General features: G+C 50.6%; 3 protein-coding genes across 5 annotated transcripts; all 3 read right to left on the reverse strand.

The window, feature by feature from the left end:
* Positions 1 to 723: 723 nt before the first annotated feature.
* LOC106032756 (organic cation/carnitine transporter 2-like) lies at positions 724 to 26,996 on the reverse strand. 3 transcript variants are annotated; one of them, XR_007160720.2, is made up of 11 exons: positions 26,391 to 26,996; positions 17,609 to 17,712; positions 16,213 to 16,367; positions 14,820 to 14,991; positions 13,718 to 13,844; positions 9,003 to 9,103; positions 7,065 to 7,279; positions 5,674 to 5,856; positions 4,792 to 4,927; positions 3,903 to 4,098; positions 724 to 2,126 (listed from the first exon to the last, which is right to left on the reverse strand). XR_007160720.2 is itself a non-coding variant. In XM_048057110.2 (10 exons), exons 1-10 carry the CDS (start codon positions 26,781 to 26,783, stop codon positions 2,045 to 2,047), a joined length of 1,668 nt encoding a protein of 555 aa, XP_047913067.2. In that variant the 5' UTR covers positions 26,784 to 26,991; the 3' UTR covers positions 724 to 2,044. The 3 variants fall into 3 exon arrangements, 1 of the variants encoding a protein (XP_047913067.2); XR_007160719.2 differs by having other exon boundaries at positions 2,658 to 4,098; XM_048057110.2 differs by lacking the exon at positions 3,903 to 4,098 and having other exon boundaries at positions 26,391 to 26,991.
* A 1,467-nt stretch (positions 26,997 to 28,463) lies between these two features.
* On the reverse strand, positions 28,464 to 49,643 carry SLC22A4 (solute carrier family 22 member 4). The gene is made up of 10 exons (XM_066977237.1): positions 49,185 to 49,643; positions 43,681 to 43,784; positions 42,177 to 42,331; positions 39,166 to 39,337; positions 37,642 to 37,768; positions 36,043 to 36,143; positions 34,863 to 35,077; positions 33,989 to 34,171; positions 32,410 to 32,545; positions 28,464 to 31,126 (listed from the first exon to the last, which is right to left on the reverse strand). The coding sequence occupies exons 1-10, from the start codon at positions 49,575 to 49,577 to the stop codon at positions 31,051 to 31,053; spliced, it is 1,662 nt and encodes a 553-aa protein (XP_066833338.1). The 5' UTR covers positions 49,578 to 49,643; the 3' UTR covers positions 28,464 to 31,050.
* A 5,877-nt stretch (positions 49,644 to 55,520) lies between these two features.
* On the reverse strand, positions 55,521 to 98,894 carry PDLIM4 (PDZ and LIM domain 4). Its single transcript, XM_066977239.1, has 7 exons — positions 98,721 to 98,894; positions 85,916 to 86,067; positions 76,394 to 76,478; positions 63,798 to 63,973; positions 61,936 to 62,093; positions 58,745 to 58,865; positions 55,521 to 58,102 (listed from the first exon to the last, which is right to left on the reverse strand). The coding sequence occupies exons 1-7, from the start codon at positions 98,811 to 98,813 to the stop codon at positions 57,898 to 57,900; spliced, it is 990 nt and encodes a 329-aa protein (XP_066833340.1). The 5' UTR covers positions 98,814 to 98,894; the 3' UTR covers positions 55,521 to 57,897.
* Positions 98,895 to 127,230: the final 28,336 nt, after the last annotated feature.

Here is a 127,230-nt window from a genome sequence, read left to right on the forward strand (position 1 = left end):
TTTACAAAAATATATTTGCACTGAGTTTGTTGCATATGTAAGAATACGGTCTAAAATTTTCCAGAAAAGGTGCAAGGTGCGAAACCTGACAAATTCTATCATGACTTTTGGATGAGGGATGTTCACACCACCAGGAAGCCCCGCTGATTCATGCATTCTCCTGACATTTGTTTGCTCACTTCAAGGCCATTAAGTGATGTGCACTGAAGCTTGCAAAATTCAGACTCTCAACTTATGCACCATTTTCAAATTATGCACTCCATTTTAAACTCATCTGCCAAGTGCCTCTTCATCTGTCAAACAGGAATGAAACTGAACCTGCCGGAACTTTGGGATTTCTCTTCTCGAAAGAGCTGACACTATGGCAAAAGTAAGCTTCTCTATATCATTCTGTGGCCTGGTGACATCGGCCAGCTTCCTGCTGCATCCAGAAGTTAAAACACTGAACAATTAGGGGAGAAGATGCAGGGAAAGCAGAGCAAGCCCTGTAGGCTTAAGACATTGGTAGGAAGAGGGTAACACACAAACCCAAAGACTGCAGTCTGTGCAGAGTTTCTGCCTTCTTGCTTCCCAAATGAGCAGTCTGGAGGGCACAGAACTGCACCAAGCCAGTTGCTGCAGCCCGGTTAGCAAGGACAGGATACAGAGTACTGGTAATTCACCTGTTCAACTGCATGAACCGCTGCTGCACCTAGAAAGTAAGGCCCCTAACAGCTTTGACTATACAGGTTCAGGTTCTGTTTATTCAGTCGTTATAAGACAGGACAAAACACAAACAAGTGCCACAAGATAAATGCTTTCACCATACACATCTGTCACAGTATAAAGTAATGCAAGTTCAGGATGGCACAAACGAGACTCCGTGTACGTGTATATTGTACGTATTTAAAGAAACACAGGTAGTGCCAAGGGTGCTTCTACGACCCAAGGAATAATTTCTTGGCAGATTTTCAACATGATTTTTTTTTTCTTTAAGAAATTCACATACGCAATTAACACAAGTTAAGTGAAGTAACAGACCTCACAAAAATCAAACCGTTGGCACTTGAGAATCAAGAACCAGTGGTCTTAAACATATTGTAAATGTTGTTCCTGGTAAATTTTACCATGAGGTCAATGGAGTGGCGTGGATTATTGATAGTATGTGTATGTGCATGTACGTGGAAAGGACAGAACAAGGACAGGAGAATCACTTCCATCATCCAAAATTGCACAGAACATTTAAAAAACAAACAATTTGGACAGAAAATTTCCAACACTCATCAAAAAGGAAGAACTCCAAACTAACAACACCCTCTACACACACAGATGAAACCTTTTGCATCATTTAAAATAAATACAGCCTCGAATCAGGCCACATTCCAGTGTCAGATGTAAACAACTTCATCAGACATATGTAGTTAAAAACCGGCATTGGATTCCAGTGGATTTTGTGAGCAAAGCTTCAATGCTACAAGTATTTTGTGCAAGACTATCCTTTCACTACGCTGAGTTAAAACATTTCAAGTTAGAATTCCTTCTCAAAAATCTTTCTTTGCATCTTTCTGAATCTGTTAACAAATTCAGCACATGTAAAGTCACTTAAGATCACAAAGAGGCACGTTTTCATAACCTTTACTATAATAAATAAGTTTTCTGTCCAGAGACAGAAGTCAAGGAATCAAAACCAATTAGCAGCTTTTTCTAGCTATTTTAAATCCTTGATGGGCATCAGCTCTGGAGAAGGCTCACTGATGAATCCAGGTGCTCTGGTAGCCCTTGAACTCATTTTCAAGTATTGTTCAGCTGAACTACACACTTACTTACAAAGGGTTGACCAGATATTATTGTTCCATGGTACTAATGCATTAATGCGGCTGAAAATCTCATTGAAGGCTACACAGTATTTATGGCCATATAAAATGAGAACGTATGGAACACAGTGCTTAAATTTATAAATAAGGTTAAAATTGCAGGAGGAAGTGTTGCCACTAGCCTGTTCTAGAAGGAATATTAGAAGAAAAGTCCATTTAACTTTCAATCCACCAGGAAGCAGAGAGTTTCATTAAAAAGCTGTGCTCTTAAAAATCTCTGGATTTTCTTCTTCATCCTTTGAATTCCTTGTAGATGCAGGCCTGTATTCTAATCTGGAAAAAAATAAATAAATGAGAGAACAGAAAAAAAGTCTCTGATATCCTGAAACCTACTTGACATTACCGACTCCTGATTTTAACACTCCGTTGACTTAGTTGGACAGGTCCCTTTCTAACAAAGGGTGTGTGCTTATGTATCATCTTTGACTAGAGCCGTGGCAGGAGGCCAAACTCCCAATGCTTTTTTTAGGTTAGCTGAACCAAATTGGAAGAACTCAGCCCTTCGCCAGTACTTAAATGACTTTAAGAACCTAGAAAAGTAAATTATTTTGTAACAGTTTGATATTGCAGAATTACTGAAAACGTACAGACTAAAAATAAAGCTCATTTAACTAAAAAAAGGCAAATCTATAAAGCAAAGCATTCCTCTTGTACTTTTATTCCGCCCTCATAGCAGAATAAAAGATTTGGAGCTTAACGGGGTACATTTTACAATACACACTTGGGAAGAGGGACTAGGCTTGTAGTCAAGCTTTTGCATCTTCAGCAGAACTATTAACTAAATTACCAAAGCCAACTGGGTACCTGACAAAACCTAGGCAAGTCCTTCTCTCTTCTCAGAACCACAGGCTGGTGGAGGCTGGAGGAAGCTCTGGGTCCTTCTGGTCCAACCGCAGCTCAAGCAGGGGCACCTGGTGCTGCTCGCCCAGGAGCATGCATCCAGGCAGCTTCTGAGTATCTCCAGGAACGGAGACTCTTTGGGCAACCCGTGGCAATGGTTTGCCACCCACACAGCACAGGTGTTTCCTGATGTTCCTGTGTTCCAGTTTAGGACAAGAGGCACTGGGCGTATCACTGGGCACCACTGGAAACAGCCCGGCTCCATCCTCTTTCACCCTCCCTTCAGGTATTTATATACCTTGGTAAAACTTCCCTGAGCCTTCTCTTCTCCAGGCTGAACAGTCCCAGCTCTCTCAGCCTTTCCTCACAGGAGTGATGCTTCAGTCCATCTTGGTGGCCCTTCACTGCACTCTCTCCAGTCTGTCTCTCTCTTGTACAGGGAAGCCCCAGACTGGGCACAGAACTCCACGTGGGGCCTACAGAGAGGAAGGATCATCTAATTGCATCTTTGTATGGTTGGACGGTGTCTCTAGATTCCGCCCAGATTACTTGTCCCGGTTTCCACCGTCTGTATACATGTTTTTTGTATTTGTTTTGCCAGGAGCTTTTTGTTCATACATGCAGACTCTTGGCATTTTTACCTGTCTACCCTTGCATTGGGATGGACCAGTCTTGAGCTTGGAGGGGGTGATTCTTGAATATTAACCATCTTCCTTATGCTTCTCTCCAGGGCTTTATCCTCTGAGACTCTTCCAAGTAGATCCCTGAAGAGGCCCTGCTCTCCTGAAGCCCAGGGTTGCAATCTTGCTTTTTGCCCTGCTCCCTCCTCTCAGGATCCTGAGCTTTACCACTTCATGGCCATTGTATCCATGGCTGCCTTCGACCTTTGACTTTCACATCTCCAACGAGTACTTCCTTGTTTGTGAGTACAAGGTCTAACAGATCACCCTTCATTTTTCACTCTACCACTTGGGTCAGAGAGCTGTCATCAATGTCCTCCAGGAGCTTCCTAGATCGCTGACACCCTGCTGTGTCGGTCCTCCAGCAGATGTTGGCACGGCTGATGTCCCTCACGATAAGCAGGGTCTGTGAACATGAGGCTACTTCCAGCTGTCTGTAGAGAATCTCATCCACTTATTCCTTCTTGTTGGGTGGCCTACAGCAGACGCCCGATCCGTCACCCATACTGCTCTGCTCTGTAACGCTTACCCTTAATCTTTATGGCTCATCCATCCTGAGGCAGAGCTCCGTTCCTTCCAGCTGCTCTCACACAGAGGGTGACTCGACCTCCATGTCGTCCCAGTCTGTCCTTCCTAAAGAGCCTGCATCCCTCCACTGCAACACTCCAGTCATGGGAGCCGTCTCACCATGTCTCCGTGACTCCAACAAGACTGTGGCCCTGCAACTGCACACACAACTCTAACTCTTCATGTTTATTCCCCATGCTGTGTGCACTAGTGTACAGGTACCTCAGAGAGGCAGCCCAGCAAGCTGTCTTTTTTTTTCTCCCCCCCCCTCCCTTCCCCATAACAATACCCTGTAGGCATTTCCTTGCTTACATGCAAATGCTGGTGGTTATCCCATTTAAAAGCCTTCTTTCGTTGATTTTCCATTCCCTTTCCTTCATATAATGTCAACTCTGTCCACAAGTCCCTCACAAGGCTGCTGGTAACTGTCTCTCCCATGCTGCTCCTAGTTTAAAGCCCTCTTATCAGGCCAGCCATCCTGCTGGCAAAGACACCTTTGCTCCTCTTAGTGTGGTGGATCCCATCTCTCCCCAGAACACTATTTTGTAGACAATTCTTTGCAACTCTTCAGTCACTGTTATAACTCTTAGAATTCTTTTAAATGCACAGCCAACTTTTAACCAGCAGCTTCTGTGGCATACAGGTACCCTGGTCCTCAATTACTTGTGCTGTGACTCCATTAGTCTCTATAGAACTAGTCTTTCCTACTGCTAGTATGCTTTTTATACAGCAAACCAAGTACTTTAGCAAGGCTCTATACAAGGGAACGTATGCATAGGCATGCACATAAATTTATAGATAAAACAGATGTATTAAAATCAGAAGGATTAAAATCAGAAGGCAACACTTACCCTTTCACCAACAGCATTTGCTCAATTGTGTCAGGAAGAGGCATACCGTAACTTTCTGGCAGAAACAGAGTCAGGATTCCTGATAGCACGGTCAGGCTCCCCATCAGGATGTAAGGCAGGAACCTATCATAGGCACCTAGCAGAATGCAAGAAAAGCAAGCATCAGTTCTAAGTCACTGATACCATTTGTACCTAGGTACAGCTTTCAGTAAACAAAACAAAAACCTCTTGGCCTAGCACTCAAAGCACGTTGTTTTAAACATGCTTGAGGAATTCAAAGACTGGGAAACAGTAGTTATGAGAGCTGTCCCAACAGAATCAATAAGATTGTGAGCATCTCTTCAACAGGCATAAAACACAGATTTCTCTATGTTATAACTGTGTGTTGTTCAGATACGTCCTGAGATCCCATTTTTTAGTTGCAGTTTCACAAGCCACACGGATCTGGAAACCAAGAGAAGTCAGAAAATCCCAGTGACCCACAGAGGTGGGAGGCTGAACTGAGTCAAAAGCACATCTAAAACTAGCACGTGGTTGCCAGCTTAAGAAGAACCCAGGAGATACAAATAAGACTTGGTAGTTGGCGTCCCATTACAATGACGTGGAGAACAAGGGTCCCGGACCTACGGTTTGGACACAAGCACTGGAGTGCTGGGCTGCTGGACAGACTTCTTTGACACACGTGGTGGTGCCTGTGAAGCTGGGGCTGTTCAAGAGTCAGTGCAAGTGAGCAAAACTGATTTGGTTTCAGTTTCTTTTTTAAACCCTGCTACTAGATCTTCCATTGAGATGCAATTCTGTTGTACGCCTTGCATGCAGCACTAGAACAATGATTTCCACCATCACCATCTCCCCAGCACAACCGCAGACTAGTTAACTTACCAAGGTAAACGAAGTAAGGTGAGAGGATGCTGCCAAGTCTGGAGGCCATGGAACTTGCTCCAACTCCCATGTTTCTCACCACCGTTGGGTAAAGCTCAGCCGTGTAAACATAAACCATTGAAAAGGCAGATGTGATCCCAAATTTCCCCAACATCACGAGGAGAATAGATATGGCACGAAACTCTGAAATCAAAATGCAGTAAGAGCTTCTATAAAACTCTGACAATTTATGCTATCTATTAATTCTACTGTGTTTGCATAACTTCTGTCTAATTCCATTATCCAGTGTCATTTTTTTCCTGTACATGTCTACAAGCAACTTTTTTTTTTTTTTAAAAGCTAGGACAAACATGTTGATTTTCCTCTTGAGCATGGGGCTTTCTGCCAGGTTAAAAATAAGTACAACAGAACAAGAGCTGAAACGGTTCTTTCAGATTTCAGAGGCCAGATTGTTGCTATTGCAAACAATGCCATGTATTCCTTTTTAATACAATGAGCAAAGTTAATAATTTGAAACAAGTTATTTTTATTTTGCTGCTCTGGTTTCTCATTAACATTCCCAGCTACCAGTCAGTAATTTAATTCTACAATGCTGGGTTAATTTAATTCTACAATGCTAGGACAGTTAGATTTGAAGATCAAAATAGATCTTATCAGTGTCCAATTAACTGAAAAGGATTAGGAAAAAAAAGAATGCAATTCATGTATTGCCTGTATAAAATAAGCAAGGCAGTTCTTGTTCAATTTTTGTTTATTCTTTGATTTGTAAACAAGTGCTAAGCAACAAGCCCTCTCCCCAATTATATTTAACATCATTACCAGAAAGAGTCCAGAACCCTCAGTCTAACTGGCCTGAAGATGTACATTGTTTAATATCCAATAAATGTTATTTTGCCCTCCTTGCAGTTGCCAGACATTATTTTACCTATCAACTCTAATTTAGTAAAAGCATCTTTGCTTATCAAAAATGCTTCCACAATGACTGTCTTGAACAATGACTGTTCAAACGAGCCCTAAAGAAAGAGTGATTGACAGTTGTTTAGGAAGCAAGTTCTGTAGCCTCCTGTTAACCTCCAGTTAGTCTAGCCCTGGTTTTACACTTGGACTTTACCAGAACACCTTGCCAGGGATGTATGGTAAGGCAAAACTGGACTATGGTGCTGATCTGAACAGATCACAAAGCAGAAGACCCACCTATAAAAATGTATCTGAATTGCTATGTTGTGTCAGCTCCCAGTGCAGCAGCACTGAGAACCAAGCAAGAAGGGCATAGATAGGAACTGAATGTCTATATTTAGTCCCCTCGGGATGCTTTCCCTCCACATCTGCCCAATGCATGGCACTGGACTTCACCTAGCATACATGTTTGAGATCAACCAATGGTTCCATACGTGAAGGCACCAGCTGAATGAAGAGAAGAACGCAGCCTCCCAAGAACAACGCAGCAGCCATTGAATACCGTCGGGGGAGATTTCGAAGCAGCAGCCAGGAAATAATGTAGGCTGGAACTTCAATCACCGCTGAGAGGAAGCAGTTTAAATAGACGTCTCCATGCAAGTTGGGTGTGTCAAGAGAAAGTCCAAAATAACCAACAGAGATTATCATCCTGAAAGAAGCAGAAGAACATGATCAGACAGATTGGTCTTCCTCCTGAGGTTGCCGTGAACCTCTTCCCATCTGCCAATTGTAGAAATCATGCTGGTGGAGAGGGGGTGAGGTTCACGTATGCCTCCTTATTTCAGGTCACCCCTGAGAGATAAGTGATGTTAATTCGTGATCTAACAATATTATTTAGTTCTTATTACGGGTGGTTGTAGCTTTACCATGACAGTCTGAACTACTGAATTCTACAGCTTCTGAGGCCTCGAGTAGCTTCTCATTATGTTTAGAAGGAGACAGGAAGCTCTGGGAGGAGAGAATTGTTTCTGGATCATTACCCTCCCTGCTTTGTGTATTAAGTCAGAGAGGAGGAGTATGGCATCCTGGCAGAGCTAAACAATCAGGGATTTTCTCTGCCATGCCCCACACTGGCTGGACAGCACCCAAGTCGTGTTCGCATGGCTCTGTGCCTGGGTTGGTCAGGATAACAGGACAGAGCTTGGCGGCTGGGCACGCAGCCATCTTAACTGTGTCTCTGCCAAGCTGCAGCTGGTTTCCCTGTGACCAGGGAAACGCACAACTGTCCTTACTGACAAGATCTCCGGTGCCGTGGGAGATGCTGGGAAGGTGGTTATGCTTCAACAACAAGCAACAAGGTAAACGAGGTCATTGGATCAGGATGAGTCCAGGTGCGGGTTAGGCACAGAACACTCAGCACTGCCTTTCCTTCAGCATTCATGTGATAGCAGAACACAGAGAAACCTGACTGCACAGCACGAAGTGGATCACTGACCAAAGATTAGGTCTTTTTCCTCCTCACCTCGCAATGGAAGAACATTCACGGTCCAGTTACTTAAACTAAGTTGCCTAGTGTACCTGAGGGTAAACCCCTCGTTGTGTACAATATGCCAGCTAAAACTATTCTCTTCGAAAGTAGTTATTACATGGTATTTTTCATGATTCTGCACAACACTGGGCTGCTAAGAGTTATTTTTATATCAAATAAACTGCCTATGCTTGCTGGAACTCACTTCCAGTAGCAGTTTGCCTTAGCTTATCACATTGGCAAACCTTGACAGTTATAACTTTTCTAGCAAACTTTTAGGGGGTATTTACATGTTCCAGGGTGATGAGAAGTTAAACTTTCTCCTCCCTGATGCAAAACCAGCAAAGGGATTAATTTAAAAGCTCTCTAATTCCTCGAAACTAACAAAACCCTCAGCCATTTGCTGTTATCTATTATCCTCTTTTATCAAACTTCTTTTATGAGATCTTACAATTCTTAAATCTGAATATACCACGCGTATACTGTGCATTATAAAACACTGTTGTGAGGCAGCATAGGATGCTTTATATTTAATGAAATTAATTAAAAATACGTTAGGTAACTGACATTCAAGGTAAAAAAGAGTTTTAAAATGGCCCAAACCAACTAAATAGTTTTCTACAAGATTTGCAAGAGCACGTAGGCTATGCAACTGACTTGGACAATATCTGACTCTTTTGTGCAATCATAAAACTTCGTTCAGTACCTGGTAAAACAGCCCTTCCTCATGTGAAACGAAGAACCTATGTAACCAGAATTTTGTTGCTTCAGCCAGCAGGTCATTGTTTCTTGAGCTAACGAGTTTTGCCCATTCCTCCTCAGAACACCTCAGTGTTCAAAGAGCAGTTTCTTACTGTTTTGCTGCCTTTGTGCTTACGTACTCCCAGACCACATTCTTGCTTACCACAGAATCACTGACATAATTGTGATAGTCAGAATATTTCGGGTTTTCATTAGATCCAAAATGGTGTATGTCTGTTGTTTCTGGGAATCCACATCCTGCAGCTGGAAACAAACAAACAAAAGCATGGAACGTTAACATCACGCAAGCAGAATTATTGTGAGAACAGGTCCACTGCCTGACTTATACACCACTATTTGAGAGCATGTGGGTCCATTTCAGTAAGCTGCAGAGCTGAAACAGGTGCCTCACTTCTAACCAAATGGGTATATAGCCATAAGAGCCAAGTATCTGTGAAAGCAGTTGCTCCTTCCTAATTTAAAATCATTTAAAATTTAGGCTGAAATTAGTCATCATTTTCTCTGCCTGAGGCTCCATAAAGCAGCTGCTTGTTGTTACTTTAATACTTGAATTATAAAGCAACAACATTTATAATTTATATGCCACTACTGGCATCACTCTTGCATCCAGTTTTGAGCTCAACACCTTCAGCATCATGCAAGTCAACTGCACCCAGACAAGAGGAGAGAAACAAGGATGAGACATTTGAAAAACATGATCAAGTCTGAAAGAACACAGCTTATTTAGCCTAAGGGCCAGAAGACTGAGGGAGTCTTAAAAGAGCAAGAATGGTTTTCAAAGACCAGCAAAAAAGTGATAAACTGTCTACCCCTACCACAGAGGAGGCAAGAAATAAGATTAAACTGCAGCAGGATAAATTTAGTAAATGACTCCTCATGCTGGACCTAACAGTAATGTATTTAAATTGAGACAAACTGCTGAGGAGCTGAAGAGTCCCATCATTATTTATCCTGGTTTTGAAATCGCCTTGTAAGAATACAAGCAAAAAGACAACGCATCACTTCTCCCTTCCCCATGAAATTTTTCAGCTCTTCAAGATAAAACCATTTCCATGTAAACAGTGCAAAGACATTCTTCCATGAAGCACGCTAACAAGTTTTGTGCTTGATACAATTACACAAGAGGAAAGATTTTTTTTTTAATTTAGAACTTTAATTTAGACGTCTAAACAATGAGTAACAGGGGAGAGATATTTTAAAATATGTAAAAGGTGATATGAGAGCACAACTTGCATTGATTAAAACAACAAATTCTGATAAAGCAACACTATACGGCTGAAGAACAACTGTTTTTTCTACATGTGATAATTTATCATCACAAAAGATGGTATATTTTCAGGGTTTGTCAAAGTACTTGCTTAATTTTATTTTATTTTTTTAAATGGTCTCACAGCAAGAATGTGAGCAAGACTTTGGTCTGACAATCTTCTAGATTCTTATGTTAGGTGATTTTATATCTATCTGAATCTGCAAGCCTACTAACTATTAGAAACCTACCCAAGAAAGAAACAAGCATCCACCTTACCAGCTCAAAATTATAAAATGAAAAAAAAAAAAAAACTATCGCTGAAATATTTTTAATTCTGACACTTGTTGAAATGCAAGCTGTCAAGACAGCTCACAACATTTAAGCAACAACTTCTCTCTTCACAACTAGAAGAATCACTCTTACCTGATAGACCGCTACTACGTGCAAGCACAAAAAATTATATACAAAGATTACTTCCTCCTGTGATTTTCCAAGACTCGAGAAAGTCAAATTACACTTAAAAATGTTTAAAGACTGAATGTCTTTGGTTAGCACCGCATACTCCATAGTGTGTGCAAATGATTACAGATAAAAGGAAGTAAGATTGTAGCCTCAAAATAGTGCACTCGCTACTTCAAGCTTTTCTCAACTCTCTCTCTGCCTGGTCTAATTTAACACCCAGTACTCTGTACTAGTTCAGCTTGCAACATTTTTTCCCCTAAATCATCAGGCCTTCCAGTAGAAGAGCTGGATACATTCCAGGACACAACACACAATGAGGAGACAAAAGCAACCACTAGTTCAACTTAATTCCTCATCAGCATCTCCTCCATATTCAGGTAGGTGATCTTTTGGCAAGTTAATTGCTGGAGACTGATTTGGAGCCCTTAAGGTCTTGTCCCTCGATACAAAATATAAATTATTTCCTCCGTATCTTGTAAACCATCTTGTATCTGAGCTAATGCCAACAAGAAGTTTATGCAACTTCTGCATCAGGTCAAAATTATTTCCGAGCGCTATTCTGCTCTGAAGATCTGGAGGATAAAACAGTAGCCTGCTGCTCGTGCACTCCAAACGTCAGTGTATTTGCCTTTGGAAATCTTCGTTTTTTTATTCTATTAAAAGCACGAAGTTCTATTAAAGGCTTAACGTTTGACCGTTTCCCTTCTTCCTGAGCACAAGGCTCCCACCGCACAGGCTGCGGGCAGCTTTACAGCTCGGCCCTTTCTCATCCACCACATGACCCTCCTGAAGTGCTCTCCAGTTTTGCCACTCTTGGTTGCCAAGAAACCAACAAACAGGAAACAAAAAAAAGGGAGGAAAAAACAAACAAACCACAAAACAAAACCAGGAACACTGCAAAATTTAAACAGTCGATGAGAAACAGGGCCCAGCCTTTTAGCAGCTGTGTAAGCAGACAATACAATCCCCTAACGCAACAGCACAAGAAGCTACAGCAAGGGCAGGGAGAGCAAAGTGATGGGCTGTAAGTAAAACTATCACCCAAACATTTTCATTCCCCTCGTATTGGATAATCCAACCAACCGGGCTCTATTTATGCTCTGCAGACTGTTTGGGGATAGTCCCCTCCTGGACCCTAACTGTTTTGAAACCTCGGAGCCCGAACGCTGCGGGTGCTGCACCGGATTGAGGAACACTTCAGACAGGAGCCCCGGGCGCTGCTCCATCCAGACTGCTCATTCCAACTGTATGGGGCCCCACAGCGAGCCCAGATTTCTGAGAATCGTGCTGCAATGTAAACATGTTTCCTAAAAACTGGGGGGAAGATGCCAGCCTTCTGCTCTACAGCTCTTCAGCAAGCAAATGAGAGAACAGGGTAAACAGGCCACTGAGGAAGAACAGCTTTGCACAGATCTTGTCACAGCATTACTTTTACTTTAAAAAAAAATGGACAGAAGTTCTGCAGTTAAACAATTAATCTAGCTCATTTGCCTTTTAAACAGCACTTGAACAGCACTTCTGAAAGTTGATGTGCTTTGGTTTAATCTCTTTGGCCATAAATAAGCACTGTGTAAATATGCAGTGCAGCCCTCCCTGCTGCGGCAGCCAGCAGCTCCCCCTTGTCCAGTGTTCCCCAGGATCACCATTTCCTGGTCTTGCCCCTCCCTTCTGCTGCTTCTTCATCCAGCCCCATTCAGAGATAGGGAACAGATTAATTTTTCTTCTTACGAATGGGAGATGGAGGCATTCCAGACGCAGTGACCTTAAGCCAGTGTTGGAGTCAGAGCTCGTTTTCTGTTCTCTTGCCACAGTGCTGGCAGGGGGTAAGTTTTTATCCCTACAGCATGAGAAAGAATGTGGGCGGGAGGAAAAAAAAAAAAAAAAAAGGGTGTTCTAATGAAAGTCCAGTGAAAGAGCCATCAACAGACGTCCACGCTTTCCTGGCATTCTCAGTCTGTTCCAGGGAGACCAGGATGGCTCTCCTACTATCTACAAATCAGTCTAGATAAACAGGTTTGCCTGTACCTCAGCCACCTTCCAGCCAAATTAAGCTTTTTCAATCTCAATAGCAACACATTTGAGTTTAATGGCTAACCATTTTGCTCAGCCTGGTTGAGAGGCCTTGTAAAGTGAAGTGAATATACAAAGGTAGTGACAATCAAATTTCCTATCAACAGCTACACGATGTCTAGTGTCAATAAGAACACAATTGAGCAACCATGCCCAGACAGACTCTAGAGATCTACACATTCCCCTGGATTATGCAAACGATTTGTCTGTCTGATGTGTGAATGAACGCGGAGCTGATTACACAGCTTAAGGTCACCAACTGCTCAGACAAAGGGGAGATAACTAGAGGAAACAAGAACAGCTTTGCAGAAATGGAGTAGTTAGCAGTATATCTTTTCTTCCTCATCCACTCTAAAGAGGTTCAACTTTTGATCTCCTCAATATGGAGTGAAAATTGAACTAGAAGAACAGTAATCCAGTACCACTGGCCAGGATCAGTTTTATATTAGACTCTAAGCAAGCATAAAATCTGTTCAGAGCATAATTACTATCTACAGCCAATCACTAGGAAACATATTTCTGTCCAAAGAGGTCTGTGTCTAGAGGAAAACAAAGGCTAAGAGACTAGGAGATTAAGTGTTCTCTGTTGGGTCCCAAGACATACTCCTCAACATGGCCAGGTCCCAGAGGCTTGAAAGATCAGAATCAAGTCATTTGTCAGCTGCGTGGGCTAAGAAAGCCCACCAAACTCCGAGTCACTGGGATAAACTAGACTCCCTGCTAATTTGCTGACTTCATATGGGATATAGTCAGATAACAAAACAATAGGTAAATCAAATGCATTACCTCCCCTCAAAACTATGGCTTAAATCGAAAAGACAGCTGTTAACTGGATCAAAAAAATGTTTGCATTAGAATGTTGCATGGGATTGGGACAGCAAGGGCTTTGCAAATCTTAAAGAAGCACGGAAAGGGTATTATGCTTTAAGGCGTTTCAAGAAAAGGATGAACTTCTACCCATTTGAGAAATACATAATACACTGCAGGCATAACTCAATTCATGTGTTTGGAAATTAACTGCTTTCCGTAATCATTAATAGGTCTAGCAAACAACTTGACTGCTAAATGAATCTTACCTCACTAGGATCAAGTATTACATCTGGGGGTGTAATACCATTAATTTTTGCAGCCTTTCGGAGTATGTCTTCTGCCTCTTGAAATCGTCCCTGAGAGATTAGCCACCGTGGAGATTCTGGAATGACCCTGTAAGAAATGTTCATAATAATGTGTCAGCATTTCCACAGAATGCACTGCTGCAGAGACCAACACATATTGTTCCAGGCACAAAGAGCTCAAAACTTTCCATACCTTGCAGAACTTAGAGCAAAGACAATAGAAATCAGATTTACAAGAGCAGACTAGCAGGCTGAACAAGAACAGATTAAAATGAGTTCATGGATTTTAAAAAAATACTAAGGAGCTGAAGCATGATTCAGAAAAGAAAGGAAGAGCAACTAAAACCTTCCAAGTATGGGGAAAATGGTTTAATTAAAGAAATTCAGAAATGCGAACACATAAGCAGCATTCTGTACATTAAGAGGTATATGCTTAGTGACTAACGCCTATAAAATCAGTTCTTGACTTGCCCGTTTGTGACACTGTTTACAGAAAGTGGAATCTGCATGAGTCATTCAGCTTCATAAGAGAAGCTAGATGGAATCAGACACACTGTGTAAGTGAAGAAACACCACCACCATGTGGACTACTTAAACCTTACATGTCACATCACAAAGGTAGTATTTCACCAACCGTGGATGAAAATATTGAAGTCTCACAGGTTTTACAGCTCGTCATATCTGTATCACCATACCATTGCCCAGCTTCCCAAAATAACTGTTTTTCTTGCTGCTCTTAGCCCAGGCCTACTCCTAAAGTTCACTGATTTTGGCTGATGCAGGAGGACGAGTTTTTGCCCTTTTTTCCCCTCCCTCCTTTCAATATGGAATCACTTCATTTTCTAGAAGCCTACAGAAAATGAAGACTATTTTTTTCAGACATGAGTCAGAGATCAATGCTGCAGACTTGTGGCTAATAGACTGGGTACAGTAAAAGGCTACAGCCGCTTTTCACCTGCCCACTCCTGAATTTCATTGGTAAAGGCTGGCTGGCATCAGGATCTTAAAAATCTGCTGGCAAAGCCTTCTACAGACTAATGTCTTGCAGCTTCTTTCTACTCACCACCAGAGTGGGATGCAGAGCAGCCCAGGTAAAGTAAGCGCCAGCAGCAGCATCCGCCAGTCTCTGATGAAGTAAGCAAACAGTGGCAGCAACATGTAGCCAAATGCGTAAAATATGCAAACACCTAGCGTGCAGAATAGCACACGGATTGATTTGCCAAGAATTTCTGTGCCTGTTCAAAACAAAAGAATGAAGATTAGTGTTTTAACTTAATAGCAACCAGATATCTTACAAAAATACCTTAATAACTGGCTTTGAAATATACTACACTGGGTAGTTACAGCATATACACCTTTGCCTTCCAATATTTGAGGCACTCCAGATCTGTTTCATGTCATGATCCTGCATAAACGCAAGTAGTTACAAGTACAAAAGGAAGAGAATCAGGCTATAACTGTATTTCTTTATGTAGAAAGAAATACAGAAGTGTTAGCTACATGTTCTTAGAATCTCCCATTTTACTTGAGGAGCTAAAACCACCAGATATACTACAAAACAATTTTCTACATTTTTCCTAAATTAGGTTCTGACCTGTATTACCTTCTGAAATTCTCTTTTCTCTTGCAGCTGAAAAACTGAAATCTTTAGGAGTACACGTATGGTACATAAAAAGGGCCAGGCTACTGGCAGTAGAACTAAATGCACAAACAGAGCGTCAATGCTTTCCTTTAAGAACACCTTGGGACCTGCAAATCAAGAGACTTCTAAAGAGATCATCTTTGCCATTTCTGCAGAAATCAAAGAAGATTACATGAACTGCAGCAGAGTGCACGCGTTGATGTTAGCTAAACACTGTTTTCACAGCTGTGCTGGCCTTTTCTAGCCCAAAAGGAATTTCTTGCCAACATCTGGTACTCTGGACAGTGATTAGTATTACTTCCAGTGACTTCATTTTATTTTTTTTGAAATCTCAGATTCATAAGGTAATTCACATTCCCATCTGATCAAATATGACCTTAGTTAAACTGAAAGCAAATGAAGTAAGAATCATTATGCCTTTTAATTTTTACCACAGGATGTTTTAGGGAAACAGCGCTTTCTTTTACAAATTTGTACATCAAATACACATTTAGGTCCCATAAAGGACAACACAAATCCCTGAAAAATGGCATCTTACACATCTTATCTCTCCAACTAGAAGACAGATTTTGTTTCAAACAACCAATTTCTGGTTTTTGCCTTTTTAGTAAGGTAAGCCACAGAATTAATTTAGATTGCACTTCTATCAACTGGAAACTTCCAAAGAGAGCATGAGTTATCCGTGCGTGGTGAGAACACAATCTTAATAACAGTGTTGCCTGGCAAACCAAGCCAACACTAAGCCAGTATATAAAGGAGCAGGGAAGTGCATAGGACTAAAGACTGCATACTGTGCCCAGCAGGGCTTTCATACCGAGAACAAACGCTGCCACGTAGTTAGATATCTGTCCCATGCCGACCAGCAAAAAGAGCACTGAAAACATCTCCCAGCTGGTAGAGAAGACCTGTATGAAGCTGAAGCCAGTCTGCATTGCCATAGTTGCAAACAGCACATTCTTCCTGCCAAACCTTCCATGGATTTAAAGGAAAACAAAAAACAAAAACATCATTATACAACAGCATGAAATACACCTTCAGAAAGAGAAAGATACTATTACTCATTTGTATATCTGGGGAGATACAAGACATCTGCAAAAAAAAGCAAAGTTTGGGAAATATAACACATGCATAACTATCCTAAATACATTAAGAAATCCACTGGCCAAGAAAAAAAATAATATTCCTATGGCCACAAGAGAAGTCATCTTGAGGTATGTGCTGGAACGCTATTCCTTCCTTTGGGACAGGATGAGTAGGAAGACAAATCACCAGGAGCAAAATTATTTAAAATGCAAGAGCAGTAATAGATGCTGCTCCTCTGAGCAGCACAGATCAGCATGTTACAAAAAGAAAATGTCTGAAAGAGGTAAAACTCAGGTTTGTTAGATGCTACTGTCAGTAAGTGGTAAAAAAAAAAAAGCAACCTAATTTAAGGGATCTTAGCAGTTCTCTTGATGGACTGAGGCACTATGTATGAGGGAAAAGAAAACGGAATGGATGCTACCAAACCGGGAGCATGGGGATTACGTTTCCAACGAACAGAAACTCTACAAGTAAATTGACAAATCAGAGGACCACATATTGTTCCCTGGGAATCAGTGCAACTGATGTACTGCACAGCAGATCTCAGGGTCAAAACCAGGAAAAAAAAAATAACACAGAAAAAACCCACCATCTGCACCACAGACATTTACGGCAGCTCCCATTCTTTAAAGTTTGCTGGAGCACAGCCGAGCAGCAGTCGTGCTTTCCAGCTTCCACATACACAGCTCGCTGGACTCAGACGTTGCGTCTGAAGAAGTGAAGCTCTAAGTGTTGATAAACAGAATTTTAAATTTGACCTCAGAACGAGGAAAACAAGCCTCAGAAATCTCCCTGAACACAGTCCAAAGTAATTAGAAGAGAACATTATGGATTTTTCCGTATGAACCTTTTCTCCTGCATCTGTTTTCTGGCATAAAAACAGTTTGCTGCAGAAGTGATGTCTCTGAAAAAAATAATCAGGTAAAGGTAACATCCGCTAACAATCCTTGTAATGTTCTGGTCTAAGGTAAGACATTTACTCCACACACCGAGCGCACTCGGATGGGACAGTCACAGAATTAAGACGTGTTAGTAGTCGCAGAGAGACACTCAGAGCAAACTTCACATACAAGAACTGCTTGCAAAACAGTATCAAGGAGCCAGCGATTTTGGTGTATATACTTTACTTGTCTGAGAGTTGTCCCGATATGAAAGATCCGAGCAGGACACCCACAAAAAACAAGGAGGTACTCAGGGGTCCCTTCCAGTCGTTGTCACACACGAGATTCCACTGCAAGGAGAGAGAACATGAAAGGCTTCCAGTGAACAGGAATCCCCCCCTCTCCTTCCACGTACGGCTAAGCCCAGATGAAAATGCGCCCTTTGAAAAGAAAGCCTCCACAAAAGAAACGAGCAGCCAACCTACGGAACAGATCTAGCTCTATAAAAACGTGAGTTTTGGGCATGATCACTCATACACATATATGCGACTAACAGTTTCCTCGTGCACTCGACTCAGCTTGCCTTCAAAGGCCCTGCAGCCCCTCGAGCAGCTTTTTGAGAACAGACTCGAAGCTTTAGTTTCCTGCTTACGGTAAAGCCTTCTGTTAAAAACTTATGTTTCTAATTTATGAGGAATTGAACTATACAAACTGAAGCATAGGAAAAAATGCCTCCTCCTCTATTATATTTTAATACGGTTTCGAGAGAGACTGGAGATTCACTGCTCGCTGGGGACCTAATTGCAGATTGCGGCTCGTTAGGCAGCACGGGTCTGCAGCAGACACCTGCAAAATCCACCATGGTCAGGTTCTTCGGGAAAGCGTCAACTGCAATCTTTAGAATACGAATTGAAATATACACCAAGCAAACTGAGATTTCCAAAATGAAAACAAATCTTGGCAAAAAGAGGAAGAAATAAAAAGATACCTATTAAATGAAGCCTGCAATAGCTTGCGATCGCTTCCCACTTGTCTCATGTTTCTGAAACAGCATTCGTGTTATTTTTGTATCACTGTCAACAGCTATTACTGAAAGAGTCTATAATTTTGTTTGGGTTATTGGGGAAAAAAAAGTGTGTAAATATTAAAAGAAAGGACGAAAACAGCAGGGCTCCCTCCTCGCCCCTTACCTCACTGCTGTGCTACGGCCGGAGCAGCTCAGCGGGAGGCTGAGCGCAGGCATGGGATCTGGAGGCACCCAGCACTCCTGATGTGCGGCCAAGCCCTGCCAGCCTCTGTTATTCAAACACCTCCCCCAGGGGCCCTCTTTCAGCGTTTTAGCGATGGAAATTTTTAGTTTCCAATTCGCACTAAAGACGAAAATATTTACAGGTCAGTTTGCAGGTCAAGACGAAAATATTTACGCTGAGCACAAAACTAACCCCCCTCAGCCCCAGCTTACAAACAATCCAGTACCGGGCGTTTCACTCGTGGGGTTTTTTGTTTCTTTGTTTTTAAAATCTGTACTGGAGCAGCGCTCAAAGCTTTGATCTGCCCCGTAGGAAACCCAGGCTGCCGGGCTCCCAGACCAGCAAGCTGTCTGCAAAGGGCCTGCCACACACCAGACACCGCCAGCGCCTGAGTTTGCTTGCCAGCCATATGTTGAATGCCCACAGGAAACAGCTTTTTCCTTCCCTCTTTTGGAGGGATATCTTTCATGCCTCCTTGTCTCCTTACCATTAAGCCTCTGACTGCAGGAATCTCACAAATCCTCAGTTCTTCATAGCTCACCAGACCATAGCGTACGTTTTAGGGCTGGGTAATCACTGCAAATCACTGAATGGACAAGGCAGTCTGTCCCTTCGAGATCCCCAGGGCAAAACCCAACCGAACCACCCCTTGTTTCATGGAATAGCATCTAGTTTTGAATTACAACAGGAAGTTTTCCTAGAGAATTATCCTCCTTCATAAAGACTTACTCTCACCTGTGTTTGTGCAACTTAAGCTGCCAACCATTAGACCGTCTTAATTATAATCTGTAGAGATGAAGTCTTATTTGTTCAAGGTCACGGGAGCAAACACAACACACCTTTTCCCAATTTGTAACTGTATTCAAGGCATTTCTTAACCTCTCCTTTGATAGATCTGACCGTGGTTTTCTTTGTCTTCTATCAGACTTCATGGTCCTCAACCTCACTCTTGCACTTATTCCCAAAGCCCTTCCAGTTTCACAATGCCTTCTGAAGCACAGGCTCTAGCACTCAAAACAGAGGTCCAAGAAGCCCTACCACCATCATCAGCTAGGCATCATTACTGAATTTCCTTTCAGCATCACGATTTTCTAATATGCCACCAAATTTACACCATCCTTGTAAGGGATTTCACTTACTGGGACCGAAGGGAGCAGCATGAAGCCATGATGGGGGCAGCCCAGGCTGGCTGCTACAAGAAGGTTCCTCACCAACGAAGTGGTTGGGCACTGGGACAGGCTCCCAGGGCAGTGGTCACGGCACCGACGTGCTGGAGTTCCAGAGCGTTTGGGCAAAGCTCTCAGACACACGGTCTGATTTTGGGGTGGTCCTGTGCGGAGCCAGGAGGTGGACTTGATGACCTGTGTGGGCCCCTTCCAACTCAGATGTTCTCTGATTCTATAGTTACCAATGTCATGTAGACTAAAACCCATAATTAACGTATTTATGATTAAATCTGTATTTATTCACCAAATGCTTCATTCCTTGTAGACTAAAGAAAGTTTGAGCGACTCTCTGATGACTGTTCACAGAGCCTAATCCAGCCAAGAAGCTTTGGCAGAGCAAATCTAGGCCATTGGAAATATGCAGCAAGTGATCATTATCAAATTTATACAGAAGAGAGGTTCCTGTGGTTACTGTGTCTTCACATGACATTTATTAGGAAATCAAACACCGCTCCCAGCAGGCATCCTGCAGTAGCAGACTCGCCTACCCACAAAGAATCCCCTTTCCACCAGCCACAGCAACCAGACATCCTTTTCAGGAACAGAACTGAAGTCGAACTAGCCAAACAGTCAGCCCGGTGATTTATAGCGTATCATTACTAAATAAGTCATTATTTCCCCGCTGATCACTCCGTGCCTGTGAATTAGCCGTCTCCTTCCACCCGTCCTCCGCTCTGTACTTTGGCACCCAGGTTGCACAACACTTGGCTTTCCAGACACTGGCATGTTTGTGCCCGGTAACAAACATTTTCTTATGACCGCTGAGGCAGAGACATTGCTTGGAAAAGTTCATGGTTATAAAATGCCACGCTGCCCTGCCAGAAGCTTCTTGCGTCGGCAGGTGGAAACATACTGGTCCTTAGAACGCTGCTCTGATTACCAGCTTGTTTTTCTGCGTCTCTATTAACACAATTTTAGGAGCTGTTACGCCAAAGAGCACTTGAACCAGGCACCAAAGCAAACTTCAATATTAAGTTTCCAAGGGAAAACTACCTTGGTTGTGCAATACCGCTTATTTATAGCCATGAACTCCACGTGCACAACCACTGAAAGAGACGCTAAGGTCTGTTACCTCTCGTCCCTGCTGGTAAAGGTAGGCTGAAGAGCTTGGCTTTTCAACGCCTCACCAAACAGATCTGTTTGTCTGTGATGGTGGCACCGATCTCCCAGAGCCACTCTGCAAGCACGCCCTCCCCTGAGCTGCACATTGCCCAAGAAGTCACTGAAGCATCACTGCTAGGAGGCCAGCACCGCTCGGAGCAAGCATCCCGAGTAGTTACTGATTGAATCCTGCTGCTGGCAGAGCTGTGTGAGCACAGTACGCTGTGACCCAGTGCTCTAGAATCATGTGCTAGTTTCATTTCTCTGTCTTCGAGTGAGCCTGCTAGATAGCACGGCCTTTGTCCCAGTAAATAAGATAAGGTTAACCTCAGCAAGGTATTGTGGCTCCAAACAGAAGAAAACCCCATTTCAGCCCTGCTTCAAACAGCACCTACTGACACCGCAAAGCGCCAGGCTCCTGAACACTGGTACCCAACGCTCGTGCCGTGACACAGAACTTTCTCACCGCCTTTTTTTTTTTTAAAATAACTTTGGAAGAGGTCATCCTCTGGTGCAGTTTAAGCCTATCTCCTTACCCAAGCAGCCTGCAGGTCCTTTGGCTGGGGTGTAACTTCTTCCTGAAATGTTTGTCAGGTCAGGGCCATCCTTCATCTGCAGCCTCACGCCCAGCAGCAGTAACTGCTTGCACGTTGGGATCTACAGCAATCACAATGAAATTCAGACCACTCCAAGATGAAATTTGATCTTTTTAAAGCTGAATATTGTTGTACAGTCTTCTGCAAAGTGAAAAATAAAGGTACCAAACTAAAACTGCCAGGCAAGTTTAGGCAGATGCCACAAGTCCAGCTGATGATGTTGCCACATCCCAAGCAAAAAGCGTACTTCTAAATTCTCTCGGCACTGCAAAACCTCCAGGAGGCAGACTACTATTTTTATTTATTTTTTTCCTGCACGCAGGCTCTGCATCCATTGTGCTAGCAGAGTACCACGTGCCCTGAAAGGAGAGCTGGCCTTTGATGAATTACGAGCACTGAATCCCGCACTGGCTCTTATCCACACACTGATGCAGACCCCTTATCCCACATAACTTCCACTGCAATTTTCTTTTCCAACCTGGTCTAACAGGAACTAACAAAGCTCTAACTGCTAATGACAAGGTGCCAATCATATTTAAGCATAAAATTTGCCCAGTATTGTAACGCACTAGAACATAGAAACTGCAAGCCTAATTATAGGGAAGCTCTACAAAGCATCGGAAGTTCTTGCGATGCAGCATCACAGCAAGCAAATGCATACTGCCACCAAATGCATGCTGCTTCCAAACACATTTGGAAAGTTACAGAAGTAATTGAGGTCAACAGTATAATTTGGGACCACAGTGGAAAAAAGAGCACGTTTCTCGATGTAAAGAGAACTGTTCCACTGCAGGAGCACCTGTACTTTCCTGATACCAGTCCTAGAACCCTACACAAAGAAGGACTACAGCAAATACTAAAAACTTCGAAAGCCTTACACAGATACACCTGTTATATACGGAAAAGCCTTACAGGAAGAGGAATTTTCACAGCTACAGCGCATCGTGTCCTCTTAATCCTCTCTCTGCCTTTTAATTTAAAAAAAGAAAAGAAAAACAACACTTCTGTTGCTGAGAAGAGCACGCGTGATTGAAAAAAGAAGTGGGACAGTCTCGTGTGCTAATATTTGCTTTTTAAAAATCAACATGTTAGCAAGAATTCTTGAAGCTAATCCAACATAGCATGCTCTCTCCTACCAGTTGCTTCTCTCTATAAATCAAGGCAGGTTCTTAAAAAAATAAAAATAAACAAATCCCAGTCTCACAACCGAGCACTTACAACCACTGATGCAGAATCTGGTCTTGTTTATACTCATATAAATATTCTCCACTTAGTTGAGAGCTATGGGCATTATTAAACACCCTTTCCTCTGAAAATGCATTTGTATATTCCAAATACTTAGAGGTTCTAGACATTCTATCACAGATTTTAATCTCTAAACAGAAGTTTGCATCTACAAAATACTCCTTATGCTCAATTTCTCCCCTTGTAATTCTTTTTGAGTTTTATAGAGGTAAACTGAGAAACAAGCTGATTTTTAATCCAAAATTAAAGACAAAATAGGAACATTACCCCATAATTAATTCCCTACGGTACCTCTACATTAGCTTTGTTTCAATTTTAATTATATGAACTACAAGTCTATCATACTGTAAAAACACTAACCCTGTAAAAACATTCTGAGGCTAGAAATGTTTATGAGTACAATTCTGAAGAGTCCTGCGTTACGTGCTTCTTAAATTAGACCATGAAAACCTCAGCATTTTTAAAGTACATTTATCAGCCATTCATTTTCACTTCTGAGCTGAAAACTATACATTTTTCTTTCTTCCGATGACTATTAATACTAAGATTTTGCACCTACTAATCAGTTAAAGTCTCAGCTTTTTAGTTAGTGCTTAGCTCTGACACTCACAGCTGTGCCAGCTCACAGCTATCAATAGTAACTTCAGCCAGAAGAATATTCAGATGTTACCCTACAGCAAAAAAAGGGTCCTTCTACTGCTTTTAGCAGATGAAAAATAACGGAAGTCCTGATGTGACTTCTTGTCTCTGAGGCCACTGCACTAACACGATTGAAGACGTCAGCCAGAGCCGAACCTGGACGACATGGGCTTGATTTATGCTTCAGCTGCTGGCTCCCCTATTAGAAAAGCTTGTGGAAATCAAAGTTTCTATCACAAGCCTGTGCTTCTATTTTGGGTAACACAGCCCTCCTTGTCTCCCAGCAAAAAGGGAACATCAGAACCTCGTCACACAGCTGTACTACAGGGCCCATTTGTGTCACTCCAGCTGTCACCACCGCAGCCTCCCCTTGTTTCCTGCAGGTCTGGAGCAGCTTCAGGGCACGGGTCTGACGGCCACCTCGGTGTAAAGGTAACGGAACACTCAGGGCCCTAAGATCTGCATGGGAACTTTCTCTATACGTTCTTACAGGACCCAGAGCTCCAGCAGTACACCAGGCCTCAGGGTGCTTTAGTAATTCCCAGAGTAAGCATCCTTCCTCTGAAAAAAAAAATGAAACGTGTTAAGACTGCAAGAGGCATAAAACATGCAACTCTGGAGTACAAAAGGATGCTTGCATTGACCTGATTTCAATTTGATAAACAATCATGCTTCTATAATTAAAAAAATGAAGATGTGTACACAAAACTCTGCATCTTTTTAAGTTTCAGTCTGTAGGAATCACTCCCATACTTCAGTATGTAAGAATACGCCCAAACTATAATGTTTTAGTTGCTGTGTCATCTAACATATCCTCATTATATCATTTCATTCTAGTCTACTAGTGCTCAAATTCACTGCTCGGTTCTGTTCCCAGTTATTCAATATAGACCCCAACCAGACACTAAGCTTTCATAGACATGACTGGAAGTTAGCCTTTTCCCTTAATTACCCCAGTTTATATATCTTTCAGTCCCATATGTAAACTTTTATTGTGACTACATTCTTTTTTTTAATGGGACTTAGGGAGGAATAAGAATGACACAGATGGTCACTCTGACTAAAGAAAAACTTCTCATATCCCTCAAGCCACAGTATCTCAAGAAGTAAAAGATGAATAGGGATTTTGTTCCTGGTTGAATACTCCAGACTAGCTAATGGCATTCTGCTGTTAGTCTGCTTGAAAGAAAGAAAGTTCCCCCTCAACTGAAGAGGGGACTGAACGTGTTAAGTCTTCCTTCAAAAGCAGAAATGTAACTGAGGGCTTTCTCTAGAGTCACGAGAGATTTGTGCAAAAACCTTTTGTAAAAAAAATTCCCCCTTCCCCCTCCCACTGTCAGCTACAGAAATCTGGGACAAAGGTCCTCATGATTATTCAACAAGTTAGAGATATGCAACTAAAGGCAGGATTAGTGAATCATAAAAGCAGCAGCACCAAGCCAACAAATTAAACAAGTTTAATGTTGAAAACCTGCAAGTATGTGAAAGGCCACAGCTCTTGCAAAACTGGCTCAGAAACATTAATATTAAAGAGAAAAAATACTGCCTCGGTGCACGATGCCTGGGCAGCCAAACATCACCTCCCCCAGACGCAGAACATCTGCCAAACTGTACAGCCACCGGGCGAGAGCTGCTGCAGAGCCTCACCGAAATGTTAGCAGCTTCTGTTCCCTACAGATCGTGAAGCTGCTGGAGGGTACTCTGAGAGTTCGGATGTTGTAACTCGCACCCAAAGCTCAGTGAAGAAGCTGGAGGGACACAAAGTGCTGGCAAAATACGCCTCAGCCAGGCCAACCCCTCTATTAGGGCACTCAGGACAAAGCCAGTATGTTCGCCTGTAAATTGCCTAACTCTAGAAAACGCCACCTGCCTCATGCTGTCTTAAGAGTGCCTCAGCTTTTCACAACCGTACATTTCACTAATGACCAGGATCTACAAATCCAGAGCAGTTTTCCTCTTCATGAAAAAAGTAGTTCTTCAGTAATAGGTGAGGCGATGCCTTGTGCCAGCTGTCAAACGCCACCCGAGCCCCAAGGACCGTGCACGCTCAAGGGAAGTTTTCAACAATTCAAGTTTTGCCCTGTCCTTGCTTCCCCGTGCTAATGTGGTCTCCCTTCCCTGTGCTCCCTTCCTCACCCAGCTTCTCCTCCTGAGGCAGGCTTCTGCGCTCAGATCAGCTCGTGGTCATTAAGCACTCGAACATCCATCATCACCGTCCTCGCAAAGCAAGGAATATAGGCCTCTGAGCGGAAAATACAGCTACAGTTCTGTAAAACTTGTTCCCAGCTACAAAGAGGAAATTGGACCGTACAAACGGTTTACAAGCCTTCTGAAAAAAAAACTATCTACATTTTGAAATTCAAGTATTTCCTTGCATCCTAAGTCAGCCAGTGCCTGCGTGTCTCAGTACAGCTTTCCTCTGAAACAAGGACAATCAGCACAGCCTCACCTAGCTCTGTGCCCTGCCTGGGGATGCGGCTGGCGGGACACACCTGGGCCGGTCAGGATCCGGCCCGTTCCCGGCAGGTGAGCAGGGACGCGAGGGCAGCGGGCAGGTGCGGCGCTGGCACACGGCAAAGTTCAGGTCCTCTCGGACACAGCATCAAAACAGCACCTTGCTGCGTCCCACTGTTGTGCCCTGCACAACTCAGGATGACTTGTACTGCCTTATTTTTTTAAAAAAGGGAAAAAAAAAAAAAAAAAAAGGTTGATGTCATGAGTTCGAAGAGACATCTTTGAACCACCAAGCCCATTGTTGCTGGGTTGACCTGTCCTCCCCACGGTATGCATGCTGATATCGGATGAAAATAACCAAGCAGTCGATGCACACACACTACACCGGTTAAGACACGGCATCGGGAGGCTACTTGTGCAACTGGCAGCTGACAGAACAGACCAGCTTAGGCGTCCCACCGCGCCGGGAGCCCCCGGAGGAGCCGTCCCCTTGCCCCCGGCCCCCCCGGCGGCGCACCTCGGTGACGATGGTGGAGCGGTAGACGTCTCGGCTGTACTCCCAGCCGTCCAGGCACGGCTCCTGCTCCAGCTCCCCCAGCTGCACGTCGGAGCCGGGCCGCAGCCCCAGCGCCGAGAAGTTGGCGAGCGCGGCCAGGCGGTAGCGGCGGCAGCGGCTCGGCTCCTCCCGGCCGCCGCGCAGCTCCAGCGGGATGCTGGCGTTCAGCCACTCGCCGCTCAGGTTGGCGCCGCGGGGCACGGCGCACCGGTGCGCGGGGGTGCCGGCCAAGAAGACGATGGAGAGGCCGTTGAAGCCGTTGGGGACGATGCTGGCGCTGAGCAGGAAGAAGACGAGGCGCTGGAAGCGGCCCCACTCGCCCAGGAAGGCGGACACCTCCTCGTAGTCCCGCATGGCGCCGCCGAGCTGCGGCCGCCGCTGCTACCCGCGGCCCCGTCTGGCGCGGGCAGGAAGCGGCCGGCCCCGGCCCCCGCCGAACGCCGAGCCATGGGCCGGGCCTCGCCGCCGGGGGTGGGGTTTGCAGGCGGAGGGCCCGCAGGTGGGGCCGGGCCGGGTCGGGCCTCGGCGGCAGCGCCCGGCCTCCCTCAGCCCGGCCCAGCCCGGTGCGGCCCGGCGGAGGCCGGCCGGCAGCCCCCGGCACGCCGAGCGTGCGGCCGGCAGGGAGGCGCGGCGGGGGCTTGGCCGCTGAGGCGGAAGGACGCGCGCCCGGCTCGTCGCCGCCGCCGCCTCAGAGGCGTAGGGCCGCCCGTTCCAACCCACACGTGTATCAGAGAGTATAATAAAACACACATATAATACAAGAGCATCCATTAAATGCAAAATCCTCACTCCTGTTTTGGTTTCACACTGATGGGCAGCCGCCGCTCGGCTCCCTCGCTCCCCCTCCTCAAAGGGAGATGGGGAGAAAACACAACGGAAAAGGGTTCAAGGGTCGAGGTTGCTCAACCGATTACTGTTATGGGTAAAACAGACACAGGGCAGGGAGAGTAGTGTCATTTATTGCCTATTGCTAACAGACGAGAGCAGTGAGAACTAAAGACAAACTAAAAGCACCTTCCCCTGTCCATCTTCTTCTACCTCTTCCCTTCGAGCAGCCCAGGGGAACAGGGAATGGTGGCTGTGGTCAGTCCGTAACACTTCCTGGCTCCTCACACAGAGGCCACCCTCTTGCACTGTGCTTGGCCTCTGTTCTGCGCCTGGCATCTGGGCCTGCATGTTTTGGGCAAGCCGAAATGTTGCCATGATCAAGGTCAGGTTCCTTGCGGGGAGCTGGAAAGGAGCTTTTACAGGTCTCCACGAGGAGCCTGGCCCAGGCCCATCTCGGTGGCACGTACCAAACAGAACCAGCCCCATGTTTCCTTGCTAAGGCCTTGCTTTGGGTCCTTCCCCACATGCGAGCCTTCACTGATTGTTTTGTTCTTCGTACAATCAAAGAAAGAAAGTTGATAAGTAATGGCCAAAAAATCATAGCTCATTACCTATTGGCATTGTCAGGATGACAGGAAGATTCTGTCTGCTATGGAGTTCTGTTAGGAAGCCACACGATTCACACTTCTAACTGGCATTTTTTTTTGGTTGACATTTTCTCAGTTGGAGGTTGACACCTCCAATTGATAAAAGCCAAATGTATACCACATACAGCATTCTTGAGTGTGTGTATTGAAAAAGAGCTTTCTTTCCATTTTGGAATCACAGTCATGAAAAATCTCAAGTGTGGGAAAATGTGGCAAATGAAAGGGGCTAAATAGAAGCTAAACCTCAAAATCATCTTTGAGGATTTAATTAAGGGGTTTGTACTTGACCCTACAAACGTCTATAGTGGATTGCTGTACTGACCTGTCAACACAGCCTGAAAGCATTCTGCTTCTGTGGCTTTGCAGGAAGCCAGGATTGAGCCTTCTCAAAGCCAGAGAAACTGTACTAACAGTCATCTTCTGGGGAAGAGCTTATTTTAGGGCTTTATTTTCATACCTTATTCATGCTAAATACATTTTAAATTACTTCTTTAAACAGCTTTGCACGAAGTGTTACATTTAGGAGACATTATTCCTCAATGACAAACCACAGAGAAAGTAGGCTACACAATGCCAGTGCACATTTTTATTACAATAAAGACAGCAGTTACCAAGCAACAACTACGACATTTGTATACATGTTTTAAGAGATCCAATAAGCCTGCGTCAGATCTTACTGAAGATAAGAGATTACACAGACAGAACCAGGTAAATGTGACAGAGGAGAGAGCTGAGCATAGTGCAATCAATGGGAGAGATCCGATTGTGCTTCCCTCCCGTCTCCGGGTCAGAGCCGTACATACATCTCCCAACTGCACGTGAGCATGCAGGTCCCATCGTGAGCCCCACTGCGTGTCTGACACAGAAAACTCGCAGAAAAGATTGCAGTGAAAGTCTTAAATTGCTCACCAGCAACACGTTTATTTCCTACCAACAGCTATTAAACCGATGCTGTTTTCTTGAGCTGTACAATTAAAAATTTAGTAACTACATCAGCTGAAGCAATCTCCTTTTCTCCTTTTGACTGTGATCCGACACAGTAAGTCCTTATAACAACAACACATTCTTGTAGAGGTGCATTCCACTCACATAGGATTTTTTTTTTTTTTAAATCTGCCAATATTAAACTGTGACACTAGCTTTGGATGAATGGCATAAGCAGGAAAAATAAAACTGATTAAAACAAGGTATTTTAAAAAATCACAATCCTTTTTCTTATTTAAAAAATGAAAATTAGGTTTTAAGATACTACAAAGTTTAAGAATATAAAAATATTTACCTTTAGAAATACCTAAGCCTACAATCACATAAAATAAGTATGAACTTAATATAAAAATCTTCATAAAAATACAGCCACCTATATTTAAGTAAGTCCTCAAAGCTGTCATACGCTGATATAAAGGTTTTGTTCAAAAATCTAGTTATGTCTAAACAGCTATTCTAGAGATTAACTTTGTAATAAGTAAAGACAAGATTAAATACTGTTGTCATTAGAGAAATTCCAGTTTGAGAAGGGATGAGAACATCTGAGGTCATCAGCCTTACGCCACGTTACATTTGTGGCAAAAGCACGACTACAGAAAATTAGTATTAAAGGAAGTAGAATTTCCACATCCCAAAGAGCAGCCTGAAATGATTGCACAAGTTCCTTGCATTTAAATGTTATAAAGCTTTATATATGTGCTTGAACTTACAGGGAGGTCCTCACTTCTGCGCCAAATGCCAGCACAAGACAAATTGCCATGAATTTTCACAATAAGAGATGAGATGGTACTTTTCTTGGCCCTTACAGAATGTGAATCATGGCTGATAGTTATTTATAAATGATAAAAATCAGTCTACCTGTTCTAGGTAGTCTGGCTAGGCTGATAGACTTTATGTGGCCAACAAGTCCATGCACAACCAATAAATAAGATTTTTTTCAAACTATGTAGTGTTCATGAAACAGTAGTAGCACAAATCTAAGCTCTACTACGTGTGACTTTTCATCTCACCTAGCTTTGCTGAACTTTAAAAAAAAATGCACATATAACATGTAGGATTTGAAAAATAAGATACTGGCTTTGTTGGCATTCTTAGTTTTGAAAAAAAATCTGTGGTCCCAAATCGGCTCTTTTGAGTTCTCAATAGCTGCAGGTAAACAACTCCTGTGCAGAACGTCGGATTTTTGCAAGCATCAAATCCCCTTTAAATTTGTAAATGGTACAAAGGTTTTTGCAGAGGCTTTAAAAACTGAGATGAGCGTTCTCTGAAGGTAAAGCACAGTGTAGTGCATATTCAAAAGAGAAATGAAATGCTTTGAAAAAAAGACAAAAAGATTCAGAAAGCTGCTTGTGTCAACATACCATGAAAACTCCCAAAGCTAAAACCGCAGTGCATATTTGAATAGGATCACTTACTTGCTAAAGTCTTTGTTTCATTGGAAAGTGGGCACAGCCCATCAGAAGTGGGTCAGCAAGCTAGAGTCCTTACACGGAACATTCATGAAGCCCAGTGATTTCAGCAGGCTTAGGCTTTATGAAAAAACATCAGCTTTTACAGGGACGAGTGGATCAAAAGTGGATTCCGGGTCCTGGGAAACACACATCAAAAGCTACTCTGTCTCATTTAAAAAATGTTACTGTTTGTTAAACAATAATGTTATTTATATTATGGTTTTTAAACAAAAATGTTATTTCAGTGATGTCTACGTGTGCTTTGCTACAGCTAAACTCAGATTCCCCCTAGACTATCAGGCTTTGGTTACAGGTTTCAAATGAGGCTGGGATCTTTCCTTTAGATACATGTGCTGAGATGTTCGGTGACAGACACCCAGCTCCCCTTCATCCAGTCAATGCACACAGCAAGAAAAACCACCAGCATTACATTTGCTACCTTCTTTTTTCTTTTAGCAGCTTTCATTGAGTACATGACCGAGTAGAGTCACAGCTGTATTCCTGCCAGGAATCAGGACACAATCACAAACTAAGAGCCCTACGTGAGCAGACAGCGTCTGATCAGTAAACTAGGTATTTAGCTACAGCAGCACAGGGGATAATAACTATGGTGTGGCAGCACTGACTGTCGGGTTTTGTTTCCCTCTGGCAGGAAATGCATTTTGAGGATCCTGTTCTTCTTTCAGCCCCACTGACAGCATGCATCCGTCTTCACATCGGTGTTACCAGAATTTTAGGACTCTTCTTGGAATTCCTAGCTCCAGTGGCTTGTTGCCCATTTCTGAAACTGAAAGCAAGTACGAGACTGAGAAGCTAGAGAATATTTTACAGACACTTACCCCTCCTAATCAGCACTGCTAAAATAACCAGGTTATGGTACTTATATAAACATTGGAAAAAAACAATGTTTCCTCTCTGAAGTATGCCCTTCTGCATGGAAGAAGCAATGCAGCAGACAACATTTAGAACTTGAATTTAATTCAGTGACTGTAATTCAGTTACTTCATTCTGTTTATGCAGGACGTCTCCAAAGGGAATGTGGTTGGACTCCAGGATTTCCAGCTACAATTCATCAACTGCAGAGCTAAAAAGCTATGGGTCAGATATATGAGAAGTCCCTAATTGTCATAAATAGCAGCGTGCCCGTATCAAAGAACCTGACCTGAGAATTCTTCTTATTCTGAAAGCATAATGACAGCTCCGTTACTGACCCCGGGTTAGATACAGGCAATTCCAAGTTATTTGTTATTTTGTTTTTCTTTTTTTTGGTTAAGGGCAAATTCCATTCACAATACACATTCTCACTAAGGCAGACAGTATTTATACATTTGCATTTCAGCTAATTCAGTTTCTCTCTACGTGAGTTTTCCAGCCCACAAGAGCAGCTAGAAAACACCATCTCTCTCCACTGCACTTGCACTATAATGTACGACACAGATTTCAGGGGGCATATTTGCTCAGAGCACCCTAAATAGAATCTGGTGGGGCAGGAGGACTGTTGCTGTTTACAGCTATACCAGCCAAACAAACAACCAGGAGAAAGAGCTGTCCTGGTGTCTCTAACCTCCCAAGGAAAAGAGGCTAGAATATCAAAAGCCTGTGCTTAATTTAGAGTAACACCTAACAAATTTATACTGAAAGAGAAAAGTGTTTTGTAACTTAAATTGTCCTACTAAATGGCTAATTTAAATGCAGAGTTAAGGAGAGGGCCTTATATCCATGTTGCTAAGTTACTTACTCCTGAAAGGGAAAAACAATACAACAAAAAACGCTTGATGTAAAAGGATGGAAAGCATTGGGAGGCATGAAGCAACAGCCCCAAAGCGATGTGAAGGTCAGCCTTGGTTTGCACGTGTCCGCTTTCAAGCACATCAACCCTCAGGTTCAGAGATTCTGGGGAAACTGTACGATGTCAAAGTCCGTAAAATTAACAACAAATCTAAAGGGCGCTTTGAAAGCTTTGATGTTTTGCAATGGATCTGATGAAATGTTTGCTCATTGTGAAAAGGGACTAGGTACAAAGAAGTCCTCAATTCCTGTGAAGTATGGGATAAATGAAAGCTGACTTACCATTTCACCTTCAGCATTTGTTCAAAGCTCTCAGGCAGAGAATTTCCATAGCTCTCTGGGAGGAACAGGGTAAGGATCCCTATCAGCACAGTCAGGCTTCCCATGAGGATATACGGTAGGACTCTGTCGTAGGCACCTGGCAGAACACAGGACGTAACAACATTAGTTTATATTCCAGACATCGCTGCAATGCAGAATTAATTTGGAACAATTAGCTGAAACCTTTATAAAATATCAAAGGTGAATCCAAACTGGGTTACATCTAGTATCTGCCAGCAAAGACGGAGACTTTTCGATTAGAACTATAATGTATGCTCTAGGACGATCACCACCTATCACTGTCCCATGCTACACCCACGTTTTTCTGGCAGCCGATAGCTTTTTGTACATTTTCAACTGGGATAGCCAACATCTTTGCAAGGTAACAGCTCTGCGGGGATCACTGCTGAAAGAAGCAAGTCTTCAGTACTGGGTTGCCATCTGGAACCAAATCCTCAGTGAAATAATTCAATGTGAGAGACGAAAGTGCTCAGAAGCAACCAAGCACTCATTAGCTGTCCGGGACTGAGCATCCTGCTGGTTCCCTGCAAAGGGAGGGAACTGACTAATGGCAGCTGAACCATTAAATGTGTGCGTGATCCTTAAGTACCCTCCTTTTTGGAAGTGGAGAAGGCATCAGCCTGCAGCGACACAAGAGGCTCTGCCCTTGGTCTGCTCAGTTTCTGGTTCTGGACGAGAAAGCAGCGGCCCCTACCAGCAGCCTGCAGCCAGTGCACAAGTGCTCAGGCAGGATGTGGGACTTTCAAATCACAATAGCACAAAAATTAAAAGGTCTCTCAGTGAAGGGATTAGCTAGGAATTAAAGTATTTCAGGTAGAGAAAGTACCAAACTGAACTTGACAGCTTTATTTTTTAGTTGGGATACAGCAGCATGCTTTATAACGTGTGGAGTAAATTAGGAGTAAAATGAAGACCCCTGGGTATTTCACACATATAGCCAGAGTTTGTCATTTCATCTCCTTCTGTGGTCATAAACTGGATGAACTGCAAGCCCGAAGTTAGCCATAGCAGATATCAGCAACTCCCAAGTTTATTCTAAAACCGCCTAAAGTTTCAGAAACTGTTCTGATGACTGGAACAAGATTTTTTAAAGACTGAGCCTATGGAAACCTGAGAGAAAACAGAAACAATAAAAACTTCATCCTGTCTACACCTATCCATTACTGCTACCTAAGCTGCAACAGAGACTGAAGACCCTAAGGAGCATCACAGTCATTGCATATTTGTGCAGCACTCAGATGGTAATGAGTGTCCAAAACCAAAAAAAAAAAGCCTAGAGGTAATTAATACTTCTGCTTACAGACCTGCTTACAAGACATGAACAATGTCTTTTTCTTTTGTGAAACTCAAAGAGCTCTGCTTCACTTCTATAGTGTACAACGTGAAACCCAAAGGGAGAGAAGGGACTTCAAAGACAGCAAATGAAGGGGCTAGCAGCTGAACCTGCGCCTCAGAAGCTCAGATAATAACTCTTCTGGGCAGTTACGTAGCTCAAGGCAAGAAATGCAAGATGTCTCACCCAGGTAAACGAAGTAAGGAGCAATGATGCTGCCCAGCCTGGAAGCCGTGGATGTAGCTCCGACTGCCATGTTTCTGACCAATGTCGGGTAGAGCTCCACATTGTAGACATAAAGCATTGAAAACGCAGATGTGATGCCAAATTTTCCGAGCATCACCAGGCCAACAGACAGGGCACTGTAATCTGGAGGAGAAAAAATTAAATCAAGATAAATAAACGAGACCCTTTGCTTATTACTTGTATTTCTTTTACCTTTCAAAGCCTCTATCGGTGTTTTTTTTTTTTTTCATTTAAAGTTGTGTTGTTTTTCTTGCGTTTGTTTTGAATTCTACAGCATATTAGCCCCATCCCCAGATCGCTTGGCTGTGGACTTCCTGCTGAGCACACTGTAGAAGGCACAAGCAGGTTTTTCACTTTTCAGGTTTTATATTTCAATCAGTGAAAGGATGTTCTTGAAATGGAACAAAATTCTGGATTATACAGTAAGGAAGCACAAGCTTAAATCCACCCTGGTTTTGCAAAATTCTATGAAGATTTGCACACAGTGAGTTCTGGGAGGCTTGCAGGGTGTTTTTGGCCTTTACACATAACCAGATAAATCACCGTGCACTTTTGGCTCTCACTTTACAAGCTGGTTCCCCTGGACTATAAAAAGCTCAGTAATCTGACACAATAAGCGAGAGCCATGTGTGACTCAGCATATGCGTATATATATAAAAAAATAAAACTAAATCACAGCCACGAGTGATCAGCATAAATTTGACCTCAGATTCCAAATTTGATCACAGCTTCCAGGAATTCCACAGACCCGTTAGACAGTAGCATCAAATACCATAACACTGTATTTAATTAAGTGACGTATCAGATCTTGTACCTGTAGGAACAAGCTGGATGAAGAGGACGACGCCACCCCCTAAAAACAAGGTGCCAGCTATTGAGTAGCGCCGAGGCAGGAAGCGGAGGAGAAGCCAGGCGATCACGTAGGATGGGACTTCAACAACCGCCAGGAGGAAGCAGTTGATGTAGACATTGCCATGCAGGTTTGGAGTGTTAAGGGAGAGGCCAAAGTAACCAACTGATGTGAAAAACCTGAGAAAAGCAATAAGAACAAATTATTCCAGAAACACCATTCTCTGAACACCTCCGGTGCTGCCTCAGAGGTTGTTACAAAACTGGGATGCTGCAAAACATTGCCACCGACATCGTGGCTTAAAAACCTCAGTGGCAACCCCAACTTTCTAATTCTGGCATCCCTTGCAGCGCTCATATCCACAGCAGCGTGCAGAGCCCTCTGATCTCTGCCCTTCCTCCATATACTGAACCAAGCACTAGGCTTTGTGGAAGTCAGTCACAAAGGCTTTTTCACTGCAACGGGCTCATTAACGGCACCTTGAAACAAGTCTGGAAAGCTTCCCACGCCAGCTACGGTCCTACTCGCAGCAAACTCCAGGGACAGGCTCTCCCACCCTCGGCAGTTTGGTTACGTCTTACTGGACTCTTCTCAACAGAGCTGGACCTTCAGGATTCAAATCTCAAGAGTGCCTTACTACGGCACGCCAAGCGTGCTAGCCAGTTCCTTTCTGCTGGGGGAAATATGTACAGAAAAGGGCCGCAGTTTGTCTACACGGCACTATTTGGTCGTCATTCCTTGTGGTTGCCCAGGCAGGGACCAGGATCCCAGTGAGACAGGCACTGCACAGAAACGCAACGAAAACGCTGGCCATGGGTCTGGTTCTGTCTCTGCTTCGAGACATTTCCCTTCAAATAGAGATTATAGAGATGGGAGCTTCTTAAAAAGCCAACAACAAAAAAAAAACCAACACAAGTTGCTATATATATTTTCTTAATTATTTCCCATCTGAGTTGAGGCTACCATCCCCACACTCGTACACATTAATGCAGTGCGGGTGCAAGGGCCGCTGAGGGGCACGAACCAGCCAAGGACCACGTGTGGGTAGGCTCCGAGGCTGAAACTTATCTAAACCTGTGCCACGTGCCCTCAAATCAGAAATCGTTCTATTGCCTGGGTACTTTAGGAATACACATTTCCTTACCACAAAAGTAATGACATAATAGTAATAGTTGCAATGTTTCGGGTTCGAAATAGGTCCAGAAGGATAGCCTTCTGCTGCTGCTGAGGCTTCGAATCCTGCATCTGAAGGAAAAAGGAAGACAAAACCAAAAAAATTCCCACACCTCAGAGCACAACAACCTTTGCACACCCACACGTCTGGGCAGTTACGAGGTTACGGCTATCCCAGGGCCCCACCAGGCAGCCCAAGCTCCGCAGCGGGGTGCGGTCCTTAGGTAGAGCTCGTCTCTGCACCCAGCTGTACTCCACGGCACCTTCCAGGCTGTGTTAAACGGGTAGCACTGGGACCTCTGCACCATGCTGACTACTTAACAAGGAGTATTACTGGCAAGAAAGATGCTCGAACACCTCCTTAAGGATCTAACGCAGTCCTTCCAGGAGTAACCTCGTGACTGAAGGCATTTTTCCGTGCACTGCACTCAGCTCTCTTCCATTCAACCTTCGCAAACGGTGTGAGATAAATGCAAGTTATCGCCCACTTTTGCTGCCTGCTGCTTGGTCTCAAAAACACGTGAGTGATCGACAGCAGACCCACCCGCCGGGGCCTCAAAGAGCCAGGTCCAAAATGAAGGACAACTGAGCTCTGGCTGTGAAGGAAAGTGCTTCCAGAGTTCCCATAGCTGGAACGTGTGCTAGAATTTACAGCGTAACCTATGCTTGGAAAAGAAATCTTCAGCCCAGCCAAAGTTTGAGCAGGATGTTCGATAAATCAATAGCGCCAGCAACGGTGTAGCATTTCTCTCCTGCAGATATCACCAAGGGGGTGCGCGGTGCTTTGCTCTCTTCCGTATCAGCAGACACAAAACGCAGGTGCTGATAAGGTGCAGAAAGGTGGGATCTGACACACAGACCCACGGTCATCCTCGGCGCAAGGCTGGAGGCGTTGCGGATTTCTCTGCGCAGGAGCCATGCCCGTGCCTCTTCAGCAGGAGCTCTGGGGGAGGACGAGCTGCCAGAGGGGGAGGCGAGCACGAAACCCAGCCGTGCTGCTGCGGCCGTGAGCCTGCTTGGTGCTAGGCTTCCTCCTCTTAACCAATAAACATGAAATGCAAGAAAAAAATCTGCCTGCAGAAGAATTTCACGTGATCCGGTGCCTTCTCTCTAGTCACACGTTTCAAGGGCACTCGTAGCATTTGGTGCTTTGTGCGACTGGAGCATCCCGTGGGGCTCCGGCACACGTGGACCTGGACTCGGTGCCCCCGTGAAGAGCCCCTGTTAAAGTGCAAACCGCTGACACCGCGCTGGGACGGGGCCGAACGCGTCCTCCTCGGGTCTCCTCCGTGCCCGAAGGGTGAAGCCAGCTGGGTCACCCTTGCCTTGAAAACCACAACCAACCACTGCTGCGGAACAGAGCTTTACTGTAAAACGCAAACAAATAAGTAAGCCCTCTGGCTTCTCATCTTGAGTTTGCTAACCCAACACTTACCTCACGCCAATGGCCAGCGCCAGCCCCTAAGAGCTGCTGTTGGAAGCCATTCCTGCCCTGGCATTTCACAACAAGTCAACTGGCCAAAGGGGAAAGCTGCTGACGAGGTAAAGTGACAGGGCACGTGAAACATACCTCCGCGGTGTCGAAAATCACAGCCGGGGCTGGAATGCCATTTATTTTTGCAGCCTTTCGGATAATGGCTTCTGCCTCTTTATATCTTCCCTGGGACATCAGCCACCGAGGGGATTCAGGAATGATCCTGCAATAAGTTTCAGAATAAATGACTCAACGTTTTCACAGAAGTAAGGCATTATTAAAACCACATGTACAGTTTTTTTTGAACTACGCTCTCATCTCGCAAAATTACTTGTGGTTGAACATGGTCAGCGCAGAAGCATGCAGGCAATGTAATTCATGAACGCGTCCCACTGGGACCAGCGAAAGAGCTCAAGTGCATGGGATGTGCTTATCCTCCTGCTGAAGGAGATGCATGAGCCTTTCTCCTGGGGGGCTGCCTTTTTTCTTCTTTTATTTTTTTTCTTTTTTAAAGAATAACTGATGTCCACCAGAAAAGACTGATGTAACTGGACAAACAGAAAAATGGGGGTAGCTTAACCATTGTTAAGCAAAATTATTCTTAGGAAACTGCATAGAGAGTGGAAATGCTTTAAATGCACAGAGGGTATATTTAAAGGTTCTGTGTCACAGGAATCTATATACAAACCTCACAATTCTGCCACAGATCTGATGCAGGCTCTCCTAGGCGAAGGACAGAGGCACTGTCCCCATGCAGAGCTGATGACATTTTTTAATCAATTCCAAAGGTGCTGAGTGAATTAACGCCGACCACGGGACAGAAAAATCTCACCTTTCCTTAACTAAATCCTTTGACCTTAACAAATGCTTCCTCACTCCCTTTAGCCAGCAGTAATTTCAGGGCGCCTGTCAAGCTGAGAACAGCGGTAACTTTTCCTAATCTGTTTTTTCAGCCTTCTGGGGCAGAGCACCCACGGGCAAGTGAGGGCGCACCTACAGCAGAAGGTGGATGAGAAGATGGTGGTGGGGATGAAAAAAAACATGGGCTCAGCCACTGAGACAAGAGCATGGGACGGCTCAGAGGAGCTGAGTGGTTATGAGGGACCTAGGGGGCCCTCACAAGGTCCCCACCTCTGCTGGGTTTCAGCGTGAGCTCTCTTCTTGGCTTTCAACGCCAGCAGGGCTGTGGGCACTCTTGCTTTGGCAGCCAAAGCAACGCCCGGGAGCGCACACCTCTGCCGGACGACATTTAGTGCAGTTACCTGCCGGCTTTCCGCTCAGATTATAGTACCCATCAGCAGCTGAATCCTCATTAAACATGGCTTAAAGAAAAGAGCAGGGAAGAAACGTTAGACGGAATCATCCAGCACTACCACAGCTACGAGGTGGTTAACAGCGTCCAGAGCTAGGGGACGAACAAAGTTTCCAAGCTGCTCCGGAGAGCCGGTGGGAAAAGTGCCCCCAGGCACACGGTGAGCACCAGGGAGGATCAGCGGGCAGGTAACTGGGCCGAACACAGCCAAAACAAAAACGAAACACAAAGCAAAAAAAAAAAACAAACCACTGGGCCCCAGAGATAATCGGGCACAAAGGGGAGAGCATCGGGCGCATTGCACTCACCACCAGAGCGGGATGCAGAACAGCCCCGGGACGGTGAGCGCCAGCAGCAGCATCCGCCAGTCTCTGATGAAGTAAGCAAACAGTGGCAGCAACATGTAGCCAATTGCAAAAAATATGCAAACTCCTAATGTAGAGAATATAATACGAACTGATTTGCCAAGAATTTCTGTGCCTGTTTAAAACAAGGGAGGTTGGATTAGCATTACAACTCGTTCTTTGCAAACACGACTAAATACTTTACTGCATTTACAAAACAAAGCTAAACAATGTTAGAAAAGAGCAGTTTATCTTATATAACACTTTAATTGACACTGCCAAGGAGTAATGATCCAAAAGGTGATGATCATTACAGAGCTATTAGTATGGGGGGAGTTCCTCCAGATTTTCAGCGTTCAGACCTGCCCAGGAAATAAAAATGCCAGGGACTGTCGGGGGCTCCCAGGGCAAGGAGCAGCTTCTGCTTGCTGTGATTAACGCGCTGTCCGGCACAGGTGGGGGCAGACCGGGGCCAGCAGACTGCCAGGAGCCTTCCTGATGTGCTTGAATAAGAAACAGGCTTTGCCCCCTTTCACCAGTTTGGGATTTAACGCTCAGAAGTGGGGTGACAGGGCACCAGTTCACAGCGAGGTGGGATCTGGTGCTGGGTGTATTTTCTGGAACCGGCTGTGACACCAGAGCGGCACGCGGGGGTTGCAGGATAAAAAGGGAAGATACCAATGTCTGACAACGCTCCTGCCCCAGCAACCAGGCATCGCCAAATGACAGCGTACGGCACCAGCTGCGCCATGCACAGCCCAGCGCCAACCTAACATCCACTGAGAAAAATTGGAGACGTTGTGAGCCTTCACAAGCACTTCATCTCCAGTGCAATACCCTGCTTAACAGGGGTAACGCTTTGTTAAGTCTCTGCTTAACACATCGCATGCACATCCAGAGGTCCTCCTCACTTCTCATCGAGTTCCCAGACCCAGGTCTACAGAAATTTCCTCTCTGTCTGGAGCACTGGAAGTGCCACAGCTCCCACAGTTGAGTCAATTAACAAACAAATTACGCCGAGCTAACAGGAGGGTCTCGGGAAGTCTGCGGGGCGTGATTTAGCTATGTAGCATGCTAAAACCCTTAATATTGCAGAGCAATAGGAAAAAAAGACCAAAGACTTAAAAACCAACCAACCAAACCAAAAACCTATTTAATAGCTACAAGAGTTTCCATTTCAGAAGCTTGGGGTAACTGAATAAATTCACAAGAAGACGAAAACAAGGACTCGTAGGGACAGGAAGGGTGTGTTAAAAAATAAACTGTGCTGTCATCCTCTACTGATGGCTCTTGCTTGGGGGCATCTGGGGAGACGTCTGCTCCTTGAAGCATTGTTTTATACCTGTTAAGCAGTATGGTAAGATGTAGGATTTGTGGCATTACAAAGCCAATACGAGATAATATCTTTCAGCTATATTTCTCTTCTGTCTCTCCTCTTCCCTTATTCTCTTGGCAATAGCAATCCTGGGATGACAGCAGCATGCCTTCACAAACCTGTGTGTTGTTTTACAGTCTCAGAACTTGAACATGGAAAAAAACCACGACCTACAACTAAGGAAAAACTGGCAGAAAAAGCTGGTTTGAACGCAGAACGTGTAACAGGGACTGAGCCTGTGCATGGGGAGGTAAGACACGCTAACAGCGGGCTTCCAGCCGTTCGGATGTCGAGAGCTGGGATGGGAACCGAAAGGAGAAACCCGTGGGAAACCGGTCACTGGCAAAAACAAAAACCCCAAACCCAGCTGGTGCTGGGGAGTGCCAGCGCTGCAGCACAGCAGGGATTTACCCGTGCTGGTGCCACTGCTCCCCCTGAGCTGGAGTCACAGCATCCACCTACGCCAGACAGCACAAGGGCAGCGCCTCCAGGGCACAGGGAAAGGGAGCAAGCCTGGGAGCAGGAGCCCACCCGCTGGACGGGGTTTCTATAGGAGCCACTCTTCCTCCTGTGGGTGCATTCCCCCACCCAGCACCCTTGTCGTGTGCTGATTTTTGGGAGCTCCTGGCTGGGCTGGAGGAGCAGCGGGGGCGTGCAGGGCGCTCAGCTGCACGTTTTAGGGTGGGAAGCGCCGTGCTGCAGGAGTGCCTCTACTGAGGACAGACAGCTGATGACTAACCGCAATTAGGGAGATAACTCCTAAATTGCTTTAGCTTAATCCTGTCCTTAGTAAGAGCCCGCAGGCTTCCGGGGGAGTGGGAAGAAACACTGAGCACCCGAGGCACCTCCTGAGAGCTGGGAACGGCTCCGCCGAGCACCGGGTTGCAGAAGGAGCACCACGGCACACCAGGTGCCAGCAGGCTGCACCCAAACGTGCTCAGCACTGCGCTGGGAGCAGCTGCCCCACCTCTCAGCAGCGGGTGCTGCCAGGGTGCTCTGGGCCCCCCCAGCTCTGCCAAGTGCAGCACCCCAAAACCGCAGCCCCGCGTCCCTGCCTCCAGCACTGCCCCACGCTCCCTGGGGAAACGCGGGGTGAGCTCGTGCCCGATGTCACCCGAAGAGGTGACATCAGGAGCTACAAATTCTGACACCACTGGGTTAAAAGCCCACACAGGAGGCCGCACGCTGTGCGTGGAAACTGCTTTGCCCCGAGGGCTAACTGCCCAGAGCCCTCTGCAAACAGGGGGTGGCCAGGGAGGAACCCAAAACGGTGCTGCTGGCTCAGCCCTGCTCCTGCTGATAACAGCTCTCAGCCTCCCTCGAACTTTTCCTCCAAAGAGCACAGAAATAATGTTTGTGTTGATGTTTCCTGCACTCCTCTTTTTCTCTAAACCTGTAGAAAGCACAAGCTATAACTATTTGAAGAGATTCCTTACAGTAGCCAAGAGAAAAAAAAAAAAAACACAAAACATGCTGGCCTAAATTAGGAATTTTACCAGTGAGGATTTGGTGCCATCTCTAATTAACCAATGCAAGTTCAGAGGAAAAAAAACAACAGTACGTTAAGCAAGCATTTAATCTAATAAAGGCATATCCATACCCAGTATGAAGGCCACCACGTAGTTAGAGATCTGCCCCATCCCCACTATGAGGAAGAGCACTGTGAACATCTCCCAGCTGGCGGAGAAGATCTGCAGGAAGCTGAAGCCCGTCTGCACGGCCATCGTGGAGAAGAGGATGCTCTTCCTGCCAAACCTGGCGCCAAGGACAAAGGAGACGATTATTTAATTCATTCATGGAGCAGGGCTATGCAAAAGAGTGCAAGGGAGCATAAATATCCAAATTCAGGTGACACTGCTTAGCTGAAGTTAAATTTTTTATGACTTTTATGTATTATTTCCATAAGACCTAAAAAAATTAAATTTCCAAGACCTAGGAAATAAATCAATAAAAGAAATCAAGAGCAGAAACTTCAGGTTGTCACTAGACAGGAGCTAAGGAGCCCAGACAGTAGTATATAGGTGAGAAAAACTCTGAGATTGCAAGCCATGCAGCCCAAGGTTAGGAAACGATGGCGCTTAGGCTGCTGGCATCTACAGAGCATAACGCCACTGCAGTTTGGATGTGTTATCTAACTTTATCAGCTGGTTTCACCTCACCTGGGCTCAGAACACACACGGTTGTTGACAAAACTTTTCCAAAAAGCAGCGAATGCTAGCAGGGCCCGCTGGCTCGCCAGCTGCTCGGGCATGCACATCTTATCAGATGTTGCCAGGGGGCACCAGAGGGATTTAGCGATAATCTTCTCTCCTCTCAAACAGTAACGCTGCCTGACTTTTGCACCAGGGGCAGGAGATTAAATTTGGATCACGTGGAATTTAATACTCATGGCTTTGGGATTAAGTCTCACGTTGAGTTTTGACCCCCCCCCCCCCCAAGATGTCCCACCCCAGCCGCAGCGGCACAGGGCGGGGATGGCCACGGGGGCTGCAGCAGGGATGGGGACACGCAGGAGGAACGGGTGTTAGGCACTGGACACCTGTAAGGCCAAAACTTGATTGCTGCTGAGACAATTGTTAAATGCCTGTTGTATTTTTTTGGCGTTTTACATCTACATAGTTAGATGGCATCCCATCGTTGCTATTCATTTACAGGTTCTTAATTTCATTTCCAGCGAACCATCTCATCCAACAAGACACGTTGGAGCTCCCACTCAAAGGCCAACTTTTGCCTTACAGCTCCAACGACAGACTCCCAGTTAATGTGTGACAATGAACGAGACATTTATAGCTACCAGAAAGGGCGGACAAAGGAACGAGCTTGGGACTGAAGCGAAGACCAGCTCACCAAACTGCAAGGCTGCAGACGTGCAGAGACCAGTCGCTGGCTTCCTGACACGTCCAAATGGCAGCAGTTCCACGTGTGCTGAGGGTGAAGGTTGGGATTTTTACAGAAATTCAGCCAATTACCTGATTTTGATCAAAAGCCAGAGAACTGGACTTCAAAGTCCCTTATCCTTCCCTAAAGCACGCTCGCCAGCCGCGGCTGTTCCTGAGGTTTTGCCCTGCTCTGCTCCCGAGCGAAGCCGGCGGCAGTGGCGTTACCTGTCCGAGAGCTGCCCCGAGATGAAGGAGCCGATGAGGACGCCCACGAAGAACAGGGACGTCGTCAGCGGCACTTTCCAGTCGTCCTCGCACACCAGGTTCCACTGCAAGAGAAGGGCCCGCGCTCAGATCTGCCCCGAAGCAGCCTGGCACTGCCCAGGAGGGCGCCGATTTCCCCGTATTGTAGCCCAGTTCCCCCCCATCCTCTCCCCGTCCCTCCCAGTGGCTGGGGCTGTGAGGTCCCTGCTGCTGGCGTGCGCCCATCCTGCACCCACCGGGCTCCCCGCACCCTGAGCTGGGTCCCCATGGGGTGCTCCTGGGGACAGCTCGCCTGGCCTCCCTGGTGCAAAACCCGCTGCATTCCTCTGGCTTATGGGTTTGAGAGAAAGTACGCAAGAGCATGCACAGAGCGAAATCTCTTTTCTCCATCCCACAGAGATTTACTTCTTTTAAATCCCTCCTCCCCCTGGCATCCTCATGGGCGGCTCCGTGCTCGCTGCTCGTCCTCGCGGCCGGGACCGGAGGCTTGGGACAGGAGCCAGCGTGGAAACTTCCACCCGGCGCCTCCCGTCGCCCCACGCAAGACTTAAAAAAATGAAATCAGCGCAACGAGCCTCGGTGCACCCGAGGGAGAGCTGAGCACGCATCTGCCAGGGCTTGCTCACGTCCCGGGGAGCGATCCCCCGGTCAGGGCACACCCGCCGGGGGTGCTGCTGGACACACTTCAAACAGGTCGGTCGCAGCTTAGATAATTGTACCACGAAGGTAGGCTAATCAGGCTCAGATCAAAGTACAGCATCATTTTAATAATTAGCCTTGCTATCAGGGAGCGGGGACGTCGCCTTTACCGGGACGCAGCCTCTGCCTGGGGGGCGGAGGGGCTGAGCGGGGCGCTGAGCAGCACCAGGGGGGGAACGCGGGCTGAGGCTGCCCCCAGCACAGAAGCACCGGGCCAAAAGGAGCGACACGGGCTTTGGAGAGGGATCCCGACACCGTCTGACAGCACTCCCTGTCCTGCCAAAGTGAAACCAAACAACTGGCATTTCAAACCCACAGCCCGTGCCCGCTCCTGAAAACGCACAGCGCATCCTCTGCAACACAGGAGTCCTGCGGCCTGGGGCTGAAATGCACCTCAGATGCTTAAATCTGATTTATTTCAAAAGGAAACTGTCTCGTCCCTGCTGGGAGGAATAGGTGGGTAGGTGTGGGCCAGGCCTGGGCGGTTATCTCTGTTTATCTTAATTGTATTTGATAAGATAGGAGGGAGGGCGTGGGCCAGCAGGGCTCGGATGCTTCCAGGGATGCTGGACTTGGGAAATATACACAGGGATCTGTTTCACTTTTCAAATGAAATGGAGATTAAAAAAAAAAAAAAAAAGAAAAAAGGTGAAGGTGCGAATCAAGCCCTGGATGTTCCTAGAAAAACTGAGAGGACAGGGAACAAGGCAGCAGGTTCCCAGATTGCCATCTCCAGACTCGTACCGCTTTGTACGCTCAGCACAGCCTTGGGGAAGCCGGTGAATAACGAGGTGGCAGACCTCGCAGCCCGTACAGAACATCACTCAGGATATGAAAATCCGACCCCTGCTCACTCCAACCAGCAGGGGAGGTCGGGCCGTTGTCCCCGGCGGTCTCCGACTCCGACCCATCCCGTCTGCACGCTCTGCTTGGACACCGAAGAGCTGCTTTGGGAAATGGGGAGGCTTCCTGACACACACGCAGCCCCACAGGCTGGAAACAAAGCCCCTGTGATTAACATTTGCTGTTATTTAATTACAGCACCGCTGCACGCCCTGCTCAGGGCAGCAGCCTGTGCCTGCTTCTGCTCTGCCAGGCTCGAGGCGTGGGGTCGGCATTTCCAAAACGACTTCTAAAAGGCACTTTGGCTACAGCCTAAAACCAGCTAACTAATAATTTGCCCACGAAACTGCATTGCTCCCTGCATTTCCCAGCTGCCTACCTTTTCCCATGGCATACTACAGAGAGAAAAAAAATAACAATACCGGGTCGAGCCCTTAAAACTTGCAGGATGTGGTAAGGGTGTGCAGCGGCCGGCTGGTGGGGAAGGTTTTCTTTCTATAGGAACTCGCTGTATTTGACCAGAAAACACACAAACACAGTGAAATCCGTCTGACCCCAGGTATAGCTGGAGCTGCTGAGCAGAAAGGTGCCCCTTATATGAACTTAGGTGAAGTTCACCAAATCCTCCATCGAACACGACCCTTCCTGCCCCCGCCGCTCATGCCTCTGCAGCCCCGGCACCACGGCAGTCCCTGCAAGCAGCACTGGCTTCTTGGGAAAAAAAAAAGGGACATTTAACTTATTTCAGCTCCTCCTCAAGGACGGTGCCCATCCCAGCCTGTGCCCAGCACACAGGAGCTGAACCACCTGCAGCCACGACGTCCAAACTCTCTGCTGGAGGAATTATTCATTAACCAGCAAATAAGTAATTCTCTAACATCTCGGGCTAAGCACGCTGCAGAACAAAGTTCGTGTAAGCGTCCACGCGAGTTCCTTTTACCACTAGGAATTAGAGCTGCTCGAGAATGCTGCTGGATCGCTTTTTGGCCATCGCATCCCCGGGACCCTTGTTCCCAAGCTCCCGGCTTCCAGAAGGGTGAACTCTGCCGGCGTGGCCAGCGGGGATGCTGCGGGTCGACGAGTTTTGCGAACCGACCGGTCGGTCGGTCTGCTCATCGCTGCTGGGAAAAAGCCGCAGGGGAAGAGACAAATCCTTCAGATGCCTTCGCATCGCAGCACCTCCCACCCAGCTTCGTACAGGGAAGCTGCTCACCCCTGCTGATCCCCAGCCCCCTGCCTCCCCCGGGAATTCAGCCCCAGGCTGGGCGCAGGGGGCTGAGCAGCGCCCGCAGGTGAGCGGGGAGCAGCCTGCAGCACCGCCGTGGACGCTCGCAGGGCTCCTGCAGCAGGGGCACGCACCGTGCAGCGCCGTGGTGCTGCAGGACAGCCCAGAGCACCTCTCAGGGAGCTGACGGCCCAGCGCCGGGGCGTTATGTGCGTGTAAGTGCCCTGCTCCAGAGGGCAAAACCGCTGCTTGCGCTTGAGCCTCTAGTGACAGCCAGATCTGAGCACCGCTCTCTGGAATTAGAGCAGAATTAGGTTAAGTTCCAGGCGAAAACCCACAGCATAGCAAAAATACGTATGTTAACACTTAAATTAATTTCAAAGCACAGATGGCGGAAACTGCGGGAACGGCCAGGGAGGAGCAGCCCCGCTCTGTGTCAGAGCCCGCCCGGCTGGCTCGAGCCCTCCCTGCAAGTGCCGGCAGCGCTGACCTGGTGCAGCGGCCACACCGGCCACCTGGTCAGAAAAAAACCATCATTTTTATGTGGGACAACCTGACCGACACCCTCAGCCCCCTGACCTCGTTATGTCCTTTTTCTCCTGTGTTTTGGACACATGCACTTTGCTGACATCATCTCCACTTTAAGACCTACCATATGACTGAGCTTGGGACCCTTTGTTCCAGGGAATTCAGCACATCCCCAGATAACACCAGCACCGGGCTGGCACCTCCCAGCCTGCTCCTTTCAAGCAGCAGTAACAGGATTTGATGCAGCTGCATGAATCAGATGCAACCTCCAGCGCCCAATCCCGTAGCCATCAGGTTTTGCCCCTCAGCTGAGTTCCTCAGCTGAAGATGTTTTTTTCCGTCGAGCTTTCCTGATGGCATGTCCAGGCTCGTCTTTGTTATGCAGAGAGAAACGTTGGGCACAAAAATTATCATCACAAGTTTAACCGAGCTGCTTCTTCTCATGGTTTCATCACTGCCCGCTTTCCTTGTTTTAAAACGGAATTCAGTATCTTTCCCAAACGTTCGTGCCATTTTAAACAAAACAAGTATCCTCTTCCATCTGGCCTACAGATGGGAACCTGACACTTGGTCTCCACCATCCGAGTGTGTTATTTCCCCTCGGGTGCGCTCCAGGTCCCGTGGCAAACCCCACTGCCAGCACAGGCTGGCTGGGGGTCACTGCCCTGAGCATCCCTTTCTGCTGCACGTGTCTGCCCGCAGCACGTGTCCTGCAGCTGGGACGTCGCCACGGTTCGCCCACGGCCAGGACCGGGGGAGCTTCCCGAGGGATGGGGACTGAGCACAGCTGCTGGCAGGGGAGATGCACGCATGGGCTACACGTGTCGATGGGCACGCGAGGGGCATCCCTGCCCCGTGTCCTGCCCTCTCCGAGCCTTTCCCCATTCACCTTCCTCTCCCACACGCCTCAGTGCAGCTGAACCCACGTCTGCCCACCCCTGCCCGTGCCCCCACGCCCCCCTGGCACAGCCCCACAGCCGTGCCCGGCCAGCAGGATGGCTCCTGGTGGCGATGTCCCTGCTGAGTCACCGCGGCTGCAGACGAGGGGCAGGCACCTGCTCCCTGCCCACGCCGCGCACCCCGAGCGCGATCCATCGGGTGCACCAGCGGGGTTAATCCTTCCACCACTGAGCCCGATCGGGGCAGCACCCGGCTCCCCAAAGCTGTGCGGAACCCCAAGCCTGAGGTTTCCCTGAGAGCCCTCTCATGGCTGCAGTGACCTTGAGCTGTGTGGGATCTCCTGTCCCCTCCCAGGCCACTTGGAGCGACCCCGGGTGACGCCGCCTGTCCTGGGGCACGCTGCCCGGCCCACGGGGCCTGCCCGCTGCCAAACCCCAGCGCCGCGGGCGTGGGTTGAGCCCGTTATTCCTTTAACCCTGTCACACAACGCCGAAGAGCGAGAGCGGCTCCGCAGCTTTAGGGTATCGCGTTTTCCTCCTTTATCGCAGCTCGCCACCAGACGTGCAGACAGCCTGTCCCTGCTGGTGCACCGAAACCCCAAACAAGCGCTTCCATGACCGCCACCGCTGATGCTCCCACGACGCCTTGTGTGGATGTTGTATGGACTTAAAACCGGCAGCTTGGCCACAGCCTCAGGGCCAGGCTCACGCAGGAGCCGGCAGCAGCAGCCCCCAGCACCCAGTTCCACCAAGTCACCCAACGTGGACCTGGCGGCCACCAAAGGCGGCGCTGGGGCTGGCAGCACTGGCACAGGGCGCTGGGGCTGGTGAGGACCCGCAGCCGGCACCGCGCTGCCCAGCCCCAGCAGGGCTCTGCCGGGGGTGCCTGGTGGTGTCCATGTCCCCGTCCAGTGTCCATGTCCCCGTCCGGTGTCCATGTCCCCGTCCGGTGTCCATGTCCCCGTCCGCAGCGGGGCTGGGAACCAGCGACCGGGGGGGGGACCTGCCAGGAGGGTGAGCGGGCCGCAGCCAGCTGCCACCCGTCTATTTTCAGCCCTCACCTCCCCGCCACGGGAAAGCCCTCTGCAAACAAACCAGGCTGGGGTTTCCACCGGACGCTCGGCAGCGATAACCCGGACGGGCTGCACGGCTCCCCCCCCCCGTCCCCCCGAGCCCGGCAGCACCTCCCCTCCTCCCGGACCCTTCCCCTCGCCCCCCTGCCCCTTGGCGATGCCCCCACCCGCCTCCGACGGGCCCCCCCGGCGGCGCACCTCGGTGACGATGGTGGAGCGGTAGACGTCTCGGCTGTACTCCCAGCCGTCCAGGCACGGCTCCTGCTCCAGCTCCCCCAGCTCCACGTCGGAGCCGGGCCGCAGCCCCAGCGCCGAGAAGTTGGCGAGCGCGGCCAGGCGGTAGCGGCGGCAGCGGCTCGGCTCCTCCCGGCCGCCGCGCAGCTCCAGCGGGATGCTGGCGTTCAGCCACTCGCCGCTCAGGTTGGCGCCGCGGGGCACGGCGCACCGGTGCGCGGGGGTGCCGGCCAAGAAGACGGCCGACATCCCGTTGAAGCCGTTGGGGACGATGCTGGCGCTGAGCAGGAAGAAGACGAGGCGCTGGAAGCGGCCCCACTCGCCCAGGAAGGCGGACACCTCCTCGTAGTCCCGCATGGCTCTCCCCTCGCCTCTCCGCGGCTCTGCGCGCCCCCGGGACGCGGCTCCGCCCCGGCACGGCTCGGCACGGCCCGGCCCGGCCCCCGAAGAGGCGGCGCGTCCCGGAGGGCACCCGCGGCCCCGGCCCCGGGAGGGCGCTGCCGGTCCCGGGGCTCCCCGTGCAGCATCCCTGCTGTAAGGAGCCTGCTTTGGCAGGGGGGTTGGACCCGATGATCTTTCGAGGTCCCTTCCAACCCCTTTGTGCTTCTGTGATCCCCGGGGCGGGCAGCCCGGGGGCGCCCCCCGCAGCCGGGGCTCTCCCGGCCCTGCCTCCCGCGGCGCTTTCCGCCCAGCCCGGAGCGCGGCCGGCCCCACGGCAGCTCCCTCCCGGCAGAAGGGGGCCGGAGGGGGATGAGGAGCACCGAGCGTTTGTCATCCCCTGCGGCACAACGTCTGCTTGGCAGCGGCGTCAGCCGAGGTCGGCAGCGGCTGCTCCGGAGGGTCCTGGGGCAGCTCTGGCCCCGGGAGAGAAGCCCTGTGCGCCCCAGTTTCCTATCTGTTATCTGTCCCTGCCTTACACATGACTCCTAGCTTGCCTGCAGGGAGATACGTAGATAGCTGGCGAAGCCATTTCAGAAATCTGAGCAGCGCTGCCATCCCCGGCCATAGCTCCAGGGGCACTTGGAGCCACGGCGCTGTCTGAAGTGTGCGCAGCGCTTGGCGTGTTTCATAACGCCGCTTCGGGCCGGGCTCCCCCGATGCTCGTGACACTGCCGTGGGCTGCCAAAGCCTTCTCGGAGGAACACCAGGAATGTCACTGAGCCGCTGTGTGGCAGTCCTGCGAGTCCAGGGACGGGGCTGGTCCCTCTGCTGATGTTGGCACGGCACGGAGCGCGTGTGGCAGCTCCTGCCCTGGCCGTAGCGATCAGACAGGAGGGAAAAGGGGGCATGAAAGGAGGAGGAGAGAAGAGAACAAAAGCAAACAGCTCCCATTTCCAGTGTTCCTTCAAGGGAGCATGGGCCGCTGGCTGCCCACCAGCGAGCACCACACTGCTGCACAGGAGGACACGGGGCGCTGGGGGGGACACACGGGTGTGTGGGCACTGCCTGTGCTCAGCTGGCTGGGCTTTTGTTGTCTTTTTTATTGAAAGGTGCACCCCAGGCACAGGAGAGCGCTCCGGTGAGTCACTTGGAGGGGGACACGGCACAGCTCTCTGCAGGGTGCTGGCTGGGAAGCGGCCGGTTTGGCCTCGCAGGGCCAAGCTCGCCTGTGCCGGCAGCAGGCAAGAGAAGACAGGGAAACATCTCCCCAGCAGTGATCAGAGCCTTACGTGGGCGCTCGGGAAGGTGGAGGCACAGACAAAGCAGCAGGCGCTGTGCCACGGAGCCACCTCCGCAGCAGTGCCTGGGGAGGAGAAGCAGACGGCAGCATTTATCCGGGCCAGGCAGAGACCGCTGCTGAGCGGGATAAGCGACGCGCCGAGGTGGTGCAGCAGATGGAGAGGGCTCAGACACCGCCTGCCTGGAGAGGGGCGGGGGGGGGGAACATCTCCACGCCAGGCCTGAGCCACCGCTCAGCCAAAGCTGGCCCCGGTGATAAGAGCAGAGAGGGGCTGGCAGGAGGACGGGGGGCTCGGAGCCCGCAGCGAGGGGCTGCCCTGCCCTGCACGGGGGCTGCACAAAGACCACGGACAGACAGGCAACGCGTGAAGCCCCATGGGGAAATGAGGAGTCGGGAAAGCCTTGTCTTAATCCTTAGTGTTAGTGCAATTCAGCCGGCAGTAATTGTCTACAGAGGAATCCTTTGCAGTGCTCGTAAATAGCTGTGGATAGAGTGCAAATTTAGTGTATCAAAAGTGGTAATGTAGAAGACACACATGTTTATCTGTTTTACAGATGAGTCCTTAACGTATTATAAATTTCATATGTTCAACATGAAAGCACCACTGGGTTTTCTCTTATATGGTGAACACACACAAATTAGTAGCCAGAGAACCACCAGCTGTCCTAGCCAGCTCTGCCATGGCCCCACCAGGTCCTGCACGGCAGCACCGTAGCGCAGAGCGCTGCTGCTCTCCTGCCAGCCTTTGCTGGGTGCTCCCTGGATTGGAAAGCCTGCTTTGATCAAACATCGGGGATGGTTCTAGCCAGGCATGGAGATTGTGTGAGCTCCTGCTCTGCTCGGGGTCGGAGTGGTCACTGCCTGTGCAGCTCCACTCTCCCCCTTCTGCTTGGGCAAAGCTCCTCTCGAGGACCCTCAGCCTCATGGGACCCTCGTGTCACGCTCCCAGCAGCCATTCCCAAGAGCTGGGAATTAAGAAAACACATGATAATTCAGAGTTGTGTAATTCCATATTGTTTGCATAACACTTGGATCATGCAAAAGCTTGCTTATCGACAGGGCAAAGCAAAATCCATTTTCTAAGGGTGTCGGCTGGCTCTGAGCTGTGCCGGCAGCGGGGCGACGTGCCCAGCGCCCTGCCCAAAGCCTGCCCCCTGTGCCTGCTGCTGCTGTCTGCACCGGGGCGGCTGGAGCCGCCGACCATCCCACTGGGCTGATGGCATCTGGGACAAAATGTTTTTCGGCTCCTTTGAGCTCCCGCCCCGTTGCAAACCGGCTGTTCCGCCAGCAGATGTGACCGTGCTCACTCCCGTGGAGCACTGCTGAGGATTGCCCGCCGCAATGCTCCCTCGCAACCGTACCCATTTACAGGATGCGGAGCTTTTACGGGCAGTTGCGGCCATCGCTTCTCGGTTCCTGGCAGTGACGCGTGAACTTTTCTCCTCCTGAGGAGAGCTGGGCAGGCAGGATTATTTTTCAGGGTAGCACACTTGTGGCAGGCATCACATACACAGACGGAGACTGCGGTGCGGGTGTGAGGCTGGGAAAGCCCCCCAAGATACAGCTGCTCAAGGGGAGGCAGCTTTCCCCAAACCTACCCACCCCCTGCTAAGCAATGGAGCACTTTCACCCGGTGCACCACCACTCGAAAGGCAGCGCTGCAGCCTCCAGCTGCTCCTCCGGGCGCGGCCCTCGCCCGGTTACCTCCCAGAAGAGCTGCCCTCCCGGCGCACTGTGCTGTGCTGACCCGGGAACCGCCGGCCCAAGGCTGTAAATCCTCCGAGCACAGCATTTTTTTCCTCCCATCCCGCCCGGAATTGCGGGACATCCCGCCTTTCGGCGCTAGGTGGTGCAGGAGGCAGGCGCAGCGCACGGCGGGGCTGCGCTGCACCGGGCTGCGCTGACCCCCCGGCACCCCCCTGCACCCCCCTGCACCCCCACGGCCGGGGAACACCCCAGGACTCCCTGCCGGGGGTCTCCATCCCCTCCACACCCGCGGGGGGGGGGACAGGGGCAGGGACCGGGTGGCCCCCCGGGTCCCCCCCCCCCCAGCCCGGTGCTCGGTGCCCCCCGGTGCGCCCCTGTGCCGGGGGGGGACAGGCACCCACCGCCAGCCTCCCTGCTCCCCTCGGCTCAGGGACCGAAGAGCTGGGGCGCTTCCTCGCAAAAAATAAATGTTCTCGTTAAAAATACGGAAAAGCCTGAAGCGCGCCCGAGCACCGCCTTTGCACAGCCGGAGAGACCCCATATAAGTGAAGAGCCCCAAGCAGCAGCGCTGGCACAGCCCAGGCCCTCCCCATCAGCTCTCCCTGCATGAAGAGCTGCTCCAGGACTGCATAAAAATCCAAGATATTTCAATGTCCTGCTGGGAGAAGCTGCTCCCGGGTTTGGGGAGCGCTGTGGGTGTCCCTGTGAGCCTGTGCTTTCCCTGGGAGAAACTGAGAGGCAAAACAAACTCGTAGATAAGTTCCTGTACAGTCAGGAGCAGTTTTGTCTGTTTTATTATATGTGTGAGGAAGATCTTTTTTTTTCCCCAAAAGTAATTAAAATAGCCTCTTACACACATGAGAAAGGGAGGAGAGGGAACATTTTTTCCAGCAATCCTCTTTCTCATTACCTCCCCCCCTACAGCACAAGGACTTTTATCCCAACACAAATGGAACAGCTGAGATATTTTTTTTTGAAGGTCCCTGGGGCAGCCATCCAGTAACAAAGGCAGAGTTAAACAACTCCAAACAAAAGCAGCAGAAAAAAAGGGGGGTGTGGTGGTGGAAATAATGCGGGCTAAGTAGGAAACTTCAATGATGAGACATGGAAAAAGTTAAACAATTAGAACTTGAACCAATTTGGCTCCCATCCCACCTCATTTAGTTAATAAATGGTGCCCTTCACCACGTTTGATCTTAGCAGCAAAAAGCTTTTTTACAAAGCACGGAGGAGCCCGGGGAGGCGCCCGGCACGGGGCGCTGGGCTGGGAGCGGGGGTCCTGGTGCAAGCAGCGCACCAAGTCCGGCTCCGCACGTCTGCGTTCGGGGGGAACGGAGAACCACGGGCTGGAGAGAGAGTCGTCAGCATGTTAATTATTTGAATATGTGCACTAATTAGATCCGGGGTTGCACACCCAAACTATATGAAAATGGAGGCCTGGAGAGATCGTAGCATACGCAGATCCTCAGAGGCTCTGTTTTTCAAAATATTTAAGGCACATTCAGACAACAATTTCCATACGTTAATACTTTCCAAATAAAACCTTTTAGATTAACTATCTGTTGGAGGCAAATAACTGGCATTGCTTCCGACTTTCCCACGTACCAGTGAATTGAATAATAATCAGCTATTCAAAGCAGGCCTATCAAGATTTAGCTATGTAAGCAAACATCCCTCTATTGTACGGTCGCTAAACCCCAGCGAGCCTATCCTCACCCTCTCAGTGTTCACCTGAAATGTTAGAGCAGCCCTGTTGAGTCCTTAATTCCTTAATTACACACGCGTGCAGGAAGCACTAGATGAACTCACGATGTTTAATTCGCAATCGTTGGACGTTTTGTTCAGCTGCTTGGAAATGACAAGATGCTTTCCCCAACTCCCGTGAAAAAAAGCGTCTGGGAATGTCTCTTCCAAACAGTCTCTCCCATGGCCTTTGCTGCTGTTCTCCCTCCTGTCCGTGCCAAATTAACAGTGATTAGCGAGCCTGCCCCTCGAGCCGGTGCTCCCGGCATGGAAACGATCGCTGCGAGCCCGCTGGCAAACGCAGCACGGGGCGGCGCCAGCTCCTGCCCTGGCACCCGAGCAGCACGGGGACCATCCACCCCCCTTCCAGCTGGAAAGCCCCAGAAATAAAGACAAAGTAAATACTTTATGGATGGGAACCAGTCTTTTTGACATTTCTGGCCTTCTGGATGCAAACATGCAGAGACCTGGTGAGCTGCGTTACACCGGTGCCAAGGAGAGGGCACCCACGGGTGTTTGCAGGGCAGGGACATGATGGCCCTTCCCGGCTCTGCACCCTGTTGGGAGCAGAATGGCAGGAAAGGCTCATGATTTAAAAAAAACATAACAAAACAAAACAAAAAAAAAACACCACAAAATCAGCATCCCTCCAAAACCACATGACAGACCTCAAGCAAGACTCCGAATGCACGATGAGTTACTGGAGAGGTGCAGCTCTCTGTCCAGGGCTTGTGTTTTATTAAGGCTTGCGGAGTGGAAACCCGTGGATTTGGGATAAGAAAATCCTTTGTGCCATGCTTGGCGGTAGGGGCTGGCATGCAACAGCTGCGTGGCCCACGTTACTGCCTGAAACAGAAACGGGCTGGAAGGTCTTCTTTTCATGAAGAATTAGAAAAAACACCCTGCCTTTAAATTCAGGTAAAATTCAAGTCCCTTTTAAGAGGGGAGCAGCACGGCTATTCCCTCCATGCATCCCAAGTAGCACTGCTACAAGGGAAACAATGCTGCTGGGACTCACCAGCAGAATTTCCCCCCAACCAAAAAGGCACCACGAGCTTTCGAAACGTTTACCCAGCACCCGCCTTATCCAGACACCGAGGGCCTCTGCCACGCATGTGTGCTGCTGAGGGAGAAACCCGAGGGACGGATCAAAGCGAAAGCTATTAACGTGAGGCATAAAACCAACAACACAACTTTATTTTGTATTTCATACAAACGTTTTACAGAGTTAAATAGAATTAACAGGTAAGGCTTGTGCAGCTGGCCCTTGTTGTGAGCGGGGCGAGGCGGAGCCGTCGCTGCCTTCAGGCATCTGTTAGAGCACGGCCACGGGGACACGGAGCCAGAAACCAACCTGCCCCAGGGTATCGCTGTGTGAGGTGGCTTCAAGCTCCTCAGGGGGATCACACGAGCTGATAACTCACAGGGAAGAGTATCACGAGTGTGTGTGGAAAAACTGATTCGGGGGAATGCGTTTCCGAATTAAAAGAAAGGCGCAGGCGAAGCCCAGGTCTGCTCTCCCCACGTGGTTTCGGCACTCAGAGCCCACAGGTGCTGAACCAGCTCGTCCATTTTTAAGGTGTTCCCCGTGCTGGAGCCGCAGCCGCGAGAAGGCGGCCGCAGGTGGCACCGAATGGGGACAAAAGGCGCCAGGATGAAACACGGCCGGTGTGCAATTCCTGCTGCGGCACCGTGGGAGAGCCCCGGGGGGATTTCTGGTCCTGGGGCCGGGTGAGGCAGAGGAAGCAGCAGCGACCTGCGGGCAGCACGTGCGGTGCGGCCGCAGCTACAGAGGGTGCAGCACCACCTCCAAAGCAGCGCTGCCGGCCCCGTAACGCGAGGTCAACGAGGGAAGTCGGAACAAACGCTGCTGCTGATCGCAAGCTAACGAGCTCCAAGCAGAGGCCTGCAGACAAGGGGCAATAACACTTCATACCTGATTAGTGTTAGTCTCCTAATCACTTACAGTTGTCCCGAGTGTTCCCATTCAGCTGGCCCAACCTACTGAGCGAGGCCGTGCAAGTACAAGGAAAACAAGGCTCAGCTGTGTGATAAAATTGCCATGTGTTCCTTGTACTTCGATAATGAAAAATGCTGATGGAGAAGGAGCTGGGGATGGATGTCCTGCTGCCGGCATCCCTCCGGCTGCAAGGCAGTGCTCGGGGTGGGGGGGAAGCTTGCTGGGGGAGCAGCACCCCCCTGCTGCATGGCAGCCCGGCAGCCTTTGGGGTACCAGTGCTGCTGGTGTCCTGCTTTTCCCTCAATCACCTTTTGCCTTCCGCTTTTGCCAGGCCCCAGCTCCCTGCACCCCTCCAGGAGCAGTCCTGAGGCCAAAGCCCGGTGCCCGAAGGAGCTGCAGGAACCCCCGCGAGGCACCGCAGCGCCTGGTCTCCGCCTGGCCCTGTAACGCCCTGCCAAAACCCCGCTGATCCGTTACGTGGGGAAACAGTGACACAAAAATGAAACAGTTTGCCTGTACAGAAGGTACTTTCTCATTTATAAAGCACAGAAATGTGTTTCGGAAAGGACCTCATGGTACCAACCACACGGCTTCCATCATCGTGGCGGCATCTAACAGCGGGGTGTCTAAACTACACCTCTCTCCTCTAAACGCTAACATAAAAACGTTCCTCCAACAAAGCAACATCCCAAGATCCTCTATTTTTTTCCCCCATAAAATAAAGCGCACGAGAAACCTGGCTAAAAGCACAGTCTCAGGGGATGGGCACGGATCTGCATCAGCTTGCTCCGGCCCCGGGGCCTCACGGTGGGCTCAAACAGCTCTCACGTTACCTCCGAAGTGCCCGGGGGGGGGATTTTGTTTCCCCCTCCCCAGCTGCGAGGTCAGAGCAGACCCAGACGGGGAGGACCACAGAAGCGTAACCGAAGCCGGGTCGGAGTCAGGAGGACGGAAGCAAAGGGGCCGGGAATTCAGGCAGGAGGAGCAGCGTGGGGGCAGCCAGGTGGGCTCCGCATCCTGCCTCAGCATCCCGTCCTCAGCATCCCGTCCCCAGCATCCCCCACGCGTGCTGCGAGGCGGCCAGGTGGCAGAACAGCCAGGCTGGGAGCAGGGAAAGCCGTGCGGGATGCCCGGGGCGGGGAGGCACAGAGCAGTCGTCCACGGGCAGGAGGCTGAAGTCACGACAGAGGAATCAGCTTCTTTTGGTAAAGTGCCTTATGTTCTTCGAGCTTTTAAAACATCTTCCTTGCTTTTTCGGATGGGGGGGGAGGTATAGCAGTTTTATAGGAAAAAAAAAAAAAAGTAGGGAATGAATCAATATTTATGCAGATCTGGGATAAGGTTATGGCACAGACTAATAACCCGGCACAGCAACCCAAAAAGCAGAGTGTCAAAGAGAAGGGAAAAACCTGTTCATACGCTTTCAACACCATCCCCTCGAGATCCCAAGTGTAAACGGTTTTATCTACGAAAAGGCATTTTACTCGGGCTTTAGTAATCGGGGTTGATTACAGCCACATTGCAAAGCCGGCGGCGTGCATGTGGGTGGGCGAGCGCCGTCTGACCTCTGCGGAGCAGAGCGGGATTTAGACAAGTTCAACTTTAGCGTTCGGATAAACAGCCACCACGTCATAGCCCTCGGGGGGCTTAACTCTTTCCTTGGCGTGCGTCTCGCAGTAGAGCTGCTCCTCGATGAAGAAATACCCCCGCTGCTTCAGGTTGAGGCCGCAGTCGTCGCACATGAAGCACTCGGGGTGGTAGAGCTTGTCCCGAGCTTTGACGATGGTTCCCCTGGGGAGATGGGGAGAGCGTGGGTGAGACCCAGCGGGGCACGGGGACACGAGCAGCACCGGGGGCCTCTCCAGCCCCCTGCTCCTTCCCCATCACTTGTCCCCTTGCCGTGCCAGGGCAGAGCCGCAGGCATCTGCAGAACCCAGCACCGCCGAGCCCGGCCTGAGCAGAGCACGAACTACAAGATGAAGCAGAAAAGCACCTCTGTTCCCTACAATCTGACCCCACGTACGTCCGCCTGAGAGTAATTCCTCAACAAACTAACAAAAATAATTGCAGGCCTCTTCTACCTGACCCTCACGGCATTCCTCCCTCAGCAAGGCAGCGAGCGAGCGGCAGTGCCTTCGGTGCCACGCAGAGCTGCTGGGCGCTTACTGTGACAAGCAGGGCACAAACCGTTCAGTGAATCACCCACATTTTGCTGCAAGACTCCCTTAAAATGGGCAAGCCAAACTGTCTTCCTCGATCCCAGCTTCAGATACGGTGAGCGAAACAAACCAACACCCCCAAAACCCAACCAACCACCCAGCAATGAGGGATTCAGGGACTCTGCCGTAGCCTCTAGCTTGTATTTCTGGTGGGAAACGGCCTGGCCACGTCCCTGCGCGGGCACGCCGGGGCTCTGCGGGACGCGGCACTTACACGATCCCGTTCCCGCATCTCGTGCACTCGGGGAGCATCTGCATTCCAGACATGGCACCGCCGAGCTTCGGCACCGGAGGCTTGACGTTCCGGGGGTTGCTCAGTCTGTCGAGTTTTTCACCTGCCAAGAGTTTGAGACAGACACAGAGTGAAAACTTGTCCTCTGGGAGCTTTTTTTTTTTTCTTTTTTAATTTTCGTTAAGGAGCCAGACGAGTTCTTTAGTTAATTTTCCCAGGAGAACACACGCAGTGCCTGTCACAACTTGCTTGTAAGGAAGTACAGAGCAAAGAGCGAGACCAGCTCCCTCAGAAAGTCGCACAGCATTCACAGGTGCCCGCAGGACAGCACGCGGACCCTCTGCTCATCCTCACGGTGCGTGGATGGCGTCAGAAGCCCTTCGCTCCTCTCCCCTCGTACTGCCACAGCACCACCTCGGTACCCGTACATTGCCAAAAGGCAACGCGGTCTTCCGAAGATGAGAGTTGAATCTGGCTGCGATGCTATTTAGTGAGCCAAGAAAGAAAGACAAATGGCAAAAATCTCAAAAAAGCTCCAGGGAGAAGAGGTTCTAGCCCACAAACATTTGGGTGCACCTGCTGAATCCACCACCACCAAAGAGCCAAAGATGAAAGTCTTTTGGAGAACCAGGGAAATTAAAACAAACAAGACTATAATTGCATGCATTCTTCTTCCAAAAGGCTCATTTACTTTGATCTAAAATAGTCTAATCTAAAATAAAACCTTCTGATAGAAAATGAGGTTTTCTAGGACACGAGGTCTCCTTTCACAAAGGTCCAACTACAAGAAAGGAAGGAATGAAGCAAACGGTGACCCTTACAGGTGTGCTTCGACCCCACTGAGCTCTGTGAAGTTTCAGAACGGGCACAGGTGCTTTCTGGTTGAGGCATCTGTGCACGCTGCAAAATTTTTGGAAATTTGTGCTTGGATTTTGCTCCAAAGTGCCCACTATGGCTCTGCACTTTTTAAGGAGACTTCTCCGTACCTGCAATGAGTGCCTCACCACGGGTGCTGCCCAGGTTTCCATGTTGCATTCCAAAGGGCACTACCAGCAGCAGAGCCTGCTCCTCCCATCCCGCATGCCACCGCGCACCAGTGCTCCCAGCACCGCATGTGTCTGCACACCAGTGCTCCCAGTACCGCTGCAGGACAAAGCAGCCCTTCCTAACATGTCCATGGGTCCTTCCTCTGCCTTGCCAGGGAGGAACTCGGCCAGCTGCTGTGGGTGCTGGCTTCCCCAGCATGGATATGGGGTGTGCTCAGCCCCCGTGCTGACATTTAGGGGCTGAGCTGCCACCGTCCCCCTGAGACCTCCGGTGGGCACCCAGTCCTCTGGTGGGCTCCTCCGCTCGAAGAGCTTCGTGCCATGTGCCCAGGACGGGGCTGGCAACGCTGGAGAAGACAGAGCTTCCAGTAGAAATGCTTCCCATATAAATTAGCCCCTTCTCCGAGATACCCAGCTGCGCAGCAGGGGAGATCCTGACTTTAAAAGGACAACTCGCAGCAGCCCTGGGCCAAACTGGGTATTTTTGTGACATGCGTAGGCTTAAGGAAAATGGAACAGGGTGGAAGCTGTAAAACAACCCAGCACAAACACTCCCGGTGATTTCAGCTTTGCTGAAACATTGCAGAGCTTTCTGCCAAGAGAGATGCTTCTCACTTAGGTGCACCTCGTTGCTAACCCTTACGAAACACACACCGACAGCGCTGCAACAACCGAGGCACCGCGGGGCTGCTGCCGGGCACACACCCCCGGGCCTGCTGGAAAGCACATCAGAGAGGCTGGCGGAGCACCAGGATGTGACAGCAGCAGATTGCTGCTTTTTTTTTTTTTTCCAAAAAAAGCAACAACCAAGAACCAAAAACCAAACAAAAACAAATAAACAAAAACCTTATTAAAACGAGCAAGCCAGCAAAGCTGCAGTTTTGCTCCGTCTCCCTGCACAAGAATGGGAGGAAGAGGGGGAGCAGCTTTATTGACTGGGATTATCTCGGCCGCTTCCTATTTGCGCCTTCCTGGCGAGGAGATGTGGGGAGGCAGCGAGGCAGCACAGCACCGCAGCAAGCTCCCTGCCAGCCTGCGCCTGTGGTGCTTGCCCCTGGTGTCCCCGCAGCCGGCCACAGCCACACGGGCACCCAGAAAACCAAAACTGGCAGAAACTCCCGCTGTTCAGATGCTACCTGCAATCATGCTTCCTGTGAAGCAAGAAGCGATAATCTCCTAGTCAAAACACCGTTCTGTCATCTCATTCACAGAGACACCGGAGCGCGGCAGCCTGGCTCCCTAAGTCTTGCAGCTTCATAATGAGATTTGCAGTAGTTCTTATTTTCCCATAAAATCTAAGTTCCTGGATTCACATGATTAGAGTCCGAGGCTCTTGGAAGGAAACAAGAAGAAGATTTTAGCCCCAGCGATTGTAAAGAGAAGCCTGAAGGCTTGAACACAAAAGCCTCAATGGACTTAAGGTTGAAAGGCAAATAAAAAGAAGCAGAAATGTGTCGTTTGGGGATCTTATTCTGAATGGTCAGAGCTGGCGACTACCCAAGTTAACGATACAGACAGGAAGCTGGGCCAGAGCTGAGAAGTGAGCCAAAAGCTCCTGATCTCTATTCCTGCACTGCTGAGGACCATCCGTGTCCCTGCGTAAATGCCGTTTATTAAAAAGGCACACGGTTCTCCATCACTGATCTTACACAGCCACTTCAAATCACTGCATCCAAACAAACAATTCCGGGAAAGCAGCTGCCACGTAGATGCCGTTTGCAGATCCACAGACCTTCCACGTGATGCCCAGCTCAGCCACAACATTTGTCAAGCACCCAGATGCTGGCCCGAGCTTCTGCCCGTGCGCTTGACATCCTGATTTGAAACCTGATGAGACAGCTTAGCTCCAAGTCACGCGCAGCGAAACAGAGCAGCCCAGCCGGTCACTCTGTAAAAATGCCCCACCAGCTCCTGCCAACGGGTCCTTTGAGGCTTGCCAAGCTTCTGGGCCTTGGGAAGGGAAAAGGAATGGGGTTAAGCCAGCAGCAGCAACTTGGTGGATGTGGGAGCCATAAAAAGGGGGGCATAGAAGGAGCGAACGAAGGCGAGAGCCCAGCTGCTGCTGGGGAGGTTTCGGGGCCCCCCCGGGTGACATTACGGGTGCCAGCCGCCTGCAGACCTCCTTACCGTTCTCCCCAGCCTCCAGCATGCCCTGCAAGTATCGGAAGGATCCTGACTGCTTCGGCTCCGAGACGGGCTTCTCATAGTCCTGAAGCATCTTGTAGACGTCCGACTCCACATCAATCCCATTTCTGTTCCGTGGGAGAGACTTTACGGGGTCGATGCTGTTTGGAAACAAAGAGACGCTCAGGTCAGATATAAACAGCAAGTGTCAGGTAATCAGGGGTGTACCTGGGCTTACCCCACTTTCACACAGGTGCTGCGAAACGCCTCTCTTCCCCCGTGCCTCTCTGCCTGCAGGCATAGCCATGCTAGGAGAACAGCCGTCCGACGGGGACGAACTTGTTTCCTGCCTGTTCCCCGTTGAGCAACGCAGCTCGGGCAGGACCAGCCAACAGCTGCCTTCGGGAAAGAGGGCAGCTGCAAGCACTGCAAATTGCTCTGCCACCCGTGAGATGTATTGGAAAGAACTGGATAAAACGATGCATTTAATTAATTATGCAGGGCCAAGGGAATCCAGCCACCCCCGTACCGGTGCACAGGGAGAGGTTCCTGCTGCCAGCATGGGGGGGACAGCGTGTGGTGGGGTTACCCACAGCCACCCCTCCGGGTCAGTGTCGCTGTGGCTGGCTTGGAGTCAGCAGATCCATGTGCCAGAAAGCCCAGAGCTTCAATGAGGAAAGCAGTCTTACACGAGAACGGGATACGAAAACACTCTCGTGATTTACTCCCAAGTGCTGGCCTTCAACATCTACACCCGAAGCTGCCTGCATCTGGCGTGCCTGGGGTACGCTGAACTAATTGCAGTTTAAGCCACTGTGCCAGCTCGTTCGGCACATCCATACACAAACAGCGTAATTTCAAATGAAAAATACTTCGGGTAGATGTTTAAGCACCCTGCTGAGTGTTTTTATGCTGTGCTGAGGCCTAAGAGCATACAAAAGCCCCATGACAAAGGGCTCCAGCCCCCTTTCTGAGTGCACATCCAGGTCACTACAGAACCAATAAAAGCAGCAAGAGCCTTGAAGCCCATCAGAGAGCTGAACACGTTTCTGGTGTCACCCGGCTCCTTTTCTCCACCTGCCTTCCCCTCGTGCCCGCCAGACCCCAACCAACCTCGCCTGCAGAAGAGGCCGGGGCAGTGCCCGACGGTGCACAAATTCAAAGGGAAGGCACTTCTGCCCCAGTTCTGCTCAAACACGGACAGAGCTAATCTCCCGACTTTGGCTCACATGCAGATAACATCAGACTTTGTTCTTAGTATTTCTGTGTGGTTCTCATCTTTCCAAACTCATTAACTTTCCTGGAGGAGCACAGGGAATAACCTGGCTTGCAGCGTCAGTGAAATATGAATTCGTACAGGCACACCGCTCCTGAGATGAACACAAACTCTCATTGCCCTTGCATTTGATACAGACCTTACTTTCCTGCAGAAAGTTTTGCCAGTCCGTGGGAGCATAAATCATCGGCAGCACAAGCCATGTGAAAGCCTCGCAGCCCGGCCTGTCTCAGAGTTAGCATTACCCGCAGGAACTGCCTCTTGGCTATACAAAAGCTTCTTCTTTCCTATGAGCATTATTTACCCCGCAGCACCAAACAGATCACACATTTACGAGCATCCCAGTTTTCTGGGTTCATTTTCTCTGCGAGCAATTCCAGCGCCCATTTCAGGTGCTGGCTGCTGAGTTTGTGGAAGCACCACGCTGACAGCTACGAGGACAAAACCCGTCAACCCTGTCCCAACTGTGTGCTTTGAAGAAACAGCACTGTGATGCTCGTGACACCCCCTGGCACTGCCCCCGGGCCGGGGGGCTGGAGCCGGCGCCTGCTGATGTTCGTACAGAGCGTGAACACCGCGCTCGTCATACCTTTGGGAAGAAGCGATGTGGAGCCCGCTCATCTGGGCTGGCAAAGCGGAGTCGGCGCTGCTGTTGGCGTAGAGCCGGGTGGGGTTGTTGTACTGCAGGTTCAGCATCTGCTTGCTGTCCACCGGGCTCCCGGCGGCGTGGGGCATCGGCCGCTTGTTCAGCGCGGGGCCGTTATCCTGCACGAGAAGGGGAAGCAGAGAAACCCGTGAGGTTTATCCCTCTTTGTGCAAACACCTGAGGAGGCTGCTCTGCGATGTGAAGCTGCAGTAGTTAACGGTTGATATATCTTGTGGAAACTAGAGCTGTGCACCAGCAGAAGGAGAACTCGGTCTGTAATCAGATCTCGCTGAAGCTGTGCAGCTTTTCCTGGTCTCTAATCACAAACGTGCCTGCTTCTCCGGGGCTGGCCATTGCCAAGTATTCTCTGTTTATCCTCCTGTAAAAGCATATTTGTTATTTCCTCAAAAGAAGGGCTGTGAGTCTGCTCGAGCCTGCTTCTAATTCCCTGTTAATGCACTCCTGTGGTGCTCGGCCCCTTCGAACTGCGGGCAGGACTGCGGGCAGGGCTCCTGGCGCGCACCAGCACGCCGCGGCGGAGCGAGACCTGGACCCGGGGGCACACCCCTGCGTCTTGGTCTTCTTTCAACCACCTCGTACGCAGAGACCTGTGATTTCAGGAGGTTTCCTCCCAAAATAAGATCAATTGCAGCGTGATAAGTGCGTTGGTCAAGAGCTGAGCTTGGTATTTGTATCTTCACGGCCTTTTTAATTCTTAGTTTTTAATTTAATAAATGAGTATTTGCAGGGACAACTACGGGAATCTTTCTGTCGTGTTATCTCAACTCAGGAACTTGCATGCCACTAAAATGCAAGTTTTTCTAATGATTTTAGCTACATACATTACACATGTGCTGTTCAAAAGCTTTATTACTCAGTCCTGTGCATGCCCACAACCAAATATCGCCCACCCCGAGCCCTTCCCACCCGACCCAGCCCGGAGCTGCGAGTGCCCGGCACCAAGCTGCAGAGCCCACGGACATCACTGCTGCTATTTCCATTCGCCTGAGTCAGAAACACGTCTGCACTGATGAAATAGATGCTTACACAGGTGGCTGTAATCTCTGTAATCTGATTTAATCTGTCTCAGGGCAGATCCACCGGCTGTGAGCGATGCCTGCGGCTGCAGCAGGGCGAAGCTCGTGCAACGCCGAGCAGAGAGAGAAAACATCGCCCTGCGAACAAACAGCCAAGTGCATGCTGCGGGCTTTCGTACAAAGCTTGCTTTTGACTAAAATCATCCAATAAATACTAATGGGAAACAAATGTCTATCACTGGTGCATAGGAGAAAATACTGGCGCTTCCAAGCATAGTAAAAATGAACAGCTAAGAGAAATAAAAACCAGATCCTGCTAGAAAAAGATTTTGGAAGTCCGATCCTTCAGGCTCTTCCTTAGGCAAAACCCCCATTGATAAAAACAAAGCTTAATTAAGAGCTGCAAGACGGGGCCTTTGAATTCCTTGTGCCACCAGCTGAAGGGCAGCAGCCTCAGGCAAGCTCCCCGGGGCAGCGCGCACCACGCGTGCATGCACGTGGGAAAGCAGCTTCCAACCCAACCACTCCAAATTAGCTATTAAAAAAGGAATTTCGCTGCCAGGAATAATATAATTTTAATTGTTCCCCAATTTCTGTTCTAAAAAAAATATATATAAATAAATTAAAATCAGGCTAGAGGTTTCCAATTCCCAGATTTACATTATTATTTCAAGGGAAATAAAGAAACTACTTTCAACCGTGACACGGAGAGGAAAAGAAGGATCATAAATGTTTCGGGAACAAAAGCAACAGCACATGCTGCCTGGATGGCAGAGCTACGGACACTCAGGCTTCAAAAAGCCCCGATTGTTAAATCCCTGTGCACCTGGGCCCAAAGGAGCGCCTTGTCCATGGGCTTCCCCCCATGCCAGGCTCCTGCACCAGGGCCCCCGCTCTCCCCCAGTGCCACCAGGCCCTTCCCAGTCACCTCGGGGCTTGCTTTAAGCCACGGCAGCTCATAAAGCGTCCTGCACTGGTTCCTGCTAAACCCAGCAATTTGTAAATCAGGCACAAACGCCTCTGTAAGCTAAAGCTCACTGCCCTGACACTCTCCGTGAGGCACAAGAGCCTCTCTCTTGTCTTCCTTCTCGCTCTTCAGTTTCTCTGTTAAAATCCGTCCTGATGCATGAAAAACTGTTCCCTGGACTGAGTTCAGTCTCCTTTTTTCCATCTCGCAAGCTGCTTCGGCGTTTTCCCACGAGACCCGTGCAAGGCTTTACATCATGCACAGCGCTCCTGCATTCGTTTTCAGAAACCTAGAACCAGATGGGTTTCTTTCCAGTTCTCAAATTCAAGATCACAACGTTTTTTGCCCCCTTGGGACCTAATTTGCTTTTCTCTGCTGGCTTTTTTTTTCCTGCTTTTTATGGCCTCTCCTAAATTAAGAGGGTTTGCAAACCCTTTCTAAGAGCTGGCCTGCTCAGTTTCACCAAAGAGAGCTCTTTTAGCCCGCACAACAGAGACTTGAAATCTGTTTTCTCACGCTTGCCTTCTAGGAGCATCAATTACGAAGTGTAGCTGAACTGACACACAGCTTTTGGGGCTCCACGAGCCCAGGCTGAGCATTTCAAGCCTCCAGCTCCTGGCAGGAGCCGTGCACGTGTCCGTCCCTCTCCGGACAGCGCGGGGCCATGTGCCGGGTGAGGTCCGGGTGCAGGGAGCGGCTGGGTTCGGGTGGCTGCGGGTGCCCAGCAGTTCTGGTGACTTCTCCTGGCTGCTGGAGACCCCAAACCCTTCCCTCTGCTCGTCTTCCACCAGGGGAAAGGTGAGCAAAGAGGTTCGAAGACATTTCAGAGCAGACGGAGAAGAGCCGGTCTGCAGCGAGAGCCTCGTGGGCACCACGTGGCACCCACCCAGGTGACACCTTGATGAAAACGGGGAAAGAGAAAATTAAGTGCCGTGAGTGCCCAGTTCTTGTCAGCACCACTACACAGCATCGAGAGTGATAAAAGGAATTTTTTTTTTTGAAGAAAACAACCCGTACTGCCAATCAGCTGAAGCCTACAGGCTGCCTATAAATCTCACAGGGAAAAAAGTTCATGGGATTTGCGCAAGGAAATCTGGAAGAGAAACAGGCTGCTCTGCCCAGCTGATACATCGGGTCTGCATCTCTGCTGGAAACAGGAACGCTTCTTTGGCTTCCCTAACAAAAACCTTTTCTCCACATTAATATACTAATCTGATTTTCTGCTACGTTCATCCTTTCTCTCCAAGGATAGCACAACGGCACCCAAACGGGTGACAAGCAGAGAGACTGCGGAGCTGCCTGGTCGGAGCAGGAGCCGCACGGCTCTGCCTGCACGTCCCCGAGGGGCACAGCAGCCGTCGCCTCGCAGCCACCCCCAGCCACGCAGCACAGACCGTCCCCAGGCGCTGAGCTACGCACAGCATCCGTCGGCGCTGGGGCTGGTGCCTGCAGAGAGACCCTACTACAATATGTCATTTCCAGTCCCAGGAACCATCCGGGAGAACGCTAAGAGAAGCAGGCTGAACATTTCAGCAGAAATACAAATATGCTCCGGGTCTTCGCTATTTCCAGCCAAAACATTCGCTGGTTAAAGAACAAGACCTGCTTCGCCTGCTCATTAAAGCTGTGCTGCAGACTCCATTGGAGCAGATAAATTGGGATATTTGCTCCCCCGGCTTGCTTTTTAGGCAAATCTGTGATATAAGAGAAGACCCAGAAATTAAATACTTTTATCAAGCTAATCACTGCTTGAACAAGCATTCCCATAGCTAGGAGGAGTGTGCAGCCAACCACGAGGTTTGGAAAGGTTTTGAGAACTACTCTCAGTCTGCCTGTCTTCGGGAGAGTTTATCCTATTTTGTAACCAACTCTCGCAGGGTCAACAAAAAGCATAAATCTGTTCAGATTTTTAAAATATGTCAAGGCAAGCATGCAGTTTCGACTGCCTGCTTAACAGGAATAGTGCTGGGATCCAAAACTGGGAAGACTTTAAATCACGGATTTAAAGCTAAGCTCTTCCCTTGGCAGGCAGAGCTCCCACGTGCTCGCCGTCTCCGCCACTCTCGGTACCAGCCGCCGTCATTCGTGCTCCTTGCAGCGGCGCCGTGCAGCCTGCCAGGAGCTACCTGCCCTCGGCACTCACAGGATGTACTGCACGAGACGTTATTGCTTAAGTTTTGGGAATCTGTATTTCTGTCCTGATACACTTTGGTAAAATACATCCGACCTTCCTGGAAGGAAAAAAAAAAAAAAAAAAAAGCTATTTCTTCTTCGGGCATCGTGCAAAATGCCCCGTTTGTCTTTCAGCCTTTTTCACCTACAGGCCTTTAACTCTGTTGGCCAAAGGTTTTAGGCACGGCTTTAAAGGAGAAAAGATTTCACGCTGTGATCCAGAGCATATGAAGTGCACTCACTTCACGGCGCTTTCAGTTAGACCCTCGAAAGCCCAGGAGCACAAACAAAATGATTGGGCTCACCTCACAGCCTGTCAGGCAGAGACTGAAACCGAAGCCACCAACCTGAGAGGCTCGTCCCGGCTCCCACAGCCTCCACGTAAGCCTGCGGCTGATTCGGGGGAGCTCTGAGCCTCCTGCAGGCCTGAGGAGGCTCGGCCGAAAGGCCCCCAGGCACGTCGGGCATGCGGGTCCATGGGGACAGGACCGATGGTGCTGAGCTCCTGCGGGCCCGGGCGCCCGGCTGCTCTGGGGAAGCGGCTGCGAGATGTTTATTTTGCTAAGCCAAGGGGGGGGGGGCCAGTCCTGCTCTCGTTATAAACACGCGATGCACCAGACTTAAACAGAGCTGAAGGTCATTAACGGCTTGGCTCGGAGGAGAGCAGCTTTCTGTTTGATGTACTTCAGATCCCGTCCTCCGAAAAGCAGAAAATCAGCAGTCAGCATCGGCAGGACGTCTGCTGCCAAAATGCTGGATTAGCGACAAGAGCCTCGCTATTTGCACGCCGCAAAGCACCACTTAGCCACGGGGTCACCTCGAAGAGGTCCCTCTTGTGTGACCACGCTCTGTCACTTGTGTCCCCCCCCCAGGGACCTCAGCGGAGCTGAGCGCTCCAGCTCCTCAGCAGCGGCTTTGGACTTCCCTCTCCCTCCTTCTCCTCCCTTCCCTGGGGGGTTAGGAAACACAGAGGCTGGTGATGCTACACGAGGTACCCCAGGAAGAAGCTCCTGGTTCATCTGAGAGCAGAAGAAACCCTCTGAGGCTGCAGGGAGCCTCCTGGCCAGCCCAGCCCTGCTGCACCAGAACAACGGCTGCAGGCAAAGGCTGACCACCCTCGAGCAAAATCCCCCCCGCGCCTGTACCCCCAGTTTCCCCAGGCTCCAGCCTTCTGTGGGTGAAGTCACCGCAAGTCCTCTTCTGTGCCAATCTGACGAGCGGGTAGGCCTGCAGACACGCGCCAGCACATCCCTCAGGACCGAAATTCGGCCTCTGCACAGAAGACAGAAACGCAACGCAGCCCTCCCCTCCCCTCCTCTCCCCTCCCCAGCTCCTCAGGAGCAAGCTCGGTGCTCTGCCTCTGACAAACTGGTTCAAAAGTCCTGGAAATGGAAATCTTATTAACTCCCAAGGAGGTACGGGCCGGACAGCGCTGTGTTCACTCTAATGCACAAAACAGATTTACTTTGTGGCCAGTGTCCACAGGCAGGGGATGGATTCTCCAGCTCGGTCCACGCCGTACAGCTGCTTCTCTCCCGGCACGAGTGGATTTAAGCAGCTCAGGACCAAGAGGCGGACGGACAAGGCAGTTGAAGCAGTGAGAAGATAGCAGCTGGGGCCAGGGTTTGTGCCCAGGGACAGGAGGACAAGGACCCTCTGTGCGCAGGACTTGCCACCAGGAGCTTCCCTGGGAAACGGCCCCAAAAGAAGCCTGTGGCAAACCCAGATCTCAAAGGCTGCCCCTAATCTGTAGGAAAGGGGACATTTTAGCAGCTAACCACATTTAAAAAGTTCCCTGAAAAAGGTCTGCTACCCTTTCCCTGTGGGCCCTTCAGGTGCCCTGCTGAGGGGCCGGGTTTTGCAGAAGGAGCAGGCTCCAACCTCGCTTTACGGAGCTCGGTAAGTCCATCCCTGCTATTGAGCTCCGCTCGGGAGATGAACAGATAAGGAAACAGGGCTGGCACGGCTTTCTGAGCCTAGATGAACGGAGCATGTGAGTTATTTTATGAGACGGACTTCACGTATCCTGCCAAGTCCCTGTTTCGGTGTAAGCCGAGCACAAAGGAGAGCCCCACGCAGCACGTACTGCTCACCGCGCGCCTTCTGCAGACGTCAGCCGAACACCAAATCCCTTTTTCAGATCTCCCTGAACACAAACCCAAACCCTTAACACCCAGGGGGCGTTTGGGTTAAGGAGACGGCAGGCAGCGTTCGTGTGAAGCGTGACCCCCCCCGGCCCTGGCCCCTCTGGGGGCTGCAGGGTCGGACCCCAGCAGGCGCAGCCCCGGGGCCGCAGGGGAGAGCGGGGCCCCCACGAGCAGGGTCAGGTCCCGGGGGGACACAATTTAGTGCGAGTGTTTCTGTGCTGCGTTCTGCAGTTTCTGCTAAACCCCTGCAAGCTACGAGAAAAAGCATCACAGGCAAACCTCCATCACATTTTTTTAAAAAATTAATTATTAGAGCATGGAGCAGGGCTGAGGTGAGCCCCGAAATCTCATGTCAGTGTGAATTTTCAACCACAAAACTCCATTTCCAAGGTGCACGCCCTTCCGTACAGCAGCCGTGATTTATGCTAGGGCAGTAATTACACAAATACCCGGACCAGCCCTGCCTGAGAGCGGCACATCAGCAGTGAAAGCAGCAGACAGGGAAAAGCTGAACATTTCCTACCAGCGTTCAGTGATGCGTCACCTCTGACAGGATTACAGCAGCCTCGGCAGCAGTCATCTGAAATCTATTTGCACGGATGGGGAAGTTTCTGTACCATTTGCAAGTGATGGCTGGGGATTTCTTAACATCCAGTATTGTTCTGGGGGGAGGAAGACAGCGACCCTTTTCTGAAGGAGTGCTCTCAGGAGAAGCAGCTCTGGGATGTAAAATGAGGCGTTATTAAAGTTAAGCGCATATTAAAATTAAGTGCTTTTGGGGTTAGCTAGGAAAATATTCCAGCTCCGTATTTGCACATGTTCTGCACTATTCACACACACCTCCAGGACAGCACACATCTAACCGAGGGACGAGCCCTCCCCACGAGCAAAGGGGCAGGGAGCCACACGACTGCTTTCTGTCATCGGGGTGAGCCGCCCAGCCCCTCGGGGGGAACGTCTCCACCTGGAAATCTGGCAACGGGCACGGAGCTGCCTGCAGGACAAGGAGTGAGCGCTGGGTTCAGTGCCTGTGGGGCTGGCGTCACTCTGAGGGCTCCCCGGGGACTCGAGCTGCCACGGCACAGCTTTGTCCGCAAAGCTACCTGGCTCCCCTCCGTCTCTTAAAAATCCACAGCGATGGAAAAAAGTTACCCAAGAACGGCAAGAATGATTAAAATGTGTTTCCATTTATCCTGCCTGCCTCAGCCCAGGCGGCATGTTTTTAATATCAGCAGTGCGAGGGTGTGTTTAACAAGCAGACAGAGGAGGGCTTTGTACCAATGTATCTGCTTTATTAACACTTTTATAAAAAGCAGGATAACTGGGGGGCGTATGCAGAGGACACCAGATATACTTGCTGCGTTTTTAAAGTGCTTTCAGCCAAAGCCCTGCAGATGAAGCCCTTCGGCAGAGGCACCGCCGTGTTCGGAGATGAGAGCAGCTGCAGCACCGACACGGTGCGCTGTGCTGAGGCCCGGGCCGTGCCTAAGAGGCTCAGCTCAGTCCTGAGACGGCTTCAGCCACAAGGTCTCCCATGGAGCCAGAGCTAGCATTCACAAGGAGCAATTTTAGCAGAAGTTACCGCAGGTGAAGAGGCCCAAGGCTGAGCTCCTGCTCGAGCAGCCTCCCAAGGGACTCGGCCTTTCGCAGCGGCAGCTGACGATGCCCACTGCTCTTCACACGAATCTCTAGAGAAGTATCTCTAGGGAAGTGGGAGAGTACCACCGTGTTCAGGGTTCCTTTCCCAGTGCCCCACTGGCTCAGGAACACATCAGCACGTGGAAACGATAGCGAGTGATTGCAAAGGGCCATTCATTCATTTCAGGTGAGCGACAAGGAAACTGAAGCAGGACACTGGTCCCTCCTCCTGATGGTTGCTTGGTAAGAAGAGAAACGCAGCGAGCTACGTGTGCTTTCACACAGTGCGCTGAGTACACCAGCGTGCAGCTTCCTTACCTGCGCTGAGGGTCACCACTGAAACTGATGTTATCCAGTAAAATAATACGGCGTACATGTATTTTAGCTCTTCATCCAGTGGTAATTCCTACTTTGTCCCAAACCAACCCAAGGTGTTATGATTTTAGCAGAGCTCCTATTTAGCTTCAATCAGAACAAACTGTTTGAGTTATCTGGATAGAAGAAAGCCCCATTTTGAAGTTAAATTCCAATTTTCTTTTCCCTTTATCCCCAAGTTGTTCTTTCCTCTTTCATACATTAGGATCATTGAAGCTCGCTTCCTAAGATGCTGACTTACATAAGAGGTACCTAGAGAATTCCACATAAAGGCTTACAGCTACTGCAGCTCCACGCAGTACAACGCACCGAGGAAATTCATTTGCTTTCAGGGGATTCAATATTAGGTCACAGAACAAAGCCCCCAAGCACACACCAGCCTGTGAGCAGCTCCTTCACCCGGTGAATGAGATCAGCGAGTTTTGGAGGTGCAGGAGACCCAGACACCCGACTGAAATGCTGCCCGGGGACCTGCAGCGCGGGGCTGACTCCAGCTGCAGGGGCTGTCAGGACGCGGCATGTTTCTGCTGTTAGCAGTCCTCAACCAACAAGCTGGGAGTTCCCATGCGCCGGGAGCCCAGCGCCGTGCCAGGGCATTATCTCATCCCTTGTTTTCCCAGAAGGACGGGCAGGCATTTCGCTGCCTGCGCAAAGCTCCAGCTCCAAGGGGCGCGGGCTGGCTTGCCGCGGGGGGCTCGAGCTCTCCCCGCAGCAGGCATCACCCCGGCTGCACAGAAATCCACCCTCTCCAGGAGGCTTTAACCCCGACTTATAAAAATAAGGATGGCCTGTGGCAAAAAGCCCTTTGCAAATATGGTTTCCGAAGTTTCCTCTGCAACAGCAACACAGTAATAATTTGAAGCAGCTCTCTAAGCCAGTTAATCAAACGAGAAGTAATTCATCCTTATTAAGACGACGTAATGAGACCAAAAAGTTAACATAAGAATATTAAAAGAACCTTTTTTAAAAGACCCTTTTCAAGCTGTTCGGAGTTTTATAGCATCAGCAAAGACTGCCTGTGCTGCCACACTGTAGATACAGCTCAGTTCCCAGTAAGCCTCACAGCTTTTTACGTTATGGAAAATTAGTTAATAAAGAACTTGTGATTGTGTGGAACCATCTGGAGCCAAGGCCCACCACCAGGGATGCTGGCACATGCCCCCAGCTGGCCGTATCCTGGGGGCTGCGCTCATGATCCCTCCGTGCCACAGTTCTGCTTTCACAGTCAACCACAAAATAAGACAATATAGGGGAAAAGTTATAATTAAAAAAATGAAGTGAAGAGCAGGAACAGCCTTCCCATGCTGCCTGCACAACTATCCCACGTTACGGCACGGCTGGCTCTTGCTCTTCACTGCTCAGAGCCCGCCCCGCATCGGGCTGGGACAGCCACGAGTGCTGGGCATGGTGCGAGGGAGACCCACGGGGGGCAGGACGGGGACCAAGAGCACCGACCGATGTCCCCAGCCATCCTGTGACAACCACACCGGTGACATTACACAGGCATGGTGGCACCACAGCACCAATCCCACAGGACGCAGCGATAACCGCCTGCTGCGGACAGGCGAGAGGAAGGCCAGGCTCCAGCCCCAACCAAGCCAGCTGGCTCCGTCCGAGTGCCCAGGTCTGGGAGGACACACGTCCCCTCCCAGCCACGTCTGTGTGCTGCCAGCTGAACTCGCTGCGATCCCTCTCACCCCAGGCACGTGAAGCTACCGGCAAGGAGCGCGGCCACGGCTCTGCCTCGCAGCCCGCGCTCCCGGCCCAGCGTGGCCAGAAAGCTGTCACTTCCAGCAGCACGGCTCCGGTCGAGAAAACAAACATCCCACGCTTTTATTAGCACCACATGGCGGTGTTTTGACTGGACGGCTCACACCACAGGCGGCCGAGGACGGGGATTTTCAGGAAGCGATCCCATCCCACGCACCGGTGCTGTGCTCTCCCTGGCCATGGAGAGGTTCGGGCGCTGCTTGTGATGCTAAAATGGGGCGGCCAGGACTGATTCACAGCTGGGCAGGTGCTCACACCACGTAACAGTGATGCCACACCAGCACCATGGGAACTACGACAAGGGCACGGCTCCCTGGGGAGCACAAACTACTCCGAATGTCCCTGCGCAGCTTGGGCGGCACACGTCGGTGCAGGACAAACACACAGCCCCTGTTAGGACGCAGTGAACGTCACCAAATTCATCATTTTCTCTACAGATTCTCACTGTTAAAGAAAGCCTCGTGCAGTACAAAAATACCTTGGTTATCAGTTAAGTATTAGTTCATTGAGATGATTCACATTTCTGCTAAATGGGAGCAAGCAACACTCCCAGTTTCCAAGTTCTTCCATTCCAATGGCAATTACTCCCTGCAGTCATGGCATTAATCAAAGTTTTAATAAGGAGGATTGATTACATTCTTGGTCGGAGTAGGGGTTTTCCACAAAGCTCAGCTCACAAACCACAACAGAATTGAAGACAAAGAGCACAAGAGCTTATCAGCTGGTTCACACCTTCCACAGTAATAAACCTAGACAATAAACTGAGATTATGGGATACACGCTTTCCTAGAAATCACATGAATTTAGTCACTCTGCCTACGTTCACATGTCTCAGAGCAGGGGAACTCCAGCCAGAAGTCAAAAGACTTTGAAGACATCTTTGCCCAGGACAGCAGAAAAGTTGATTCTTGGATTCCCCTTGGAGGGAAGAATAACAAATGCTCCACGCTACTGGAAAGGCTGCTTGGGGTAAATCTAAAACCTTTTCAAAGATAACCCCAGATCTATTCGTGCAAATTGAGGGCAGAATTCCAGCAGGATTTCCCCCCCGCCTCCCCATGTTTCAAAGCAGACTGCTTTTTTCCAGATGCTAGGAAGCACACCTCAAGGTTGCACGTTCGGAGCCAAGCCGTTACTTTACAACGAGCCTTTTCTTTCCTGCTACCTAACAAACGAGGTTGCTGCAGGGACTGAACTGGCGCCACGCAGGACCGCAGCAGGTCCCGGGGGGGCTCCAGCCACAGCTGTCAGCTCTGCTCCAGGGACAGGACAGCTCCTGCAAGGGGCTTGCCACCACCCTTAGCATCAGGCAAGGCCGAGGATGTCTGCAAAAAAACAGGGCTGAGGACAGCTAATGGCCAGGAACCCGGGAGGACACCGAGCGAGGAGGTATAGGAACAGGTCTGCTGCCCACCTGGCTGCAGCTGTAGGAAGGAGCAAGAGCAGGAACGTGCTCGCTTTACCTGCTTTTTACCTCCCACACCTCTTCTGGGACCTTGCCACAAAGCTGTCTGGTTAGCCACCGACTACTCCAGATTTAGACATTTCCAGTGTAGGTCTGGATTCAGGGAAATCCATCACTGCCCCCTTCATTATGCTCTATGCAACTGACTAATTTTTAAAAAAAAGATCCACATGTAACATATATTAATAGTAAGAATCAAATCCAATCTGCATTAAACCTCAGAAATGTTGTATCTGGCAGTGGAACCGCTGCACATTTGTTCCTTATTTAACATTATTCATAAGGTTTTGGGCACATCAAAGACTATTAAAAAACCCCGTCAAAAAAAAAGATTGCCGTAATTGATTAATGAAACAACCACGGCCAGAACTCCCCGCCAAGGCTACAGATCACCCAGCAGGGCAGAGGGACAAGCGGTGTCCCCTCTGTGGCAGCCGGGGCAGGCTGGCAGACACGGCCATCCCACGGGTCATCACGCTGTGGCACGAGCAAACGCCCTCACCCCCATCTGCTGACTGCTTTCACTGCATGGGAATGCAAAATATTCACAGATTCCACGGATGTGTCACAGGGCTGCGACGGCCAACGCATTCAGGGGTGTGAATGCACCGATGTGCTCTTGGTGGTGCTCGGAGAGCCTGGCCCCGTCCTCCCAGCAGCCGAGCTCATCGTTTGGTCACCTCCCTGCTCTCGGTGCATTTCCTTGCTCCTCCTCGAAGGGAACAAGGCAAACACCGCCCCTCGGAGCATCACCCTGGCCGCTTCTTCATTCATCCTGGAGTGAACTGAGGGAGGGCTGGGGGCCTCGGGACCCTGGGATGCTCGGAAAGCCCAGCTCCAGGAGAGAGCTGCGCAGCCAAGCCAACAGCGCCTGCTCACAGGGGCTTTGTGAGCACCAAAAAATGCTCACAACGAGAGAGAAACCATGAGCAATACTTGAAAACTCAGCATCGGCTCCTGCCCCGTACCTGTGGCTCGGGCTCGATGTTGATCCGGTAAGCTTGCGCCTTCCCATCTTCCAGCACGGGGGGCGACCAGGTCTTCCCTTCAGCTCTGAAATGGGACATAAAGCAAACCCAGCTTAAAATTAAATAAATAAAAATATCCAAGGACATAAACATACACACAACCTGGCGGAAACTACACGCTAGAACACAGCAGGACTAATAGAAATGCCTTCTAGCAAGAAGGTTGTGTGACCCTGTATGAATAGTCTTGACCCTTCCTACCCAGGTGCTGCAGACAGGAGGCCCTAAAACCCAATTTCCGTTCACAAAAGCACCTTCAGTCCTTCCAGGCCAAGCCAGGGTGTCGTCACTGCCCAGAGGCTTCCCAGGAGGTTTCCCTGATCCCTTTCCCACCGGGAGCCTCGGGCACGGCTCCCCCGGGCCGCCCCAGCCGGCTGCTCCTGTTCTGTACTGCTTCTCACCCTCGCTGGGGATGAAGGGCGAGATCAGACGCCCAACACACGGAGCAGATCGCTGTGTTTAACCTCACAGCCTGCGCACCTCTTAATGCAAAGAGCAGCTCTAGTTCCCGTAGCCTGGGATCACCCGCTGCAGCCAAGCATCCCTCCTCGGACTCTGGCCCCAGCTGCACACCGTGTTCAGTTGTGGTTTAATTATCTGCAGAGTCCAAGTGTGAAGAACAAGGAGCAGTTTTAACCCCGCAATCTTTGATGCAAAGTTTTACCTCCAGTATCCTGTATCGAAACCTGTCAGCATGCAACCCTGCCTTTACAGATTCGGGGCCCCCACCATCACAGCTTTTTCAACAAAGAGCTTGCTCTTTGTCACAGTTAGAAAAAGATGTCTGGTTCTGATAAACGCTCTACTACAGTTATTTGATTTTAGGCTGGGACCCTGCTTTCTAAATTGCTCTTTCAGACTGCTGTTTGCTGGGACAGAGGAAGCTGACCTTCCCAGGAACGGCAGCGTTCCCAACAACCCCGACTCCATTTTTGCCATCACCCAGTGCTGTGTATATTGCTTCCACGTTAAGAATTTCATCTGGAGGCTCAGAACAATGAGAATACCTAATTGCATTGGCAGCAATCGTGGTTATAATTTCCGTGCTTTTTCCCCTTGCACTGAACTAGCCTGCTGTTTGTTCGCACTGCCGCCGAGAAGCGGGCGGTTATGACATTCCTGTTTGTGCAGCTCTGGAGACCACATGCCAAATACAGCTTAAAAGAAAAAAAAATCCCCGAAGATTTCAATTTGCCAACGAGTAAGAAATGAGATTCATAAAGCAACTTTGCTTCCAGGAGATAAGAGCGATAAGCAACAGCAAGATCTCTCCGCGCTAAGCCAAGGCACTGGCGGCGGTGCTGCCGGCGCTTCCACGCCGCGGTTCCCAGCCCACCGCACCCCGACAAGCCACGGCGGCTGTCCCGGGACACAGATAACTGGCAGCTCCCAAAGTCATCACATCTGTGCACTTCAGGACAGCACGGTCAGACTGCAGGCTTGCATGCAGAAGACCATTCGTAGTTAGCATTTTTAATGATTAAACTCAAGGGCTTCACCAACAATCCTTTAGAGCGACCAGAAGTTTTTGGAGTAAGCAAGACGCCGCAGTAAGCAAGACGCAGCCCTGTGCAGCTTCCAGCAAGGGCCGGAACAAACCCAGACTGACCTCGGCTGCAGTTTCCAGTTGAACTGCTCTGAAATTAAACTGATATGGCACGGTTTAGGTTCTGTTTGGCGTTTTCGAAAACTCCCTGCAAAGCGAAGGGGACTGGGGAAATCGCCAGCCTTACCAGAGTGAAATGAAAACCTTCTGAGGCTTGGTGAGGAGGAGACCCCTCTTTGCCAGGGGAACACGAGCTAACCCGAGGCAGCATCCCCAGCACGACCAGCACAGGGGGAGGCCCCTGTGGGCCCTGGGACGGGGGCACAGCAGGGACCTCGGGGTCACCACGGCCACCCCGAGGCACCCCGTGCTGGCAGCAGTCACAGCTCTGCGTTTAGGCAACAGCAAAAGCTAATCACACTTCTCCAGCGTAATGGGTGAGAGATCAGACACCGCGCTCAAATGTTCCGAGTTGTTTAATTTACGGCTCAAGGACGGGAAAAGCGTTTTCAGATGTGTTGTAGCGGATTAAAGTCAGCTATGTGGAAATCATTACTGTGCATTAACAATGCTCTGCTCTATCTTAATGGCTGCTAGAACAATCCTAAGAAAAATAACTTTACCCAGGTTAGTGCTAGGCCTTAGACATGGGGCTTCATGGGAAACAGACCCATTAACAAGACAACACGAAAGAAAATAAAGAAAGTTGCAGACACCTTTTATCCCACAATTTGTTTTCAAAAAGACTCAATATCATTTTCCAGAAATTACTTGCATATGCTCGCACATTTTACCGAAGTGTTTTTTCACCTGGTAACGATCTGCAAGTCTCCTTCCCTACGTTTACAGAGCTACATTCAAGCTGCAAGAGCTCCTGCGTCTTACTGAGTATCTACTTGCTCCATTATAAAGGGGTGAGCAGTGCCCAGAGGAGCGCCAGCCCATCCCGGGATGCTGCCACCCGCTCTTCTCATGGGGCGCACAGGCGTGAGTGGGCACCAGCTGCACGCCTCTGCAACGTGTGCATGTCGCTGCATTTCACCCCGATCTGTTCAGTCCCTCCCAGGGCAGTGACTTCAGGTTACTGCCCACCTCCCACCGCAGTGCATCCTCAAGGTCATGACTGCAAAGGTGATTTTTATTTCCCACATGGCCGTTACCCTTCTAAGAAGCAGGAAAGCTGCCCCAGAGGATGCTCGTGATTCCCCAGGATGCTGAGGCTTGCTGTGGTAGCCGTATGGTGCAGGATCAGTCCCTGCAGCGTTGCACGGGGCTTCCACTGGCTCTGCAAGGAGGTGAGGCTTCGCACATACTAGCAAAGGTGCTAGTGCTGGGTGAGCCCCGCTGCACGCAGAGGACCCAGCTCACGCAGGACACACGCAGGAGAGGCCGTGGTGCTGCTTCTCCCTTCGTCCCCCTTGGCTCGAGCTGTTCCTGTGGAGCTGGGCGCTGGAAAGCTGCCGGTTTTCCCCTGTTAGTCCTCGCACAGCTCCGAGGGGAAGCTGTGATTCACTTACTCAGTTGTTCTCAAGTTTCCAGTAAGAGCACATCACACCCTGTAACGGTTCCCACCTCCCAGCGCCGCGACTGCATGGCTCAGACGCGCACAGCCTCGGCCGCAGCCACGAGAAAAACGTGCACAGAGCCAGGGGAGGCTCAAAGTCAGCTCCGTGAAGTTCCAGGGCTCCGGGGGCTACGTGCCCGGCAGATTCATCCCTGGGCTTCCTCCTGCAGGGAGGCAGCTTCCAGAGAAGCTCCGTCTCGGAGAAGAGCAGGCGTGCACGCAGTCCGTCCGCGCTGCAGCCCCACACAACAGCCCCAGGCCCCTTGGTGCTGGTCTGCAGCCCCCACCCAGCCCCAGGCACAGGAGCCCAGGATTATCACCAAAAGAAAGGGCTTCCGACGGATTGCACTGAGAAAAGAGGCAGCAATGTTATTATTTTTTAAATATCAGACTCAAGACACGTGAAATCCTCTCCGCACATTACAGGAATACGAGCACACTATTCACGGGGCAGGAATAAACATGCATGCTTTCCTGACGTGGAATTTCTTCATTTGTGTACCTTAGAGACAATTTCAGTGAGGAAGAAAGAACAAAGTTTACCACGCAATCATCGTTGTCCACACATTTACATTATTTAAAACTCCGAAATCCCTGGCCTCCAGTCAAGCGCGCAGATTTTGTGATTGAACACCAGCCCTGCATGCCACATGTCTGCACGTAACAGCTCACGGGGGATGCCTAACGCCACCGATCTTCTCTCTCAGCTGCCCGGCGCCTGCCGCTGGCTCTGCCCTGCCAGACGCTGCCGCCTCGCCTGGGGACCCGAGGGACACGAAGCCGACGCAGGACCGGGCTGAGGCGGGCGCGGACATCCTGACCCACCCGGCTCAGCCTCCCCAGCGCCAGCGCTTCCCCCACACCTCGCGCTGGGACAAGGCACGGCGGTGCCGGGAGCGCCTTCAGCGCACGAGGGGCAGCCCCACGGACACCGTGCCGAGGGTCCCCCTGTGCAACCCTGACCCTCGGCTGCAGGGCACGCAGGGAAACGTTCCCAACGCGGGCTTGAGGCCTCCTCCTCTGGGAGGATGAAGCGTAACGCCGCAAACCGCCGGCTGGCAGAGGGCAGAAGCCCGGCGCACGCCTCCCGGCTCGCCCTTCCCCTGGGGGGGCAGCGGCAGGCCCGGGCAGCACCGCCAAGGAGGTGCCAGCCGCGTGCGTCAGCAGGAACAGCGATGCCACGAGGCCTCCTGTCCGGCGCCCGAGGTCCTCCCTGTGCCCAGCCCTCAGCAGCTCTGAAACCAGCTCTGCGCGTGCTTTCACTTGAGGCACGGCCCGATCTGAAGGAGCTGGCGAGGCTTTCTTTAAGAGCGCTAACAGAACTCCAACGTAAGATGTAAGAACAGGACGAGCCGCATTGCTGTGCTGGTTATCTCTGGGCAGAGCATGTTATGTGCTAGCCTGCGTGCCAACTGCCTTCCAGGAGGAGAAAAGGTTGGTTATGGGAAAGAACGCTGATTTTTAAATAGCGACTTCTTCATATGAACATATGCTGCTGCAGAGGATCCAGACGTGATTTATCAAGCTTGCAATTATTTTGTTAATTATTATTTTTTTTTTTTTGCAGCTCCTCACAGCCGAGGTGACTGCCGTTTGCTGCTGTCTGGAGAACAGGAGGGCCTGGCCCTGCCTGTTTTTACCGCGCTTCGAGTTTTGCTGCCAATGCCTGCAGCCACTGCCTCCCCCGGCCTCCCAGAACTAAATGGAGGATCAGGTGCACGCAGCTGCCCTGAGCCCCGACGGAGTTTCTGAGCACTTGTCTGGTTTTCCTTCACCTCACGTCTCAGTGGGAAGCCACCCATTTCTGTGCTTCCTTTGGAGACGCCTGCTGAAGGTCAGGTTTGGTGACCGGGAGGCTGCAGGCTTCCTGTTTGGGGACACAGCTCCGGCAGATCCCACTGCCGGTCACCGCCCTGCTCGCTGCATGTCGTGACGGAGCCGAGTCCGCCACCAGCCCCCTGAAACCAGAACATCCCACAGAGACAAGCACACCTTCCTCCTGCTCCCCAGCGGCCACCCGCTGCAGCTGGCACCCAGCGGTGCTGGATGCCCCAGGGAACAGCGCGGTTCCCTCCTGCCAGCACAGCCGCGCTCCGCACCACGGATCCATCCTGCTTCCACCCAGCAGCTCCTGCCGGAGCAGCCGCCACAGCTGCCCTGCCCAGCCTGTGATCCCTGTCCTGCCCCACAGCCTGCCCCAGCCACAGATGGGGTGCTCCCAGCACCTGGCTCCCATTACGGTGCCTGCAAATTACACGCTTGCGTCTGACCAGAAGCACTCGGTTTTCTTCCTTCCATTCTGGCTGCGTGCGCAGACTGCCATGCAGCTGGGCAAGAGAAAACCAAACCCAGGGCAACGTTTCTAATGACAGACTTCGGACAGATGCAGGCGTCTATTTGCAGCCCATCCACACAGTCACACCTCACTACTGCCAGCCCACATCGCTGCGGACGTCCCACTCGCTTGTTTCCTCCCAGGCACGGAGGGGAACGCTGTCTGCAGCGCACGGGAAAGCTTTACGCACTGCTGGTTTGTTCTACGCACAAACCACCAGTCATCCTCGTTACTTGTTTTCCCACCGAAAGCCCTTTTCAGGCAAATCTGATAAATATAATCAGCATCTCCCAAATCCGAGGGGCCGTTTTGCATTGCCAGTGCACCCAAAACCCGGCGGGTCCGGTCGGTGTCGGGACACCCGGGTCTGTTGGCCTGCCCCGTCAGACAGCCAACAACTCGCTCCTTTTTTCCTTGTATGGTTTTCACCCACTCCGACTTTCCTACTCAACTTTCAATTAAATTTGAACTTTCAACAATTTGAAAACAAACCCAATCTTGTTATACATCTCAGGAACACAACGTCAGGGGTTCACTGAGAAAGGGCACGGCACAGAAGGAAGCGCCGAGAGCACCAGGAGCTGGGAGCCCCCCGTCGCCCAGCTCACCGCCTCGCCCCCTGCCCACCCTCAGAGCGGGATGGAGCCTTGCTCGGCAAGGCACTCAGCACCCAGTCTTGTGTGCATTTAGTAAAAGACAGACCACTGAGCTTGTTATTTCAAATACTTCAGACACTATACTGCCTTTTTAATCACTCCATTGGGGATTTTGTCAAAGGGGGCATGCAGAAAGGGCGCTGCTTGGGAAGCATCCTTCGGGATGAGCAAGCAGCCACCCGTCCCTCCGTACACAGGGCTCTCTCAGGGCACGGTCCCACCGCAGGGCTCGGGAGGAGACCAGCAGTACTGCACACACAGCTGCTGGGCACCCACAGCCACCCCAGACACGAGGCCACGGCATTCCTCGAGAGGTGCTCCCGAGGCTTTGCTGGACGCGCTTCCCGCGCTGACTAACGGCTGGGCACAGGCATCTGGATTCAGGAGGTCACTCGGGAGACAGGGGAGAAGTCCAAGAGCCATGTCACCGAGCACTCTGCTTGGCCAGACTAAAAATAGAGCTAATAACGTGTCACTGGAGCTGCTTTTCTCACTGCAGAGAAAACAAGCTATTCATTTTTTCCTACCAAGAGCAAGGCCACGCTAAGGAGATGCAGAAAGCTCTCAAGGCCCGGCAAGGTGCTTGCTTTCTGAAGAACCACGTAACTGCACCAGCTGTAAGGTCTTGTTCCCAAAGCCAAACCCCACACACAGCCATTCCTCATCGTCCCCAGGTGCTGTGTGCATCGGTCTTGTGGCTTTAAAAAGGCAACCCTTTGCTCTGGAGCAGCAGGCACCAGGCTGGACATCGTCCCTCTGCACTGCGGCTGGGATGGGAACCTCTGCTGGGACAACGGGAGCCAGTCTCACAGATACTGCTGGCACCGAGCACACTGCCACCATTGCTGCCACGATCCCAGCACCACCAGCATGAGCTGAGCACCGCTCTACGCAGCAGGACTGGGGGACAGCAGGGCTGTGCCCGTACCGCCCGCTTCCTGCTGTCAGCGTGACTCTTCTGATGGGCAAAGCCACCAAATAACCCCGCCAGCAATCGCTAAAGGGGCAGAGACTGGGACCCAAGGCTTTGACATGAGAACAAGCCATCTCCTTACTTTCTAGGATATGGATGAACTGCAGCAGGCAGGACTCAAGAGCACCTGAAACCACTCCTGAACCACTGCAGTGTCAGCACAGCATAACAGAAAACAAAGCCATCTCTTTCTCTTAGCATGCCTACATGTATAAAGGTCAGAAGCCACTAAATTATCTCGTCTCAAGATGGCAATGCCATCAAGCCCATCAGCAGACAGCTGGATGCCATAACAGCTCCAGCTCTGGTTTTAACAACCTGCCACTGCCTGCCCTTAGTGGATGACTTCCAAAGCCTGCCCCAGATCCCGGGCGAGACGCCTTCCTCCTGCTCCGCTCTTCAGCCATAAAGTGGGGTCAGCAACACTGCCTTCAGGTTACAGATTAAAAAGTCTCCATGGAAAAGGTGATGATTTCATTAAGGTACTTGAGTCATCTCTGGCAGTGTCCTGTTCTAGGCACGGACAAAGCAGTTTCCGATCCCAGGCACGTCCCAGGACTATTTGAACCGCTCTGTTGGGCACTAGCTTCCCTGCGGTGCTGGATGGCAGTCGCTGGCACAGCCTCACATCTGGCTGAACGCATGGAAAGAAGTCTTCAAGCTGCCGTGATGACAAAGTTCCCATTCACTATTCATCTAAGTTTTATCTTCCAAATATAAACGTGTAACTGAGTAACTGCACCATTACAAGAGGACACTAGGCAATCTACAGATGTGAAAGTATGTCAATGTTCAGGGCAAAAAAAGGAACACCTGCGGCTCGATCTCAGTCAGACAGACGCCAGTTGATACTGGTGGCTAAAATGGGGTGAAAGAATTGGACTTCAGCTTATAAATTCAGGTAGTAGGAACCCACACACAAGAACACAATGCTGCCAGACTTCAGGTGAAAGCTGTTTTCAGCAAAACTGCATTCTAACTCCTGACAAAAGATGTCCCATTGTTGAACCACCAAATCCTCCTGCCACACGAGTGTTTCCACTTCTCTCGTGCTTTCAGACAGCCCACAGAAAGCTCCACCAGCACTGGGAGAGCGGGGCTGGGAGGGAATCCTTGTCCTGCTCCAGGTAGCCCTGCTGGGTGTAAATAGGTGGTCCAGCCTCCCAAAAACTTCGCCTGATAGAAGGCAGGACAATCCTCCTTGGCTATGTGAAGTTCTACCCACGTGAAGGGTTTTCTGTTTTATTTTTTCCCTCCCCTTTCTTCCCCAAAGAAGCAACCACGTAACCTGCATGGTACAGGCTGAGCTCAGCAGCCCCTGCTGCAGCCAGGCATTGCAGACCCTGTTTCGTGAAACCCCAGAACAAAACCAGGTTTCCCATCCAGGGCAGCGCTCCCTGCTCTGAGCAGGGCTGCTGCAACCATGGGCCGGGACCAGGCTTCCAGTCAGAAACTGCATATTTCCTAAAAGAAGTATAAACAGCAAGTGACAGCTCTTTATAGCAGGAAATGCCTTTTTAATCTGAAGTGGACAATTAGTACAAACTTATTTAAATCTACTGGAGATAACAGTCCCGTGGTAGCCTTATAAGGAGCACTCAGTAGGACTAGATCATTTGTGGCCTGCACTCAAAGTCTTTAGCTAAAAGATTAATTCCAATGGAAAGCAAAAGAAACAAACCTTCAGTTTGCCTTGAAATAGTAAAAGAAGTAAACAAAGAACTCACATGTATTTGGCAGCACCTTCAAAGGTGTATTAATTCAACAGACACTTTGGAAATTGATAGGTGGGAGTCAATCGAACAGGAGCTCCACTGCCTTGAAGGGTTCGACCCAGTTCAGCCTGCAGGAGCCTTGCAAGGTGCAAATGAGAACCCAGACACGTGTAAGTGACCCGGGCCCATGTATTGTACCAGTGTTCTTTCAGAAATAGTTTGTCTCACTGTTTCTAAAAACCACAGAACAACCACACAGGCTGCTGGGATGCATCAAGAACTGGATCTAACGGCACGCCTGCTCCGGGGCCAGCTGCAAGCCTTCTGGAGAAGTGTCAGGCAAAGCTGATACAGAGCACGTAAGAAACCAAAGCCCCAAGGCTGCCTTGTTCCCGCATCTCCCTCTCTGAAGGGGCACAGGCAGAAACCGCTGCCAGAGCAGCGGCGGCCGCCCTCGTTGGAAGGGCACGGGGAGCGCAGCATCGCGGGGCACGCTGCACCACGAGCGGCACTGGGACTTCTCCTCCAGCCTCCCCGGCCAGGAGCAGTCATACTGTGGAGCAGGGACAGGGAGCAGGACGGGAAGCAGGCTGCACAGAAATGCCCACAGAGGCGTTTCTCAGCAACACGGACACGGCACCTGCAGCCTGAGCCAGCGGCGTGCGGCACCTACCTGTTCACGGAGAGCAGCAGCTGGTCCATGCACGCCTTGATCTTGTTTTGTGCTTCCAGGTGCGTCATGGTTTCCGTGCTCTCCCCGTTAATTGCCAGAATAATGTCTCCTGGGCACAGGTTTGCCAGGGCTGCTTTACTTCCAGGGTTAATCTAGGCGGGAGAACACAGAAGGGTTACTTAAAAGAATGCTCACTTTAAAGAGACCCATTGAAACAAGCAGGTTGAAACAACAGTTATCTCTGGAGACCCACACATTTTGCCTCCACCAACAGCAGCTACCAGAGCTGGGACACAGCCAGGGCCATCCCTGCACCTTTGAGGGTCAGGGATGCAATGCCATCAGGTGCTGGCTCTCGGTGCATGAGCTTTCTGCCAGCCTCAGTACGTGATCAGGTCCCCTCTTCAGATCCGACGTCTTTATTCGAACAGATCTCTTTATTCAAACAATACAACTCCCTCTTTAAGGAAAGCTCCTTTAGCTTGCAGGCCCTAAAACATGCTGTGAGAATCAGTCCCTGAGGAGTACGTGAAACCCTCTACTTTGCATAAATATGTAATTTAGAGATGAGAGCAGTCACCCTAATTGCTTCCTGGGGAGATGTTACATTTGACATCAGTTTTTCCTGACCATCATTCAAATAACTTGTCTCTCTGCAGCTCTGCACGGAACATACCGCAGCTCATCAAGCATCCACAACCCTTTCCTACTGTTTTTTGTAGGAATGCCAAAGCCTTATAAAACTTAACGTCTTTCCTGAGGAACTAATGACATGTCCAGGTACCATTTGTGGTCAGACGTAAGGCCAAACCTACAGCCTATAAAAAAATTGAGAAATTGCCCTTTCGATTACATCAGCCCAAATATGTTTTTAATTTTTGCAGTACGATAAAGTGATACAACACAGACGGGACAGGTAAACACGCCCATTTAAGCTCTTAATAACTACACGTTTGTCCTTCAATTTCCTCCTCGGGCACCCAGAGCATCTGTTACCACTCTGCTAACCCAACACGTGGCCCAAAGCACGGAGTGGCTTTCTGCCCCCCATACCTAGCTGTATTTAGCGTAACAGTGCCTCGATTCCTTTTCGGCCTTGATTTACACCAGTGCTGTCCTGTCTCAGGTGATGGCTCTGTGCCTCACCGCGTCCAGAGGCGTGCTGAGGACCAGAGGGAGGCTGCCTGCCCCCAGGCCAGAGGCTGCCGAGGCCGGAGGCTGCCTCCTGGCAGGGTCAGCCGGTAGAAGTCCCATTTTCACCAAGTTTGGTTTCAGGATAAAACACAAGAGTCAGAAAACAGAATCGCTGCTCCATCCTCCCCTCGGTGCCCAGGGTAACCCACCTCCAGCTGCCTGGTTAGCTGCTGGGCACCGGCCCCCCGCGTCGTGGTGCCACCGAGCCCCTGCGATGACCGCAGGCTAGCACTAAATAAGCAGCCTCTTAAAGAAGGCACGCACACGTCTGCTTTCACCTTTTTCTTTCTGTTTGCTTTTTAAAGCTCTTATTTTCAGAGGGAATTTGCGGAGGGTTTAGCCGTCACACCGCCCAAAGCCCTGTGCACCCCCAGGCCAGCAGGCAGCCCGGCACGCACCGCCCCTGCAGCAGGGCTCCCCCCGCCACCACAGCTCCAGGTGCCACCGAGACACAGACCTGGAGGTGTTCGAAGAGCTCCAAATCACTTTCTGCATCTAAGCAGGACTGACAGCCTGAATTAAGCCTTTTGTTGCGTTGTCAGAGCAAATCAACATTTACCACTCGCTCTTCAATAGCTCCAGCCAGCTCTTTTGCTCTAAAAAAACCTGCCTGGCTACCTCCTTCCCCATCCTGGCTCCCCTATGACTCAGCCCAGAGCAAACAATAGGAGGTATTTCTTAACACAGCCCATATTAGCTGCAAAGCTCTGACACAGGGCATTTTAACCCCGGAGAGATTTATTTTTTTTTCCTGGAATTAATTTGTCCCGTTGTTTTTTTTGAACCTGGGTAAGAAAACACGATATTCACCCAATATTAAGGCTCCTTCTGCAGCCACAGAAGCTGCCAGACCTACCTGAAAGCCACCCAGCAGCTTAGGCAGTTCCTCCAAGGAAGCACCTCCATGCACTCGCACGTTGTCACACGTTTCCCTTGGTGTCCACCACTCAGCCACCGCTGCCAGCAGGCTTTTGGACTCTGAGCCCTTCAGTCTGACCCGATACAGCTGCGTTTTGTTCCTGTCTGTTCAATGCTGTCTGGATGTCTGAAGGATTTTTCCCCTTGCACTGATCTTAACCACATTGCAGCTTCCTTGGAGAATAAGCTGTTCATAAATGGGGCTCTTAGCTGTTTCCTATTTTTAGTTTCTGGTTTATTTCAAGTTATTTTGGCAGCATCTTCATATTAGCATTTTATGATATCCATGTAGATGACTGAGGGCTTGAAATGGAGCTGAGCTCCAAGAACTCATTAGTTTGAGATACAGCATCAGTGTCATAGCAGCTTGGGAATCGCTGTAACAACGTGTGTCAGGTCCAGCGCTCGTATTTGTTGGCAAATAGCCTTTAAAGTGCTTCAAGCCAAGCTCCCCCAACTTCCAGCTGTGCGAAGCCGTTGCCACCAAAGAAGCCACAGGCAAACCCTTCAGGCTTTGGGCCGCTGCACTGCACCTGAACACAGGATCAAGCCCTGGGCATTGCCCTACCTGCTCCTCCCCACGGGGATCCACACGGAGAGCCTTCCCCAAAGCCAGGATCTCCAGAAGGACAAGGAGACAATGTTAAATTTAATCTTTGTAGGAGAACATATGCTTGGAGTCAAGCACCCAGGTAGGGTGACCCTCTATTACCACGTGGAAGTGAACAAATAAACGAGGAGGGAGCAGGAGGGATCTGGGGGGCTGGGTCAAGCCCCCCCCGGCCAGCTGCTAGCAGCCAGCACCCACATCAGCAGCGGTCGGCTCAAACCCGAATGCTCCAGGTTCTTAACAGCCACTTTTCCAGAGGAAAACCTGCTGCTGAGAATCCACCCTCGTGAACAAATTAGTTTTTTGTAGTTGTACTAGTGACAAACCTAGGGCTGTGCGCACTGAGGCTCTGGCCAAGCGACGCAGGTTACAACCGGGTGTGCTGCACGTGGATGTAACATCTCCACGGGGCAGTGAAATTAAAGGCCAGTAGCAACGAGAGGCCTCGGCGCAGAGCTTTTAACAGAGGCGCCCATTCATGCCTCTGCTCAGAGAGGGCTACGGTCTGCTGTAACCACGGTATGCATGACATGAATGAGGTGTGCACAAATTTGAGAGTAACTGGATATATTGTGAAGTTAAAATCCCTGCACCGAGTCACCGGAGCTGTGTTCTCACAAGGGCCCTCCATCAAAGGAGCGGGTACTGAATAGGGAGGGTTACAAAGACAGCAGTGAGGCCTCTTTGTTCTTCGCTGCAGAGAACAAACCATTGCGGGATTAAGGCTAAATGGGCACAGATTGAGACAAGACGAAGGGCATGTGATTTGGGCTGGTGTAAGCAGCATCCCCGAAGCCAGGACAAGCTGCGGCCCCTCTCCCCGTGCTGCCCTTGCCGGGCTCCCCAAACCAAGAGCCGCAGCTCCCCCGGGGCGCACAGCACCCACCGGAGGCGTGCGGCCGCGTCCCGTGGTGCCGCCCGCGCCCTGCCCCAGCTTGCCCGTGCTGGAAGGATCGGGGCTGTTCGCGTGCTCCTGCTCCAGCCAGGCTGCGAGGACAGCCTTTGTCTTCTACAGCCCAAGGAAAAAGACGTGCCAAAGCCCAGGATTTTTAACTTGGTTTTTTTTTTTTGGACAACCATAAAAATGTCTTATAGTGGATTTATTTGGAATCAGGGCAGGATAAATACATCAAACACTGTCTCACACACCCCAGCTGTACTGTGCAGACCCCACGGCCACAGCCCTGCAGGCACGAGGCCACTCAGCAGCCCAGAGAGCTCTGCCCATGCCTTGGGCCGACTGCAGCCTCAATACTCATTCAGAGCAGTCAAGTGTATGGCAGAAGCACACCCAAAGCAAAAACCTTTAAATATTTTTAATAAAGCTACCCAGAAGTTCTTCTTTCCCCAGCTAGCGAGAATCCAGCCCCATTCGGAAGCCCAGTGAGCTCGCACAGCCATACCAGCGATGACCCCGACACGGGCCATGGCAGTGACCCTCACACTGAGGTGAACACCAGCTACCGGTTAAATTAGGCTGCTAATTATCATTATCCTGTGCTTCCCGCTGCCGTTAATCCAATGCCAGCTGATGCAGAGCTGGGCGAAGCTGCACAAGACCAGCGTGGTGCTGCTGGAGATGCCCTGGAGACCACCACAGTGCCATCGGGCTGGAGGATGCTGCCTCTCCGGGGCAGTCTGCACCGCGCCCAACAGCGCCGGCTGTGGGAGGTATCGCCAGGCCAAGCCACGCTCAGAAAAACCAACCGCCCTCTCCCCCAGCCAGGGGGATGCTCTGGAGCAGGTCTGGGAAAAGCCCCAAACCCAACAGTGGCTATCTTATCTGGCCGCTGGGGCCTCGTGCTGATTTACTGAGTGCTAGCATCTGACTCCAGGCCAACAAAATAATGCACGCCAAGGCAACTGTTGTATTAAGCCAGTCGGTGTTGGAAGCTGCGCAATCTCATTTAGTAAGCGAGATTATTTGCACTAAGAGGAGTTTACTCTTGAAACACACACAGCATTATTCTTTCCCTCCCGTCGACCAACGCCAGGCGCCTGCCAGGCCTGTAGGAGCAGTCAGGGCAGAGCAAACCTCCGGGGGTGAACCCCCAGTGGCGCTGTGGGTACAGCACCGCCAGCTCCACGGGGCACTGGGGACGGGGTGGTGCTGGGCACGGAGGGGAAGGGCACACGCAGCGCTGTGCGAAAGCACTTTTGTTCAAGGGAGCTCTAGAACTGGCCGGTACCACAAGCTGAAGCAATGAATGTTTCAGCAAAAGCTTAATTTGTTGTATTAAGTAATTATATTAACAGATTAACACAGTAAGAGTGCTACTGTAGCAGAACAGCTCATCCCATCCACTACTGGAACCATCTTCACAGAATTTAATGGGTTAAAGGGCACAATTCTGCACAAACCTACACAGACCACATAACTGGGTAACCAAATCAATAGCAGTTTGTTACAGGCAAGTCAGGGGAAATTTTCTGTTCTGCAAGCGTGATCAAAAGGGCCTGATTAAAGCCTCTGAGAGGCTTTCAAGATAGTGTGACAAAGTTCTCAGCTTTTCAACAAAGCGCGCTTGTCCTGCCGTCAGGAAGCACACCACAAGGCAGCTGATGCTCTTACGGTAGCAATATCTTTTAAAACAGGAAGGACCAAGAGTTAAGTGGCAAGCTAATGAAGATAAATTCCCCAAATCTTTTAACCGCTCCTTCCAGGGATTCTCTTCAGCTTTTCAAAGCATTGTTCTTTGAACTAATATACTTTCCTTGCCAATCCATTTATATAAGCAGTTAGAAAAGTGCAGGAGACCAGCATATCTTGATTTTGCTTGGGCATGCTGCACACCACAGCAAGCGAGGAGCACTGTTTACATAATGTGAGTTCATTTAACTCCTGAAGAAATAAGAAGGAAGACGTTTAAGAGCATAAAAGGGAAAGAAGCAGAGTACAAGCATTACGAAGGGCAAAACGCTCAAAACCCCTTTCTAGTCCAAGCGCTGATGGATCCGCATCCAAATTTAGAATCAGATTTGTAGCTTAGGTCCTAATCCAGCTCAAGGGCTGAGATCTCTACGGGGTTGAGGATGAGAATCAAGGAAACATAAATTGAACAAGATAAATTGAGCCACCTAGCCCAAGTGGAAATCTCAGAGAGCCAGCCGAGGAAGACACAGGTCGCTCAGCCGTGGGAGGGGGCTGACTCTGCAGGAAGCCCCCCTTGCTCAGCCCCACCACGCTGCCGCCCCTCTCCTCCCTCCTGGGGGGAGAAGCTGGGGATGAGCTGCTCTGCTACACCCAGCACCAGCCCACCACCCCCCCGGGTTCTGCCACGCTTAGGGTCACCCCATGCTCCCAGGGGGACAGCACGCCCTGCGACGCGGGTCAGCCCGGAGCAGCTCCGAGGTCCTCCAGGAGCTGCACCACAGCCACCATTTGGCACACACTGATCCAGCAGAGATGCCTTTATCACGGTCGGCAGCTCGTTTCCATTAGAGGGTCTGTGGCCAGCCCCGCTGTGAACCCCTCTATGCCCCCCAGCCCACCTCTGGGACTGCCACAGGGGCTGCCTGGAGCAGCTCCGGAGAGCCCCTGGGTGCTCGCAGCGCTCCCTTTAAAGCAGGGGCTCTCTCAATCCACCTTCCTGGCAGATATTTTCTTTATGACCAAAAGGAGAGCGGCAGAGGTGCTGTCAAGCAGAAGCTCACCACAAGCAGTCTGAATTCAGGCAGGCACCAAACCTGCAGCTTGGTCCCTGTGAAGCAAGGAGGCGGTCACATCATGCACCCTGCTGCCGCTGGGCCCCGTGCCACTGCCTTCTCCTGGTTTATTTGTGCACAGTAGATATTTCGCAGGGTTTGGCCTTTTGTGCTGGAAGCTTTACATGTGCTAAAGGCTTCTGGGAAACGTCCGTGGCTTTGGCTTACGGTGGATGACAGCATCCAGGCTCAGGGCACGGTAACCTTCCAGCAGAGCATCGAGTCCAAGGTGCCTGTTAGCGAACCACACAGGATTTAGTTCTTCCAGGCTGTTTCTCTTCCAGCCGTGCACTGCCCGTTACTGATAATTAGGAATAATTATTTAAAATAATCTTATTTAATCAGCTGTATTCTGCTTTTCTGAAGCTTCTTGTACTGTAAAATGTCATTTGCACGTACTCTGCTATTAGTCCACGAGACATGTTTCTGTAGAAGTACTTAAGGTTTAATGGGTGTGAATTTGAGCTGCAAGTTTCTGCTGCTCTGGTTGACAAGAAAGATTGAGTGTGGTACGGGCTTTGAAGGCATCTTTATGACATTTGGAAGATTTATTGGCTGAAATGCTCTTGCACAGCATTTTTTTTTTTTTAAATAGAGATACATTCTATATGGTGAGAAAGTTTGTTTCTTTTTTCCTGGTCTCTGCTGGCTGTAAAAACCACTCCAACGACACGCTGTGGCTCTGCATTTTTGCAATTGCTCCAAGTAACCCCGTGAATCTGGTACTTGCACAGAAACCTCAAGCAAGATGAGAAGCTGAAACCAAACATTCCCAACCCTTATCTGCCAGGGCTTACTGCAAGCGTGGTGTTAATGGCAGTGTACAAACCCATTACATTAACAAGCTTTCACTACATATATTAGTGTCTTGCTTCAGTACACATCCAGCAGCTCCGCACTGACAACAAATCAAGTGGAGTGTGTTCTGTTAACATGTTTGTTTTAGCTGTTTTATCAGCTCCACTAGATCTTGAGAGATCCGCTGTTTTCTTTCACACTCCAGCACCTGTGGTCACAGGTGGCTTAGAACAAAAATAATTTCACTAAGTGTTTGGGTATCTAAGAGCCAGCAGCCAATGCATTTTAAGAACTCTGAAGTCAAACGATTTAAGTTCAAATATTACATTTAAAAGGATCCACACCTCCAAAGATTCACTACGTAACACCTGCAGACTTGTAACATGCATTTTTCCCCAAGCTACCAGAAAAAACGAGTTGTAATAGACTTCACTAACTCCGCATAACCCATAATGACATATTTGTGTTAAAATTAAAGGACTGATCTACCCCCAGCAGGGCCACCTATATGTATCACCACCTGTTAAACTTTAAAGCAACAAAAAAATAAAAAGAAGCATTCCATATATTTTCCTTGCATGCTTCCCACACCAGCAGGAGCGTTTTACTAAGCCTTGATGCACACCTTTATTCTGTTTTATCCTCGTATCAAGCGAGATACACCCAGACGTTTTTCCAAAGTAACTCCAACTCTGCCTACCTGTCCCAACAGGCAATCTTTCAATCTGCACAATGAAGGTGATGTCAGTTTTCTAACAGCAACAACAAAAAGCTGAACACCCCAGTTACACCGAGCACTTTCGGCTTTGCTCCACCTGGCAGCGGCCAGAGTGTTTTCAAGGGTGTGCTGGGTTTATTTTGCTAAACTCGCACCAAGGTCAGACCTCGTATGAATGGACCTGCGTGAATCATTCTTTCCGCCCGGTTTCCCACTCGGGATTATCGGCGTGCTTGATTAGGGTAATTAGCATTAGGCTTTCATTCCAGCCTATTCTCCCATTACTGTCTCCTGAACCAGCACAAGCATTTACTTTACTTTCAGTTATTAAATAAAGCCTCGGTGATGGAATACATTCAGCAGCAAACATATTTGTAAAATATTTCTTTTAGCCCTTATCTTTATTAAATTAACTGTTAAGTACCACTACAGCTTGAAGTGTAACAGCACAGATTTCTCATTTGAGACCTTGCACCAAACAAGCACTGGGAGACTAATGAAAACAAAACGACAAGCACAACTAGTTCCTGCCACTTAAAAACATCACCCCACTTGAATCATTACGTTACAACAATAATATGCAACAAAGAGAAACAGCTAAGATCTCTTAGTTCTTCTATACAGACAATAGAAATACCAACGGCCAGCGGAAATCAGCCGTGTCTCTAGCTTTATGATTTTTATCAGCACAGAGCAGTTATTCCAGTCCATTTGGGACTGTTAACGAAGTGGACCGCTTCCATTTAATAAACAATCAAGTACATAAAATTTGCATATAAAACCAAAGGCAACAACCTTATGGCCTAGCAGAAAAGCAAAGGAAAAAGTCCTGTTCCCTTTGTTGACATCTCTGGTTCTTGCCTTCTCTGCCAAGCTTGTTGGGATTCACGCAATCGGGTGGGGATTTAGGGGGTTAACCCAAACCATCCCCCTGCGCCCAGCACTGCCCAGCCTCAGGTTTGGGCTCTGCCATCCCCAGCCCAAAGCATGCAGGAACAGGACCCTGTGGGCCACCCCGTAACATAAACCAGGGCTCGGGGTGCATGCATTTGGTGTGGAAGTGGTAAGGATCCCAGCATGGCACCGGGGGACCTGCAGGCAGCCCGGAGGAGTGAACAAAACAACGTTTATTGGAATTCCTCCATCGGCAGATTTCCTTCTGCGTATCCCAGCCTTTCATGGTACAAGTATTTGCTCAAACATAAAAGCTGCTTAAACTTGAGAGTCAACCTGAGCTCAGCACACCACACTACTCGGGTAATGGACTGCAGACCGATTATTTCTTGTTCCAGCTCCAAGCCAACGCTGACAAACACATTTCTTGCTGCTCTGCTACGGACCAGCAGGTAATCTGGTGTTGGAGCCAGCAGATAAAGGAAAAGCTGTGTTCAAAAACTACTTTTTGTTTCCAATACTGGATTCAGCCCGTTTGTCAACAGCCTGCTTCGCCAAGTAATTCTGACCAAAAGCAGCAAGTGCTCGGACTGACTCTGGCAGAGCTGGGCAGGGCATGACGCTGGCTGCTCTGAGAGCTCGACAAGTGAGTTCAGGCGATTAATACATTCAGCTACTCCAGTTACACTAATGACTGATTATCTTTTAATCCTAGGCAAGGGGTAGATCAACGGCAATCCCACACGGAACCACGGCAGTTACTGATGTGGTTACAGGCACAGCACTGAAAGCAGCTGAGTAAGTTATTCCACTTCTGCTGCCGGGTGTGCTCGCGGGTGAAAGGGAGCGTTGTGGCTACCTGCGTGAAAGCGGCAGAAAGCCCCCGTGCCACAAGCACAGACAGTGTCCGGTTGTTAGCCTCCAAGGAAAAGCAGCTGTCAGCTACCAGAAAATTAATAATGTCCTACAGCCACTTTCTGTCAAGTCCTTAGAGCTGGCCTTGGCCAGGTGCTTCGGGTCATTCCCCCACCCTATAAATATCACTAGAAGGAGGAACCTCTCATTACATGATGAACAACACCCGGCTTTAACTTGCTGTAACCACAGGGACAAAGCAAGTCAGGCTCCCTCCCCAGCACAGAGCCCCGGGCTGCAGCCCCCCCCCAGGCTCCCCACAGGGCAGCCCCACCACCTCCAGCCCTGCTCACTGTGGTCCCCAAGAAAACGGGGGAAGAAACCGGGAAAAAAAGAAACAGCTAGCACAGCTAGCTTTTTAAGTGGCCACATGAGACAGATGCCCTAAGCACAGCCATCTGTATTTGCATTTCCTTATCTTTAACACCCAAGATTTCATTTTAAAGACTTTAACACTTCACACTCCAGCTCGAGCCATGGCCTCAGCATCAGCTGTTCTCAGTGACTCGAGCAATCAGACCTTTGCCACTTGTCATTTAAGATTTATCAAACCACAGAGGGATGAGACCTGCTTTCAAGACAAATAAATCATTTCTTGACTTCATGAGCATATTTGAAACAGCTGCAAGCGACGGGGCTCACCACCATGAGCTGCACCTGTGCAAACGCAGGACTTCGCAGGGAGCGAAAGGGTAAAAGCGAGTCCTGGTAAGTCATTCAAGTCCTATTCCAAAGCAGCACTGTTTGAGGTCATTGTTTTTCTTGCTGCCAAATCCATATTTTTCCAGGTTTGTCCTCTGCAGATATTGCCACAGGCTTGGCTTTTCGTCCCGCCCCGGAGCTGGCAGCCCGGGCACCAGAGCGGTGCCTCCTGCTCCAGCACCGCACAGCCAGCTCCGGCTGCATCTCTATCACCCCTCCTACGGCCCCTCTTTGGGGTCGGGTCCCACCAATGCAACATTTAAGATTGCTCTGGGTGAAGTGACAGCACGCAGGTAGGTTCGGGAGAAGCAGCTGCGCCCTGGGAGGGTTCTCCAGGCAGGCAGCAAGCGGCTCCAAACAGCGCGATCCTTTACTGCCAGGGAGCTGTCAGGTTGGGAGAGAAATTGTTTCCTGTAGCAGCCTTGCAAGGACTAGACAAAACCAACCTATTGGTGACTGAGGATATTTTTCTCAAACCCCACGCAGATGAATTCATGTTTTACAAGTGACTGGAAGCAGGGTTACAAAGAGACAGACAGCCTTTGGCATCGAGAGCTGGAGATGTGGGTGGCTTTCAGATGTCTCACGTCCCAAGCTGCAACCCACGAGCCGCCGGCATCAGCCGGTCCCACACACACAGGAGGCTTGCTGAGCAGCCCCAGCCTCGTGCCCCACATCATCCCCAGCCCCACAAGGGCACAGGAGGGGGTGCAGCCACCCCAGCCCCACAGCCACCAGCCCTGGCCCGTGTCAGCAGCTGGGGCTCGCAGCTGGAGGTGGGAGCCCCGGAGTCTGCTCCCTCCTCCCACTAGGATCGCTGCTTTTTAGAGTATCTGTTTGTAATTTAATGACATTTTAATACAAAATAAATAAAAAAGCACTTTGAACCAGGCAGACGTCAGCCAAAAGCCTCGACAATCAGCCTGCAGAGAGGCTCCCTCCCACGCTTTTGTCTCCGGCCCTGCGGATCTTCCCCTCCTCCCCGCCGCTGGGCTGGGGGTCCGGGGGCTGCACCAGCCTTGGGATGGGCAGAGCTGCTCCCCCAGCTCCTGCTTCATCAGCTCAACTAATCGCCTCCCCATGAACTTCCATAATCGAAGGGGGCACGCAGCACACCTGCTCCCAGCCACATCTCAGCACAGCCCAGCTCCCAGAGCCCCCCCCCCCCAAGGCTGCCCACCCCCCAGCCTTCTTCATTCTGCCCCTTTAGGTGTTATTTCTGAAGCCAGCACCATCTCCGTGTGGTGGGAGCAGAGCCGGGTGTCGGCAGCCCCCAGCAGCGGCAGGGAGCCGCTCTCGGAGCATCGCCCCTCGCCTCCCTGGAAGCGGGGTTACAACAGGCCTGGGCTAAGGGAGTGCCACGCTCAGCAACCCCAGCCCCTGCGCTGCTGCTCGCTGCCAAAAGTAAGCCCGGACGGGGGGGGCATTATCCTCACACCTCCCAGGTTTGCTGAACCCACTTTGGGCCCATGCAAAAGCAGACTTTTTTTTTTCCCCCTTGCTTAACGTTAAGCCAAACTTTTTCAAAGCAACAGTCGAGCAGGCTCCCTCCTCTAAACTCAGATGTTCCTTTTCACAGCGGAAGGCTCGTACAGACACCCAAGGTCTGTGCTCAGCTGCAATAAAACCCCACGTGGCTGGGGGTTCGGGGAGCTGCTGCGCCCACCTCCCCAGGAGCACCCACGCCACAGCTGGGTGCCCGAGCCCCCAGGAGCAGCGGGGGCAGGCTGTGCCCCAGTCCTTCCCAGTTCCATCTTCCCCAATTTCCCTCCACAAACCAACCCTGGCCGGGCCACCTGAGCGGGGCAGCCCGGAATAAAAGCAGCCCCTCGAAGCTGGGCAGCGGGCACCGCTGGGCTCAAACACAGCCCCAGGTCCTTTTAAAGGTGCCTTCCTCCCCAGCTTTCTTTACAGCTCAGGGTAAATATTTTCCACTTTCTGTCACGGCTTTGGCCGGTGAACGAAGAGATGGCAGAGGGCTTCTGTGCGTCAGGAGGGCACCGAAGGCTGCAGCCGCCCTGCGAACCGCCCGACCCCCCCCCGTCCAGCAGAGCCCCCGAGACCCCGCAGCCCAGCGGGAGGGGCTGGGGGGGGGGGGGGCTCGGCAGCAGCCCCGCACCTTCCACCCAGCACCCAGCGCTCCCCCGGCCCCCCAGCACAAAGCCGAGCTGCCCAAACAAGAAGCCCCCAGCGCACAGCCCCGCGCCCGGAGCCCCCCGACGGCTCCGCGCCCGGCCCCGCGCCCGGCGCCCCCCGGAGCCTCCCCGACGGCTCCGCGCCCGGCGCCCCCCGGCGCCCCCGGTGCCCCCCGACCCCCAGGGCAGGGGGAGAGGCTGCGGACCCCGGCTCACCCTGGAGATGGTGAGCGGCGTGCTGAAGTCCTTGCCGCCCACCAGGCGGAAGCCCCATGGCGAGGGGCCGCGCAGGGCCACCGAGTGGGGCATGGTGGTGGTGGCGCCGGGGGGGGACTCCGTGCCGCTGCGCTCCGGCTCCGCTCCGTGCCGCCGCCGCAGCCCTTAAAGCTTCGCCCAGCCCCGGGACGGCCCTGCCGGGGCGGGGGGGGGGGGGGGGGGGAGGCGGGCCGCGGGGGCGGGCCCGGCCCCGACGGGGCGGGAGCGGCGGGCGGGGGGCCCGGGGCTGGGAGGCGGAGGGGAGCGGGGCGGCTCCGGGAGCCTCCAAGCCCCCTGCATCTCCTCCATGCCCCCTGCATCTCTTCCATCCCCCCTGCATCCCCTCCATCCCCCTCACACCCCCTCTATGCCCCCTACATCCCCTCCATCCCCCCTGCATCCCCTCCATGCCCCCCACACCCCCTCCATCCCACCCACATCCTCTCCATCCCCCCGCATCTCCTCCATCGCCCTCACACCCCCTCCATGCCCCCTACACCCCCTCCATCCCCCCCTACACCCCCTCCATCCCCCCCTACACCCCCTCCATCCCCCCCTACACCCCCTCCATCCCCCCCTACACCCCCTCCATCCCCCCCACATCCCCCTCACATCCCCCCCGCATCCCCTCCATCCCTCCCGCTCTCGCTTCTGCCGCTCCGAAGGGGCCCCCGACGGTGCCCCCCCGCTGCCGCCCTGTGCAGGCGGTGGCAGCCCCCGCGGTCATGGAGCGGGGCTCCGGCCCCCCAGGGTGGGGGGCTCAGCCCTGGCAGCTCGGCCAGGCTTTGGTTGGTTTTGGGGTGGGCGCTCGGGGGTGTGCGGCCCGTGTGGGCACCGCGGCACGCACCCTGGCTGCCCCCCCCCGAAGCAGGGGGTGATTGTTGTGATGTCCCAGTAAAACCAGAGGCTGTACGTTGTCCACCACCACTGGTATCCGGAAGGATACTCCAAACGGAACGACCTGCTTGGGTCAAAGCAGCTCGGGAAACCTCCATGCCAGCCCATGGAGGGGGGCTCGGGTGGCCAGGGCAGCGTCAGACCCCACGTTCCAACCCCTTCCCGCTGGCCGAGTGGTGTGGGGCCGCTATGGGGCTGCCACCCAACGCGCTGCCTGCCCCACATGAGCACCCATGGGGGCGCCCAGGGGATGCTGGTGCTGCAGAGGGTGTTTGGAGGCACGGAGGTGGGGTGGGTGAAGCGGTGGGCACAGCCGATCAGGTCCCTGCCGAAAACTGGGGTGCGAGAGAGACCTGGGCTTGGGAAACCCCGCTCCGCCTGGGCAGGGCTGGGCCGAAATACCCTGCTTCCAAACGGGACCAAACAAAGGAGGCATTGTTTGAAAAGTCCACTTTGGTGAAGTAGCTTCGTGTTGCCCGGTTTCTGCGACTTTGATTTATGTGCTGCTCGCTGTGAAATGTTTTCGCATGTGTTTGCTCGTGCCATAGGAGGGTTTGTCTGAGGCTGCCGTGCCCGGGTTCTCCAGGGGAATTTGGTCTTGGCCGGGGTGGGAACTGCGGCATTTAACCACGGGCTCTGGGGCAGCCCTGTGATTTAGCGACCTGAGCACAGCAAGCACGCGTTGTGAGCCCAAAATACAATAAGTTTTGTTCGCCTTGACAGAAACAGACCTACAGAAGAAGAGCCGAGACGCAGCTGGGACCAGCCGGGCTTTTACCCATCCTCTTTGTCCCATGCAAGCGGGTGCCTCCACCGCGCACGCAGGCTGCGAACGCTCACTTTTGTCTGTGCAAGGGCTGATGAATCATGCCTCATTCCTGCATGATATCACCGAGCTGCGAGGAGGCTGGCCTGAGGTTTCCTCGCTCGCTTCCCGGCCGAGCCCCGACATTCGCCTCGCAGGGGGCTGGAGGCACAGCTCGGGTCCCCCCTCTCCTGCTCGGGGGCCAGCAGCAGCGTGTGGCCCCGCGGGGCTGAGCCGGGCTGTGCTGCCCTCGCTCCCTCTGCAGAGGACAAAGAAAAATTCTCTTCTGTCAAAGAAACTGAGTTTGCTGTAAAGTGAGAGCAACGCCAACAGGGAAAAGGCAAAGAGCAGAGACGAACGGAGCTGCCGTTCCCCTGAAGTGCAGCTTTCTGCCGGCTATGGCCAGGGATTTATTTCCGTGGTGGTTTCTAAAACGCAGTCTGCCATGGGTGGCAGGCACGGCAGCCTGCTGGGGTTTAAAAGCAATTTGTTGGCATGGGAAACAGCTGATCAGAACACAGAGCCCCCCGCTATTAAAGTATTCGTTTCGGAAATCTGCTGAAAAAGCTGCTGACTTCAGGGCAGTTTCTCTTCGAGGCCTCCCGAGTGCTCAGCCCAGGCTGCCCCTCACGTAACATAAGGCTGATGGAAAAGGTAACCCGGGTAGAATACAATGGGAATTAGCCAAATCAGTTTAAACTTGTGGGTGTGTTTATTCCAAATTAAATTCCGTTCCAAAATGCATTAAACTGAGCTGAAGTGGAGCCAGTTTTAGTCTGAATAAAAGTATCTGCAGTCGAATTCCTCCTGCTGGAAAGTGTCCATGTGTAGACCAGCCCTCGGAGCGGAGAACTGCATCAGGAATTCATTTTGTACCCCTCTATCACCGGTGTTTTTTCAAGGTTTTTGGGAACGAGACCGTTAGCTGAAGAGCCCCACTTTCCCCAGGCACCTCGTTTCCTCCAGTTGCTCCCACACCTTTCCACATGTGCTTCCTCTGAGCAAAGTCAACACAGCCCTGCAGCCTGAAAAGGGCCCGGTCCTTTCAGGGAACAAAAGCGGACTCAGCGATTTCTTTTTCTTTGTTTCTCCGAACGTGATAACTTTTAAGCTATATTTTAAGTCGCTTCCAGAAATGAGTTCTACGTCTGGAACAGAAATGACAGAATCACCAGAAGATGATACGGATCTTGCTGCGGGAACAAGCCGAAACATTAAGCTAATAATACAGTATCTCCAACATGTTCGTTCTCCTGCCGAGTGCTGAAACTCTATAGCAAGCTCTAACAAAGACCATGCATTACTCAAAGAAAGGTCAAATGTTTTCATGAATTCAATCTCATCGCTCCATTTGCTGTGTTGTTTTTTTTTTTTCCTCCCAATATTTCGCTCTGCATATGTTTCCAGTGTTTTTCCACCCTGAAGCCTTATCGCCTCCCTGTTTCTTTTTAGCGTATTTCATTCGGGCTCTCCTTTGCCGCTGGGGTCACTGTCTGCTTCCTGCCTTTGTTATCACAGACGGACTGGGTAAACCGTGCATCTCCAGCGCCGCGTTCCCTGTTGAACCAGCACTCAGCTTTTCCATTTGCCACCCCCCCCGACATCTCACAGAGGTCCCGGGAGGACCAATAATTATCCCCCCAAAAATGTTTTTGAATATCTGCCCACATGGGAGTGATTTCAGGTGTTACAGCCTGACGGTTCTTCTCCAGGTCAGGAGGCTCTCCTGCTCTGCAGATCACCTTCTTCTGGACTGGGGCTGCTCCTCCTCAGGGCAGTTGCAGGAGGCTGGAAGTCAGCCACGAGCCCTCTCTAGCAGGAGCCTGGGGCTGGTGGAAGCAGAAGTAAGGATCTCTGACAGTTTCACAGTAATTTAAAGGTTGATCAGTGGGTTATGAACATTTTCTTCAATGTTTTCCTTCTTATTAGGATAGATGATAGTCATTCATAAGTCCCTTGGTAGGCATAATTTGCTTATCAGTCAGCCATAAATTATTACTGTACTCTTTGCACTGGCCCCAGGTCTTCCAAAAAGATTTTACTTTTATGCTGTGAAAAAAATACCCAATATTTAACGCAACTTCAATAAATTACTGCATTTGTCAGAGAGATCTGCAAAAGGCTTGCTAAGTTCAAGATTCTTAATTTTTCAGAGTTTAAGGTAACATTCAGCCTCTTGATTGATCTTTTTTTTGATGTGGGCGCCTATAAATCTCTACATTGGTCACCAGAGCAGGGGCATCCCTCTGGGCTGCATACAGCTCAGCTTGGCAAGTTTCTTGACGTTTCTGCTTTATTCCTGTAGGCACAGCTTGGGTTTCCAAGTGGCTTCGTGGCTCTCGTGTGGCACTTCTAACTCCCCTAACCCAGCACCGTTGCCTTGCAGAACCACCCAAATAACTGTGGGGTCCCCAGCATGAACACTGGCACCTGGAGTATCTGTGGTTACGTTTTCCGCCTCTCCATTTCTAGCTGGAGTATGTTTCACTGCACAATTAACTATTCAGCAAGACTACATGACCTGGAACTGGGAATGTGCCGGGAATTACACTTTTCACTCACCCGTCCGTCGTGCCCAATTTCCCCGTTAGAAGGGACGCCTCTGGAAATGCCAGCGCAGCACCGCGGTGGCGCGGCAGTGATGGAAGTTCTGAGAAGTGACAAGCCGATTATTTGGTGCTAATGCAAATTATTAAACTGCAACGGGTTCAGTAAGGGTTCACTTGGCAGGTCCATCCCTTGCACGGAAAGCCAGCGATAAAAACGTTAACCCAGCTTGTGCTCAGTGCTCGCCTCTCCTCACACTCACACGGTCAGGTCCCAGAGGAATCCGTGCGATGCCCATTTCCCTCCCGCAGTCTGTCCCCACTGCCTGACCCCCCCGGTGTCCCCCGAGCCACCCAGGTGCCACAGCTGCAAGCCACGGGGGACCCGGAGCAGCGCAGCCAAGTGTCGGAGCGGACCGATGCCGCTGAGCCCTCCCAACCCTCCCCGTGGTGCCTCCGTGACCAGCCGAGAGGGTAAGAAATAAAGGAGATGGTGCAAAGCTGGTGATTGCAAAGGGGCTGAGTCGGGAGCCTCCTCCCCGGCAGCCACACACGTTACGTGTAGCTGCACCTCTGCAGACACCCTCCGTCGTACGCTGGGAGGTGCAGCTCCCCATCTTGCTCCTTTAAGTAGCGAACTCCTATGTGATGAAAAGTTCGTTTTAATGTGACATTCATCACGTTCTGAAATACTTCTCGCAGCTTGTTTGCCCAGAGGTTCCAGATGAATGCCTTCTCTGAAAGAGCTCCTATTACACTGACGCCTGATGCAGCATGTGTAAAATTCCAAGCTCCGCTTAATTTTATCACCTGAGAATTAGAATACTTCTGTCATTAAGGTAAGGAAAATATTTGTATAGCTCCCTTTGTTTCAGCTCGTGGTGGTTACCCTAGGCGTGAGATCTTTCTCTTTCAGTGCGGCAGCTGTTGGAAATATTTTAAAATAATGTACGTACATGTTTCACGGGATGCACCTTTTAGTCCTTAAAATTATCTATATTTCATTTTTAAATGAAGGTGGGAATCTAACAGAGTTCCCTGGCTGTGCAGGGAATGATTAATAACGTCCCTTTAGACCATTTCCAAGCAGTTTAACACAGACACTGGGCATTTAAAGCAGCGTTGAGCAGCACACTGGATGCTCGCCTGTGGGCTGGCCCTCCCAGCAGTTGCACTCCTGTTTAAAAACAGGTCTTGTGCTGGAAATTCAGTTGTTGGGAGTTTTCATTTGTACGTTCCGACACTGGCTGTTCCTCTCATTATTTGTGATTGGAAACAGGCCCTGGAAATGATGCTGATTACACGAATTCAAAATTCTTGTGGGAGTGAAGACTCCAAGCACAGTTTCATGGCATTTGTGCAGCTGTGGTTTAATTTGCCCTCCCAGTAGTCAGTGTTTCTCAGAGTATAACCTTTCATGCATTAATCAGTCGTGCTTGACAGTTTCATCTTAATTTCCATTTCCCCTGAATAAATTAGCACTTTCTGGTGCCTTTCTAACCTTATGGGACCTTCTCCATATTCATGTACAACAAATTCTTAAGGGGTTTGGTTTATTTCTTTACTTAATAGTTAAAAAAATCCAAGCAATCCAAAAAACAACATCCTGTGAAAACATCTAATTTTGAAACTCATTATTTGGATTAAGTTGAGGCAAATTTCAACCCTATGGCAGATTTGACTGCCGGTTTGAAAAGGATTACTTAATTTATAGGCTTTGCAGAGTCTCTCAGATCTGAGCTATTATTTTGGCTTTTGAAAGTTCCTTGGCTAGTGCCCAAGTGTTGGAAGCTGTCATTCTGAATTCCGTTTAATTCGTTTGTTTGTCTAAATCATTTATAAAAAGTTTATCTCACGGATCTAGGCATCCCACAGAGAAAAAAAAATGAGCTGTGATATAAATCATTAGGGTAATGAAAGAAATCGAGGCGGTCCAGTGCAGTCCTTGTTCTGTAACCAGCTGCAGGTGCGGAGGGCTGCTGCCTCCGAAGTCTCCGTAGCTTTGTAGGTTTTTACAGGGAAAACTGTGCGAGCAGTTGTGCTGTGTGTGGTTGCTGATGCCTCCGAAGGCTCTCAGACTCTGCAGCACCAGCAGATTCGTGGCAGGGCCCAGGAGACCCTTTTTTCTTTTCAAAACGTGTTCAGGAGGTAAGAAGCAGGAAGGCTGGCAGATGCAAAACGCGGTTTGCTCTGCTGTCGTGACAAAGGGCGGTGAGATAACATCTACGTGCCGTGCTAGTCCTTGCTCATCGGGCCGCCAGCCACTTCCCAGAGCTTCGTGTGGCTGGGATGAATCCCTGCCTCTGAACCCGTGCAGACTAAACACGAGATAAGGCCGGCAGATGGGTTTCCCGGCAGGGAGCACCGGGAGGCAGCGACACGGCGATGGGCAGCCGTTGTCGGAGCACAGCAGCAGCCTGTCCTCGAGAAAGGGCAGCCCCAAGGAAGGCCGGGAGGAGGACAAGGCAGCTTTTCAGGGCTGATGGGAAGCTCACAGAATGTTCCCTTGTACTTCTCAAAAGCAAAGCATAGTCTTTTTGAATTAAAACTTCAGCGTTTCCCATTGGTTTTGCTGCTAAATGAATTGGCTCCGTGTTTTCCCCAGTTCTCGGTCCTGCTCCAAAGCACACGGATGGAGGATTTACATGGACCTCATGCTGGCCCCAAACCTGCAGAGGTGCTTCAGGAGGAGCCAGGCCAGCACAAGGGGGATGCTCGCTCCTGCTCACCTCATCCTGCGGGCCCAGATGCCAGGAGCGGGGCTGTTTGCTCCGGGGGTGCACGGCCTCTCCCGACAGCTTCAGCGGCTGAAGCAAGGCCGGGACCGACCCCGGCTCCCCTGCCGGCACTGCGTGCCCCGTGACTGATGAGCAGCAGTTGGGAAAACAACGAGAAACGCTGGCATAACACTGCGAGGAGAAGATGAGATTAGAAGCGATCTGCTTCTTCTGTAAGGCTAATTGTTCCCATTATGGGATTAAACTGATTGATTCCCTGTCAGAAGCAGCGCCGGGAAGAACAAAGTGAAAACCCCACGTGTAATGCGAGCCCGTGCACCGTGCACACTCTGAACTTCTCTGTTTTCTTCTTGTGAAATCGTGACAGACGTCAGCTGTTGGGGTGTTCTGCAAACAAACTTGATACGTCTTTATTATCATTATTTCATGTGGTAGAAAGCAAGCAATCGCAGCTATTCAGCAGATAGGTTCATGCCTTTCTTCGGGATTTCAGCATTTATCATCCCAGCTCTGGACCCCATTGATAGTGATGCTTCCTTTTTTGGGTGTTGTGCCGCTACAGAATGCAGACAACTGGAGAAAATTAAGCTGAATGTTCCCAATTTCTGCAGGTCAAGGAAAGTTTGCCTTTTATCGTTCAGAGATAAGTTCAGCAAACTCACTGTTTTTGAAAGGCTGAGTTCCACAGATGCCATTATTAAGCCTCAGGAATCACGGAGGTTTCCGTAGGTGGATTTCACTGAACCTTTCCAATCCACTCCAGAATATTCCACAGCCTTATCCTGACAGGGACAGAGGGGAAAAGCAAGCTAAAAAATGGGGCGATGAGCCACGCGATCGCCTGTCCCCGGGCAGCCTGCCAGGATTAACGCAGCCCAGTTCATCAGCTGCTGAGGGTGTGGGAACAGGACACGTGCTGTCCCTTTCCGTACCATCGCAGAGGCTTTTCCCCTCCCCTCAGGCTCTTCATCGCTTGTAGGACTTTTAAAGAAGTTATCTACAGAGGCACAAGCATCCTCAGGCCTCAGGTGAACACCACTCACGCAGTCACAGCATCACTTTTTTGTTGCCTTGTGTGAACTGAAGCAAACATCCCCTGGGATTGTATGGAAAAGGCAGGGCATATTTGCTGTGGTTTGTGCTGGATGTGAGAGGCGTGCTTAACAAGTCAAACTCTCCCCGTTTCCTCAGTTCATTGGATCGCTGGAGGTGGATTTCCAAAGTATCTTTTGAAAAATATTTTGCTTGAAATTTGAGGTGAAACGCTATGAGGTGCTCAGGCTGGACTGAAGAATAAACATCCATCATTCGCTAGGATTAAATGAAGAAACTCCATAAGAGCAACACCGACAGCAAACGAAGAAGCTCCCCAGCACCGTGCACACGTGCACTTGCAGCATGGTCCTGTCCAACAGCAGCAATCACCTCTGTGGGCAGTAATGACCAGAAGCCACGGGCTGGGCTGATCTAGCAGGGGATACAGGAGAAACAGCTGAGGAAATGCAGGTGTGATCCATAATTCAAGATGTACCTAGGAAAATTCCTAATGAGTTTGACAGGCATTAGCTCAACCCTGATTTTTTGGTTACTGTAAGAAAATGAATGGACTAAGCCTTCCTGCCTCTACCAGAGCCTGCAGGCCAAAGTAAAGATGCTTTGGTATCCAAATCCCACCATTCATGGGAGTGAGTCTCCTGGGCACCAAGTCAGACCAAAAGTCATCAAATAACGTGCGAATAAAATCTGCAAGATTGCCATAACCATTTGAGATCAGTCATTTGAATTACTGTGTTTTGTATCGTATTTTTCTATTAATGTTCCCTATCTCGGTGTTTGTGCACCCAGATTACAAAACATGTGACTGCGCAAGTCCAGAAACCCTGAATACAGGCCCTAACTTTGCTGAGTGGGTAAAAAATAGAATTGCCAATATTTGTATTCGAGCACATAAGCACGAATTCATAAATGCCTGCTGGAATGTAACATATCAACCTCCTTAAACAGCCGCATCCTGTTTCTTTTGTTCCCTTTTCTGCTTTTGCAGTGACTGTTGCTACAACACTATCCATCACTGCTCCTTTCATCTGTCAGGCCCCACAGCCGCCCGCCTACGGTGCCGTAGCTGCTCCCTCGGGTCTGGGCTGTCTGCACTTCCCCTGTTTGCAGTGTCAGGGTGTTGGTGCCCATCCTTTCCAGCTGCAGCTGTGTGGGCGAAGAGGTTATCCCCTTCGGTTCCTCAGCACCCTTCCCGTACCTGCTTGGCTGGTTGCATGAATAGGTTTCAGTCAAGCAAGATTAGTTTTAACAGGTTTAGTTGTAGGGCATTGTTACCCGGGGCTGAAATCAGGGTTAGGATGGGCATGGTCTGGGCTGAGACAGAATGTGGTGGCTCAGTCAGAGGGCAACGTACCTCGACATGCCTGCTCAGAGAAGTTCAGACACATCTTTTTCCGTTCCCTTCCTCCTGTATCATTAAGTTCTGGTCACATAAATAGGTAGCTAATAGGCTACAGGCTCCTAGCACTGAAGACGCTCCTATGATCTCTTCAGAGCATTGCATGAGGTTCCCTGGCAGAGCACACCCCTCGAAGGAACTCGTTCTGCACAAATGGTAACTTAATTTTCTCTTTCCCCTCATTCCACGCATGCAGTTACTCAGACTTGGAAAAGCCGAGCCTGAAACAAATGTTTAAAGTATGCTGAAGGATTTGTCATTACTCAGAGAAATGGGTCTGCCATTTAGCGGAGCACGAGGAAGTGGAGAGCATGCAATGTTCTCAGGAACTGCAGCTGCCAGGCCAAAGCTCTGCCTTCGCTTGCATCTGGGCAACTCATTTAGGCTAAGAGGGCTGCGTAGCATGATCGGGAGTAGACTTGCCCTCAGAGTTTAAATATAATAAAGGATATTTAAGAACCTGCAAGGCCATTAGGATACTGTACAAAACCGTGTCTAGCAGGACTGAAGTCTCAGATCGATATGCAGTGGCGTCAGTAGGAAGGCTCCCAGCAGTGACAGGGAGGATGTCGTTTCGAGGAGTTTATCCAAGGAGTTTAGTGGGCATTAGGATAACCTTCAATTCCACTCAATGACGAGTTAGATCATGCTCTTTCTTTTTTAACACATGCAGCTCCTCATGTCCCTCAGCCTTGCTCTGCCTTTCTTAGGGAAGGACCTGGCTGTGGAGCAAAGACGTCGCGTTCTGGAGAAGTAACAAACACTCTTACAAGTGAAGGAGGGCCAGAACTATGTAATAATGTTTCAAGTATTTGTCTGCTTCAAGCACAGTATTACATTATGGTAATTAAGCTATATCCAAACTTTAATTTAGTATTAGGAATATAAACCCCATCTGCCTCTCTGAGGCACTTTAGGGCCTTTTACAAACATTATCTCCAAATTTGTCCTCACCGGCACAACAGTAACGCATTTAACAGATGAGTAAGGCTGTGGCACCCAATGGTTAAACAACCAGTTGCAAAACAAACAGGCAGCTCCAGCTGGAGTCCTACCCGGCCTTCTGATCTGCTCTCCCGTGGTTTAAGCCAAAGATGGATGGGTCAGGAAACCCACGCGGGGCTGCAAGCCCTCGGCTGCCCCGTTGTTTGCTCCGAGGTCTACCCGGATAAAGCACCAGTTAGCAGGAGAAGGCAATGGCTTCGCCAAAATGAAGCTGTTTCATCTTTTAAAGACATCACACAAAATTGCATTTGGTTGCCAAAGAATATGGAATTTTTACAGCTGTTTAGGAATGCAAGGTGAGGTGTTACAAGATCAAACAAATCCTAGCAGTTCTGGGGGCTCATAAAACGGGAAGGAAGGATGAATTGTTCGGACCTTTTAATCCTGACAAACCTCTTTGAAGATTTAATATGGTGCGGGTTTTTTGGACTACTTTAAATCTTAATGTTGCTCTAAAGCCTGTAATTTTTTTCTCAGCACCACGGATGTCACTCCATGGTTGGTTCTGCTAAGTGCTCTGTCCCTGTGCAGCCGTGGCATCGCCCCGGCCTTCCTGCTTTCGGGAAGGACTCGTCAGGCCCAGGTTGTTCCGTGCTCTTTAGTTCACCCCAAGAAACTCTTGCTGCTCCACTCAATATCTCAGTCTCAGCACTACATTTAAAACAATCAGGGCTGCAGCCGAGGGAGAGCGAATACAAATACTTGGCGCTGGTCGATATTTGCTTTTCTGTTTTCATGGACGCAGAGTCAATTGTGCCGTTTCAGAAGGTCTCAGGAGAACCATGAATAGTTTAAACATGTGTTCAAGGAAGCTTTTTGGTTTATGGATCCCCAGGTATTTTTCTGAATTGTGCTTTTGTAGAATTTCTGAAATAGGTGTACTATTGTTCTTTTAAGAGACTGAAAAAAAAATTCTGGAGAGAAGGAGTATTTTAAACCATACTTTGCAAAGAAAGTGGAGTGCTGGGTTCATGCTAGGGGCAGTCCGGGGGGGTCCCACACATCCCCCCAGCCCAGCCCCGCCACCAGCATCCCCCCAGGTCAGCACAGCCCATCTCTCCACGCCTCACAGGCACGTGTCCCATGGACCCAGAGGACAGCCGAAACTTTGGGGGGAAAGAGAGCTTCCTCAGGCTTCTTGGATAGCATTGCTGAGATGGCTTTGATTTACAACAAAGTGAAGAGGCTGCTTTGGGGGCTGGATTTTCCCCGCGTTGCTTTGGTCATATGCAGAAACGTGTGTATGGGTTATTGGTCTGGGGGTTTGGGTGGGTTTGGGGAGAGGTTTTGCAGATGGCTTTGGGATGTTTCCAGTGGCTCTTGGGCTGAAGGTGGAGAAGCAGCAAAGTGAAGAACCGGGAGTGCTGCGGGGCGGGTGCTGCTTTTGCCCCGGCTCCACTCCCCCCCTGCAGATGCTCACTGTGAAGGCCTGATTAGAGAAAGGTTTTACGTTCACGGCGACTGTGCGCTGGCTAACTCGTCCTAGGGGGGTGCTGCAGGTGTGGCTGTGGGATCACGGGCTGCGGCTGTTGTATTGGTCTGTGATCGCTTTCAGAAATTTACTCATGAGCTTCTGCTGGCTAACACACACCAACAAAACAGCTTGAAGGACGGCAGCACACGCGAGGCCGGGCTGGGCCTCTGGAGGCCCCCAGAGCCTGGCTCCAGCTTCAGGCAGAGCCAGCTTGCTGGTCACATCCCGTTTCCCAGTCAGATCGGATATGAAGAGCGGAAGGAGCGATGGGCAGCGCTCCTGAAGTGCCCCAGGAGCCTCCCGACGGTTCATCACCCGAGGCCGGGGCGGAGCTGGTGCGGAGTCCAGCAGCAGGGCCTGCTCCGCATCTCGCAGCCACGAGCATGGGCGGCGGTGACTCACTTGGAAACATTTGCTGGCAGCCCGTCCTCAGCCAGCACACGGCCTTCGTCCCTCCTTCACGTGGAGCCCCCCGCTGCGTGCGCCATGTCCCTGCTGTGGGGCACGGGAGGGACCCAGCTGACGGCCACAGATCCCGGGGGAAAAAATCCCCACGTGTTTCTTCTGATCCTGGAAGGGGGCTGACGAAGGAAACGGTGCGAGCCCCTTGGCTGAACTTGGCAAAAAAAAAAAAAAACGTGGACAATGCTGTCAGGAAAATATTCTTCACTGGGTGAGTGAGGCGGCTTATTAGGGCTTGTCTCCGTTTCTGTGATGGTGAAGACAGGATCTGTGAGTAAGAGGCCGCCACGGCCAGTGTCCAACAGAATATTTACAGCATGCTTAGGGAAGCATACTTTGTCTCTCTTTTTGGACAACTCGTTGAGGTATTTTTAGACGCGGACAGGGCTTTCTGCTCTCGAATGATGTAAGGTTCCTGTTAGCTCACCAGATTGGGTCATCCACTGTAAAAAGCTAAAAAGAGACAGAATTACGCGCTCCGCTGGGTCCGAGCACCAGCTCGGCGGGGCAGGGAGAGGCTTTCTGCTGCTGACTCGCATCCGAGGCGCAGGGCAGGCAGGATGCAGAAGCCTAAACAAACCGCAAACCCCGACGTGGGATTGAGCTGAACTCCTGCTAATTTATCTCCATTTATGGAGCTATTTCATGTCAGACAGAATGCTGTGCTACTTCACGGCTGCTTCATTTGAGACAAAATATGTGATGACCTAAACAAATCCTGAAACCCACAAATTACACCCAGGTGGCAAGTTTATTGTTTGATTTTTTTAAAAGCCTTTTTTATATAATTCTCCTAGTGGGCGGCTAATAAGCAAGGCTGGATCTTTGGCTGGTGTCAGTCTGTGCGGTGTCCAAGTCTAATAATCTCCGCTGCTTTATGCCAGCTAACACTTTGCCTCATATATTTTCATGTTCTTATACTGAGAAAACTCATAACTTTGGTTACAGTGCTGATATTTGCAGAAAAAAAGAGGGCTTGACAGAGCTGGAGTGGTTGTTGTAAGTGGTAAAGAAATACTGTAATTGCGTATGGCTGTGCGTTGCATAACTGCTATAAAGGGCTTGCAGGAGTCTTTTTTTTTTACGTCTCCTGTTTTTTCCTCTCATAGGCAGACAAATCACCGTCACCTAGATCTCTCTATGTGAGAAACTCGAGTAATTTCCTTCGAACGTTCATCTGTGGCTTGTTAGTTTATAAAGAAATCTGGTTCTGTTCCACCGCCCTTCCCAGCCGCTTCCTCCCAGTTCCTGCGCTGCGTGTCACCAGCAAGGTGACAGCCTCCAGCTGTGGCACCCCCCGGGGGAGCACAGCCCTGACCCGTGCCTCAGGTGCTCAGCCCTCAGGCATCCCAAATCCATCCCGCATGGGAAGTTAGCAGCTCTGGATGCAGATACCAACCATCCCGAAGCGGTGGGTGTAGGCAGACGTGAGCTGCGGGTGCCAGGTCATGCCCAGATGCCCCAAATTAGTGCTGGGGTATAGAAAATGCCGTGTGGTGCCCCGGACTTGGTGGCACCGGTGCAGAACCCGCACCCAGGGCACTGCTGTACGCTTGCGTTGGGGCTGTTGGGGAGTGGTGTGGGCATGGAGGCGAGAGCCCGAGGGTGATGTACGCCAGCTGAGTGCACCAAGGGGCCCTAAGCACACCACGTATTGGCTCGGGCCCAGGCTGTGTCAGCCTTTCTGTCAGCATGGCTTTTTGGATCTGGCCAGGAAAGGGAATGGATTGCTTGCGATGTTTCCCAGGTATTTGCTTCGTAGTCACCGAAGACGAAATCTAGTCGGTTCCTAATGAAACGGGGATGTTTCTAAGCAGAATGCAGTTCTTGCCTTCGTTTGCTTTCCACAGCCCGGCATTATGTGACATATAAAACCACCCCATTTGTTTTTCATTGCCTGTGAGTAAATTCCCCTACGAGACCACCACGGAGCAGATAGAGCTGAGGAAGCCAGCCCTGCTGCCAGCCCCGTCCCCTGGCCCTGGCTGGGCACGCAGCTCCCTCGCCACGGGTGATGCTGGGCGCATTTGTGCACGCTGCGACTTCAGCATGGGGCACAGCACCCAGCAGCACCGTAGTGTGACACTCTTATGCCACAGAACGGTCCTAGTCCTAGTTTCGTGGGCATTTTTCATTCGGATACACTCAGTGCTCCGTCCTGAAGTATGGCTGGAGCAGTAAATGTGTTATCCTTGTGGAGTCAGGGCGAAGGCACGTGCTTGTTGGGAAAGGTGCTCCGTCTCTTCCATACCAAGCACACCTCAGTCATAAAACACGGTTGTAGTGAGTGAAATCACGTGGCGGATGTCAGTCGGATACCGTGGTTGTAGCCCTTCAGTGTAAGGAGAAGCTTTTGTGGCAGTCACTGCTGTTTCGGCAGCATCAGCAACCTGAGGGCCCATCAGTGGGGCTGCTCGTGTGCTGCGCCGGGGCTTCATCTCCTTTGGTGTCTGGAAGTCACGTTAGGAGCACCTGCTTCTCTTCACGGGCAATAACTTGTGCACAGTCCTGTATTTCTTTTGCATTTAATGAAGTAATTACTCCCCGAAGGACCCGGTACAAAATTCCTCTGCTGTTAAAGATGTGCCAACGTTCTCTTCGCAAATCTTCGGTTCCCACCAAAGTCAGTGGGAAGATGTCTTTTGACTTGCTGTGGCTGGGTTGGGGCCCTCAGTTGAGTTCACTTCAGGATAACCTGGAGGAAACCTGTCGTCTTCTCAATGTGGAAGAAATCATATATTCCACTCACTGTGATTTTGCCAAGGAAAAAGATATAGCTTTAGGTTTTCTGCTTTTGTGCTCTAGGACCAGGTGTTCGCAGAGAGCTTTGCTGAGACCAGTGCATGTAGGCTGATTTCCACCTTTGGTGTAATAATGGTATTAATAACAGTGTTACCAGAACAAATAATTTGATCCCATTAACAAAACATGTTCCCACCACTCTTAGTGTATCTGGGGCTCTTTAGATGAACTCAGCTGGTCTTGTTTAATTTGAGCTGGACTACTGAGTACACAGTTGGGATTGAGTTCAGGGCAGCAGTAATGCCCTACAGAACCTGGCTTTCTAATTACTTCAGATAAATGTTTCATTATTAGAGAGAATGGATCTTCTGCTTGGATGTGTCAGCTCCTCCTAACACAGTGCCCAGCGGAGCAGAACATAACACTGCTGAAATCCAGCGCAGATCTGCAATTAGTGCCGTGCATGATCTCTCATGAATGCGAGATTCTTCCGGATGCTCTCTCTGCAATCAGTTTATAAACCAGCTAATTTATAAATCGGCTTGCTAGTAAGCAGAGGTGAGGTCCTTGGATTAGGGGCACCTAAGGGACTCTGCCTTCACCGTGCTGAGCACCAGTGGGGTGCACACATAAAGCCACCAGCCCAGCCCCGGTGCCTCCGACCCCACCATGATCTGGGGGCAAGTCTCTGGCTTCCTCCAGGGAACACCTGGGGATCCCCAGGCAGGGGCAGCATCTCAGGTAGTTGCTTCTGCTCAGGGCATAAAAACCTCCCTGACACAGCCCCTCTGTGTCGGAGCCTGCCCCCCAGAATAAAGGCCGGCATTCTGCATTATTAGCTCACTTGGACACTCCACAGAGGCACTGCGTTTCACAGAAGTTTCTAAAGAAATTACGGTTCATTTTATTTTATTTTTAAAATAGGCTCTGAGGTTCATAAAGATTTGTTCTTTATTTACTCCTTGAGCCCAACCTGCAATTTCTTACCCTTTTTCTGTGTGACCGTAGCCAAGAAGCCATTACAAACCTTGGCCTGCAGCTTTCTGTGAGTCAGTGTCTGGTTTTACAGCAGAGCGCAGGCTGAAGTTACCGGTGGGGCTGTTTACATCGGATCAAGTTAATTGCCGAAGATACGCTTTGGGTTTACATCACTTCATTGTTATTGGGCTGTGCTCATCCTGGCTAAACACCCTTCATTTTCACCTGCTGCCCTCTCCTTCCCTTCCAGCTGTCCGGGCCCGGGAGCCCACATTGCTGTGCCCCAGCGTGAAATTCCAGCATCTGAGCCAGAAAACCCAAATTCCTGTCTCGGCATGGCCTTCACGGGGGGTTGCAGCTGGGAGCTGAGAGCATCTCCAAGAGGCTGGAGGCAGCAGCACCAGCGCACAGAGCAGTTCCCCACTGCCCTTCACCACATCCCGAAGCTGCTGCTGGGGTCAGACTCCTGCGGCTGCCGGTGCTGGTGTCTGCAGAGCGCCTCTGCCAACGATGCTTTGCCAGCTCCTATCAGCTGAGTTCCCGGCCCCACGTGCTGATTGCCTCATTGCTAATCGTTTATTTTGGGAAATCAGCGGTGGTGCCTAAATGGGGATTTTTACTGGCAAAACCAGCGCTGGGTTTCTGAGCGTTTCCGTTTCGCTTGGGTGCTGAGAGCGGGGAGCTGAGCTGGGGCAGGTCACAGCCCTCTGCCCTGCTCCTCCCCGCCTCGTTTTCCAAATGCTTCTCATTAATAAAGTCATGAGGAATTACGAAGGCAGAATTGCTCCCCCTCTGTGCGGAACACTGTGCAAAATTTGGAGGCCAGGAGCTGTACTTCTGGTCTCGAGGTGGACCTCTCAGCAGATGTGAGGAGGGGCTAGAAGCTCTTCCGATAATTTAGCATGATAATGGCGTTAGCAGGGGCCACATTGCAAACTTGGTTGTGAATGAAGCTAATTGCCCCGCCAGAGCATTGCCACGAATGCTTTAAACCCAATGAAAACGGATTGGCCTGGAATGAAACCAGTCATTGTATTAAAATGACCATAACATCTTGCGCGCATTTATTGCCAAGTATGCTGGCTTTTGGTTTGTTTGACAAAATACGGCCTCAGCTGCTCTCTGCAGTTTGGCACCGTGTCAGGAGACTATGGAAAACAGGGATTTCTATCCCACAGGTTTTTGGAAAGGAGGTGAAAAAAGGAAAAGAAAGGCAACATAGGGCGATTTTTACAGTAACGTCTTAATTACGCAAGCAAGGAATTTGATGGATTTTGTGTGGGTTTTATTTCCTGACTATGAGGGGATTTTTTCTGGGGGAGGGTGTTCCTACAGCCTCTCCACCATTCCTCCCTTTGCCCTTTGAATTACCCCAGCCGTGGACAGCAGATGTCCGTGCATGCATTCGGAGGAGGGAGGTGTAAAGGAAAAGTGACTCATCCGGTGCGTAACCCGCAGGAAAAAAGTGTGCTGGATGGAAAGAGGTGTTTGCAGCAGCTTACCCTCGGCCACTCGCTGCCTTCTCACAGGGCTGACTTGGGATTTAGCACCGTGCCAGCCAGCTGCCTTCGGATGGGCTTTAAGGACTGCGGCATCAGGAGCCCCGGCGTGCTGGGGGTGCTTTATCTGGCCCTGGGCATCTGCGTGGAGGTCACCCAGGACAGCCCGTCCCCAGCGGCAGTGAGGAACTGGAAGCTCCCGTGGGCTGCAGCCCTTATCAAAGGGCAACGCAGCAGGCGCTGCCCTGGCCTCTGCCAAAGATCAGCTCGGCGGAGGGCAGCCGGCCTCCTTGTCAGAGCTGCAGCGGGTGCGAAGCCAGGAGAGGCTGAGAGCTGGTTAGAGGGAAGGATTAGATGCTGTTGAAATGGAGAAACGCCTGAAATAAGCAAGGTCCAGCTCGGTGGGGACACGAACAAGGCAGGTAGGGCACCCTGAGCCCACCGGGATGCACGGCAGGGCCGAGCTTCTCGGGGCCGGGCGGAGGATCCCCGCCGGGGCTGGGGCTGCTCCCTCCAGGGCAGCATTTACTTCATGAAATAAATGACCTTTGGCAGCCTTTCCCTGAAAAATTTCACTTATTTAGCATGCTGTGCAAGATCTCACGGTTTCTGTGGCTTGTAGCTGAAGTTCTGTATCCTAATTTCCTCCCTTGTGCTTTTGGCTTTAAAAACTTCCGTCCCTATTTAAGGAGCAAAAGTGGCCTTTAGAGGTGTCGGTGCGTAAATCGGTTTTCCTGTGACCGCTGGTGGGGATGTGTCACGCATAACCCACCCCCCACCTCCCCCAGCAGCAGGAGCAGCTTGAACCAAGCCCCGCTGGCCCTGCGCAGCGAGGTGGGTGTTTGGAGACCCCCGGGTGCTGCTGCTGAACCGACTGAGACCAGAGCTGTGACAGCAGGGCCGGCCACCACCACTCATCCCCATTTCACAACCCCTAGCCCCACCGATTTCGGTGCTCACCACCGAGCTGCTCCGATGCCTGGTGGGCAGGCTGGGCGGCCTTTTGGTACCAACACGAGGAGCATGGCAGGCTCCGCCTGGCTGCCTCAGCTCGGTGTCGGGCCGTTCCCACCACCACGTCAGGTTTCCCCGAAGCTGAGCTGCTAATTTGCTGCTCCGATTGCTCCAGCGCTCCCGGCAGCGCTGCCTGCCCGCGTGCTTGGAGCCCCTCGGTGGCCACGTGGCTCCGTTCCCGGGCGGAGGGGAAATTGCATGATCGTATGGAAAATACCAATAATGGTGTTGAGTTTTGTTGCCGTGGGAACGGGAGCGCGAACCAGAAATACGGCACATCAAACGGCGGAAGGCTGCGCGTTGCGTAGGATGCCGAGAGCCCCAGCCTTGAACAGTGACATAGCAAAAGGGTGAGACACGAACGGCCACGGGCTGCTCTGAGGGTTCGTCTTCCACTTCTTCTGACCTTTAACTACAAATTGTCCCTCTTATGGCCATCTCATCATAGAATCTGACATTGTATGTGATTTTTCTTATAAATGGGACAATGTATTCCCTCCTTCCTCTCTTCGTGTGACTTCATCGAGAAATGAAAGGCTCTATTCACCTTCAGCCCGCATAAATATCTGCTGTTAACATGCAACTGCACGAGCCCCTCTGTAGCCTGCAGCCAGATGTTGGATGTAACTCTTTCACTCTTTCAGTCTTACCCTTAGGCCGCTTTTATCCACCAGTGAGACTCCAAGAGGAGCCGAGCCCTGCTGTGGTTAGCGAGCACATCTGCAGCTCTCCCAGCGCCAGCCCACGGGGGCGCAGGACAGACAAACTGCCCCCGCCGTGTCCTGCAGGCAGCACGGCCCTGCTGAGCCCCGGTGCAGGCGCTAACGAAGCAGGGCCGGTTCCCGTGCTGCTGCAGAGCACAGCTCAGCATCGCAAAACCTCTCCCAGCCCCGCTTGCTCTGTCCCCAAAGTTCTTCCCAGCGGCATCTGCTTGGATCCACCCCGTGCAATGTGTAGCTGGAGTGGTGTAATTACAACCAAACTAAGGACTTTGGCTTCACATTAAGGTCATGGCATGGAGTCAGCTCCCAGCATTTCTCTGCTAAGACTTTTCCACCTGCACAGACAAAAGGCAGGTGAGTGCAAGGCACCGATGCTCCGATCTGGTCGCTGCTCCGGTTGCAGGAGTCAGGGCACAGAAAATACCCGGTGAGAAGGGGGCTCCCGACAGGCCCCGTGCTGAACGCCCAGGAATTGCTGCTTCTCCAGAGCCGCTGGGGATTTGGTCCTGCGTTGGCTTAGGACACGCACATCTGCGAGGCATCACCCAGACGCGCGGCCAACCATCACATCGATGGAGGGGGAGGAACAGAGAGCTGGAGCTAACGCCGAGGAAGGATTTTCACGAGGCAGGGTGGGGCGGTGACACCACGGAGCCCCGGGCTCTGCGAGGGAGTCCCACGGCGGTGGCACGGAGCGAGGCCCGGCCTCCTGACCCATCCTCACCCTCACGGCCATGGCTGGGCCGCCGGGACCCCCCCGGGGCAGGCCTCACCAGCGAGCATCACAGCTCCTGGCCACCTTCCACAGCCGCTTCAGAAATGCTTTTAAAAGTCTTTTAGGGAGGGTGTGTTAAACACGCTGCGCTGCAGGAGAAAGCGAGCCAGCTGACAGGGGTGTCCGCGCGGGGCTGGCTGCACTCCTGCTGTGTTTTTAACACGTGGGCTGCCTCTCTGCTCACTCCGGGGAGGTGTTACATTTCTCTTTTACTTTCTCTCTTTCAGGGAGGGTTTCAGCCCAGCTCCCCTGCCCCTGCCAAGGCTGCAGGTTACGCCTGCACGCATGTGCCGGGCAGAAGGCTGCGGGGAGCAGGGTTCCATCTCCCTCTGCATCTCTGCAGCCAGAGCCACCCAAAACCAAGGTCAGGCAGCTCCGTGGTGGCTCCGGGACCTCTGGCAGTGACGGCTCCATCCACGTCCCCAGGCAGCTGCTGTGCAGGGCTGGGGCCAGCTGTGGTCGCAGGGCGAGGAGCTGGCGCTCAGCTCGCGGTCCAAGTGGGTGGGATGCAGGGCAGGAACTGGGTGAACTTTGGCGTCACTTCACTTCGCCTTCCTTGGGGAAGTGTCTCTAAGATGATGCAAAGAAACAGTCCCCGTGTGTCTCAACAGCTTTTCCAGCCACTAGAGCTGTGGTGCAGCTCCTGGCTGGGCCCAGAGAAGTCAGCCGGGGAGCAGCTGATGTGGGCTTGCCGCTCACCCGATTTTCCACCCAGGAAGTGACAGTGCCAATTGAAGTAAATTAACTTAGAATCAGCCTCTTTCAGGCCACACACTGTCCATAGGTCACTGGGGGGAGAGGGCAGCTGGGGAGCTCGTTCCTCCCCGCTCCTCTGTCTGCTGGCCTCAGCAGTGACGTGGTGACAAAGGCTCCATTTAGCACACGGAGCGGTGGCAGCGCACGGACCCAGGCCTCGCTTTGCTTTGCCAGGGATTCAGAGGCCGACACAAAGCATCTGTCTTGCCGAGCCAGCGTCTGGGCTCCTGCACGGGCAGCCTGGCAGAAGCAAAGCGAGCATAGTTCCCTCCCAGCTGAATCACACTGACACGAGGTAATTCTGCCAAGACCAGGAGAGAAACCTGGAATTACCCATCGCAGGATAACTGGGAACGTTGGTCCCACCAGTTTCGTGTTTCACTATCGAGCTGCTGAGGCATTTGCTGCTCTGCATTTGGGTATGGTTAAAGCTTCCAAGGATGAGGCCAGGATCCTCAGGTTTTGAAAAATATACTTCCATTCTTTCGCTTTAAGAGAAACAGAGCACACATCCTCAATATAGAAATCCCCATTGTTTTCCAGTTGGGTCATAATGGAGCCATTGGAACCATGAAGTCTGCTCTCTGAATTTTGTGCCAGAGTTCCTTTGTTCATACCCAAACTATGTACAGTGGAAGTTGGCACCACGTAAAAAATTAAATGTGATGCGCAGTGAAATATATTGCTCGCATGTGTAGCCACAGCATGTTGGCAAAATGAGAATTTATATTTGAGTTTGGATATTACCCAGCTCTGCTTCCTTGGCTAGCGGAGACTTTTCCCTGCAGCGATGATAACCATGATAACCGTCCCACCACAGCCACGCTGATCCAACACAACCACCGGAGGGGCGAACGGGTTTGTTCTGAGCACCTCCGGCCAGAAGAAATGTTGATCATTCCAATGCCCAGTGGAAGTTTTTAGGTGGAAGCGGATGCGTGGGAACGCAGGGCTGGAAAAGGCACCAGCCTCTCACCCAGCTCCGGGGGGGTGAAAGGTGGGGCAGAGCGGGGATCCGGTTGATCCTTCACTTTTCGGGAACCGCCTCCCGGAGCAGACGGCTGGCAGAAGCCCGGGGCTCCCCGTGCCCGTGCCCGCGCCTCGCCTGCTCCCTCCTGGCCGCTCCGGAGATCGCAGCCCGGGAGGCACCGGAGCATCCCCGGCCCAGCTGCCGCTGCCCTTCGGGGCCCTTTCCCTGCTCCCCCCCAGCAAAGCAGCGGCTCTCAGCCTGCTGCCGGCTGCAGCATCCCCTCTGTCCCCCCACCCCGGGAGCCTGCGGGCTGCAGGGGGCTCGGGGGAAAAGCACCCAGGGGGTCCGGGGGGAAAAGGGAGGTGAGTGGGAGCAGGGTGGGTCCCAGGGCGTGCAGCGTCCTGCAGCAGCAGGGATGTGGGTTTTGGTAACCCCGGCTATGGCGAGAGCCGAGGGGTCCCCAGCGGAGCACGAAGCTGGGTGCCCGTGGCCGCGGGGGTGAAGGCAAGTGCCAGCTTTCACCGCCGTGCCGCTCGGTGAGGCACAGCTCACGGGGAGCTCACAAAGCATGGGGAACCACGTTTAGGTCTGCGCCATGAAAAGAGAGGTGTTTTACCCCCATGGCCAGAGGCCAGGGCCCAGGGGGGAACGGCTCTAACACCTTGCTTTGCAGGAGGGAACGCAGCTGGAGCCCTTGGCGAGCAGATTTCCTGGGGTGCCGCAGAGACCGGGGCTGCAGTGCGGGGCCAGCACAGCGCTGGGCTCGTGTGGGAAATCACAGCGCTGCCCTGAGCTGGGCACCGCGAAACAAGCCGCGAAACAAGCCTACACCGCGAAACACCGCGAAACAAGCCTACTGCCACAGGTAGGAGGGAAAGCTGCTTCGCCCCGCCGGGGAGCTCCAAGGGAACTTTCCAACGGCCCAAGAGCTTCCTCTAATTTCCCGCAGCAAAACTGATCCCTAAAGGAGACGTGGGAAATGCAAATCCCTGCACGCAAGGCCCTGCCTGGAGCTGGGCTCTGTCCACCTGGCGCTATTCGCACTGAGGTGTAAAACCGCAGCTGCTGAGCTCTGCCACAAGCTGCATCCTTCGAGAGAACCTAGCACAAGCGGCAGTTTTGCCCAGGGCGATTCACTTCATATTTAGCTCCTCAAAATCATTACCAGGAAAGCACGTTAGGCCACGACGTCAGGGTGTGAGCCACAGCTAATTAAAATTAGCTTTGACTCTTAGGGCTTGAAACTTTGCTGATTAAAGGAAAGCCATTGTCCTGAAATTGGTGGGGTTTTGCTCTTTGCACAAGCTGGAGATTTGTCCATAGGCCAAAATTATTTTCCCAGTGACCTCTCCTCTGTCACATCCATGGATGCAATATAAACCAGATTCAGCAGACTAGAAAGGTGATTGAAGACTATTTTAATGATATTTTAATGTGTTTCTTAAATAAGACAAAATGTATTTTCCTTCAATTTCTTTCAATTTTCCATCCAGCTCTAGAGGAAGCAAAAGAGCCAAGGGACGTTTTCAATTTTTACAGCAGACATCATTATTTAGCCTCTTTGGTTGTAATAGTACACGTTGTCAAACACATCCATTTTCTGCGTGAACCATGAAACTCTGAATCTCCATTAGCCATAATGCCTCAGTTCACTAATTGCTAAATAGAGCTGAAGTAAAGACATATATAACAAAGAGCAGACTGGGAAATATAAACACACAGTTATACCGCCATAATTATATCAGGAATAATAATAGGAATAAAAATTCCCGTAAAGAAGCCTTGAGTCTGCTGCAACGTTAATTTTATCTCTTCCTTACAGATACAGGATGACACTTCTTGCAGTTGCAGCTGAAGTCCTTTGCCTGCCGACTTTTTTTTTCCCTTTTTGTTGGGGATTTTATCACATAAAGGAAGAACACACCCAATCCTGATTTAAGCTCTTTGGTTTACTCAGATGTGCTTAGAAAATGAGAAGCTGAACGGCACTTCCACCGCGCACGCTGCTGGCTGTGCAGCCTGTCATTATGGGGAGGACTCAGCCCCGAGGCTCCCCTGGGCCCCGGGGCAGCGAGCCGGCTGTGTCCCACCGCAGGCAGAGGGGAAGACGCGGGCTCTCAGAGAACCCCAACAAGTGCACGGTGTGAATTTACAGAGGGACCTGGGGCGTGGATACAGGCAGAAGATGCGCTGTCCCCTTCCAGCAGCTGAAGTGAGAGGGATTCACTGCCTCGCTTCATACCCCTGCGCCAGTGCCCATGCTCAGGCATTCGCTGTTTACTTATGCGGCGCACACAGTGCACACACTGTGCTGCTTCTGCTGCCTGGGAAGGAATAAAGATCGACTGTTCAAGTCAGCCAAATATTTTTAAAATCCGGTGATGTGCCAGAAAGGATTTCTGGGACTCCTGAAGTTAACAACGGCACCGCTGCATTTTGCCGTGCAGATGTTGCTGCTCCGAGGCGGGTCAGGACGGACACTGCCAGGGTCACCCTGCAGCAAAGGGACCTCAGAAGGACCCTTGGCTGGTCCCTGGGGAGGAGAATCAACGTAGCACCTTGCCTGGGAGCTGCTCCCTGCGGTACAGAGCTGCAGGGACCCTTCCCTCCTTCAAAAAATCCCTTCTGGAAAAATTTGTCTCAGTCCCACGTACAAACCCCCGGCAGACAGAAGGAGTTAAGCACCACAGATGATAACCACATAACGCACGGTGACTGCCAACTATCCTCTGTCTGGAGAGAAAGTTTCGTGCTGGTCTGACTGTAGCCTGGTTTGACATGTTTTTTGAAGGCCTGGCTTTTCATCCACTAATTAGTAGCCTCAATAAAATGCAGGTTGAGATTTTTATTTTTTTTTTTATGGCCTTTTAATGTCTTTTACCCACATTTCTTAAGTACATCTTTCCCTAAACCTAAAAGGAATAATGTGACCGACTGGCCTGTCCTATTTCTGGATTTGATTTATGCTGGAGTCTGCGAAAGGATGACTCACAGAGCCTGTTTTACATTGGCCGCACGGCCTCGTACGAAATCTGTGTTAAAATCCCGGGCATGCAGGGAGGAAGGTCTGCACAGCCCAGGACGATCTGCCTTCTCTTCCATGCTCTCTCCCGGTGTCAAAATGTGCTTCTCCTTCACAAGCCTTGAAGTTAAACGTGTTGCAAGGGTAAATCTCTCACAGGTTGCTTTTTGGGGTGGTCCAGCTGTGCTACTTCAAGGCTTTTGTTCCTTTCATCCGTTCGGGGTGACATTTGCTGCTGTGCAGTGAACACAAAGGTGAGGCAGGCGATGCTCTGCAGCTGTGTGCCCAGGTGCATCCCCGCATCTCACAGCCCAGGGTGCAGGGACGGGCAGGAGGAAGGTGTCCTGCCCCGGCTGGGCTGATGCTGAGCACTGCTGCAGCTCTCAGCACCTCCCCTCGCGCCCAGACAGCTTGCAGGATTTTTCCCTCGGTTCAAACAGGGAGCGCTGGGTGATTCATCCTTCCTGCTAGCCAAGTTTACAAAAGAGCTTACTCATTTCAGGAGGAGGGGGCCAAACTTCGATTAAAAAGCATAAAACGTGGATACGATTTAGAAAATGTTTCACCCTGGACGATGCCGCCCGTGCATGTAAATGGCGAGGGCTGCAGCTGCCCGGTGCTTTAGCAGAGCTGCTGGCCTCCTTCAACGGAGAAGTCGGAGCAGAACCCTGGGGGCACCACCCAGAACAGCTGCCTCACTCCCCACAGACCTCACCAATGTTCAGTGAGGGTGAAAATCTGCATCCCTACGTCCCCTAGTTCTTTTGGGGGACAACTTAGAAAATGCAATTAATATATGACGGTGTCATTGCAAATAACTTAAGGAGGATAGAAAACGTGTCTTTCCCTTCCCTGTACCAGACACTTCCAAATCTGTGTGGGTGCACTTAGTTTTAAATAAGCCAGTCAGGCACTTCCTGGTTATTTCTATGTTTGTAGAAGTTTAAATGACCTTGTAAACGTGCAGCTGGGCACGGTTCAGAGCGCTGCCAGACCAGCCCCAGCCGTACCATAATTACGTTAAACAGGAACACGAGCCGCCGGATTCCTCCCCGGGCTTGTCTTCCCTCCTCTCCTCGCAAACCCAGCTCGAGCTCCCCAGCGCTGGCGCAGGGACAGCTGGAGCTCCTGCTCAGCATGACAGACCTTTTCCATCTGAGCGGCGAGTGTTTATCTCACATTAATTCTCATCGGGCTTATCTGCGGCAGAACTTTAACAAACACATCCCCTCCTTCCATTTCTCTTGGTTGCACGTTGGTGTCCTCAAGGGGTGCGAGCTTGAATAACACCGCGTGCTGCCTGCCGCCTCCCCGGGTGCTCAGCAGTGTCAGAGCTCAGCACCTCGCAGGACTGAGCAGCGTGAGGGCGAGGGGCCTTTTCACCATTCCAGGAGGACCCTGGCACAGGTTTGGCTGCTCAGGAAACGTTCAGAGCAGGAGTTTGCTTGCAGCCAAGGTCTCTGAGTTCTGCCAGAAGACAAAACCTGGCAGAGTTGATACCTCAGTGTTCTCGTCCATGCACCTTTCCCCGGTGAGGGACTATGTTTCTCTAATGCTCAGGGGTTTTGATTCGGGATGGCCTCCTGACAAACGCTCCAGGTCAGGGCAGGCTCTGTGATTTTTGCTACCAGCTGATACCAGCCTGCAGGCACAGCCAGAGCAGGAGGCGCATTTGAGCACTGTACCCCCACTCTCCCTCACTTCAGAGCCCCCCTGCTTCTGCCCATCATTGACACGGAGTTAGCATTTCCTTTGGTGCCCCAAATCGTCAGCTTGCAAGATCCGTCTATGCACACTAAAGTGAGACTAACAAGCAGATGGCACTCCTGCCGGCACCACTTCCTAGCCTAGCATGACCTGCTAGCTCTGGTAGTTGCAAAGACACTGGTCACACTTTTGTCTGAGCCTTTGAACAACATATAGATGATGTTGGCATGCCTTTGTTTTGGGCTTCCATTCTTGCTTCTCTAGGATCTGGCGTGATTGTTTTTCATTCATTAAAAAAAAAAAAAAAAAAGGAAGTCAATAGGCAAACTGCTAAATTTGGAGTTTATTTGTGTACGAGGTCTTTTTACACATGTACTTTTAAAACTCAGTTTCAGAAATCTGAGCTCCACTGAGGTCAGAGGAGTTTCGTTATCCTTGCCTCCTCCGTTCTGACTCAGTGCGTTGTTTTATGGGAAATACTATACTGTACTATGTAAGTACTCCTAGATAGTTTTAATATTTCCTCTGCTAAGGTCTCAGACAAAAGTCTTGTAATATGAGAGGCAAGGGGGGCATCCAAAAATACTTGTGTGTGCATCTGGCAGCCAAGCTCTCTGCAAAGTGATTTGATCCCACTCTTAGGGAAAGTAGTGGTTTGAAACTCTAGCAGGATGCTTGCTTCTCCTGGTTTTAAACCAGATCTCAATGCCACAACTATTTAGGTGCTAGCTGGGGCTGTGCTGAGGTGAGATCAGCCTGGAATGGTAGAATCAGATGATGAAAAAACACCTCCAGCCGTTCCCCGCTGCTCTCCTCGGACCTTGGCTCAGCGGGCAGTACCTCCTCCTCCTCTCGGACCAGAAATCTCTCCCCCCTCTCCAGGGGCAGAAGCAAAGGAGCTGTTTTTAACCTGACACATGCTCCTGCTCCCAGCCAAGGCCACTAAGCAAACTCAGCAACTTCATGTAAAGGAAGAATTTCAAAGCAAATATAGCTAGAGCAAAACTGGTGCATTATAAGGATAACACAATACAAGACTTAGAAACATTATGTAGTCAAGGTTCTTTGTTCTAATACTGCGTCATATTGTCTATATATACAGTCGAAAGGACTGTACAGCTGGTTATTTGCAAGAGAAAAGACAGATTATTGTGTTCTTGTGTTCCCTCTAAAAACTCTTTTAGTCCTTTCCACTAAAATAGGGGGAAAAAATCTATTTCTCCGTAACATAAGAACAAAAAGTTTGTCATAAAAATAGGTTAAAAAAAAAGATCAGAACTGGATAAAAATTCTGGCTCTGAATCACATCATTAGACGAAAACTAATGCTGTTTGTACAGTCTCTAAAATGCACTAATATGTTCAGTACAGTCACAGCCTTACAGATTGCTTCTGTCACTGACAGTAATGTAATCTTTTGTAAATATGTGATGGAAATTAACTATACCCAAATAAATGTTAGTGCACAAAGTGTACATATGTGCAGCGTGTGGAGCCTTTTAGTAAGTTTTGGTGACAGGACAGCTGGACCCTTTTATTATGGTTTACGATATTAGCAGTTGCTAAAAGCTTCAGTGAAATTATACCCTTATGGTAGATATTTGTTTCCTTATTTTTTCCACTTTATGCATTCTGATATGAGTCATCTCCCAAAGTCTTGCTTCCTCAGTCACATTTCGCTAGATTTCTGTTCAGAGAGTGCATCGGTGATGAAATCCAGTGAAATCTGGAAGGCAAGAAGCTGCTTGGTGTTGGTGTTCTGTGTGGTCTGACCGAGTTCCTGACTCTACTTAACATTTAAAAGATGTTTTTCTGGGCTAAGATTTAATGACGATTGGTAATGAAAGTCACTTTTAATTGGTGTATCAGTTTGTGTAGGGGAAAAAAATGTAAATTAAATGTCCT

The sequence above is a fragment of the Anser cygnoides genome, chromosome 14 (assembly GCF_040182565.1).
Source record: "Anser cygnoides isolate HZ-2024a breed goose chromosome 14, Taihu_goose_T2T_genome, whole genome shotgun sequence".
Taxonomy (NCBI): Eukaryota; Metazoa; Chordata; class Aves; order Anseriformes; family Anatidae; genus Anser; species Anser cygnoides.

Coding starts and splice junctions, on each gene's coding strand:
- PDLIM4 (XM_066977239.1), bottom strand. CDS start 98,813: ATGCCCCACTCGGTGGCCCTGCGCGGCCCCTCGCCATGGGGCTTCCGC. Junction 62,094..63,797: donor CACATCGCTTCTTCCCAAAG/GTATGACGAGCG, acceptor GTTTCCAAACAG/CATCGACCCCGTAAAGTCTC. Junction 58,103..58,744: donor AGATGCGGGAACGGGATCGT/GTAAGTGCCGCG, acceptor CCATCTCCCCAG/GGGAACCATCGTCAAAGCTC.
- LOC106032756 (XM_048057110.2), bottom strand. CDS start 26,783: ATGCGGGACTACGAGGAGGTGTCCGCCTTCCTGGGCGAGTGGGGCCGC. Junction 16,368..17,608: donor TCGGGACAACTCTCAGACAA/GTAAAGTATATA, acceptor AATCCATGGAAG/GTTTGGCAGGAAGAATGTGC. Junction 9,104..13,717: donor TAATACTTGATCCTAGTGAG/GTAAGATTCATT, acceptor GTTTGTTTCCAG/CTGCAGGATGTGGATTCCCA.
- SLC22A4 (XM_066977237.1), bottom strand. CDS start 49,577: ATGCGGGACTACGAGGAGGTGTCCGCCTTCCTGGGCGAGTGGGGCCGC. Junction 42,332..43,680: donor TCGGGGCAGCTCTCGGACAG/GTAACGCCACTG, acceptor CCTTGGCGCCAG/GTTTGGCAGGAAGAGCATCC. Junction 36,144..37,641: donor TGATTTTCGACACCGCGGAG/GTATGTTTCACG, acceptor TTTTTCCTTCAG/ATGCAGGATTCGAAGCCTCA.